Raw genomic sequence first — 143,691 nt, 5'->3', positions numbered from 1 at the left:
TTTAAATAACAGATATTTATAACTGATATATCTGAACTCAGTCATCCATGGATACTGCTTTCTTTGTGTTTGCACATACTTGCAAACAATCAAAGTTTGTAATTTTGTTACCCACAAGAGTGAAATAAATATCAAGATTCTGTTTTAATAAGCTTTTTGAAAAGCACTTCTTCTCCATCCTTAGCTGTCAGCTAGGAAAGTTATGATCCAAGACAGAAGCAGACAGTCTTTTTTAGGAATAGTAAATTCTTCAAAGATGTTTCTAAAAGTTCAGAAGCAGACTCCAGTTAAAGACTCCAGTTCAAAATTTTCTGAGTCTTTGTCTTTTTAATTGCACTAAATTAGCTATTACCTATGTTAATCTGGGATCATCTTTTTTCCTCTTTTGGAGATCTTGGTTCTTTCTCTGCTTGAGAATCTTTGAAGTTTTTGATATTTCAGTCCTTTATCAAACTCCAAAAAGCATGGCCTTCACCTGCTAAACAGAGTCATAAGCTTGCCTGTGGAATGCTGTTCACAGAACTTGGAACTTGTTGCAGTAATGAAGAACTGCTGATTCTTACCTCTTCTAGATTGATCCTTTTTTTGGTGGCAAAATGGCTGCTTTGTTTGCCACTTTATCCCTTAAAATGTCTTTTCAACTCTTCAGTTCTAACATATTTCATCAGTATCCTCACAGAATGCAAGAGTCATATTACATGTACAGCATTTATTCTTTGATTTTTGCATATGTTTCAGTCTCTACCATTCACAATCAAAATATTTAAAATTTATTTGGTAATAGTTACTTGCTGAAAATTTGCAGTAGTCATAAATTTATTCTGTGAAAGCAAATGGGCAGTTTATCCAACGTTTAGAAGTTACTAGTAAATAACTGCAGATTTGCTTAAGGTTTTGGTCAGTAGGTACAATGCTGTACTTATTTTGAAGACTACATTTTACAAATAAAAAATAAATTAATTTTTCTGTATTTATCATTCTGAAAACCAGCCAGAGCATTGCAAGCTAAAATATCTCTTCTGTTTAAGGCCTTAACTTCTTACTCCTAAGTTTAGACTTTGTGCGATTTCTATATAAACTTGAAATGCAGAATCATAAAAACAAGTAGAAGCTTTGTAGCCTTTATCACTTCAAATATTGTGTATTTTACTTGTAAAATGTTTCTCTGGCAATGAACTATTAAAAATATATGAGCTGAGTAGATTTATTTTTTTAAAGTTGTGTTTAACTGTCCTCTCACATGTTTCCCTTAGGGGAGATCTTTGTCCTTTAAGACCTTCCTCATCTGGGTTTTAATCAGTATTTACCAAGGTAGGAGAGAGTCCTAATTTTGCTGAACTGAGAAATTTTTGTCTGCTATTAGCAATATTGTTTTTCAGCTGCAGGTTGAATTCCCAAAGCTTAGCATTTCATCAGTAGTTATATATATTGCTTTCTGTTTATCTCGTAAATCAATATTCCTGTAGTGTGCCAGGCCTATTCAAAACACAGCATGATTGGTATTTTTATTGGTGCATGTTACCTAAAAAAGGACGTGTTTTTAATTAAATGCTAATCCAGAAAAAGTTTAATGAGTGCTTATCACATTGCATGTATTTACACAGTAGTTTTCTTTCATTGAATGACAGAAGTACTGTTGAAGAAATCTGAATTACGTAATCAGTTGAAAGTAATTACACTTTCAGCAATATCTCATTTATTTGCAGCACTTGACAAAATGAGGTTAATTAACAGTTAATCAGATATATTGCACTAAAAGGTGTTTAATTTTCTAATAGTTTTATTTCTGTATGGCTTTACTTTGGTTGGCTTATTTCACATGTACAAAGTACAGTAAATATCCTTCTTTTAGAAAGACCAATGTTTTAAAAATTACTGGACAAACTTTCATAATGAGCAATCAAATGTTCGGTGTGCAGTTGTAAAAGCTGGTACAGTGAAATTTCACTTCAGGGTGTCTTGCCAACCCTGTGTGCCTCTTCACCCCATAGGTGGAATTCTGATGTACGGAGCCCTGCTGCTTTTTGAATCCGAGTTTGTTCACGTCGTTGCCATTTCCTTCACTGCCCTGATCTTGACTGAGCTCTTGATGGTTGCACTGACCATACGAACGTGGCACTGGTTAATGGTGGTGGCTGAATTCCTCAGTCTTGGCTGCTATGTGGCCTCTCTTGCATTCCTAAATGAATACTTTGGTGAGTAAAAGTTCTTTAGCAAAGAACTGTTTTGTATCTTTAATAATGTTTTTCTCTTCCCTCTTTTTCAATGAAGATTAGGTGATGTTTTAAAATGCAGCTTTCTTTATAAGAAATATAATTGAGTCCAAATTAGGCCTAATTAGTGTTGGGTTAAAATATTCTCTTACCCTTTTCTCCTAGAATTCAACAATCTTTATCTTGTTAGTATGGTTTATCTAGATTATAAACTTTAGTCAAAACACTCCTGCCTTTTCCATCCTTGGTCTGATATTGACAGTCGAAATTGTATAGTTTAAATTAGCTTTGAGATTTGCACTATTGAAAATAGATATAGTTTGTTAAAAATCAGGATCTTTTGCTGAATTGGTGCATTATTTTACACACCAGGCCAAGTGGGCCTCATTAGATCTAACTTACAAGGCTAAAATTGCTGAAGTATTGTTAGGAAGTGATGCAGCAGCCTAGAAGGAAAGACCTTATATAGGAGCCATTGCTTCATAATTATAGTAAGCTTGTATTAAGCTTGTTTTGCTTTAGGTTTTGGCATGCCATACTGTGCCTTAAGGTACTGATTGTTTACAGTTCACAAGATGAAATAACACATTCCAACTGCAAATCTTACCAATCAAGAATCTCAGCATCAAAATAATACCTATTTCTTCTTGGATCAACTTATCCTTTAGTAAAAATAAAGTATCTAGGTGTGATTTTACAAATGTAGCTTACAGAAATATATATAACATCTTTAATTATACCTCATGAGGAGCTGAGAATCCAGCTTCTTCTCTGACTTTTAGGATCTGATGAGTATTGAGCTGCCCTTCTTCACCTGTCATTTCACATAGCAGAATTGAGCATTACATGGCAGTTTCTAGAAGTCTTACAATTCTGCCTTCACTCTGTCAGTCCCCAGGTGGTCAGTGCTAGGGTAGTGTGTGTGCATTATATAATTATTTACATAATTATTTATATAATTGTTTATTTAATCAGTAAATGCTTCACTGCCTGTCCCAGGTGTTCTAGTACTTCCAAGATTTCTGAGGAGTGAAGAAACAACTCTGCTGGGCTTGGTACTTATTTTGCACATTATTTCAGGTTTGCCAGAGCACCCTTTTTTTTCCTCTGACACTGATGCACAGACACAATAATAGAGATTATTGGGTTGATTTTTGAATGTTTGCAGTCAAATTACAAATTAAAGGAACAAACAAGATCAGATATAGGTACTTGCACTTGAGTCCAGACTTGCAGGAACTTCATAAAGCAGAACTTGCAGCTTCACCTTTGAAAGTCTGTAGTATTGGTGACAGCCAGTCCTTCCATCCTTTCTGGTGTTGTTCTGTGAAAATTTTTAGATGATGTTCACAAAGGTGTAGAAACCACAGGAACTTTGTTTCTTGCAGACTTTTCCGTAAAGGGGAGCATTTTCCTCTCTGTGCTTGTGGATTTGCTGGGCAAGCCCAAGCGAGTCCATAAACAGTTGCATGGCTTCTTGCAACCCAGGGACTTAACTTCACTATTTTTGTTTTTGAGAGTACTGAAAAGGCTGCAGTTTCATGAGATTTTGTAAAGATGTATTTTATGTGTGTTATTCAACACTTATCTGAGAAAATGCCTTTCTTTTAGTTTCACTTCTGCTTAATGCTTTGTTCTTATTTAATCTGTCCCATTATAACTGGGGGGAGGGAGCGTTTTTGTGTATGTGATGCAGCATAATGTGATGGTTTGCAGTTCAAGATATAGAACAACGTCCATGGATCAGGAAAAATGGTCCAGAGCAATAGCGCTTGACTTCACTTGCAAATAAACTTAGTTCAGTGATGGTGCTTATAAGGATCATCTCCTTCCAGAGAAATTATATGATGACATGGCACTCAAATTGGAAAGGCAAAAATACCAAAGGCAAAACAGATACTGCTCTAGAGCTCTGACTCATGAAAGCAAACCAGTTTTTATGTTTCTGAGTTAATTACACACAGTGGCCTTTTTAGGGTGTCTATGATAGGTTACATGGGCTTTCAGTATGCCCAAGCAGGCTTTGGCTAAAACTGCATAACAAGTTTATACATTGAAATTTAATATACTAAGTATTTTAATAAGCAAAGTTGGAGCAGGAAAGGATTTCTTTATTGCATTTTATGAAGTGAATTTTCATTCACATGATCAAGTTGTTTGTACAGTAAATTATACCTTGAAGTGAAATGTAATAAAAGTGCCAATCTATTTACAACCTTAAAACATGACCAAATATAAAATCTCTATGTTTTCAAAGTGTTTTGATTTAATTGCTGCTTAAAGTAATCTGACTGACATGTGAAAGGCAATACTAATCCAGTTAATGCTACTAACATATTTTTCATCTCCTCTTTGTGTTGCTAACCTGTTGGAGTTTGTTGTTGTTTTGGGGGTTTTTTGCATAACTTTTGTATTTTCTGTAAATCTATCCTTTCACTTTCCCTCTTTGTGAAACAGGTATAGGCAGAGTGTCTTTTGGAGCTTTCTTAGGTAGGTGAAGTTTAACTTTTCTTGAAGTTTTGGGTTGGCTTTTTTTTTTTTTTTCTTTAAAGATTCAGTCAAGAGTAGAGAATTTTTTAATATATGCATTTGTAAATAATAGGTAAAAATTAAAGAAAAAATTATTGGGGTTCCCTGAGTTCTAGGATCTTTTCGTGATTTTTAAGTATGATCTAATTATCACAAATAGGGTCCAAAAAATTCATTAGCAAGCATAGTGTGTCAGCATTATTGTTAATTTTTTGTCAAAAATGATTATATTTTCCTTGTGGTAGGTAGCAATATCACTACATTTTGCCTTGAAATATTTGGGCTCTGATTTAATCTCTATGATTTTAAGAATCATTCAGCATAGATGTAAGAAAAATAATACAGAATAAAAGATCCAAATTGGTTGGGAAATTATAGCAGGTAAAAATCATTCTTACTAATAGAAAAATAAGCTGAATTAACTTTTTATTATGAGAGAGTTGTGCTTTTAAACTGAGATTCTGCTTCCCCTAAAAGTTACTTCAGCTGAAAAACAGTGTGAGGACCATAAAGGAACTCTGAAGTTCCTCTCCAAAAAAATAATTTGCAAAAGCAAAAGCCTGAGATTAACTTTCTGTTGCTTTATTGCCCTTTTTTTAAAAATTGGACAATAGCATAAGCAAACAATTAATAGACATTTATTGACTTTGCACTGTGGAAGTTCCAGTTTCCATGTTAGTGGCTCCCATTACTTATTTTCCCTTTTTGTTTCTGCAGATGTTGCCTTTATCACAACTGTGACCTTCCTGTGGAAAGTGTCAGCAATCACTGTTGTAAGCTGTCTTCCACTTTACATTCTCAAGTACTTGAAGCGCAAGTTCTCTCCTCCAAGTTACTCCAAGCTTACCTCGTAAAAGTGATTATATTCCCTATGGTTTTTCACTCACACCAGTCTGCAGATTGCATATTCACTGTGCTTTAGCGTCTATGGATTCATGTTGGACTAAAGAAACTTTAAAAAAAAATCAAAATTCAAAAGGGATAATGTGAATAGAGCACAAAAAGAGGAGGAAACATCTGAGAGATACAATAACACAGAAGTACCCTAACAGCTATCAGAGATAAACTAAATTTTCTTTGTGTTGATTTTCTTTTTTTCTTTCAGTTGTTATGATTATAAAATAAAACCAAATTACCTTTGATTTGACAATGATTCTGAATGGTTTCATTGCTACTGTGAAGGATCTTTTGCTACTATAAAGGATTTTTTCCAACTATGTTTATCTTCTGCAAGTTAAATTGAAACTTTTGTTATTTATTACATAAATTTCCATCTTTAATTATTGTATGACTTCCTAATTCAAGCCCTTTCTTTTAATGTTTATATATGGAAAAGTTTATTCATCCATACTTACTCTAACAAACCTAATACCTGTGAATGCCTGTGTCTGTATTAGCAGCTATTATTCCTCATCAGACATTGATTAATATGCACTATTTGAATTATGTACTGATGTCTGCATAGCACAGTATTATTTTAGGAGCTGTTGTCCTATTCTGTACTTTCCATTTCTGGCACCAGTAAATTACAGATGTGTGATGTTGACAGCAGTTTTTTAAATGCACATTACAGCCAGGTTGCACAAAAGCTGTTTAAAAATTAAATTATAAATTCTGTACATAATTCCACAGCACTTATTGATCTGTACAGATATCAAAACATGGCTGCTCAGTAAATATGTTTTAAAGTTCTTATTCATTTTGTATTTGTAAAACTGCAAATAGTGTCAAAGTACATTTCTATATATGAGAAGTCCAGTAAACCTTGTATTAGCTAATATGTCTAAATTGCCTTGTAATCTGTTTACTTAGGTTACTCAGGTAAAAGAAAATAAGAGGAACACATGAACATCATGGTAGGAAAATCTTTCATCTTCCAAGTTGTAAATGTTATGTTTTTACAACTTAGTTTGGGTGCAAACTTGCCAAAAAAAAAAAATCAAAATATTTTTGCTTGTAAGCTGTCAGAGTTGAGTGTCTTGGCTGAGTTATGACACTTTATCACACTGAAGATTTGTTCCAGAAACTCAAATACTCTGATGCAATCTGAAGGGTCCAAATCTTGCACACTGTACTGGCAAGTAGGATAAATTAATTTTCTATTGTGGTACAACTTTGCTTTCTCACGAAGTACATATAATAAATTTGGCATAGTCTGTTAATCAGAGGAAAGGAACAACATAACTATTCATGCTTTCTTTATTAAATATTTACATGTGTGTTTTTAAAACCCACTTAATACGTATGTCATTTTTATGTTTGACTGTATGCCTTTACAACATAATTCCTTGTTTAGTCTCTTTTCCCTTATGCCATTATTACTTTGGATGAGTAATATTTAAGTGATAATTATAACTACTTCCTGGGAGAGCAGAGGAAATGGCTACAGAGCTATTTGGATTCCACCCCATTCCATTAATTTCTGTTTTCAAAGTTTTTCTAACTAGCTGTTTATCTGCTTTTTTAATTTTCATTCCTCATTATAAAAGCAATAAAGCCTAATTTCTACCAAATATTAGTGGTATATGTATTAAATAAACTACTGAGGTAGTTTCCTTTAATTACCCATCATCACAGACTAGTTTGCCCTGTCCCTCTGTGAACTCGATTCTGTAAATCCCCACAAGATGTCACTGTTCTTGCATATTAGCAGGAGCCTTCCTGCATTCCATGTGGTTTTGCCAAGATGCTCCTGATTTACGTTTTAAGCTTAGTTCTGTGGTATTTTTGTCACTGATTTGCTTTAGTTTTTTCTTTTCCCCAATAAGTGGTGATTACTTTCAAACAAATAAGAAAGTCACTGTGTGCAGTTCTGAAATGATGATGGCATTTTCTTCAGACCTTTTTGTCTTATACATTGTGGGCTCACAACCATATGGATAAGATTTGGGAGATAAGCACAAGAGTTGGTTGTCTTTCATCTATACATCACATCTGTGAAATCAGGCAGAAAATGGGGGGAAAAACTCCAGAAATAAAACTAACAGCATGAAAGCGATAGTGTTACTGCAGTACATCTGTATGAGACACAATTGTACCCATGGGTAAAGAACTGCTCAGTTAGAACCTAAGTGTAGGTATATTAACTGCCAGCATTAAAACCCTTAAGGGTAGTGTGATAGCAAATGTATGGTTCTGCACACAGCTATAAGCCTTTCAAAATGGAGTCACTTCTCTAAAGTGCCTGCTTCCTTAGTATTTCCAATAAACAGCAAAGGTCCAGTTTCAGCTCACACTTTGTTTTAAGGCTTGTGGAAGCCTGACTGAAGTCACTTACCTTGCTTTTGAGGTTCAGCTTACATAAACAGATTTAGGCCTTGGCTCTGCAAGTTACACCCAGAAGGACATTAGATTTTCTTGGTATTAAATAAATGTTTACTTTTGAGAGCTCCTATGTCAGATATGTATTTCTGAAATGGTAATCACGTCTCTCTGAAAACATATTTGGAAAAGAATTTCAGAACGGGGACAGAATGGAGGAAGGAGCAAGGTGTGACCAGGAAATACATCTTCACCAAAGTAACTTACATAACAATACATGGGCCATGTTTAATAAACACATGAGCTGAACACCTAGACTTCCAATGCAGTTTGATGGAAGAAGAGAGGGAAAGGAGAGATCTTGCAAAAAAGGAGAGTATTGGTAATTATATTGGGTTTTTCTGATGCTATTCAAAAATCCTATGTTCATGTAACTGCTGGAAAACATTTTACTACCTAAGATATTAGTTTGCAAATGGAAGATAAATTAAATCCTTGTATCCTTAACATTAAATCCGTAGCACTCGTCCATGAGTGCGAGTGTTTACACCAATGTTTTTATGTTCAAACTGAGCTTGCTGACTCATGCAATCAGAATTCAACTGTGTAATATCTCCTGTTTTCTTCCTAAACCTTCAAAGTGGTCATCAAAAATGTGCCATTGCTTTTATATATATGGTAGAAGTGTTTTTTATCTTGATGAGCAGCTTCCACTCGAGCAAGCCTTTATTACAAGTGTCCTACCCTCCATCTGCAAGAGTGTGAGCTGAAGCTTTTCTTCAGTCTCCATTTAAAGTGTGTCTGAAAGAGGGAGTTTTGCAGTTGGGAACCTTTTTGGACTGGACAGCATTTCTGGAGGTATTTAAGCAAGAATTTTGATAGCCTGTTATGCAGTCAAACAGTTACGCTGTTCGTCATGAGGCTCAGACAGACAAAGCTTCTGTAGGTGAAGAGGAGGTGATTTCCCCACATATTGCTCTTGCAGGGTACACTGGAGGGTTCCTTCATCACTGGAGGCTGGGGCTGTTGGAGCCTGATCCACCTGGGGTTGCATATTTACCTCATCCCTGCTGGTGAGGGAGGCCTGGCTCACTGTGCAAACAACAGTATGGACTTCCTCGGGGCTTTGGAGGTGGGCTCTTAACAGAGATACCCCTCTGCCTGCTTCTACAGAGCTTCATATTCCTGAGTTTTACACTGAAAAATAATATGAAAGAGGCTTGCATCTGTTTCACACTTGCATCCTTTCACATGCTCAGAGCTATTAATGTGGCTCCAAAACTCCTGCAGGGCAAAGGAATTAATTGCAGATTATGTGGGCTCTGGATGGACAGCTCTCCTTAAAAAATGACAGCCACAGAAGGAGATTAAGCTGTCCTGCTCTTGCCATTGATGCAGAAACTGTTCTTGTAGGTCCTGCTTACACTGACATCCATTTCAATTTTACCTTCCATGGAGTTTCTCCTTATTTTTGCTGGACAGAAAAGAAAAAAAAATTGGGTCAGCAGTCTCTTATAATACTTAATTGAATAACCTCTCTGTATCTTGGCTGTTATTATTATAACTCAATTGAAAGTTGAAGGCAATCAAAAAAGCCCTTCAATATGTTAGCCCCCTGTTGGGAGGAAAATCAGTACAGTGAACAAAGATAACACGGATTGAACATTGTATGTAAATAAACAGGAGGCACAATGTCTTTAACACTGCGTTAAAAAGCGGAGGAATTTCTTTTGTAAACAAAACACACTTAAAGCGAGATACTTCCCAACAAGTATTAACTACCCAACAGATGCCCTCAGCAGGGTTCACGGCTGTAATTGCAAGTGGAAATTTGCTCAGCCAATTGCCAACAAAATCCCCCTCAAACAGGCAGTTGCACTGAAAGACCTATTCACTACTTCATTGACCAAAACCATAGTTTTGATCAAAATATTTTACAGCAGAGGTGGTGAAAACTGGATGCCATCAACAGAATAATGAGAGTGCACTCTGCAGTGGAGTTGACAAATTCTGCTTTATTCTTCCATCCCTGACCGGGTTTTAGCAGAGGTTTCTGCAGCTGAGGTTTCTCCTGATCATAGACTCCTCCTCTCCTCTAGCATGCTTTCAAAGTGAGATGGTAATCAGCAATATTAAACTTCTAAATTGCTCAAAAAAAGCAGGCTTGAGTAATTTTGGCTTTGGAATTTAGCCTTTATGCATTACTGAGCTATGAAAAGATCATCATCTGCTCTAAGGAGATACTGTGTACTATAGCTGTGATGCATGATAGGTATTTATGTGCCTGGTTTTATTCTTCTGGCAGTAAACTATCTTTATTTCCTCTGCTTTTGACAAAAATGCTAAGAATAAAAAGAGCTTTGGTTATAATCACGTAGCTTTAAGCAAGCAATACACAAAATAGACCATTGTAATTCTTATTTGTAGAGCTGCTTTCCATTGTTTCTCTATAATATACACATCTAGTTTTTTCCATGGGCCCTCTGTGTTTTGCTCTAAGTTCTAACCATGCATTTGATTTTGCAAAGTAAACACACGTTGTGTGGAAGCAAATTATAGATAACTACTTCAAAAGTCTGTTGAAAATGAATTCCTGACTGGAAGGCTGGGGGATGTTAATGGATGAGCAGACCTGTAAGGGGTAAGTGTATGTATATATGTTTTGTATTTATTGCAATTATCTATTGCCTATTTGAAGGAGAGATCTGGGAATTCTCAGTCAAGATGCTCCCCTGGGGAAAAGCTCAGTGCTGCATGTGCTCGGTAGAGGAAGATGAGCTGTTGTTTCCCCTGTGTGTAATTGCTGGTTGCTGCCTCCTCTTGCTATTGAATTCCAAATTCATCTGCAGGAGCACAGCTACATAGGCACTTCCTCCCACAGCTTCGGCTTCCCAGAGCACCTTCTCCCTTCATTAGGGTACTGACTCTTCCATGACAGTCACTTGAATACGTCTGTTGGTTATCTTGATCCCAGCTGAATGGGGTTGATCCCAGCTCTAGAAGGTAATTTTCTGTGTGAGTGCCATGAGCAAGACAGGTGACACCGATGTGGTCGAGTACATACTTACACTTATCCAAATGCAACTAAAGCAATTGTAGACAATCTGTGATTGAAAATAAATAAATGCAACAAACCTGAGCACATACAATTTTATCACATTCTGGGAAGGAGGTGAAGGGAAACAAAAGCTAATGGCTTTGAAACTTTTACCCTGTGGCTGTAGTAGTTTTGCCTTGCTTATAGTTGCCTTTCAATTTCTTGCATAATCTTCTTCACATGAGAAAATGGTAAAATATTTCAAGTTACTAAATTATTAACCTGATTTTTTAAAAATAACCTAGCTGGAGGCCTTCACATTACCTTCCTACCTGTGCATGGCTAGTTTTAATTCTGGTAGGTCCTTTTACATCATTTTTGGTATTATAATACATGGAAGGTTGAAAGTTGAAAGCAACATATGAGGATATCCATACATTTGCTTGAAAATTGGATGTTATAGTGAAGGATGCCAATATTGAAAATGTAAGAAAATGTTTTAATTTATAATTATTGTATGATTCTATGAAATAAGAGGTGGATGGAAGAAGTCTGCTGCTGACAGCAACTTAGGTTTTAGATGCCCTTAACTTGTGCAGACTTCAGAGAAAAAAAAAAAAAAAAACAAGAAACCCACATAGCAAATCTTATTTGAAAAAAAAAATTAAGAAATTAAGCCTTTTAAGATGACTGTGAGACTCAGACCTGAATGTCTGGAACTACTGAGAGAAATCATGTTTTTAACAACCCATCTTGGCAACAGCTGCCTGAAAGAAACTATTCCAGTCAAAATCCCTTGCATTTCTGCCTAGCTTGGGTATCAGTCTGGCCCTGCTTGCATTAGAAGAGGTTTGATTTCTCCTGACCAGGAATGACCAGAATGGGCTGTCACACTACACTTACATTGTCATGTTACCCTGATAAGGGCAACCACAGCAAGGTCCCTGTGTGCTTTGGTTCAGCTGTGCCCACTGGAATGTTGGGGCACGGGTGGAAGAAGTCCCCAGCCTGAGCAGTTCTGCAGTTGCTGAAACAATTGACTTCTGTATAAAGTGGTTTGTAGTGCTGGAAGGGAAGCAGGGAGGAGAAAAATAAGCTCTCTTTGTATAACCTGAAGCAGATTTGGGGGGAGTGGGAAAAGCCAAGCTGCAGTCATATAACCATGCTGCCAGCTTACCATCTGTCCAAAAGCAATTACTTGGAGATGGCAGGTGAGGAGGGAGAGCAAGGTTATAGCTCAGCTGTAACGCAGAGCCAGCCACAGTCACTGATCTGGTATGTGGCAGCAAAGGAGTCTTTCTTCTTGATGTGCAGGTAACTCACTCTGCCAGCTCAGACATATCATCACTGTGAGTGATGGAGTTCACTGCTGGAGAAGCAGGGAAAGGCTTCTTACAGCAAAGCCTGCCCTGGAGGCAGCTACCTCAGGGCATGGCAGCAGAGATGTCCAAAAGTGCACAACTTTACATGTTCTGGTCAGACACTGGAAATGCCTTTGGAGGCAGAAGGCTGAGGAAGAAAATGGTGGAAATTTCATTTTGCCTGAGGCCCAAGAAAAACAAACCCTCACCTCTCTCCCCTTGCTCTGCTGTACAGTGCAATGGAACCTCCAGACTGTGCCCTGCTGCAGGATCCATACAGCCCCTTGCAGCTTCCACCTCCCAGCCCTCTGGAGACAAATCTGAAGGCTGCTTGCAGCTATCTTGCAGGAGCCCTGAGCCAAGTCCGGGGGGCTGTCTGTCTGGCCCTGTGCCACCCAATGCTGGGTGGGCAGGCACAGCCAGCCCCTCAGCACAGCCTGCTGCTTGGGCCTGGCACTCTTGATAGGAAGTCACTTGGCATCACCCTGGGGACATCAGGAGATCTCCCTCGGTCTTCCTGCAAACCATCTTGGTTTTTGTGTTTTGATAATTTGATTGGGCATGTCTTTGCCCTAGCTATTTATCAGCACCTTCCATTCCTGCTTGTGGTGTTCTCCTCTGAGTAACCTGGGTGTCTGGGCCTCTCTGAAATTGCTGCCTGCTGATCTTGTAGCTGTTGACTCAAGCACAGACACATCTGCATGTGGGTCAGGGCTGGTGACTACAGTCAAGACTTCATTTATTTGTGTTCTATTTATTTTTAAAGATGGGACACAAATTCCATGAGAGAGACTCATTTGGTGATCATGTGAAGAGAATGACCAGGCAGCTGCATGTGGCCGAGCTGCTTTCTGGCAAGCTGAATTCAGTATATGCCAGTATATACTGGCAGTAAGGGGGGAATTTTGGGAGGAAGACACCAGATAGAGCCCTCCAGCAACTCAAGGAAAACATTAAAAACAAAGGCTTCTCTATAGTCTTTCTTTTACCTGCCAGTCCTGTTTGAGTTGCAGACATCTCCCAGCTCTTCTTCTTTGTGTCCCTCCTGTCTTGGTTTGATACTTTTCCCAGGCATAAAAAATGTGGGAACTTTATCTTTTCTTAAGAGAGAAAAAATGGGAGCTGCTTGCAAGTCTGAAATACAGCAGTAAATCAGTTTTATGTTACACAAATTTCAATGAGAATATCAAAACCTGAGGCAGTAACTAAGAATTTGAGATGTGAGGAGAGTCAAGGGGAAAGCTAATAATTTCCATTGTTTTGCCCATGCAACAATTTCTATTCTCAGTCTATTCCACCAGAAGTGACTGGTGATTTTAAATGATACTATTTTTAAGATGTTTGTTTTTTAAGTAGGAGCCTGGTTTCCAAAAAAAAAACACCCAAAAAACCCCCTAAAAACTAAATATTCACTGTACAAGCCTTCAGTCTCTTGATTAATCTTAAGCTGGGCAACCAAAATGATCAGCAGGAAAGGAATAAAGCACAGTATATGAGCAGCAAATAGATAATGGTCTTGGTATCACATTACAGAGCTGAGAAGGATGCTGTAGATAATGATACAGGTTATTCAGAGAGAGAAAAAGACACCCTTTACTCATTAGGAGACTGATGACAAGGGAAGAAGTATTGCTGCCATAGAATGTACTGAAGTGAGAAAATACGAGTAATAGTGAGAGTGAGGTGATAGGGCTGGGATTAGTCTGTAAGGAGAAAGGTCCTAGGAAGTCCCTGACATGACTTGGGAAGAAAGAAATATTACCTTTTTCTTGGAAGGAGGCAGAATTTTCATCAAGGTAGTAAATCTATTGATTTAAAATCTCTGACATGGTGGGGGGGCTCAACAGTGTCATTTACACATGGCATGAAGGAAGGACTTCTTCACTTTTAACCTGAGATTGATCATCCTTCTTGTTTGAGACACATCACCTTAGGGACCGCTTCACTTGGATTCGAATTTTTTTACATGAAAATAAAGTGTGAATTTTTGCTATATTCAGACATGGTCACTCTAGAAGTTACCTGGTTAACTTTGGTGTAATTCCATACCCATCACTCAATTTTCTTCTCATCCTCCAGATTACTGCAATCTCACACAAGCATGTGCACCTCTGAGTAGAGGAAACACACCTGCAGGGGCTCCTGTCCTGCTCACAGCTTTGCCTCTGTGCCGTGTCTGGCAGGTTTGAGCCGGTGCCCTGCTGCTCTGCCCCTTGCCTTGCCCAGAGCTCCCGGAGATCAGCTCCTTGTTGTAGTGGTGTTCCAGCCCGCAAACTGCTCCAACTCCTGCTCGTCCCATCCATGGAAAGCACGGCCAGCACTGTCGGAAGTGATTAATGTGGAACTCAAGCGATCGAACTGAGGCTTCTTAGCCCAGCGCAATGACCGAAAGAGCTGTACACTCATTCCAGGGAGCCGGCGCTGGGGCAGAATGACTGTGCAAGCTCTCTATGCCAAGCCAGTTTCACAGCCACCAGCCCCTTTCACCCAGTGGGAAGCAGTACCTGCATCGTTTCCCTTGCCGTTCAGCATCCCTGCTTTCCAAAGGTGGGCTCGGTTCCAGTTTGAATGATTGATTTATTTTTATTTTTTTTAGTAGATAATCGTCAACATCAATAAACATGGGGGATTTTGCTTTAGTTTATTTCCAAGGCAAGTTTCTTGTGAAACTTTCTGGTGTTTTTATATAAGCCAGAAGAGGGCGATGCAAGCCAACAAATAAAGTAAAATTCCACATTCATGGTCGTCACAACCAAGGAAAAAAGATTTTTCTTTCTAGGCACACGGTGCTCGTTTTCTAAAACTGTTTCCACAGTACGGGGGGGGGGGGCGGAGGGGTGGGGGTGGGGGGGGGAGTTTCCTGATCGGTAAAAATTCTAAATTTTTAAATCCTTAAATTTTTCAGATGAGCCAAAAATCCATTATGTAAAGGGTTTCTTTCCACTTCAGTCGCTATTAAACACCATCACCACAAATGCTGCCGCTGAGGATGTTGTCTCAGTGACAGGCTAATTTATTTACCAATGGGGGTGTTGAAAGGTGAAGGTATTTCTGCCAGCAATCCACCCAGGCTAGCTTCAAACAAAGTCTTGGGTATTCAGAGCCCTCGCCCTCTGAGGCAAGCTTGTGGTTTTTATTGAACTTTTAATTGGGTGAAGGGAGGAGAAAAAGCCCTTAACACCCCACAAAGAGTGGTGTCTGGATGGTGGAGGCAGCTGGGTCAGGACAGACTTTGTGTCAGGGCCCTCCTTAACCACTTTTTGTCAGATTTGCTGACCAATAGTGCCAAGCATCAGAAGCAACATGATCCCATGCTCCTAGCAGGACACGCTCCTAGCAGGACAGGGTGTTTCATCCCAGCAAGACATTCTCCTCCTCACCACTTCTGAATCAACAAACTCCACAGGGCTGCTCTGCCAGACTCAGTGCTGTGGTGTGGTCTCTGAACTGAACTCTGGTAGCCCTTGCCCTGCCTTCTCCTGCTTCACTTGAGACCTTCACAACAACATTCCTGAAAGACTCTCATCACTAAAATGTGAGCCCATGCTTTGGCCCCTCCACAGTTATCCCAAACAGATAACTCTCCCTGCCTTTGCCCTCCTCTGATCTGCCACTGATACCAACCTTAAATGCTGCTCATCCAAGCCAATCCCAGGACATAAGAAGTCTTGCACTGGACTTTGTACCCAGGCAGTGGATATCCTTCAAACACCTCTGCCAGACTAAGTTTTTCCCTGAGGTCGTCAAGTCTAGCTAGCCATGAACTCTGAACAGAGGGGATGCTCCTGCGTGTGAATGTGCGCATGCACGCACAGTTTCTGAGGTCTCAGTGACAGGAGCTCCCAGGTCTGTGCATTGAGGGGGCTCTGCAGCCCAGCGACCAGTGAAAGCTGTCTGTGGGAAGGAGGAGAGGCAATGGTGGATGAGAATAGACTTTCTTTGTCCTGCTAGGGGTTGCTGGCCGCTTCTGTGAAATTGGTCTGCAGCCACTTCTTGGAGTGCTGCCAGAGAAACTTGGAGCCAAATCCCAGACTTACAGACTTGACAGCTTTGACTCATGTAACTTGAGAAACACCACGAGACTTGCATTGTGGCACAGCTCTTACGGACTGCTCCGGGCATCAGTGCTGGGCAGCAAGCAGGGAGCAGCCCTTGAGCAGTAAACACGAGTGGCTTCCACCTCAAAGACTCACCTCTGGTGACAGATTCCTCAGCTGAAGTCCCAAAGGCAATTTCTGTGAAACAAGTCCGTGAAACAATCCCTTGAAACAATTTCGGCTCCAGTCTTTAGTCTGTCTTTTCACACCTGCCTTCCCCAGAATCAGCCTGGTGGATAGACCCAGCTCTGGGAAGTTGCTCTGCCATTGCTCTGCCTCATAGCTTAACAAAGGCTTTCCTGTCTGCACAGCTCTGCCCATGCAGTTCCCTCTTGCACCATGTGCACAACTGTGGGCTGTCTCCTTCTCATACACCCCAGTTAAGAGGTTTCTTTAATTTCACAGTTTACTCAGTGTGCTAAAAAAGCAATCTGAAATTTAATTGGACTCTGAGAAGGAAGATCGTAATGAGAGTCTTGGAAGAAAAGGCAAAGAGATTAATTTGTACCATCTTCATGGTTTTCTGTAACTGTTCCAGGCCTGCATTTGATGTGTCTGCATTAAATCGATGTGGAAGAGTCTGTTGATGAGACCTGAGGCAGATACAGAGCCTGGTGTTGGGAGCTTGCGGCATTTCGTAACACCCGTGGTTTCACTGTTGCACCAGAGCACCATTTAGAGCAGAAGAATCATGAGGTGCTTTTTGGCATTTTCCTCAGCAACGAGGAAAAGGATTCTCTGGCTTTGCAGAGGGGAGAGTCTCATATTTGGACTGCTGGGGCTGTGTTGATCCTGAAAAACTTTTCCATGGCTTTTAGAAGGTCCTGCTCTACAGTGCATGCCAAGCAACTGCAATGACTTAACACATTCAATTTTCAGAGATTCAACTGAGGGATCTCAGAAGTTTAACCTTGCTAATGTTTGCAAATGTGTCTTCTTCTAGCTGCTAGTGAATTTGCACTCTCACATACAGCAACAGATGCAAAAGAAGAGATGGGGCTCTTCCTGGGACTTTTTGGTTCTGCATACTCATTTAGAAATCAATTGAATGCATTTTAATTGCCTATTTTTCTCCTTGGTTTTCTCTTTACAGCTACACACAGCAAAAAATAATAAGGTAGAGTCTAGCCAGGCAGACTGCTAATGAGGAGGCTTGACTCAAGAAGATTTTAATTTTCAGCATTTGCTCTTCAAGATAGCTATTTCAGCATGCAGGGATGTCACAAAACAGGAATGCTTCTAATGCAACAAAGGCTTTGAGCTTGTACATCATTTCCGTACACAAACAACCAAACCTATCCTTGACCAAGCTACAGGAGTCTGGCAATTCCTTTTGGCTTGCTGGCCCCCTCAGTCAAACCACCCCAGTAAAGAAAACTCTAATTGTGCATGGACTGAGGTGTGAAAAGAATGAGGGAGACAAAATGCAAGCTGTGAAACGGTGTATGTTAAAAGCCCAATTTCTTGCTAGGCTTTCAAGGTCCCTCTGGCAAAGAGAAGCTTCTGTCTCTGCCAACCTGACTGAAGCGCTTCTCAGAAATTCCCCATCCATGGGGCATTTCTGTGAGAAATCAGAATTAGCTGAGGTCTGTGGCATCCCTGGACAGCCAGAGCAGGCAGGATAGCACAAACTCATGCTGGGTTTTGGGATCAAAGTCACCCTACCACCAAGGTGCCCCTGATTCCCTGGTCACTCAGTCATGACCTTGGCACCACTAAATGCTGTATGTAAACCTTGCCATTGCTGCTGAAGTAGTACATTGCAGCTGGGGACATCTGTGTCACCAACCCCGTTATAACCCCTCAATAGCTTACAGTTCTTATAATTTCATATTTTAGGTTGAAAAGCTCCAAGTTTCATCCCTGTCCAAGCCAAGACCCCTGTCTTTGGAAAGGCTGGGCTGCTCAAAGTGGGGTGAAAATAAGAGCAGAGGAGAGTATATTTCTTTACACCATTGGACTGTAATTCATTATTACTTTACAGCAAATGTAAAGGATGCTTCTCAATAGGGCACAGCCACAAGTGAGGGAATAAAACCTTGGCACCACATTTCATAACCTGGAAAATATTTAATTTCTCCCTAAATACCTCTCATCCCCTAAGTTACCCTATCATGCTGCAAGTAGAAGGGAAAGGGGGAGCAGGGACTGGTGTATGCAAGCATCTGGCACAAAGGGCCATAGTCAAAATTGCTGCTAGAGTAGTCCAAATCCTATTCATAAAGTTTGTGAAGGTGAGCCCAGAAAAGTTTAAAGCAATGATTTTGTGTTTGCTGGAGTTTAACAAGGTTACTGACTCTGCCTCAGAAAATGAGGTCAGTAAAATGTATACAAGTATTGGAGTATCAATATTAGGAGGATAAACTTGGGTTAGGGAAGAGAGAAGTGCAATAAATAGCTCTGTGCACCAGAAGAGAGCCTACAGGGCAGATCTCCTGGGGCTCAGAGCCGGGACTTGCTCTGTTTAAGAGTTTTGCACAAATGAGCCCGAGGCTGGCGCGATGTGCCGGTGTCCAGATGCAGATGACATCATGATAGGAGGGGAGGCTGCTGATAAATTTCAGGAACGCACTAGACTACAGGAGGATTTGGAGACACTAGGGGGAATAGACTAATACAAAGGAATTCAATATTACACAATGGAAGGTTATTCATTTAGGGAGAACCAATAGCACATTTAAATGCAGGTTTAATGAACTAGAGCAGGAGGAAACTAATGAAGGCAAAGACTGCTGGTGCTGAGAAGCAGTAGGAATAGCAGCAGTCTGACAAGTAAATAATAGTGCAGCTGAGATATTGGAAAAGAGGGCTCATGCTGCTGCCAGGGAATCCAGGACTTCACATCAGGTCATTCATTCCGTGTGGCAGTGAGGGTGCTCCCAGCAGTGAACTTGAAGTATGAAAGAGGCTGGTCCCCAGTTATAGAGAGAAAGGCTACAAAGGGCCCCTCACTGCTGGCTCTGCTCTGTGCACAGGGACATGGAGCCTTGGATCTAAAACACGATGCTTCCATATGCATGGAAGTGAAGGTGGCTAAGTACATGTTTGGACTCACAGGGCATTTGGTCATGACCACAGCTCAGGACATGCTGCCATTGGAGTAAATCAGCTCAGTCTAGGTCTCCTCTGGCTGTGGAGGGAAATGCACTCAGGGACCAAGCACTGGCAGAGGGTAGAGTTTGAGAAGAAATTACAGAGCCTGTCACTAAAAGCACAATTTCCAGGAGCTGTAGAGCTTATGGGCTAGGCAAGAGGGAAGGAGTCCCTTCTGCACTGGAAGGGCATGTGCAGCCTTTCCTGACTCCTGACCATCCAAACTCAACCACTGGCTCCGGGACTGATGAGTGAAGCAACACTTCTGCACATGCAAACACCCCAGGCTTTGTGTCCATCTTGCTGGGTCATGGCTTCCATTAAGCCTCCAGCAGCAATTCTGCTCCTTCAGAAGAAACATGGACATCTGGGGAAAAAAATGCTTTGCACTGCCTGAAAATGAAGGTGTGATCCTGTGCCTTAGAGGATGGATGAGGTGAAAGCCACCATCCCCACAGTGTGCAGGAACTGATCCCTACCACAGGTCCCAGTCTACCACAGATATCGTAAATCTGATGGAGAGGGGAGAGGGATCTGCTCTGCTGCCAGCTTTAGTCCCTGTGTACCCAATGAGCCTTTCCCTCAATAAGTACTTCTGAATGAGGCAAAAAATGTGTTACACCCCCTGTACCAGCAACTAGGGAATTCTGAAACTTAAAATATTTCCAGAGCTAAAATATGATGCCTGGTACAAAACCTTGTTATTTTTTCTTTGCAAGTCTGGCAATACTGCACAAGCACAACTAGAGAATTAGATATGCTCTTATTTTTTAACCACCCCGCATTGCACATTCCATCAGCAGGGTCCAGGAAGAAATGCAGAGCATTGGTATTTTCATTGTTGATGGTTGTTTTGCCGTGTGAAGAGAGTTCCTGAATGGCCACCCCAGGGTCACACAACAGAGATGGAATTCAGCCAACTGCTGGCACCCCCCTCAGCTGGGACAGTCGCAGGGAGGATGCTGCACATTGACCCCAGCCAGCAGCAAGGGTTCTGCCCTGTACTTGCCCACAATCTGGGTTTCTGCAAGGGGCAAACTCAAAAGGAAACAAAGGGGCACTGATGCAGCACGTATCATTATGAAATGATTTCTCTGAACTAATGTCTCAGTTTAATTCAGTCACAGCTTTCTGTATATGGGTCTGGTGCGGCTGTCTGATGTCTATCTTGATTTTAAAAAGTCAGTGTCTGAACAGATGACTGTAGCTCCAAAAAGTTTAAGGTCCTTTGCCTGCAGTCACTGGCTGCATTCCTAAACTGTCATTTAAAAAGAGTCCACTAAATCAAAAGCCAGGTAAATCAACAGAGCACTCAACATCGTAATGAGGCCGGTTATAAGGTAAATTACAACATTATTCAAGCACACAAAATTCCTCCTCTGGCATTTGTCCTGCTAAATGCAATGCACCTTAAAAGTGGTGAAATGATTTCTGGCAGCCTGTGAAAGAGCCTGTGTCAGGGGGATGGGAGGCTGAGCCCAGCCTCTGCCTTTGCACCAGCTTCCAACTCTGGGCAGTAGCCGGCCACTGCTCAGGTGTGCTCCCTGCCTTGTTTGAAAGGTTTATGGATGGGTTTTCAAAATGGTGCTGTACCAGCCATAAACACTGGCCATGTGCTGTCTCTGTTTCCAGCAAATCTTGTTATAATTTTCAAAGCAGGAGACTAGAAAGACTTTAATTAGGTCCTTGGTTAGGGAGGCTTGAGACTTATAAATATTTTGTTACAATGAATGAAATACTGAACAGATGCTGATGCTTTTGAAGCTGCCAAGACCCAAAAGATGGGCATGCAGACCCTAAGGAGATGGCCACTATTATGAATGTTAGATATAAAAGGCTGTAAGGATACAAGGGCAAGAAGCCCAAAACAGGACAAAAATTCCATGCAGAGCACGGGTGGCTTTTTCTGATACATATTTTCATAGTTTGGATTATGGGATTCTGCGTATTTATTGTAAGAAAATGTTTGATATTGGCAAACACTCGAAAGAGGGGTTCCCCCCTCCCCCAACCTGCTTTCAAAACACTTCTGTGTAGACAAAGCTGAAAGTTTTCATTTTACAGGACAAGGCCTGAAGACAAAAATTGCCCCAAGTCTTGCAAGCAGCTCAGGGTGCCAGTCAGGCACAGCCTGTTGTGCAGTGCTACTGACCTAAACCCTCTGGTGGGGTGAGAACGAAGGAGTTTTGGTTGAATTAGAGGTTCCCGGATAAGTACTGTGACTACTGTGTTCAAAGGTTCATGCAAACCATCCCTCCCAGACTACTGAGGCCCTACAAAAAGGAGAGGAAAGAAATATGGAGGAGGAAAGGCACAGACTCACACAACTTCACATTATATGAAACTAATCCAGTGAACACGAATCAGACTCTGGTGATTAAAACATCATGTATAAACATTCTGGAGTATTTTTTTTAAGGATAACACTACATTCAAGAGCTGAGAACAGGGGACAGATTTAGTGCTTTGCTTGCAAAGATGAGCAGGAGGGGTAAATTGTAGTCAAAAGGTGCCCACTGAAGCCTGCATTGTTTGGCTCCTTCCTGGAGAAAAGGAGTGGTGTTTGTGGCTGGGAGGAAGCAAGTGTCAGATGGCCAAGCTGCACAGGGAATGCCAGCACGGCTCTGGGACCCAGCATTGAGGGGCTCAGCCCAGCAATCACCAGCGGTGGGAAGTCCTGCAATTCTGGGCACTGCTCTGCACATCTGGGAGAGGAGAGAGAGGGGAGGCTCCTTTTCTACTCCCACCCTCCCTCCTTCTGTAATGCACCGATTTTTTTTCTTCTTCTGATTTCTCCAGGGCACTGATTACTGTCAGGGCAGTGGAAAATGGGTGGGAACCCAAAAAGGCTGGGTCCCAAGGCTGAGGCTCTGTGGCCTGCTCGGTCCCCCTTGTTAGCAAACTCTTATCCCAGTCCAGCTGCTTTCCCTTGGGACAGCTGCAGTACACCAAGTGCACTGTCTCCCACAAGCACCGCCTTGACATGCAGTCACACAGACGAGTCTCTCAGCCTGACCCAGGCCACACAAGCCACTGCGTGCTGTCTCAGCCACGGAGGAAAGGTAGAGCAGGGCAGCTGATTAACCCAATTACTGGTTAAGTCCAGCAAGTGTGTTGTTTTTAAGCACAGCTGCCTCTGTGGAGGGGAAGGGAAGCAGCAGCTCACCCCGTCCTTGGAGTGGGACATGCGGATGGAGAGGGACTGCCCAGGGAGCCCATACAACTCCGTGGCAGATGTGGATGGTAAAAAGAGAGGGCCCAGCGGAAGTATTCCTGTGGAAAGCCAGAGAAAGCTGGCTGCATGGCAGTGACACGTCCTGGCACAGCACTGGTGCCAAGGGAGGATTTCTAGCTGGGATGCATGCCTGAACAGCCCTGTGTGGAGCAGAGCCTGCTGAGGTCCCACCAGCTCTGCTGGGATTTACCTATTAGGGTTTAGGACTGGTCAGTGAGGGGCTAGATTTGGACAGCAGAAGCCTTATGTCTGGTCTTAGTGCCTGAACTGGCATGCAGTGATACCCACAAAGGGAAAAGAAGGGTGATGGGGAGGGAGGCAGCAGTAGCAGACACATCTCCCTGTTGTCCACCGCTGACCTCTCCCACGTGGGCTGTGATGGTCAGCATGTCATGCGGGGGCCCAGGGAGCTGCTTAGAATGAAGCTAGATGAGAAGACCTGCTTCTTGCATCTTTCCTGGGAGGCGAAGAAGTTCTACATAATTATCAGCCCTGTCTCAAAAGCCACGGGGGAGGCTGATACTGGTCCCTGCTAACCCAGCACCAGAGGTCACTAAAAAGTACTCCGAATGCTTTCATAACTTTTTTTCCCCTCATTTTTTAAGCTTGTGTTTACTTCTGTTGAAAGAAGACGTCCCAAAGATCAAAATAATGAAGGCCAACGGTGGGCGAAGCCCTTACAGGCAGGATTTAGGGAGGAGATGTAGGGAAGCAAAGCAAAGAGGGCCAGCCGGTGTGCGAGCCTCATGACCAGAGTCTTGCGGCAGCACAGAACGAGAGACCTGGCATCGGGGATGCGGCTTTTAGAAGCGCCGGGGTGCGTTTGCTACAATGATCCACTGAAACAACAGCCGTCTAAAAATAAGGTTGTTTTCTGTACTAAGCTCCTTTTAACTTCGTTAGTCATCACCGAGTCCCAAAATAAGCTCCGTACAACAGTCTCTCCTAGTAGCGGCTGTAAACAAACTCGGGGAGGCGGGAAGGAGGCGCAGGGCCGAGGGAAGCGGAGGCGGGGCGGCCCCGGGGCGGCCCCGGGGCGGCCCCGCGGGGCTGCGGGGGCGACGGGGCCGGGAGCGGCGGCGGGGCCGGGGCACGAGTCGGGGGGCGGCAGCGGGGCCCGCGCTACGCCGCCGCTGCCGGCTGGCGGGGCCTTGGAGCGGCGCCACGGTGGTCCGGGCAACGGCATTAAACATGAGGAAACAGACGGGGGATTCCGTCATTTCGGCGGGGAGCGGGGCGGGGGGGCGGGGGACGGCAGGAAAGGAGAGTCCCGCCGAGAGCAGCGCGGCTCTCGCCCGCCCCCGCCCCAGCCTCCCGGGAAGCAGCCGGGATCTTCCGCCCTCCTCCCCTCGCGCCGGGCAGCCCCGGCAGCCACGCCGGTGGGCGCGGGCCCGGGCACCGCGGGCCCCCGAGCGCCGCCCCGTCGGGGGCACGGGGGAGGCGCCCTCAGCGCCGCCCCGCGCCCGCCCCGCGGCGCCCCCTGGCGGCGCCCCGGCGTCCCGCGTGCGCCACGTCCGGGTGGCGCGCGCCGCGTGCCTGAGGGGAGGCTGGGAAAGGCCGCGGGGGCTGAGGGCTTCCCCCCTCTGTTCTCCCGTTCGGTTTTCCTTGAAAGAAAAGCATCGCCCTCTTGGTTCAGGTTTTGGGGTTTCCCCACCCGACGGAACGGCGAGGTCGGTGGAGGGTGCTGCGCTCCCCGCCGGGCGCGCTCCTTGCTGGGCGCCGTCTTCCGCCGCTCTTCAGTGGAGGAGCCCGCCCCGAAGAACCAGCCGCGGGCTCCCGTTACCCAGAAGCAGACAAGATTTCTTTTATACTGTATAATATTTCTTTTATACTTTTCTTTTGTACTTTCCAACTACACATGGGTGTCAAGGACTAGATTTATGATTTTTTTTTTCTTCACACACCAGATATATGCTCAAAACCACCCCAAGTGGCCCGCATGTCCCATTCCAAAAGTTTGATTCTGTCCTGCCAGCTGTGGGGGCAGAGGGAGGCCGGAGAGGGAGCGGGGGATGAGGGGCAGCAGGGCTGGGAGCGGGGGCGGCGCGGCCCCTCTCAGCAGCTCCCGTCCGGGAGGCTCCCGCCTCGGCCGGGGTATCACGGCCGCGTCGGGGGCCGGGACGGGGAATCCCGGAGATGGGAGGTGGGAGGAGGAGTCGCAGTGGGATGGAAATCTCTTCTTCTCCCTGCTACGAAGTGATGAGACACAACTGTGTTGCCGAGATATTTACAGAATAATAATAAATAATAATAATAAATCTGGAGCGACTGAAACCGAGTCCGCGGGTCTGTTAGTAATTTAGCAGAATGGGATTTTCCTTTCTCTCGCCTGCCAGTTGATGCTCTTTTCCAAATTTCCACAGCGGGGGAAGCCTGCGATTTTTTTACATAATGATTTCAGCATGCGAGGCTGCCTCGCCTTTTTTTTTTTTTTTTTTTTTTTTTTTTTTTTTTTTTTTTTTTTCTTTTCCCCTCTCCCTGCCTGCTTCTTTCGCTTCTCAGTCTACCTTCTTTCCCCATCTTCACTTTGCGACCCCGGCGCGCCGCCCGTTTCCCGCAGGAGGGCACCCGGCTCCCGCAGGCTGGGGAGACCCCGCGGGCGGTGGCGGCGGGGCCGGGGCTGGGCGGGCGCCGTGCCCCGTGGAGGGCCGGGCGGCCGGGGCCCGTCGGTGCCCGCCGGTGCCCGCCTCCCGCTGGCGGCCCGCCGGCGGCGGGGCCGGGGCCCGGCTGACATCACGGGGCCGGGGCGGGGAGAGGGGCCGGGAGGGGAAGGGTGGTGGGGGGGGGGGGGGTGGGGGGGTGTTTTCCAGCTTTAAAAAGGCGGCGCCGGGCAGCGCAGCCCTGCGTCAGAGCGAGACTTCCCCGCTCCGCACACTCGCTGCCCCCGTCCCCTGGCTGCAGCTCTCCGCGGGCGGCAGCGCCCGCCGCCCCGTCCCGCCGCCTCAGCGCGGGCAGTGCCTCCGAAGTCCCCACGCACACCCGCCCTCCTCTCCATGCCCCGTCCCCGGGGGGGCGGCAGCGGCGAGCTCCTGTGCCTCCGCGGGCGCGGCTACTACGCCGGGGGCGGCGCAGTCCCGGTCACCGGGTCGTGAAGGCGGGCGGGGGGGCGCGGGACAGGCGGGACAGGCGACGAGGGGCCGGCAGTGGCCCAGGGCGCGGCGCCGGGCTCCGCCACCCCGCCGGGTGGATGCCAAGCGCTGCCCCGCCGGCCGCCGCCGCGCCGCCGTCGCGGGACCCATCCAGCGGGAGAGAGAGGCCGGCGGCGGCCCCGCAGGACGACGCCCGCCCGCTCGGCAGCACCATGAAGGCGGCGGAGGAAGGTAACGGGCGGCGCTGCGGGGGGCGGAGGGCGGGCGGGCGACGGTGTCCCCCGGTGTTTCCCCGCGGCGGCCCGGAGGCTCGCCGGCGGCCGCTTGCCAATAGGTGTCTCTTTCGTCTCTCGCAGGGCGCCGCCACAGCCGCGCCGCTGCTCCTGGCCGCTTCCCGCCGGTCCTGGGCCCGGGCCCGCTGCCGGAGGGGCTACGAGGGCGCCGGGGATCCTGTCAGGGGCGCACGCTTGGGGATTCCCTCCCCATCTCGGGGTTCGATTTGGGGGGGTCAGTATACAGCCCATCGTTGCAGGCAGTCACGTTCCCGGGAAAAGCAAGGAGTCCCGGGCAGTGCCAGGCGCCGTACCGGCGCTCCTGGCACACCGGGACAGGCGGGCACGCCGCGGCCGCGCTGCGGGGCTCCGCCGCCCCGCTTACCCCGCGCCCCCGGTGGGCGGGCGCGCTGTCGCCGCCGTCCCGGCTCGGGGGGAGCGCTTGCCCTTCTATCCCAGCTCTGAATCACAGCTTCTTTCTCTCCTGCTGCGAAAAGTGCCCTGAAAACACAGTGGCAAAGTTTCTAGAGGGACAGATGGTGGGAGCAGAGCTCGGGACCGCGCAGCTCCTCCCGGCTGAACTTGGCTCCTGCCATGGGTAGCGTCTGGCTGACTTCGCCCTCCCCTCTTGCCAATCGAGACACTGTTCTCCCCCCGGAGCATCGCTATCCGCCTACCGCCGAAACTTTCGGACCTCGCCGCTGCTTACGGCTCCTTTCGGCCCCGGCAGCGGGACCTCGCAGGCATCCCCGCCGGGCATCGCCTCCGCGCCGCGGCAGGTGTGGGGCAGATCCTGGCTCCCCGCTGCGGGCCCGACGGCTCCCTGCTCCCCTCCCGGCTTTCCCCGGCTCACAAGTTTCCTCCTTATCCAGCGGTGCCGCCGCTTTGCAGCGGCTGCTGCTGGGGCTCGGGCAGGGCGCAGTGAGCTGGCACGTCCCGGGCAGTAGAAAGTTGTGAAGAGGCGAAGTGGGGGGGTTGTCCATGTCCGCCGCGTTCTTTCTGCAGCGTGGACAACGGGATTCCATTCCCCGGGTTTGTCCCCGGAAAGCTGGAAGGGAGCTCAAGACCCATCTCTCTTTTTCTTTCTTTCTTTTTTTTTTTTTTTTTTAATATTTATTTTTACACAGCTGTTTTCACCCTTGGGGTTAATTGAAGTTGACAAGATTCTGCCAGGGCGAAATCTACAAGCGCGGCTCTGACTGTGGCTTGCAAAGTGGAGAGCCTTTTGGGATGGAAGTTAATTATACTGTATTTAATAGAAGTGGCTGGCGTGCCAGTCGCACACTCAGACACCCGTGGGCTGCACGCACGGCTCTTCCAATGCCCTGGGCTCCAAGCACACTGAATACACCGTTTGTAAAAATTACATCCAGAGGCAGCTGACATAAAATGCCTTCTGCAGCCTCTTGTAAAGGATGAGGCTTTATTTCTGTGGCATTTCTGATGCTTATGTTAAAATGTGCCAACCCTCGTTGACAGTTCTCTTCCCCAGTGGTGTGGTGTATTTTGTAAGGGACTAAGAAAATGAGTCCAGCCAGAAAGAGTGACCCAATCCAGGAAACACGTAGGGGAGCCCTGCACGTCAGGATTGCTGTCTGCAAATTAAGGTGCCATTTGATTGCCAAACTACAACAATCAAAGAAAATACTTTATTTCTTGTTTAGTCTGGGAAGAAATGTGCAAAGAGTCCCAGTGGGAGGACCTCGTTTTTTTCTTTGGGTGGTAGCGAGGTGTGGTGTCCTTTACCTTTGAAAATGCCAGTGTTTATGCCAGGTTTAATGCCATTGACAAGTTACATTTCACTTCAGGCTGGGGAGCTGCAGCTGAAGCAGACCATCTGATGCATCCCTTGTTGAACCCGCTTTATGGAGTTGGAACAAGTCCAATTAACTCCAAGGAGACGCTGGGTGGGCAGCGGCTGAGCTGGTAGATTGGTCCGCGGGTGTTGCAAGGGCGGCTGGTGACACGGAAATGGCCTTTTCAGGGCGCACTGCCTCCCCATAGCTCGTTTCTCTCTTCTCAGTTCAATGACACTGTTTCGAACTGGACTGTTAGCTGGAGGGCCACTGTTAATCTGTCCACACATGCGGTGTCGCTTCGTTTCTAACCTTTTCATGGCACATCTTTCCTCTTTCTCCTTCTCACGGGAAGGGTGCCAATTGAAATATTTCATTGACAGCACTAATACTAATGGCACTGACAAATCAAGTCGTCTGTAAATAGTGTGGGACAATTCACCAGTCTTGCAGGTACCTCATGGGGGAGAGACGATGGATCGAGGGCAGCAGGTACTTGGGAGCTTCTCCTCTCCTCCCTGCCGGGGCACTCCAGGAGATGGGCGTCTGGAGCAGAGCAGGGTCGGGGAGGGTTGTCACTGGTGGAGCCGGGGGCCTGGCGGCTGTCCCGCCTGTAGGCCCTGGGCAGAGAGGGGGCCAGGAGGCACATCCGTACCCGCTGCCGGGGCAAAGGCTGAGGGGCGTGCACGGGGGAAGCGGGCCGCTCCTCCCTGCGGCGCGGCCTGAGCCGGCGCCCCGGGGCGACCACGGTCGGGACAGGCGCAGGGGGAGCGGTTCCCCTGCTGCCAAGGCCTTCTGCACACTCAGGTGGGTCAGCCCCGGCATTTAGGCACTCACGGCCCCTTCGGGGCGAAGCCCAGCTCGGCTCCTGTGAGAACCGAGCCTGCAAGGTGGCTCGTCCCGGCGAGGAGGGGGAAAAGAATAATGGGCTCAGATGGAAAAAATTGTGTTTTCCTGGCACTTTAGAACGGAGATTTCGGTCGCAAGCCTGGAAAATGGTATTCCCTGAGTTTATAAGAGAATACTATTTCCAAAACTGCTTTAAAAAAAACTTCCTTTCTTCCTTTTGAAACCCGACCTGAAGCTTCGGCAACTGAGGAGCCGAGCCGAGCTGCTGGGGCGGACGCTCCTTTGCCTGGCGGGGATCTTTAGAAGGTCCCGGTGTAACATGACAGGAAAGCACCTCGAAACATAAAGTCTTAATTTACTTTTCCCCTAATTTGTATCCCGTACGAGCGGGAAGAGAGACAGGCCGGGCAGAGTCCTGTCAGCACAGCCACCGGAGCCCTTTGCAGGCGCCCTCCCGGTGCGTGGCGGCGGCCCGGAGAGGACCTTTCCCTCTCCGGCGCACGGAGGCGGCCGGCAGCGTTCCGAGTCCCGCTTTACTGCGCTTTTTATAGCAGCTGGCACTAGTGGGTGCTGCGACTAAGTGAAATTAATAATAAATAAATGAAAGCGGAGCCTCTTGGCTCACAGATGCGGCGTGGTGGGCATCCACGGAAGAAACTTTATCAGTCGTCAGCGAAAAGGGAACCCGCCGGTGTCCCCCTTGAGTGGGCTGAGCAGCCCTCCGTCCCCACTTCCCTCCCGCTGAAGCGCGAAAGGAGCCGCTCCGGCCCCCGCCGTTACCGCCGGTCGGGAGCAGGTGAACTCCCGCCCCCTGCCCACCCCCGGGCTCCCCATCCCGCCCACGGCGAGCCCTCGGCGGTCTGGGTCTCCCCCGGTGCCGGGTGCCCCGGGTGGGGAGAGGGTTCCCGCGGAGCACGGGCTGCGCTGCAGGGGCAGAGCCCCGGCGGGAGGGTGCGAGGGGGCCGGGCACCGCGGTTGTTTGCATCGACCCGGAAACATCAACAGCGCGCGGGAGGGCGGATCGGAGGCGGCGGCGGCAGCGAGATAGGCCGCCCGTCGGGGCCGAGATCACGTTACCGAGCGCAGCCGTCCCACGCCGTGCCGGGGCTCCGCGCAGCCCGGCCCGCCGGCAGCAGGTGTCCGGGCGCGACGGGGCGGGCCGCGGCTGCGCCACCACCGCTGCCAGGGTGCCGGAGCGTGGCGGGGGTCGCGGCGGGAGCCATGACGGGCGTGGAGGCCGAGCAGGAGTTTGACTTTGATTTCCTCTTCGAGTTCAAGCACAGCGATGAGGGTGGAGGTGGGTCGCGGCAGCGCGGCCGGGGTACCTCCGGGGGTGCTGACGGCGGGATGCTGCGGGGAGCCCTCCTTGCACTGCCCCGTTCGGGAGGGGAAAAGGCTACCTCCCTTCGCGGGGTAGGGGAGCCGGCAATCCCGCCCTGACGGGTCTGCCCGGCCCCGGGCGGCGCTGGTCGCCTCAGCCGCGCCGGGAAAGCGGCGAGCGGGGCCGCGGCGAGCGGGATAGAGTCCTGACCGAGCGGCAGGCGCTCCTCTGGCGGGTCCGTGGCAGCAGCCGAACGAGGTGCAGGGGGAGACGACCGGGGGGGCCGCCGGTGCAGAGTTTTTAGAAGTTTGGAGTTGTTTGAAATGTCCGGACCCCCTCGCTGACCGCTCGCACGGCTTGCCCGGCTGGCTTTGGGTCTTGCCCGTGACAGAGATGGCCTGGTTGAGAACTCACTTGAGCCCCCTTTCCCCATCCCCCCGTGAGCCGGAGTTAGGCTCAGTGTTTAGCTTGAAGGTCATCCGCAAATAAAAATAACGGGCGTGAATTTGTCACGCGTCACAACTGTTTCCAACTCTGGTGTCTTGGTCCAGCTGTCTGTTTTTATGGCTTTTAAGCAACGCTTGGGGTGGAAATGCGGCGAACAAGGCTGGAACTGGCAGAGAGAGAAGGTTGCCGCTTCCTGGTGCGTGGTTAACTCGCTGCAGCGTCGGTGATAGCGGGTCACCGTAAGAGCTCTTGTACAAGTGGGTGACTTAACGCTGCCTCAGAGTAGGGCTGTGTTTGCTCTGTGCCTTATCTTTTTGCCTGTAAATTCTAGCAGGTTTGCAAATCCTTGGCTGCCTAACGCAGCCTGCCAGGACATGAGCGAAGGTGTTTGCACCTTCCTAGCTCTCCCCAGTTGCCCACCTCTCTAGGAGAATGTTGGTGTCCAAATAGTTGTTATGAGCTTCTAGTTTTTACAAGAAGGCAGTTTTTAGAGTTTCACACCAAGCTTTTCTGATAAGCGTTCTAGTGATTAGACATCTGAGTGTCTAAAGTGGAGGGGCCTAAACAAATTAATGTCGAAGTCCTAGTGTGAGAAAAGTACCTAACTCCATTAGGCAATTTTGAAAGCATGAATTTAAACACAGACATAGATGTGGCCTCATCTATGAGTAATGTAAGACAGCCTTCATCTTCTCTAAAGACCCTACAAGCTGCAGGTGTTCAGCATTCCTATTTAAAATATGTAAATAAAAAACGATGGTGCTCAATGCCTTGCAGGATCCGACCATTAATGATAGAAAGGAATAGAACTTGCTGACTGTGAAATAACTAGAGGAAAGGAAGGAGCTTTTTAACTGCTACAAAGGGAAATGTAATATGTGGAGGTGTGCTCAGAACTCAAAAGGGTCCAATTTCTTGTCCTAGTTATACTTACCATGAGTGTGGATTTGTTGGAGCAGAACTGATGCAAACCTGCACTGGTCTATCTGATACTGGGCTTTGGCCCAGGATATTAAAATACCCTATTAAATGGTATATAAATGGTATATAAATGGTAGTCTGTACACTGGTCCTGGGTGCCTCTGTGAGTCACAGTCATAACAGTGACACCACGGCACAGGCGTTACCTGCCTTTCATCTGCATCAGGACTGTCAAAATATCCTACATAGCTACATTATGTGATGCAGGATTTTATTTCTACCTGTCTCATTCACCCTGGTGAGGAAAACATCGGCATGTTATAAATGCTGACTATGGATGTGTGTTTGATGAATTTTGTAAATATGGAAGTTTTGGAGAATGAGTTTATTTCAGAAATTTTAGATGGTGGTTTTTAGCCCACAAACCAAGGTCTCTGTCTTGTTCCTAGTTCTGGCTTTTATATTTGGTAGACATATTTTCTGCATGCTGCTTTTAATTTTAAGATATCTAAATACGTTTGGAAGGCTTTGGATTTTGCATCTTTTTATTTTGTGTACTGTTGTACACAAACTATGAATTGTATGGCATTCTTTTTCTTGGGCCTTTAAAAGTTGGCTTAAAAAAAAAAGCATAATAGTTCTAAAAGTGGCTATTCCTTGTCATGTGAATTAAGGAACTTGTTGCTTATAGCACTTGAGGCTGTCTTTTAATAATTTTTTTTAAACTGGATTCCAAAGGCTCATCTGAGCTTTGTATTGCCTATTGAGTCTGGGCTGCAGATCTCCAGCAGACTGCAGTGTTTGAATTCACTCCAGTCATGCATTAGAATTTGAGCAAACTGCTGGGCTCACAGTACTTGTCCCTGTTATTTTGTTTGTTTACCTATTTATTTTTAATACAAGATCTAAGAGCGCTGATTCTGCAGTCAGCAGAGGCAAAGCCCACCTGGTGGGTGCAGAGCTGGGGCAGCCTGCCGAGCCCCCAGTCCCTGCCTGGAGTGTCTGGCTGCATGGTGCGTGGTAGGGACTGGCTGGGAGCGGTTCCCAGCTGTGCCATGTCACCAGTGCCTTCCAGCTGTGTGCCAGAGCAGGAGCCTGTGGAAGGGTATGTGGAAGAAGAGCACAGCCAGTGTCCCAGCAGCAGTGTGGACATGGACATCACCTTCCTCTGGAGCTGGAGGAAGCAGTGAAGGGGCTGAAGCTGCCCTGAAGGCACTACTCTAGACCCTTTCTCTGAGCTAGTTTCTGAAACAGATAAGGTCTTACCACAGCTGTACCATGTCAGGGGTTTTTTCCATGACGGGTAGGAGGGAGGGAAGTGGTGGTGGTGGTTGTGGGTGGTGCGCCCAAGTGGCAAGGCAGCAACATAACAGAACTGATTTTGGAAGGAGGGAATTCTGATCCCCCTGGCAGATCTGCCCCTTGGTGTGACCAATGCAGATGGATTTTGTCAAGTAGCACCTCTTTTGCTGTATTTCCTGCTTCCCTGGTTGTTTGAATAGAGCGTGAAGCTGCAGCATGTTTTGAATAATCCAGTGTTATTTGTGGCACGCTGCAGTGTAATTTAATGACCCTTCCTGAGCAAGTGGCCAGTATCTGAGGGCAGACTAGAGAGCAAGTTCAAAAGGTGTTGTTGCTCATCATTCCCAACTGTTACCTGCTATGACATGCATCAACTGGAGCTGCTGTGAAGCTGCCACAGCACATTAATTTTTCCTAACTACCGTTTGCCTTGGAGTCGTTGCCAGAGAGAAAGGTGAGCGTGGGATCACAGGTGGATGACACCAGAGAGGGCTGAGCTGATAAACAAGAGAAAGAGAATAGCTGGCTGTGCTGGTTACCAGCTTTGAGGCTTGTTTGCATTTGCAGAGCTCCCTGGTCACCTCCGGAACAGCAGCTGCAGTAATTAACACAGCCTTTCCATATCTTCCGAGGGAAGGTGCGCAAGATGACTGCCAAGGGAACTTGCCTCCTGGGATAGAAAGTTACAGGTTTCCCATGTGGACTGGCTGTGGCCGCGGGGCATGTGGAGTTTCCCTCTGACCTGCGGGAAAGTGATGCTGCTGCCATAATAAATCTCAGGGAAGGCTGACGCATTGCAAGCACAGCTTGGGGCTGGAGCTGGGTGCATTTCCAGACTTCTGAGAGGAACCTGTACACCAGCCTTACCCAGACTCAGAGTTCAGCAGTCATTGTCCCTGATACAAAGATTTGGCTCTCTTTTTCCAGTAAAGTAAGAGATACTGGTGTTAGGGCTTACGTGTCTGGTTCGTGTGTCCTGGTGACGCAGAGCCTCCCTATATCAGGAAGAATTGAGGTGAGGATTCCTCATCCCACCACAGCTCAGAGCACCAGGGGCATGTTGTCCTTGGTTGAGGGCTGCCCATTTCCCCCATGGGCAGCCCACCAATATCTCTGGGTGACAAAAAGAGTCACTTATACATCCCTGGGACAAGGGAGCAGAGCTGAAGGAATGCCTTCAGCAGGCAGACAGCCAGGCTAGGCAGAGATAATGCCATGTGGACCAGTTTTGAAACGCTGGTCCACAGGGATGCTGCTCTACAGGGATGGAGGCATGCAAAGGGCACGTTGTTCCTTGTGCTTGGTCAGGGAGCCCATTGGCACAAGGCTGTGATGTGATCTGTCACTTTCCAGGTTTTCCACACTGGCTGTGCAGCTCTGCTCTTGCTTTTATACTCCCGTCACTGTTAAATGGTTGGAGAGCTGGCCCAGAGCACGCTGCTGGCAGCGCTTGATGTGGCGTGTGCAATAACCAGCAATTTCAGTGGAATTTCAGCTGTCGCTGAGTAGTGAGACATCCGTGTTTATCCTTCACCTGGTCTCTGCCAGTTGGGCTGGAGGATAAGTGGTCCCAGAAACCAGAGCAGATCAATAGATCCATCTTTTTCCAAAATCCTAGTTAACTGGAACCAGTTGGAAACTTGCTGTAATTGAAATTTCGATTGTGTATAATTTTTTTAACAGAATGCAGTTGATCTTTTTCTTTGCTTTACTCTGCCTCCACTTTTGTTTTTTTTGTCCAGTTTTTTGTGTATTCCAACTTTTCAGTGAGGGAGTTAGGCTCACTTATGTAAAAACACATCTCTTCAGTTGCATCTCTGAAGGCTGCAGTCTCCTAGAATCCTGAAGCAATGTTGTTTGACGACTCAATTTTTTTGCTTTAAAGGTTCACCTAGGAACCATGTTCCCAAGACCAGCTCTGTCTGCATGCATTCCCCATCCCAAGATATCTTGTCTTGTTCTGTTCAGTCGGTGGTGTTTTCAAGGATGCTAGTCTGCAGCCTCTTGCCCAACATGGCACACCTCTGGGCTGTGCTGTTGAGGAGAGCTGTGCTTTTGTGTGTTGTGCCATGTCCCACCATTTCAGCTGGGTATGTTACTAAGTGAATATATTTGTGCAGCACCTCATGTCATTCTTTGTTGTTTGTTTGTTTCTTCCAGAACACTATAATTATGCATCTTCAAATGTAAATGCTGGCTTGCCTCTAAATGTGGCACATTCCTCACTGTCAACTCCATGTCATGGCCTGCAGACATCAAATCCCGTCATTTCAGTTGTCCCATCGACAAACCATCCTTCTGGATACGGAGGGCACATTGACAGTGGAGCCTCCGAGTACTACCTGCCGCCAAACATGAGACCTAATGGGGCTCCAGCGCTGGAGAGCCCCAGAATTGAGATCACGTCTTACATGGGATTGCATCACAACAACAACCAGTTTTTCCACGATGAGGTGGAGGAGGCCATCCCTAATGCCAAGCGGTCGCCTTCCACTGCCACTTTGAACTTGCCGAACATCGAGGCGTACAGAGACCCGTCCTGCCTCAGTCCAGCGAGTAGCCTGTCTTCCAGAAGCTGCAACTCTGAAGCGTCTTCCTATGAGTCCAACTACTCATATCCATACACTTCACCTCAGACCTCTCCGTGGCAATCCCCGTGTGTGTCTCCAAAGACCACCGACACAGAGGAGGGCTACCAGCGCAGCATGGTGGCCTGTACTTTGCTCAGTTCCCCGAGGCACTCTCCATCGGCGTCTCCCAGAACGAGCATCACAGAGGAGAACTGGCTGGGAGCTCGCAACTCCAGGCCTCCGTCTCCCTGCAACAAAAGGAAGTACAGCCTAAATGGCCGGCAGACTTCCTATTCCCCACACCACTCCCCCACTCCTTCTCCGCAAAACTCACCGCGGGTGAGCGTCACGGATGACACGTGGCTGGGGAACACAAACCAGTACACCAGCTCCGCCATTGTCGCTGCCATCAACGCCCTCACCACTGACAGCACCCTCGATATGAACGATGGGATTCCCATCAAGTCGAGGAAGACCACCATTGATCACACCCCATCCATGACTCTCAAAACGGAGCCGACTGGCGAGGATCATGGGACCATATCGCCAACTGCCGATTTGTCACCAGAAGACTTCTCCAGCTTCCAGCACATCAGGAAAGGAAACTTCTGCGAGCAGTACTTGTCTGTGCCACAGCATCCTTATCAGTGGGCCAAACCAAAGCCTCTATCTCCAACATCCTACATGAGGTAAGGAACCCCGACTTAAAGGACAATCCCAGTAGTATCTTTATTACATGCTTTTGTTTCCTCCTTTTCCTTCCTGTCTTGTTTCCTGCCAAATCTGCCCATCCACTCACTCCACTTAACTGTGTCTTGTGACACTGCCTCTGTTGTTGGTGTGGTGTAACCACGAGTCAAGCCTTGAAGGGTGAAAGAGGCTGTTCAAGGAGCTGGCTATGCATAGGTTGTAACCAGTTATCCACTTTCCAGGCGATGAGCCCCAGGCTGGGAAGTCTGGAAATCAGGCATTCAGAAGCTCAGGGAGCAGGACCATTTCGTGCCAACAAACCTGTGGCTTTACTTGAAGTTTATTATGTCTCAGTATTTTTATATTGCTGGACAAGCATATGATCTCATTATGGTGATTGTTGCAGGGCCTTTTATATTTATGCTTTGTGCACAGTGAATACAAGTTAGTTAAGAAGATGGTTCTTTTGCGAATTATTTCAGCTTATGTGAAATTTTTTCAGCTCATCTGAAGGCTGTCTGTCAATATTTTTCTGTCTCTACTGGACAGTGATTCTCTGGGTTTTTTTGTCTTCCCTGCTACTTCTGTTTAAAGAAGAAAAACTAATTTTTCAGCTGCTGGTGGTTCAATCTGTTCATCAAATTTATTTATCACAACAGGGCTCTGGGTAGGAAGCAGTACAGAATAGCTGAAATCTTAGTTACATTCATTGCATTTTCCTTCTGTCGTAGATACAGACTTTATTTTGGAGTCTTCTGTAAGAGGCATGTGGTGCAGGAAAATAGTTCAGCTTTCCAAGGGCTTGTAGGCTGTTCCTAGTCCCTGATCCTGATGGTCACCCCCTTTCCTCCTCCTCCCCAAGCACACCTGGCTTCTTGCACTTGACAGTGAAGCTGCCTTTCTCATAACGAAAGCAGTAAGTGTGTAGTTGAAGTGTTTTAGTTAGCAATGCATTTCCTGGTTTCCAGCCTTGTCATTCCCACCTTTCTTCAGCCAGCACCTCTCTGCCTTGTGCTGTCTCCTGAAACTGAGGTGGAGTGGTCCATGGCTCTTAATGTTGCAGCTCACTCCCCTTCCTCATCATTCTCATTCTCATTCTCCTCTGCATTGCCAAGCTCCTTTCAAGACCCTGGCTCAAATCAGTGCTGGGAAACGCAGCAACCCCTTTGGGTCGAGCCACCCAGAGTTAGGCACTCATCTTTCAGAGCTGGGGTGGAGACTTCTAACACCAGGCAAATCCTTCAGAGCCTTCCCATTTACTTAGAAAAAGCCTTTTCTGTTCCCCCACTGCAGTGCCAAGTAGCCCATGTTCATCAGAGAGGCTGGCCCTCAGCTGTTGTGTCAGGGGCAGCTTTTTGTCGATGACTTCAAGGGCAGGAATAGGACAGTTTGCCCAAACAGGCTTTTATCTTTCCGGTGCAGCAAGCGGCCGTAGGCGCTGTGCCGCGCTCCGTCAGGAGGCACCCGGCGTGCCTGTGTGCTAACACAAACAAGAAAGGTGAAGTGCACAGAATGAAGCCCCACTATGTTGTGTATTTAACATTTTTTCCACTGTTTTCGTCTTGTATGAAATATGTTTCCTGGTTTGCAATATGTTTCCATGTGATCTCATTAACTCGTGCTCTAGGGCAGTTGGAAGTTACTGTTGAAATGTGATTTTTAAGTTATTTTACCAATCAGATACACTGACAGTGCTTCCTTCCACCAAAAATACCTCTCATTTTATGTATATGAAAGTACTGGGCAAGTGAGCACGGACGTCAACAGGATCACAGCCTACGCAACAGAAACTGTTATTTTAAATCTTTCCAAAAAAATTGGTTAAGAATTTGTCACAACAGAGCTGGATTTTTTTCCTGTTATGTTTCACATCTGTTCTATTTCAAATGCGAGGACTGGAGGGGTGGATTCCAACAAACAACTCAGGCTCCAAAATCTACCCGGTCATAATGATTTTGAGATAACCAGATTTGATTACCTCCTCTGTCCCTTCCTGAATATGCAGTACAGTTTTCATCAAAAGCCAGCATGCCTTGGAAAATCACTGACGCCTTTCTCTCCCTCTCTTGCATTCCCATCTCTTTGGGAGCAGGACGGAGCGGGCTCAGGCACACCATCGGCTGAGTGCTGTCTCCGTTCCCAAGATTTTATAGTGGGCATCAGTCTTAAAAGGAAACTGCTTTTTGCTATTGTTACTAAAATTGATGATGTTTTTAATTTTTCATAATTAAAGTTCAGCCTGCTTTAGGCTTTTCAAATCCTGGGGCAGGGGAATAATAAGAGTATATAATGAGGCTATAATAATGTCTGTCTTAACAGAAATAGAGTCTTTATGTGTTTCGTGAGCTGGGATGCTCAGCCCAGTCCCCAGGCCGTGGGCTCTGTGGTGCAGATCTGCGCTCACTCATCTCCTTTCAGACTATGATCATGTGACTGTTCCTGCACGGGGCTCGAGGGTGCAGAGGATCACAGGCAGGGTGGCAGGAGAGAGCCTGACCTCACAGCTGAGGCTTGAGCTGCGCAGGTTAACCCAGGGCTGGCGGGGATTTGGCTGCAGTCCTTTGGTTGCAGCCCAGGGCCTTGCATCAAATTTTGGATGAAGAAAATATTTAAAGACCAAGCAGACATTCCAGGGGAAGCACTGGAGCAAGCAGTGAGGTAACAATGGGAATCACACCTTTTCTAGACCAAAATAGTTATCTAAATATACCAGTCTGCCTCAAAAAGCCCTGGAGGTAAATCATCGTGCAGAGTCAAGAGATGGTCTTTGTGAAGCTCTCTTTCAGTTTTATTTCCAACATATTTTTTATTTTAGTATTTGTGCATTGTGCTGTCTCATTCAAATGCAACTAGTTTCTGCCTGTAGTATCTCTCTTAGAGTTACTGTAGGAAATAATTTTAAGAGAAGCACTCTATTGGGCAGTTACTGTACAAGCAGAGGAGGCTCTGTGTTTCTCAAGCCCTTGCTGTGTCAGTGGTGTTCCTTCTATGCCATTTCTCCATCTCTCCTAAGTGCTATGTAATGCAGGATGTCTTGTGGGCAAAAATGCCAAAACCAAAATGGAAGTACAAGACTGGACTTCAGCCCTCGGCTATGGGGGCGCTGTTAGTGACTACTTCCAAACTGAAATCCCATTTTTTGTGTTCTGCACCTGATCATAAGCAGGTCCTAAATCACCCTATATCACAACAAAAAGTATAGTCACTCACCAAAATGCCATGTTTCTGAGTATCTTGCACATTTTATATGACTTCCTCTTCATCTGCTGTACTTGATTAAACACAAACTGAGATTTCTCAGAGGCAGTTTCTTACTCTTTGAAAAGTAGTGCATTGTATTTATATCAAGTGTAATCAGTTTAATCCAAGGAGTGTGTTGGCCTTTAACACTTGAGCTTGCACTAAATGTAGTGTTTTTCAAGAGAAGGAGAAATGGTTGGGTTTGTTGGTTGGGTGTATGGCATATATGAGGTCTACCACACCCAAAGGAGATTGCAGGTATTACAGGTGACTTTTAAAAGCTCCCAGTGGCATTTACTTACACAGTTTATTGTTTTCTAACAGTCAAAAGCCACATTTTCTTTAGCTGCCGTTTCTTTTTCATCCTCAAAAATATGCATATATGTTTTTCACCTCACAGGCACATGGTTATGTAGTTTTACATATGGAGACCGAAGTCTGTACCTAGAGAATGTATGGTTGGATACCTTTCTCCAAGTTGCAAAAAGCATATTTGACTTTTGTCTGCATCAGTGAGCTTTTTTGGGGTTTTTTGTGGATTTTTTGGATTCTACTTTTGGGACTCTGACAGTATTAAACTCAAGCATGCAAAAGTTGAGGCCCCAAATTATACAAATGATGTATCAAACAAACTATGATTACAAACTATGACTTTAAAATGTTGCAGAAATTTTTCTTCTTTCAAAAGAAGAAAAATTCATTTGCAGACCTTTCAGATGCTTTTGATTTTGCAGGAGTTTTTTGTCTGTTTGGTTTTGGTTTTTGTTTTTTTTATAGGTGTTTTGTTTCAGACCATGAAATAGAGGGCAACCCTACTTGGGAAAAGTTGAATTTCTAAGAAAAAGGTACCAGCAATCTTAAGATGAGATGAGACAGTCATTGATGCAGCCACAGCGGATTTGCTGACCTGTGCATCCCTGGCGAGCTTGTGTGTTTATGGCAGGCGAGAGGAAATTCCTCAGACAAAGCAAAGGCAGGGCTGTCTGGGCAGGACTCAGTGAAGTGAGGACTTGTGGCTGTGTGGCAGTGACCATCTCCTGGGACTCATTAGTGTTAATTGAGGGGCTGGCACTGGGAAGTGGACAGGGAAGAGCCCAAAATGCCGCTAATCTTTTTTTTTTTTTTTTTTTTCTGCTATATTCTTGCTGGATAGGAATGTTTGGGTGCTTTCAACATGTTTGTTTTGCCATCACATAGCAGTGATGTTTTATTACATTTGGTTGCTGCACCATAAGGCTGAAGACTACTTGGAAGCCTGTCTCAGTAAAGTGATATATTTTTGTTTGTTTGATTTAATCCTCCCCATGCTTTCTCCTGACTGTTTTTTAGTTCATTCAAACAACCCTGTGAGCATCTTATTAATGACCTTCCTTCACCAGCTCATTTTGACACTCTAGGATTCTAAATTCAGAATAAGCAGAAATGCGATGCCAGCCACTTGTTACCTCCATTCCTGCAGCAATAGTTTCTTGTCATTTCTCTAAACCATCAAATGTGAAACTTCCCTTGCAAACCAGTCTCTGAGTGTGAATTTTTAGGACAGAAGGGTGAGGTATTATGTGGGAGAATGACGACGACTCATGTTTTCAGACTTCAGCATGAGGAATTCCAGGGTACCTCATGCACTTCAGAGAGGAGCTACTTGCTCCACATGCCAGCAAAATTCAGCCAAGTCTAGGGTCGGACACAGCATCTATTTTAACAGCCCACAGCCAGATTGCTCAATTGTCAGACAGGAAATTCAAAAAAAAGACAGAGTAAAATCTGCCCGCGTTAAGTCATAGGTGAAATATAAAGCAGGTGTATTTTTCTGACCACAATCGAGTTGGTGGACACGTAGTCATCACCGTTGTTTTCTTACTCTTTCAAAATCACACACAAGGATCTTTCACAGGCATCCACTTCGATGTGAGACGAGTAATAAATAATAAATCATAACCACAATTGCATTTGGTGCAGAGTTGGAGCAGGTTCAAGCTAGCAGCTTGGTAAAAGTTTCAGCAGCCCTGTGTTTTTTGTAGTTTGTGTTTTTGTTTCTACAGGAAAACTCCTTGTCAAGAAAACTAAGTTTAGCACAGGGCATCCAGTCTCAGCTGTATTCCTTCTAGGTCACTCACTTTACTTTGGGTGCTGAAAGACACTGAGCCTCTTCTCCTTCTAGGCAGTGGTTCATGCCACTCTCAGCTGTCTGGGGTAGGTGCCTCTGTGCTGCAGTATTTGTCCAAGAACAGGGATAGTCCCAGGGTGAGACTGGCAGTTGTTCTTGTGCCTTCTGCAGTTAGGAACAAAAATGTTTGTGAATCTCTTTTTCCAGTGGCCTTGGGCTAGTAGCTTAGAAAGTGTAATTATAATTTAATTCCCAAATGGATAGCAGCCATGTGAAAATGGAGCTTAAACACCTTTAAAAAGTTTACCAGAAGTTTTTATCTTTGTTTCCTCCCTGTATATATTCCAGTGGGCTGCTTAGTATCTTTTTTTTTTTTTCTGTTTTTTTTTTGTAACTTGATAAATCTTTCTGCTAAAGGCAGAAGTCAGCCAGACTGGATAATCTGTTTTTGATTTAATCATATTGTGTATCTGGTGTATGCAAAATAAATCACTATTCATCTGGTTTTTAATCTGATTTATGTAGGACAGAGTTATGTTGAGCCAGTTTGCTACAGCCTAGCACCAGGTTTTGTGAACCTGCCTTGAAGTAACCATACCTCATTGTAGCATTTAGGAAGACTACAGTGAGATTTATTAGGGCACAGAAAGAAATGGGACAGGTTTTCAGCTGGTGGAAAATGTCATCTGAGGAAAAAAGACTGATGTGTATTTGATAGGAAGACTGCATGAAGACCTTTAATTCCTCTTCTTGACTGCTGTGGTGGGGGCCTTCTATGTGACACAGGCTTGATGAGGTAGTTTGGACCTTTTCAAATTAATATTTGCAGCAACCAGATTTGATTTTACCACTACACCATTTGTTTGGTTTTTGGTTTTTGGCTTTTTCCTTTAGGCACGTTTAGCTGCAGAAAATTAAGTGCATGATGAAGATAACCTAACAGGAAATAGCTCTGACAGCCCCAGTCCATGACACTGCTAAATGCTTCACTTTGCTTCCTTTATCAGGAAAACTCCCATTAATTGTCAATTTATAATTGGGCAGGTGGTGCTTTGGAATTTTGATTGTAGATTTGAGGCTAACAGCAAACCATATTTTTGTTTTCATACTTTATTTGAGAACATGAATTTTGCAACTTGATTATACTAACATTTTCAGGTGCTGATTTAAAAAGGGGAGGTTGTGTGTTTCTTTGGTTCTTTTCTTTCAAAGAGATGTCATTAATTACAAAACTATGACTTCTATGTATCTTTAAAAAAACAACCCTCTTCACTTGAGGACTACATGCTGTCAGTCAGAGTTCTCCTTTTTAAGTGTTAAAAATTTCTAATCTGATAGATGTATCCTCAGAAAAAAAAATCCATCAAGTGAGAATTTACTTAAAACCAGAAACATCTGTTTAAAAATGTGTGCTGATCATCACCAGGAGAGACACAGCTGTTTTGCTCTACTCTTTGTCATTTATCATTACTCAAATATGCTTCATCCAGATTTTTTTTTTCAGACTAAAATATGTGTACCTAAAGTGCTAGGCAAAGAGCAGTGGCTACATACAATGGCCATCTGTCCGTAATTTTCTGCTGTCTTCTCGTTCCTTATATGAGCATGTAGCAGCAGAAGAGATTCCCCTCACCTCCAGAATGAGCCCTGGCCATTTTGGGGGAAAGGTTTGCACAGGAGCTCAGAGGGTGCAACATCCTGCCTGCAGCTGAGGCTGGGGCTTCCATGTGTGGAGGGGCAGAAGGAAAATTCAGTTTGTCCCTTGCAGGATCTTGCCAGTGGAGAGGGTGCCCCCCTGGCTTCTCTGGACTCCAGATGTTCATGGAAGCTCAGAACCTGCAGAGACAACTTTCTTTTAGATAAGCTTCCCCTTAGGGTGAGCTGGGATGATGAATACTTCCCTTTCTCTCTGTTATTGGGCTCCATGTCCTGAAGGCTGGAGAACAGAATACCTTGGTGTTTGGAGCCTGCAACTTGCCACTGAGCTGTGCTGGAATAGCAGGAGGTGCCCAGGGAGCAGAGGTGGTCCTGGTCCTCACCCGGGCTGGGACGTGGTGGCTCCAGCTGACCCCTGTAATGTGTACAGTGTGTGTCCATAGGCATGCAGATACGTGGCTCAGACTTGTAAAACATGAAGAAGGATAAGGTAGGGAAATGTAGCACCGCCTGAAGTCTCAGCAGTGCTCAGCACACAGGCGGTAACAGATGTGAGTTCAATATGCTCGTGGTACAGGGCTGGGTAAGCACTCAAAAACCCAAAAGGCAAAGCACAAAAGTGCCTGTGCTAGTGGTAGAAGTCCTGTCCTGCAGTGGAGCCAGCAGGGCTGCTGAGAACTGTAGTGCCTGTGGAATATACCAGTGCACTGAGTGTGGATCACTGGGATGGTAACATGGAGTATCCAGCCTCCAGCTGAACAAGTGTTTGCAGTATATGCATCCAGTGTGGAAGCTCTTGCACATCCCTTCCCCTTCAGGCAGCTCACAGGGAAAGGGAAGATTTCACCTGTGATTCCTACTGCTCAGACTGCCCTTGCTCCTGGGCTGCAGCAGTGAGGCAAGGATCCAGTAAATCCCCAGTTCCCAGCCCCCTTGCAGGCTGTGGTGGCACAAGTCCTCTCACAGTGCCAGGGACCCCTGGCCCATGGCACCTACAAAGGGCCACGATTTTCTGCTTGCTGGTTGTCTTCTCCAGGCTGATGGGAGAGGTAATGAAGTTTCACATGAAAGGGCAGGGGAGGGTGTTGCAGTTGGGCTGTTTAACTACTTGCCAAGACTTTTGAAAGACACTCAGTGAAGAAAATTCACCAAAGGAAAGAATATAGAGTGGACATGAAATTAGTGTTTTAGTTGTAAAACTTATTGCTTAAATTTTAAGGTTAGTAAGTCTGTCTCAGGGCTGCTGTTTCTACTGTCCTTGTTTCTTTTCTTTCAAAGCATCAACTTGGCATTTCTTAGAGGTCTCCCAGCTATTTTCAAGTGTGGTTTTATACTGGAAGAGGGTTTCTAAGAATCTCATTCTCCCACCATTGAATGCTGTCAGGCTGCTTGATGGTAATAGGTGCTTGGTATTTTAGTATTTTAGTTAATTGTAGAGTCAGTGTTGAGCCAGAAGAGTGAGCTGCATGTTCTGCAGGCTTGCTCATCACCATCAATAGGATTCATAAGCAAGTCCTGACTTCAGAGTTTTCTCCTTTGCAGTGTATTAACCCAAAAGAGATCAGCTTTGCTTCGAGGCTCTCAGACATGCTTTATGTTGGGAGTGAAGCAGGGAAATAGCTTTTCCTTCTTCTTTCCACCCCCTGTAAACAGAGCAGATTTGTTGAAACCCATTAGATTCATTAAATGCCAAACTAGTTTGGCATTCACTTTCACAGCAGAAATCGTCTTTCTAAAACTCCCCCGCGTCTTTCTGCCTTTTTATTTTGCTTTGAGAGTTAGTATATATAATATTTGTAATCTGTGTCTTAAAAATTTTCACTCTTGGATACAAATCAGGTAGCATCTGGGCCAACAGATATGCTCGACCCATGAACCTTCCTAAAATAGCCAATACCTTCTAAATTACTTATGACATTATCCTTATCGATTAAATTTTAACTGTAAGAGGGTGAAGGATGAACTGTGAGACTTGGTGTCTAAAGTAATAGTGCTGGTTGCTTGTGGTTTGTGATAGTGTCCTTGATGTTAATTTTTAATCTGTTTTCCTTTCCATTGTAGCCCGTCCCTGCCTGCTCTGGATTGGCAGCTGCCATCTCACTCAGGACCTTACGAACTGCGCATCGAGGTGCAGCCGAAATCCCACCACCGAGCTCATTACGAGACAGAAGGCAGTCGAGGGGCTGTGAAAGCATCTGCAGGGGGGCACCCCATTGTGCAGGTACCAAACATGTAACCAGCAGCACAGGTTGTGTATCTCAGTGCTCTGTGGTGAGCGCTGTTTCTTCTCTAAAACCAAAAAGTAATGGGAGATTTTTCCTGTCCTCAGAAATTCCTGCATATGATCACTCCTTAGACTGCATTTTAAACTGAGCGGACCAAGTTTTTGGTGAAAACAATGCAAGAGCAATGTGAATACAGGGTGGATCGCTGCTCTGTCTGTTTAGGGCTCAGCGAGTGTTCAGTGGTGACCATGGACCGACTTGTGCAGTCAGACTCCAGACTTTATACTGTTTATTCAGTTTATACTGAAATCAGCTGGGGACGTGCCTCAGTACATTTAGTCCTTAACTGGCAGTTGGATCTAATCAGATCTGTGAATGCATGTTGGAGTGCAGAGCTGTAGTAGTGATGTAGATGTTGCTGGTTTGGATGTTGCAGTGAGTTCTGAGCAAAGGCTTTTAGAGTTTTTCTGTTCAGTTTCTAAAACCCTTCCAGCTGCTTTGGAAAGCATCTGAGATCTGAATCTAGTTTCATGAATTCCACCAAGCTCTTTAGTTACTCTGTATAAAGCATTTAATTTAATAACACTCTAAACTGACCCTTAATTTGTTTTTATGAGTAGTCTCATTCATTTTTAAAGGCCTTTGCTCAGGAGTAGGAAGAACAAGATTTGGTTGTTTAAAACAAAAAAAGAAAAAGTAGTGGGAGAGAGTGGGAGACAGTGCCTGTCCCTACCCAGCTGCTGCTTTCTCACCCAGCAGTTAAATTCCCAGGGCTGCCCATCAGGGCTGTGTCCCTGTGTGCAGCAGAGCCCAGGGTTTATCGCTGCCAGGATGCCACAGGACCCATGGATGCCAGGGCACTGCTGCCATGCTCACACGGCTTGGGCTCGTGCCACAAGCCATGCTGTGGGAGCAGTGGCTTGTTGAAAGCCCCGATGGCTCGAGATGATGTACGGACCACACGTGCAGGGCTGTGTGTGTTTATTTGCTGTAAGTCCCTGTTTGCAAACATGTCTGTGGAAGGAGCGGTGGGAGGCTGGGATGACGCCGGGCAGAGAATGCTGCTGTGTAAATGTGTGCTGCTGCCACAGCTGGAAAAGGAAAGTGAGGGGAGTTGTCAGCAGCAAACACACTTAAGCTCTGCCAGAACTTGTCAGGGACATGGGATTATGGAAGCTGTCTGCTGGAAGTTGAAAGGTTTTAGCAGAACATTTGTGAATGATATTAAAGAGGAGCATGTGGCAGACATGCTTGTTTACAATTAATGCCTTCTCTGTTTGTGGCTTGATGCAAGGAAATGCAAATGGGGAGGTATCAATTTGCAATGGCCAGCTTGGCACTTAAAGTTTCTTACGTGCATTTTGGAAAGACTGAATGTGATGCCAACATTTAATTGGACTAAATGTGTCCAGACATTTCCCCTCTCATCCCCTGTCCTGGTCTGTCAAGAGGGAGCATGCTGCTTCCAAACACAAACAAGTGTCAGAAGAGAGGAGAGGAGAGGAAATTACGGAAGGCCATGAAAGGAGGGCAGAGGAAGCAGACAGTCCCAGCCCTGTCAATTGGCTCTACCGGCTTAATAAGGATTAATGTATTTTTCAGTCCTTTTGTTACAACCCAAACATCCGTTTCTTCAAAAAGAACAGAAACATAAAGAGATGCAGAAAAAGCTTTTCTGTGCTGATATTGCCATCATGGCCAATTATCTGTTTGAAGAAATGCATAAAAGCTCTGACTTAGACCAGAGTTGAGTAGATGGATGGATTAAAAGTACTTCCAAAAAGAAAAGAAGTGTTTATAAATAATTTTTGTAAGACAAATAGTAAGTACTTAAAAATAAAGAAGTACCTGAAAAACAAATGTATGTATAAATAAATGGATAAGAAGGAAATCTAGGGAGTATTTTCTGTTAAATTGGTGACTGGCGCAACCTGAAAAATGCATCTCTGAAACATCAACAGGTTTCCAGATGGTTTGCATCAGGTTTGATTCATCCTACTGGGTTACACAGAAAGGACCCCAAGTTTTGAAGTTCAAACCCAGATGTAAGCTCAAACAGAATCTGAATGTCTTCAGGAGAGAGATTTTGGATCAAGCTTTGCTCTCTTTAATGTTTCTGGTGTTTTCTTTTCTGTTGACTCAGGGGAAACGCTCATAAAACTGCTTTGACCTCTTGTACTACCCTTTTCTGTTACATTTTTCCCATGCTGACCCTCAGGTCTTTCTTATGTTGGTACTTTGGGGAAACTTGCTTTCATTCTGCTGTTGTTAAAGCTCTTCCCCCTTTATCTTCAACAAGAGGAGAATATGGATGAGGTCTCTCTCCTCTCTCAGTTTTTCTCTTTGTTTCAAACCCCCTCTTGTTGGCATCTTGCTTCCCAAAGTAGGAGATGTTCTCACATTAATACCTCCACAAATCTGTTGGGCATGCTAAGGCAGAGAAGAAGTAAATCCAAAAAACATCCACTGTTCATGGCATGGTTCCCAAGTAAAATTGCCAGGAGGTTGCTTTCTCTGCAGCTGGAGCAGGTTTGTCTATCTTTCCTAGGCAACATTAGCTTCCTTGCTGCTGATCCATCTCTTCTTTTAAGAGGTGGAATGTCTGAGGATCAAAGGTTTCTGAGGCAAGCATGCTGGATGAGGAGAGCAGTAGCATAGGAGGGCAGGAGTCTCTCATGGGTATGACATGAAGCCCAAGCTTCAGAGCCAATTTTTTCCTTAGCTCCTCCACTCTGGTGACTTCTGTGTGTAGCTGGAGAGGGCCCCACATACAGCTGAGGAGCTGGCACTGTGCTCAGTGCCACCACTGTATGAGATTGCTTTTCTCTCCCAAACTGAGCAGGCAGAGCTGAGCGTGGCAGGCTGCCTCAGGAGCTCATACTGACCCACGCAAAGGCAAGCCTGGTGCGTGCTGGGGGCTGCCTGTGGCAGCAGTTCTGTCTGCCACTTGCTCCTTATCATCTCTGAATCATGTATGGGACTTGCTCCCTGGAAGCTCCCGTGTGCCATCTCCCAGGCGTATTTCAGCCAGCAGGATTTCCTGTGGATTTCCTTCTGTGGAATGGCAGCACCTTCCCCACTGCACTTAGGAATTATATGGTTTGGAGTGCTTCAAGTTGCCTGTGAAGGCTCATGAGCCTGGTGACACAATATTCCTCTCTTTCACATTTTGCTTTTACCTGTTTGGGTGTTGGGCTGCCATGGCAGCTCCAAGCTATCGCTGTTCCTGATTGCTAAACGTTTGGAGAGTGGGATGAGCCGGCACGCCTGGCGAGCTAAAAATGCCGCAGAGGGTTGGCAAGCAAGTGGTGCTGGGGAGCGGTGCTGGTGAGCTCACAGCTGGCACTGGCTTTCACCCCTTGGCTTGGGGAAGTATTTCGCGAGTTGCTGTTGCCTTTGGTGATTTTAGACTGGAGTACTCCCACCTCTGAGTCAGAACAGGGATGGTGCCCTGGCAGGCACCAGGCATTGGGAAGCTGCATATTGTGTCCGGTGACTGTTAAACCTGGGACCACTCTGAGGAGCAAAATCCTGTCTGTTACCATCCTGCTGGCACCTACTCCTTCTCAAGAGTTCGTGGCTCAGGTGAGGATTTTTTAAACAAAGCAAAATGAAGCAAACGGGTTAGTTAGCAAACCCACAGTATTACGTAGCTACAGACACATTTTAAGTGAAATGAATTTAATTCAAGGGGTTTACATCCAGAACACCTTAAAAATGTCCTCCATTTGGACCTATCTCACAATTCTTTTGGAGAGTAGTGGTGAGGAGTTGCACAAGATGGGGTTTGCATTCCAGCCAGTGATGGCTCTGTTTCAGCTACAGGTAAGTAATGCAGCAGATAAAAGTTTGCACTCCCCAGGGAGGGATGGCACCAGATTGTAAATACATGGTCTGTAGATATTCTAATTAATAACTCATCTTTGAAATAAGTCAAGCACTTTGACTGCCTGAGATGGAATTTTTACAAGCAGGGTGTGGTGTATCTATGAGATAAAATCCAAATACTCAAGAATGTTTAATTAAAGGGCATGATGTACTCCCATAGAAGATTGTATTCAACAGTGAAAGAAAATATTCAAATGCATGGAGTACTCTAGTAAGCACTTTTAAAAGCCATGACTATTATTAAACTTTTTGACACAAAATATGCCATGAATTCTCTTCCAGGTCACTCCTGACATAAAGTTGATAAATTGGTTAGCAAAAGGAAAGAAAATTAGTTGTAGGGGTTTTCCTTTTTATCTAAGTAACCAGTACTATCCAGAATTTGTTTTCCCCTTGAAAAATTAGGTTATTATGGAATATACAGTGAATGCTGCCTTGCCTTTCACTGTACCTCTTGGAGTGAGAGGGTAGAAGTTGTGTTTGGCTTCTGTGCTCCAACACAAAATTTCATCTGAGCCTGTGCAGAGCTGAATTGTCGGAACGCCCTCATTTTACAGGCAAAACTCAATTATTTGTCTGCTGATTTACATAGTCAAAATGTTGTTTGTTCTGGGAGATTTGCTCAAGAATAATCCGTGTCCTTTCTTGACGAGACCTCAGATAGGCATTTCAGGTCTGATTTTCAAAGGCCTTGAGGCATACACTGGGATTTTTAAATCCCCTTGTGACTATGAAGTGTCAGGCTCCCTTCTATGGCAATCACTGCCTTGGTATTTTTTGTACATCTCCACATCACCATAATTAGGCACCAACATGCCCCTGAGTCATTTGTGCATTTCAGCAACACATGGAGTGTCTTACTGTTTGCTTCCCATGGATCAGTTGGTTTTGTTGCTTTCGGTTAACGAGCACAAAGTCCCAGTGCAGGTGCTGGCCACCACAGCTGTCTGCCAGAGCCTATAGACCATCTTCAGACCTATGAGGAATGAATACCTTTTGCAAACCCCCTGGGGAATAGAAAGCCTTGTTGACAAAGCAGTGTAACTTCAGGGGCCATCTCACTCTGATTAGCACCTCTCATACCCTGGCTTCACACACAGCCAACAGCACGAGGTCAGACATTCCTGTGATAACCAGAAGGCTTGATGGGAACCAGAGAGAACTGGAGAGCTAAAGGAAAGGACTGGAAGGAGCTGTTCACCACTGATGATAGAAAGAGGATGAAGGTAGAAGGAAGCCAAGAGGAAGGCTCTTCCAGACAGAGCAGGCCAAGTTCTTTGCAGCACTGTTGTGGTGCTGCACATTAAGAGTGAACCCATGGCGAGTTCCATTATATGGGACCTGCAGTGCGTTCCTAAGTGCTTTTCTTGGTAGGGATCCCCACTGCTACAAGTTTGTTTTAAACAGCAGAACTGCCACCATTGCTGAGTGAGTCAAGGGAATTATAAAGAAAAAACAGTCCCTTGTAGGTCCAGCTCATGGCCATCTGACCCCTGAGCAAGAGGAGAGGATGTGGAAAAAATAGTGTTAGCTGCTTCCCCCTTCCCTCTCTGAGTATATTGGGGCAGAGCAGAAGGCATATTCTCATTACTAAGCAGTAATTCAACTCATCATGCTACGGTGGACTTCCTCTCTGTGCTGCTCTTAGCTTCTTTTTAGATTGCAGCATCACTGTTTTGTTCAGATGGAAATATAATCCTTCCTTATGTTGGGCATATAAAGACATTGGCAAGCACCTGTTAGCCAGGTTGCAATTAATAGCACAAAGCCATGCAATCACACAACAAACCAGACAGGGAACCTACACTTTATAACCTTGTTTTAGGCAGCCCGTACTTCTTAAGACTAAATCTGAGCTGAATAGCTTTCTCACTTCTTGCATCTGTATAGTTAAAGCAAAACCTCAAACTAGCACACAGATAATCAAAACTGAAATGTAGAATGATTTGGCAGATGTTTTAAGGCTGCTATTGCTTCTATAAATCCAGAAAATGGAAGAATGCCCATTGAAAGCTTTTCATCACAGTTGTTGGGTGGTTTTTTTTATTAGGAGGGTGTATTTTGGAAAGGAGAAAGTTTCTCATTTTTGGGGTTTACATGAAGTTGGTGCCACAAAGTAGTTCCACAAGCACAGCTGTATCACTAGCTTGTGGCCTCCCTGAGGAGGGATAAGTCCAGAAGGGAGCTGTCCTGGAAAGTGTGCTGCTGTCAGCTGGAGAAGATTTCATGACCCTGAAAATGCAACTTCAGTTCTGATTTATGAGCCGTCCTGGGGACAGGCCTCTGCTGTTTGGTGCAACGGTCCTTTACAAATGAGAAATGAAGTTTCCATCAGCCAGGGCTTGGGGGAGGCACTCTGCTCTCTGTTAAAAATGATACCTCGCCCACACTTGGCATGATGGACGCTGCAGTACATATCCCGGCTGTTGGGATGCTGAGATATTCAATCTCAAGGCTTCAGCCCTAGGTTTGCCTTCACTTTGAACTCAGTGGCTGCAGGCAAAGCAGAAGTTGCTTATGGCCTTGAGGGAGGAGAGGATGGAAAACCTTCACATTCTCTGCTGGTGCTGTCTCCATTCCCTTGGGAAAGGGGGTGATGACACCAGCTCCCAGCTGTCCTTTTCATTGGCCTCTCCTGGTTTCCTTTCTTTCTTCTTTGCAATAAGGGAGTCAGTGGCATTGCTGTCACTGTGGGCTGTCTTCTAGATGGCCTCTGGGGGCAGTTGATATGGCAAAGACCTTCTGGATTAGAAGGGAAGCAGAGGGATCACCTTTACCTCCAGCACTGCCCACAGAGCCATCCTTTCTGCTTCCCTAGTCAGTCTGGTTTTGGTAACCAGCAGGACATGCACCCCGAGTCTCTGCAGCCAGTGTGATAGAAGTCTCTGCAAGGTCAAGAAAGGTAGAACATAACTATAGTCCTCTCTGATTCCTCTCTGATTTACTTTTCCTCAGGCCTTGTGCTGCATCCTTTTGACTCGGGGAACTGTTTTCATTGTGGACAGAGGGTTTTTCCTGCATGTGGTCTAAAAGGGCAATTCATCATAATTTTGGAAGTGTACCTCTAAAATGAGTATTACTACTTTTCAGCAAGGAATCACAACTCATACTTGACTGTTAGAGTGTGATACCTTTTCCTGCCCATTCCATCCTTTTTGTCCTGTGCTTTATATTGCATCACTCCTGCTAAAAGTTGCAGATGCCATGTGTCTTGCACTGTCACAGAATCAGAAGGCAGAGAGTACCAGTAGTGCTAGAAATGGCTACCCACTTCTCTAAGGAAAAATACAACCTGTGTAGACCTTTTGCTTGCAGACCTCAAATAAAAAAAATAAAAAATAAAACCAACAAAACCCCTAACTCAAACCAAATTACATTCAAAGCCATATTGAGGCACTCCTGAAGTCAGACAGCTTAGCCTGCCTAATTCAAGCACATGCTTAGGGCTTTGCTGACTCTTAGTTTAGCCATTTTTGAGAAAATAAGACTGGATGGGTGAGGTGTTGACAAGTGGATTTAAAATAGCTTTTCATGGCAGTTCAGGTGATATGTGAGGCTGTGGTCTGGGCATGAGCCACATTCATCACTTGACTTATTTTTGGTGTAGTTGAGAAGACCTACACCAAAGTTACCAATCAGCAAATCTGCTCCAGACTTGCCAGATTATTGCACATTAACGTGTACCCAGAATCTGAAATGAAACACAGTTAAAATTAAAATGCAGCTTTACCAGAAGCCAGATGCTTCATTATGAGCTGAGCTAACCTACCTGCCAAATACTGCTAACCTGCATGAGGCAGGCGATTAATTTTTTACAAGTCTGCTTTGGGAACTAGACATCTGTCCTCTGTTCCTAAAAGTAATATCTCAGGGCAAACGATTTTTTTTTTTCTTGGTACTCCAAATTACATAAAACATATATAATGAAAATTATATTGCCTGCATTCTATATCAAGATATTCTGGAGGCCAGTTCATATTTCAGATCCCTTTCACACCAACCTCACTCCAATGGAATTTCTGGTTTTATACTTTCTAATTTTTATATGTAAGAAGAGTAAAAAATTACATCTGTAACACACTTTGTGATCTAGAATATCAGTATATATGGTTTTAATATAGATTTTCCATTTTAATTAGTCATTATTTCAACTAGCAGGCTGAATCAGTGGAAAATATGGTGTCCAATTACTCAGTTGCTCTCTCAAAGTACATTGCATCTTCCTTTATGAGCAGGGGTTTATAATTTCTTTCTTTGTGAAGAATAGCTTGAGATCTACTGTGATACATGCTATGAAAGGGAGATGATCCATTACAGCATCTGCTGTATACATACACAAAATTTGTTGCATGCTGTCAGTGCAGTGAAATCAAATAAACTTTCGTCTCCCTCGACATGTTTAAGAAATAATTTAGCAGAAGTTGCATATTTTCACTGAAACAGTTGAAACATGCTAGTGACCAGTTTACTTACACATGGTAAAAATAATATAGGTTGCAGACAGATTTGTAATGCACTTTTTAAACACCTGTTTTTAATGTTTCAATACCCAATAAAGCAGAGGAACTCCTGCTTTTGGTTTGCATGCAGACGTTATGCACACTGGGATTTAAAAGTCTGCTGCCTAGGTTTCAAATGCAGTAAACAGCACTTGCAGGCACAATGTGGGTACATTTTGGGAGTTACAGACTCTGGAGTCTCCCTCAATGAGTTTTGCTCTTTGGGACATTGATAACGTGGTGTTACAGCCAAATGTGAATCCTGTTGAAAACCCACAGTCGTCCTGAGAAAGAGAACGTCTTCCTTGCCACTTGCAATCCTGCTTATTTAGAAATACTACTGGTCCAGTTCTGTGTAATGAGATGGGGAATAAATGTTTGAGAGGTGGAGCAAAGTGATCTGTTACAGTGAAACCAAGTACTTAAATACGTCCTTAAACTTTCATAAAGTTGGATGATATGTTGAATATGTATTTAAGCTTTCTATCAAGCAAGAATACATTGATTAACTGGCAATTATTGTGCACTGCATTGCTACTCAGGTTACTCGGCTGCAAAATCTGCCGTAAGACATTTTTGCTGCCTTGCCACGGGTGTTATAAGAGATTGGGTGTCAGGTGTGAGTGTGTGGGGCTGTGAGCTGCCCAAAAATAGCATGATAAAGGGGAGCAAGTTGCAGTAGCTGCATTCTGTTCTTGCAGGCCTCTTTGCTGCTTTTCAGAAGGCCTACTAAGTTTTCCCTTTTAAAAATCTGATACTTTTTGGGCATCAGTTGCATCCCTGTATATTGCTACTTCCTTTTGATGGTTTTCAGGTGAATGCTACTAACTGGATCCTTTTCCTCTGTCTTCAGTCTCTGTGATTTTGGGATCCCTCAGGGTGACTGCCTCTTGTTTTTGTTCTGCCACCATTGTGCCTGTCTACATCTAATGGCCATGAAGTCTCTGAAGCTTTTACTGGATGTCTCAATAGCAAGTCAAACGTGATGATTCTGGAGCCAAGCTCTCCATCACTGCACAAAATCTTCCCATTACTTTCCTTTATCTTTGGGCAAGCTGTACCTTTCTTCATGTCATCTAAGAGTGCAATTTAGACTGTTCAGTGAAGTCTACTCTATCTAGCTGCTTGCTGTCCCTGTGCCAGCATGAAAACAGCAGTATCAGCATGCATGTTCTGCACAAGCCATGGATACCCACACTTGCTGTGCCTAATCAGCCACATGTTCCTGTCCCCTCGGCTCCCTGGCAGGGAAGGACAGTGGCTCACCTGGGAAGCCCGCAGCACATGGTCACTGCACAAACACATTAATAGCTAGAAGGGAGCGGGGTGGGAGAGAGATCATGTTTCGTTTCTGGAGAGCTGTTCAGAGATGAGCTGTGCATGAAGCCCCAGTGCAGCTCACGCATAGAGGGTTAGTCCCGACTTTTCATCCCCCTCTTAGCATTTTCACCTGAGGCAGCTGCTTGGTTTAATGCTGCAAGCAGAGACACCTGAGCCTCAGATGGCTGCGACATGTGAGCATAAAGAGGCTTGAGCAGGGTGAGACAGAGTAAAGATCCATTCTGAATTAGGTGAAGTGTCTAAGAGAGGTGAAAAGTCTGTGAGGCCAAAGCTGAAGGAAGAACTCGCATGCCGAGACAGCAAGGAGACAGAGAAAGAAAAACAGAAAAGACCACAAGGTCGATTTGCCCCCGACTTAGAAATTCCTTTGATAAAGAAGAACTGGTGCTAAATGTCACACGGAATGAATATGTATGAACTTATTGTGAAACTGTATGCATATGCATTTGGAAGGAGGATAAAAGAAGACCCGAGGTCTTCAGAAGTATGCATGCCTTGTTGGGGGACTTGCGTCTACCGGGCTTTACAACTTTTATAAAGTTGTGAGGTTTCTTCTTTTCTCCGTAAAACAAGGGCTTGCAGGGTGCTGCTGGTGTTCACCGGCGGCTGGACTAGCAGTGCCTTGGCTCTCCTGCATGTGCTCACCGGGATGTAACTCTTTGCTCCTGAGCATGGGCAGAGAAGGGATCAGAGTGCCTGGTTTGGATGAGATGCACCACTGCCAAGGCAAGCACTAATGCACAGGGCAGCAGGGCACTGGATGCAGCCACAGGGCAAGGGGATGGATGTGGGGCAGAGGGATGGATGTGGGGCAGAGGGATGGATGTGGGGCAGAGGGATGGATGTGGAGCAAGGGGATAGATATGGGGCAGAGGGATGGATGTGGGGCAAAGGGATGGATGTGGGGCAAAGGGATGGATGTGGGGCAAAGGGATGGATATGGGGCAGAGGGATGGATGTGGGGCAAGGGGATGGATGTGGGGCAAAGGGATGGATGTGGGGCAAAGGGATGGATGTGGGGCAAAGGGATGGATGTGGAGCAAAGGGATGGATGTGGAGCAAAGGGATGGATGCTGCTCGGGTGCTCCCAGCAGCATGCCAGGGACAGCAGGAAGCACCAGGGCTGGTGAGGGGCTGAGCTCCTGCTGCCAGCCCCCCTCCCTGCATATCCTGGCCTTACATCTTGTTGTTATGATTGCTATGGAAATAATTTCAATATGTTTCACAGCTCTGAGTTGCCGTGTCTTGGATTGTTTGGATGGAAAGCTGCTTGACTGGTTTTGGAGGATGGCTGTACATGCACAAATACTAGCTGATTTTTTGTGGTGGTGGAAAGTAGGAGATTCACAGCATGGTTTTAATTAGAACTGCTCATTTAGTCTTTCATTGCAGTGTGTTCTTTAGTTGAAAGATAATTTAATTTTCTTTGTTTTGGAAGATTTTCGTGCTTGTCTGTGTGAAATGTCTTTATTTACTGTGCCTCATTGTGCTTTGTGCATAGCTTTGATTATGAGGAGAGTCAAAAACAAAACTTCCCTGGGCTGCACTATTTTCTACCTGCTGTGGGTTTTAGTATAGTTCCACTTGTATATATGTACCAACTGTCTGCATTTCTAGGACAAAATCACCAGAGAAAATTGGCAAAGCATGAAGGGGTAGATTTAGCTGTAAAACTCTTAGTGACTTGAACAGGAATAGTGTGTCTAAAAGTTGTGAAGTGCTGAAAAAGTGTTACTGATATGGGTCAGTTTGGTTTTTCATCTCTGAGAAGTCCACAGAAGATATCACTTGTTGAAAAAAGGCAAAAGCCACAAAACATCCTGCCTTCTCTTGCAGCACTCCATATTAAGATCTTGTAACACCTCCTCTTCAGTGAAGAGTATTTAGTCTGGTTGTAACACAGTGCAGCATGGATCAGTCTTGTTTATATATATAAGAATATTTAGATAGTATCTGTCATATGAGATTTTTTTAAAAAGCTATATAAAATATGCAAATCTCTCCTATAGTTGCAGGAACTCATAAATTGCTCAGACTATGCAGTTACAAAAAGAAAGAATTCTAGATGGTATTTTTAATCAATCCTTAATAATCCTGAAATAATTTTCTAAATGGGTTTCAAATTAATTTTCAACCACCTCTTTTGCAGTGATAATGTTTTCATTATGTGAGCCTTATGTGCTGTAGCTCTTAATCTGGAGTGATATAGTATTCTTCAATATGGACTGAAATCTTGTTACTGAATGTGGGTTATAGAGTGTTACTGACCACAAACTGGCATACAGTTGTAGACTTGTACACAAACTCCACCCACAGCTGCAAACTTCAGTTTCCAGGGACAAACAAATTTAGACCACAACTTGCAGGCACATGTGCTAGCATCTAGGTACACAAGTAATCTCAAGCACATGTCCTGGATACATCAAAGCCTCATTTTCTAATCCCTCACAGTTTTCAGGAAAACCTTAAAATATGTGAACTGGAACAGTCTCACTGCTGGCTGCAGGAGCCTCAGTTGAGAAAGAAGCAGGTTGGAGAGGCTTTGCAAAGAACAAGACAGTGCAGTGAAAATAGTGGAGCTGGGTAGTGGCTCTGCAGTTTTGCTGTCCTAAATGAAATCCCTGAAAATCTTAGCTCAAATAGATTTTACAGGGGTAGTTGCTCTAATCACAGGGAAGTGTTAATCTGGAAGCCTATCTGTAATAGCAGATGTTTGTAGGAAAATGGCCTGGTGAGTAAAAGCATTCTTCTTCCTCTAGTTTGAGTAAAAATAAAGAAAAAAATTAGGAAATTTGGCCCTTGGATTCTCCAATTATTATTAAATTCTCTTTCCCCTTTTTGTAGTAGAAAAAGGTGTATAATACACACTTGAATTGAATGTAGGAAGTGGTAATTAGCAGGAATAGGGCTCAGGATTCTATTTTTTTTTATTAAGGTTTAAGTATGCCATCCAGTTTTGGAACAATGACTACAGCAAGGCCATTGAAACTGTACATGATGGTGCTCCAGGAGTTCCTGTGTGCTCCAGAGCAGAGGTCGGGAGCACTTTTGGGTCTAGGGGGGTTGCTGAAGTCTTTGCAGGGACATGAGCTGCTGCTTTGTGGCACCCTTCTGAGGAAGGGAGGGAGGGCGAGTAGTCCCATCACAGGCACAGGGAGGGAGGCTGCAGAGACTGGTCAAGTGTCTGCCTTCTGGCCATGACCACCTTGTGCCCAGCCTGTGCCGAGGCTGACTCCAGGACCAGGCTGAAGCAGGCTCCCAAAGCCAGGGTGGAAAAGCCAGAGCACTGAATGTAGGCTGTGGGAGAGGTGACTTTGATCTTTCCCTCTGGGAAGGGAAAGGGCTGCAAAATACCACTGTCCGAGGTGATGGTCTTGTGCCTCTGCTGTGGAAAGCTGTGGGTGGCTGCCTGAAATGAAATGCCTGCTGGTGAAGTTGCTGCAGAGCGTTGTGTCTGTAGTGGGCTCTGCCTCTGCAGGGGCCTTTTCCCAAGAGATCTGCCCTGTGTCTTAGGGTAAAGTGTGTGTGCCTCACAGCACTGCCCAGGGACTGTGGGACACTCATGCTTTGAACTGTGGCCTGGGCAAGTGACAGGGGCAAGTCCACATTTCAGAGCTTCTTACATGTCTGCTGCTGAGCTAATTGCCTTGGTTTCTCTCTGTAATCAGGGGAAGGCTCATCAGTACGGAGTTTAGTGAGCTATTAATTTTATTCTGATGTGAAGATCTGAAGCTGCTTGGGTAAATCACACCTTCAGAGTGCCTGTCTTGTTTTGCTGGCTGTGATGGCAGCCAAGGTGACTAGACCCTGTTGTTGTCCAGCCTGTACGAGTTAAAAGTAAGGTGGCATGAATCACCTGGCTTTTCCCTTTTTCTTTTGTCTGGATGTGTTGTGTACAATTGTTTCTCACTGTGCTCAGCAGGCTTTAAGGTCTTACCAGTTTGCCAAGACTGAGATGTAGTTCTTAGGCTGGATACCCAGGTAAGGCTGGACTATGGCTGGGAGAAGCAGTGCCTTTTAAGACCTTGGCATTTCTGTCTCTGGCTTGGAACTTGACTCATACTAGAGCCTCATGCTTGAAGTCAGCAGGTTGATAGAGTCACAGTCTTGGTTTGGGTGTAAAAACACAGATTCTGGTCTCCATCACCTCCTTGTCCTACCTCCCTTCAAAGGAGATAGTGTTACCCCCACCATCCTCCTCAGTTCCCAGTCATGCCCTGGCATCCTGCTCCACTGACTGCAGCATAGTCTCGTGCATTTGCAGCAGCAGATAAGCTATTCTAGAAGGCTTTTATTGGCAAGTTCTGCTGTTAATATTTGCAGCATTTTGCTTGGCTGTCCCGCTGGCTTTAAGCAGGGTTGTGGTGTTAGCCTTTGAGTGTTCAAGTCAGAAATTCTAGTGCAACAGCTGTTGCTAAATAATGTTCCTCAACGTGACAATATTTAGAATGATTGATTGAAAATAGTCCCCTGTATGTTGAGAAAGTTTTAGAAATCTTTCATGCTTATTTTATTTACTTGCAGTTGGAGATCTCAAGCCTTTCAGTTCATTGTAGCACTAGTGGCAGAGCACCTCATGGTATGCTCATTGGTCAGTCATGTCTATTCCATCCATTTGGTTTTTGGATTTTTTTCATTAAAAAAAGCAGTGCCATCAACCAATGGCATCACCCTCGAGCAACTTACAGTGTGGAATCCAATCTCTCAATATTTCTTATAGTTTAATCAGACTGTTCTGAAGGTCAAAACTTTGAATCCAAGTTATAAGATACACCTGAACTATTTTTATTGCTGCATTTAGATGCTTTCCATGGAAGACATGCTCTCAGATACAACTGCAGTGTAATCAGAGCTGTAGCACCAGGTGGATCAAAGGTGGTTTGGGGAAGTAGAGTAGGACCAGAAGTGGTCTCCTGGCAGTGTGGGTACTGCCTTTGTTTTGTGAGGAGGTTGAAGCACAGATTGATTAAACAAAGAAGTCTGGAAATACGTAAAAAGTTGTTATGATTTTTTTCCTGCTCTAATCAAATCATAATCTCTGATAAAGCAAAAACTTTGGCAGTGCTGGAGATAGGAACTTGCTCACTCCATGCCCAGCTCACTGCACCTTCATCTGAGACATCTTTGCTCTGCACTTTTATAAAAAGCCTTGAAACGTTTTCCTTCTTTTAATTAATTCCTACATAAAAATTAAAAACAAAAAACCAGACAAAAATGGACAGAAGTACTGTGAAAGCTGTAAGCCATCAGTATACATGTGGCTTTCAGAAGAAGCTTTCAGAGGTTTATTTCATACCTTCAGCCAGCCTCCTTTCCCCAAACACAGAAAGCAGTCAGGGCTTGATTCATGGACCATCTGATTATAATAAGTCTCACTTGGGGCATACAGCTGTATACCATGCTACTGCACTACGTGCTTTATCTGCCTCCACCCTTGGGTGTTTAGTTCCTGCTCTGTGCTGTGGCTTTTGACTCCATTGGCTAATTAAATAGCAAAATGTCTCACATAAGATTTTTTTGGTCTTTTTAAACAAGTACTTGGCAAATCAGAGAAATTAAGAATTGGAAGTAGTAATTTTTGTGGCAACAGAACAGTAAGTGCAATATTCATATTATGAATATGGCTCAGTATTTATAGCTCTCCAAATATTTACAGAGATAAAGCCTTTAAACTTAGCCCAAGCTTTCTGTCTTCAGTAGCGGTTTAAATAAATGTCATTTGGAGAGAAGTTAAAATTGAGAAAAAAGGCAGCCATTTCTAGTTTAATATTGTCTCACTGATGTCCCTGAACTCCAAAAGTTTTCAGCCTGAAACTGAGTTCCCTCTGTCCCATACAAGCCAGTGTTTATCTTGACATGCACCTCAAAAGCACTGGCCTTTAATCAGATAAGTCTTGTGAGTAGATGGGTGCCCCATTGTCCTCAAATTCACAAGGGTGAGAATTCAAAGTCGTGCATTTGCTGAAGCACTCGTGAGCCACCAAGTTAAAACACGGCATTGAGGGTGTGTCTGGGATGGAGTCAGCGAGGGATGCTGGCAGTGTGCTGCAGCATGGCTGGGATGGGCAGTGGTGAAGGACATGGTGCTGACAGCACCTGACACACACCTGAGGATCCCGGGCCAGCCTGTGCTCACCACGAGAGCGTGCTGGGTGCGAGCGGTGCGTCAGCAGCATGGCGAAAGGCAGGCTCACAAGTGTGAGCTTGTCCAGGCTATCTGCCTAAGAAGGTGTCATAAATTCCTTCTGTAGGGCTCTTGTGATCTTTTTTTTTTAACCCATGCATGGCCATGGGTATGACTCTCCAAACTGAAAGCCGTGATGGATGCTGAAGACAAATGTTTTGAGTAGAAACCTAACAGAGTATCTACTCTACTGAGTTTCTTAAGTTTCTAGAGTGAGGGGTTGGGTAGTTTCAGGGAGGACACTGTTGTGTTGGACTTACCCCAGACCTGGATTTATAATCCTTGGAGAGTGATGAGGCAGCAAGGATTAGAAGAACATTTCTATGGTCTTGGGGTAGAAGATGTCATGAGAACCGTAATGATTTCTTGGTGTCCTAGTGAATAAGGTGCCCAGGACTTACAAATCTATAATATTAGTAACTCCTTTTCTAATAGGCATCTCTCTTGTGAGTCTAACAGTTTTAGGAGGAGTGTGACATGGGTTGGTTTTTAGGTACGTCTATTTTTTAGGAGGAAAATCCTTTCTAGAAATAGGGAGCAGCACCTTGTGACTGTTTAGACAAGGAGATTTCATGGCTGTGCTCAGAGCCAGCAGCCACGAAGGCTGTTTTTCCCTGGATAGAGACTGAAATTACTTGTGAGCCAGTGACTGAGTGTACAGCATCTCTATTACATTAAGATTAATAATTCCTCAGCATATTTGCAGCTGGAAGTTTTATATAGATCTTTATTCATCATGATGTGAACAGCTGCTCTTTTGCCGCTATGTTGAGTTAAGGTCCAAGTGGCAGCACTAGAAAGTGCCACATAAAACACACTCCTGCTGTTTCCATTCACTGCTCTCCCATCCAGCTCTAGTCCTTGGCCCAGGGTTGGCCCCTTGCAGGAGCAAGCAATCTTATTTTTATTTGTGGACCAGCTCTGACTGTATTTGGATCTTAAAACAGAGTTTGAATAAATCCAAGGAAAGTCACTTTCAGAAAGAAAAAATAAATCCTGAAAGTAGCACAAAAATCTGTAGGAATTCCTGTTACAATGTTATATTAAGTAAGTGAAAGACTATGGGATAGTAACATGTTTCATTGCACAGAGCATAATTTAGTCTCTTTTTTTGTTTAACTGCATCAGATGTAGTACAGCAAAATCTGTCACAGCCAGAGGGTCATCTCAGCTCCTAAGGAAGTGTTTTATTTTCTGTTTGGTTGTTTTTTGAGAAGTTGTTCTGTTTTTACTGTATTTCATTTTGAAGTCTGTCTGCTCTGTTGTTTTGAATAAGATGCTCCCCTTTTTTTGGCTTGTCCTCTCGAAGGAGTGTCCAAGCAGACCAAGTTTAGTACCTGAGTACTAGAGTCTGGAGCTGAGCAGTGCACATCATCCAAAAACCAGCGCCCCTTCTTGCTTGCCTGGTTGCTGGCAAAGGGAAGATTTTCCTGGTCAGGATGATGTGCCTTGCTCAGTCCTAGGTACATGGAAGCGGGCGTCTAGGCATCTGGAAAGAGCAAGGGGCACACGGATGGTGTGGCAGTGACTGAAATGTGTACACCTGCAGAGTGCGAGCCTGAAGGTGGAGAGAAACAGCTGCAATGAGACAGGGATTCTTCAACATGCCCAGCAAGACACGTGCCTCAGTGGTTTGCTGGTGCTCTGTCGATGCTGCCTGTCTGCCTCATTGGCACTGCCAGGGCTGCTTGCTCCTTGTCCTGTGGGGACCTGAATCCCCAGAGTAGGGGCTGCCGGCCCCTGCCTGGCTCTGCTTGGCAGCTCAGGGTACAGCTGCCTGCTTGTGCCCTGCTGCTGCTCTTCAGCATGCACCCCTGATCTGCAGGAGGACTGCCCAGCTTCCCTCTGGAGCAGAGGGGTCGAGGGGAGTTCCATATACTAGTTCCCATGGCACCTGGATTTGGAAGAGGAGCTTGAGAGGAGAGTTGCTACAGTCCCAGTCCCCCATGTCAGGGCATCTGAGGTGTGTTTTTTTTCTCAGACCTCCCCCTACAAAAGAGTTAAAGCCCAAACCAGGTCAGAATAGGTATTAGGGAATTTTGCGACGCATGGGGCAGTTTTTTCCTGACTCTTTTTCCCAGAGGTGTAGGTTGCTGGCTCCCAGAGTCTTCAGCAGCAGGTTTTTGGGCATTTTCACCTGGAGGCATGGTGGCAGGGCAGCTCACTGGCTGCCCAGGCAGAGGCCGGGCAGGATCTCTGCAGTGCGCACCAGAATAGATGCCCTGGTCTCCTGACCTCACCCCCTGTGCCTGCGCTTCACATGACAGTCACTGCCCGCAAGATCAGCTTTTCCCTCCTGCCGTTCAAACCCATGATGCAGTGGCTTACATCCTCCAGTGCTCCTGTGTGGGAGCCCAAAGTAAATCCTTTTTCTCGAAAATCAGATTCACGACACTATTTTTATGCGTGCTCAGTGCTAACTGCTGAAATCAATACGCAGGATGTTTGTGCACTTTCTTTGTAGATTAAACAGCTGGATCTTTGATTTGGTTTTAAAAAACCAGGACACTGAGCACTCACTGATGGTATTTTATTGAGACTGTATATTAGGTACACTTTTAAAACATGACAATTTGTTTTATCATTCATCATGTGCAGTTCCTGAAAAAAAAATACCTGCTGCTTGAAAAGCAATAAAGCTATTTAGTGTGTAGCTCCAAAGCTCTAGCTTAAAGAGACAAGCAGCCCTTGTCTTGACTTTAAAATGTCCCTATTTTATAGATTTTATTCTGTTTGACCTTTTTTGAAAGCATTGCTTTCCAAAACATTGATGGGGATAAAAGGGAAAGAAGCACCCTTACACCAGACTTGGGTTGTTAGTCTCCCTGATGAGTCTCACCAGACTGACTCGGGTATTCCTTGAACAGTTCTGGGAATGCAAATGGTACAGAGAGATGTGTAAGGCTTTGCTGAGCATAAGCACTGTGGTACCTGCTGCAAGCAGTGTGGCCATCAGTTACATGGTCAGGTAAGTATTTATTGTTCTTAGTATTTTTAGAGGCATAAAATGGATTGTTGTCTTTATTATATACCAAACATAAGAAACCAGGCAAGAAAAACACACGCACTGGTATGGACGTTCCCTGTGGCATTTTTTGGCACATCATTATCATTAAGGAGGCAGCCCCTATGGGCCTCAAGAGTATCAAGCACAGCTGCTGACTGGTGTGGAGAGTGAATACTAAGTCCCTGGTCATGCCCTGCTTTGTTATTAGTGTGAGCTCAGCCTTTAATGCATTGGGACAGGCTAAGCCCTAAATTATACCCCAATGTTCATTTGAAATATTTGCAAGAGTCTGGGTCTGTAGGAATGCACCACTGTAGGGTTTTTGCAGTCCTTTCCCCAAACTCGCAGTAAGTACACTTGAAAGCCATTACACAGGATAGCTCCCTTTCTTCCTGACTGATGTCATGGGTGGTGCAGAGGGTGTACCTGGCTGGTGTGTCCCGTGAGAACAGGGCCATTCTTCTGGTGGCCTCCAGGAGCCTCTCCAGACAGAGGCTTCCTTGTTATGACAGGTAGCTTTCTGAGCATTTCAACAGATGCTTGGGCATGCCAAAAGCATAAAAGCACTTGGAAAGGGAACGTGCAGAATATTTCAACTGTGTTTCTTAAAATAAATGCCATGGCTTAAATAATAGAAGTTTTCCTCACTGACTCTAGAATAACCACTGAAGCTGAAATAGTGTTTGAGTTATTGTATGTGGCACTTGCAAAATTTCCTCAAAATTTAGTAACTGTAGGAAGGTTTGGGAAGGTTTTGCTTTTTTTTTTTCCTAGTGCTTATGTTCAGAACACCTCATCTCCTTCTGCTCATCGTTTCCAAGTCTGTTCAGTTCCAATTGGCAGATTTAATAGATGTGTACCAGGAGCACATTTGGAATCCAGGCAGCCTCAGTATGCTGACGTCTGTGATAAACCGGAGGTCATCATAGCTGTAGGACTGAATCAGATAGTACCTTGCTTGTGGCTGTGAGGGGTGACAGCCCTGTTTCCCTCACACTTCACTGGCCACTGGAGATTGGAAGATTGCTGGCGTTCAGTGCCATGGCATCTGGACACATGAAAACATCCAGCCCCAGTGCATCTCCCTGGGGAAAGGCTGGTGTTTGCTTTGGCACCCTGCACTGAGATGAGCAGCAGCCTACTGGTGAGAATTGAGACATGTTGGTGGGAGATAGCGCTGGGAAAGCGATGACAGAGAGGTGTAGGAATCCCAGGGAAGGCTTGATGCGGTGGCTCAGCCCATGCAGCCTTTTCCCTCTCTCTTGCATAAGAGGATGTAAGGTGAGGAAGAGCTTAGCTGTGACCGGTCCTGTTCTGGTGTTAATTACCAGTGACTGCATCGCTTTTGATAGAATTAGAGGAGTGTGTAATAGGCCTGCAATTAAGTCTGATTTTGATCTTAGCAGCTTCAGACAATAAAATGAAAATGTCATTTGAGATGTGTTCAAGTATTTTTAACAGTGTTGTTCAAAGAGGAAAAGCACAGAGTAGTCAGTGTTTGGTCAGAATAAGAGAATATGACCTATTTTCATTTTGAAACCAAACACTTGGCCACACAGTTCTTATCTGCATATTTGAGTCTTTCCTGCATCTTTCCTTTGTACCAAACCAGGTGACTGCTGTATCACTGCCTTTGTTTGGGAAGGGAAACTCATTCAGAAACATTGTGCTTCTGGTCCTTTTTTGCAGCTAATTCTTTTCACAGTTTCACGGCAGGGGAAAGTACACCTCTTTCCACTTGGATCTATGTATTGCCAAGGAAAGCATGCCTGGCAGGAAAGACACGTCCTTTAACATGAATGCTGTAGCTGAGCACACCTTTGTCACCCATACTCAACCGCTGAGTTATTAGGAGCTTTGGACTGTGTTACACAGAGAAAAAGATAAAAATAGGGTGTCTGACGCATGCATCCCATGTTGCACGCCAGGAAACTGAATCGCTCTTCCACCTAGTACAGTATCCCAGAGCATATATGGAAAATATGCATGGATATGAACATGTGAGATCTTTCCTCACCAAGAAAAATGCTCAGTCACCCTTTTTTCCCATCCCATTTTATATTGATCTAGCTTGATATTCCCTTTGACTGCTGGCAAACCTACCAGCCTAAAGTCCCACAACTGTGCTTTTACTGCCACTGCTCCTCACTGTTAAACCTGTCTCCCATGTTTTGAGGGAACTGTGGAATATTCTTACTGCACCCAGCTGACAGTAAGCAGGATCTTGCCCATTCACCAGACATCTGCAGCGTGCTGAAAACTCCTGAGGCTCAGCACTGTCTGTCACGGAAATAATGCACTGGGTGCGTAGTCTAAAATAAGTCATTCACAGTATGTGCCCATTTAAATGTTAATCCTTGCATCGCTTTCTTTTATTGCTTCTGTTGGCATACACGATTATGTGACATAATATAAAAGTAAATAATGTGATGCAATGGGTAAAGCTCAGAAGGAAATACAAATTAGAGATCAGATGCTTCCTAACACAGAATATGACATAAAACTTACAGTGACTTGACTGTAAATTTTTCTTATTTTGAGGGCAGCATATAGCAGTTGAGCATATAGCAATTACATGAGTCTTTCTGGATGTTTCTGGCACTTTCTAAGTCGAGGAGTAAGTGACTTTAGGTAATAGATCCAAAGTTAACTATGGCTCTGCTCTAGGACAAGGCCTTTAAAAAAAGCAAACATAAATTCAGCTTGACGATTACAAACCTTAAAAAACAATGCAAAACATGCAACTGAGATCTCATTATTTTCCAGCATGTGAACACTTTTCATGGGAAGGCAGGTGTGCAAAGCTGAGGACTCTGGGTGTTTGATTGCCTCCTGGTAGGAAGCCTGTGGGAAAAGCGCAAGCTGAGGCTCAGCAGTAGGTTACAAACTATGGCAGCAGGCAAGTTCAGATTTAAAAATAAAGCCTGAAATAGCAGAACCCAATGCAAGACCAACATTTTTGGTCCTCTTTGCCCATGTTCAGTAAAACATATGGGTACCTTGGTGTGTGATTTTGCTTTTGCTGAATTGAGGTTTGAGTTACTCGCTAGTTTATTTTTACATTTTAAGCGTCCTTGTAACTCAATATGTGTTTGTTTTAATTTTACACTCTCCATAAAAAGCATCCTCCATGACGACTTGGAGAAGTGACCTCTGGCAATGCATAGAAATTTATTTGCCTGGCATGTCACACTGTCTTACTTTTCCCCCTGCAAACCCACGTGCTGGTCTTGACCAAAAATACCCTGGGATACCTTGTGTCTCCTCCCTTACCTAAGCTTTGCTGCTGAGGCTCTGGAAGTGGTGAGGCAGGGAAGATCAGCTTGGGACAAATCCAGGTCACTCCACCAGCCCTGCTCACACACACTGTTGGAATTAATGAGCAGCCAGGCTGTCATGGAGGGGGAACAGGGTGGTGATGAGTAGGACAGTGGCTTCCCTGTGGCCACTGACTGTACCAGGAGCACACCTATGATCACCCACCTGCAGCTCAAGCTCCATGTCTGTCTCTGAGGGGAGAAAGCCAGGAGTCCTGCTTTTTGCAGCTTAGTGCTGATGTGTGTGTCAGGGACCATAGGAGTGGGTGTTCCATGTAGAGCTGGAGGGAGGTTCATAGCTCATGGCATCCCACTGAAGGCAGCATACAAGCAGGGCTCTGCTTTTCTCTCTCTCCTATTTTGCTGATAGTGCAGATTATCAAAGTGCTACTAATGTGTTTCCAGTTTTACAGTTCTGGCATGGAACCATCATATCATATCATATCATAATCATATTGTATCATGTTACAACCCCCTGGCTCTGAGCTGCCTTCATATGATGTCTCAGGAATGCAGAGCTGATAAAATAATGTAGAAAAGCTAGAAATGAGCCTTCTCTTCTTCCTATCCCTGCATCCTTCCAGTATTCATGTGCCTTAGGTAAGGATATAAAATTGCTGCACCAAATCAAACAAAAATTCTTCTGTTCTCTTTGCTTTACTGACCAAAGTGTGGGGTGAAAAATTTACGGTGTGCCCAATTGTCGATGGAAGATGTGTCTAGGCTCATTGTCCTCCCTTCCTCATGCATTGGTCACTTTGGTATCTGAAACTTTGCCACTGTGAAGTGCTGTTGCCATTCACCATGTTTGATAGTGGAGGGAGGGCTTTGGGCCTGTTAGTACCCACCGGAATTTTGCTGGGTGCAAGGAGTAACAGTGATTCAATATCTTTGTTTTTAATAGCATTCCTGCTATCAGATGGTAAAATACCCTAGAGAGTTAATATGAAATTGCTTTGTAAGGAGTGTGAAAATTTAAGGAGAGTGAAAATAGACAAAATACAAATTTAAGCAGCATTTGATATATGGGTTTCACTGCTTGTTTTCAGCTTTATTTAGCTTTGAACTTGCAGCTACCTTAAAACTAGCATTGCTTCTTACCAAATTGTGGTAAGTTTTGAGTTTCTGTATTCAGTGATGGTGAATAACTCATGCCCAAACCCACATGAACCATTCACAGTGGAACATAAACCTACAACAAAATGAGTAGGTTTGCTCTGGGGTGGGGCATCTCCTGGGACAGTGCACCTTGCCCACGTTCCTTCCTCCTATAGTTGCTGCATCTTCCCTTCCCTTGGGATAAAACTTCACCACTAACCCCTGTAAGAGAACTGGTTTTGTGAGACTTATTTCCCAATGTCAGGTGGCAGCCACGAGTGGGATGTTGTCTAGGGACTCCACAGCAGTAGGAACCATGAGTAGCTACTACAGGAGATGGTACGGATGAGGTCAGGCTCTGCTTCCTCCGCATCCTGTGGCAGAAATAACTCTTGTTGTCATCAGAGCAGTCACTGTAATGTGGATGAGGTTCAACCCAGGCCCAAGAGCTTCAATGAGATTTTTGTGTGATTATAACAAGAATTTGACACACATGGTGAGCTGCTAATCATGTATATGTGATCTGTCTCCATGCTGTCCCAGGATTTATTTACCAGCATAAAAATCAGCTAATGAGGTCACAAGCAGCAAACTGCTGCTGCATGAGAGATGTCCAAGGAAGCATGGGGATGGGTGAGCTGTGTCCTTTACCCTCTGCAAACTCTGTCAATTTTGCATCCCTCAGTACTGTGAAGGAACATCGAGTTCATTGTGTTTTTCTGCTGAGCACTGCAGCAGAATTTATGCAAAGTTTTCTGTAGATGTAGCAGGAGTACTCAAAAGCTCAGCCCATCTAAAGTGCCTCAGGTCCTTTAGGATAATGAGACATTTTGTGAGTGCACCTTTTTATTGTACCAATATTACATTACAGGAAAAATGGAAGGGGGGAACTTAACGCATAGCACCTGTCACAGTTTCTCTCCTTGAATTAGGCTCTCCTGCTTATAAAACTTTAATTGATTCCTAGCAGTTTATGTGCGTGGTGCTCAGTGGGCGTTTTCTGTTCTCTTGCCAGCTCCATGGTTACTTAGAAAGCGAGCCGCTCACGCTGCAGCTGTTCATTGGGACGGCAGACGACCGCCTGCTGCGACCCCATGCCTTCTACCAGGTTCACCGCATCACCGGCAAGACCGTTTCCACCACCAGCCATGAAACAATACTTTCCAACACCAAAGTCCTGGAAATCCCTCTTCTTCCAGAGAACAACATGAGAGCAATGTAAGACCAAGGCACCATGTCTGACTCCTAGCAGTTTCGTCTTGGTCAACTCACTTAATTTCTTTGGGGTTTGTTCCTTTCTTTCTGTACACAATTTTCCTTTCCCTATCTTTTTTTTTCTTTCCCCGCATGTCTCTCTGTAATAGTAGGTTTCCACAACGTTGCTGAGACAAATTGCTACTAACCAGCGTAACAGCAAAACGAACTGCACAAATATTTATGACAACTGATGTGCTTTCATTCTAGAGTTTCAGCCAATGTGCTTATTTGCCATTTAAAATAAGTATCTCGGTTACTGAGCTGTAAATATCTCCTACCTCAGCTCCTGCATTTAGTTTCTAAATATGACACCTGTTGCTCCTATACGCACTAGCACAAGGAACAGAGCTGATTAAAATTTATCTTTGGATGTCAAAGGAAACTCTTAGAGAGCATTTCCAAGTACCCTTGTGGTTTTTCTGAGACGAGTGAAACCACTCATTTCTCACATAATAAAACTCAGCATTTTTCATGGCACTTGCTTACAAGCAAATCTTCCAGAACTAAGAGTTACCTCTGAGAACCTGTATTCAAATTTGATGTAGTTTACAGACTGAGTTGTTAAACTGGGCTAAGTTTAGTGCTATGCAGAAAAGCAGGCATGGTTATCTTATTATATCTGGGTGATAATTAAGTGCCCTGTAGGTCCATTAAGCATCTGTAAACATCGTTATAGGATGGTACATAAAGGTTAAAATAGCGTTCTATGTAAGTGATATACAGCAAACCTTTCACACTATTTTATCCTGTCCTCTCTGTACCCCTCCCGCAAATCAGCCTACCCCCTGAGTTGTCTCCTCCCTTCATTCAAATCATCCTAAACATTATCTGAGGTGTTTGCCTTGGGAGGAATTTCTGTGTGCTTGTGTGCAAGTACAGCTCTTGGTGTGTGTATAAATATAAATGTATTAATATTTATATGGAGATGCATGCACCTTTGTGAGTGTATATATAGAAAGATAGAAAGCAAGCAAGAAATCCTGACCTCCACCAAACCAAATACCACAGGAAAATCACAATTTCACTCCTTGTTGTCATACAGTTTGCCTTGACTTAACAAAGTGGAAAATGCTGTCAGACACCTAAAGTCCTTCCACACATAGTGGCTATTAGAAGCTGGTTTGCAGTGTCATGTACAACATGCCCTGGAGTGCCTCATGTAAATAGAAGAGCCAGAATATGTTTAGCTGCATTGCCAGCTGGGCTTAGAGTAGTCACTCAAGACCTGAAGATCTCTCTCAGTGCATTGTGTTAAAAGTCACAACAAGCCTTCAGAATTATTGGCCCTGTTCGCTGCCATCGTATGTTGGTGGGGCTGCATTGGGGTTAAGGAAATTTCACCAATTTGTACCGACACAGTATTTATCTGGCACTTTATTTATCCAGTTTGAATCACGTTTTTGGCCATCTAGGAACCTTATTACCATTTCATTAATCTTTCTCCCTAAAATAAAGGTAAGTTACACAGTTTGGGAGCCAAGCTGAACATTTTTGTGGCATGTGTGCCAGACTGTGGTACAGCTCACTCAAGAATCACAAAAAATGCTTTGGCATATAGAGGCCTTAGATGTCAGTAGTCTAAAACCTCATGAAGGACTACCAATGAATTGAAATTTGGAGCCAAGGACTTTCCTCACACTTTGTGTTCAGGCCTTGATTCAGGGAAACACCAAAGCTCATCTGCCCATTTAAACTTCCTGTTGACTTCAGATTTCAATATCCATGACTTTACAAGCTTGAATTTAAATACTTTTTCTTCTCTGAACATTTGGGTATGAGTTGTACGTCAATAGTCGTTCAGTTTACAAGTGTTGCTGTAGGAGACACAATATGGAGAAATGCACCATTTCTTCCATAACTTACGGATCTTTGCATAGAATTTTGACATGGATACAAATACTCTGTATTCTTATGCAGACTATAAGAATTCTTATGTAATTCTTATATAGTTCTTACAGCTTCACCTGCTAATAAGCATTGTTGGGAATCTTTAATACTTTCATTAGTTTCTTTGATCATGTCAGCAAGGGCATTTTTTAAATTCTGAAATCCATACTTTAGAAAAAATGCAGATCAAAACTGTGCTGCCATAGTGTTTATTTGCAGTTTGCTTCAGAAGAGCTTCAAAGGTCTAGAGGGGGAAATAAACTCTTTGAATGCAAAATAAAGTTAACTATGCATACTCAATGTAATAAAATGCATGCCAGAGACCAGTACCCAGAAGAAATTGCCATGCAGCCTTTGTAGTCATGGCCAAGGCAGAGGTATTTTTGCAGTGGGTTTTTGAGTGCATATGTTTAGATGTCTTTTGCTCTGGGAGCTTCTTCTGTTGAAATATTCTTTGACAAAAATCCTGGCTCATAAACTCATCCAGGAGAAAACCAAAGTTAAAAAACTAAAAAAGACAGTGAGGCCAGAAATTGTAGTAGTTGTATCTGATGAAAAGCATGTTTTTCCCTAATGTGAGGAGAGGACTCTGAGTTTAGTTTTTTTCATGCAGAGCTTCAGCTCAGCACTAAGCTTGGGAGTATTTCTAACTCATTGAAATACAAACAAACTGACAGTAGAACTGACCTCAGGGAGAGCTTTTTTGCTCATTAATAAGAACTTCAGGACTTCACCCTAGATTGAAAATCTTGTCAGATTTTTGTCTAAATTAGTTGTAACAAGTAAAATTTTAAGTAGCCTGGCATTCTAGGTTAGTAACAGTTTCTGCACTTCTGTCGCATCCCACTGGCTTTCCTAGTCTTGCTGTTTCTTTGGGCTTTGGCTTATCTTTAACTACAATCCTTATAGAATGTGTTGGGGAGGAAGGGTCCTTTAGATTTTCTTCCTCTGAGAACTGAGGTAGCCTCCTAAATTTGTGTTCTTACAGCAGCCACTACCTGCTGCTACCAATAGCCCCAGCTCAGCCTCTTGGGAGTGCAAGTACTAAACAAAGTCTGCTGCGCTCAGCCTGGTCATTGGGCCGTGCCTGATGCAGTTTTTTAAGAAGAGCATGCAGGAGAGAGATAAGATATGCACGCTCGTGTCTTCCTGAAGTCTTCTTGAAGTGAATTGAATTGCCCTGTGTTTCCTTTTGGATAGCATCGACTGTGCTGGGATATTAAAGCTCCGAAACTCTGACATCGAGCTGCGCAAGGGAGAGACGGACATCGGTCGTAAGAACACGCGTGTGCGTCTGGTCTTCAGGGTTCACATCCCACAGGCCAATGGCAGGACTCTCTCCTTGCAAGTAGCCTCCAACCCCATTGAGTGCTGTAAGTAGCAGCAAACATTGTCCTCTTGCTGGATATTATCAGAAAATCTTTTAATCAATAAGGTTGAAGAAGATGTCTAAGATCACTGTTAACTCAGCACTGCCATGTCCACACACCTTTTGAACAGTTTTTAACTTTTCTGCCCTATGTGCATTCTGTCCACATCAGAAAATCTTTTAATCAATAAGGTTGAAGAAGATGTCTAAGATCACTGTTTACTCAGCACTGCCATGTCCACACACCTTTTGAACAGTTTTTAACTTTTCTGCCCTATGTGCATTCTGTCCACACCAGCATGCTTTACAATGGTTTTGCTTTACCTGTCTAGTTAGTGAACTTTAATCTGCTTTCCAAAAGTACATGATTTACATTGAGAACAGAATATCTGTGTCTTAGGAAAAAATGTGTAGCTTTGTGCATTGAGTGCTGTAGAAAAACACACACAAGTAAAGAACAGTTAACTAATAGTAGACCTGGTAGGGACAGGGCCTTTGGTTTTGGTGACTCCTTATCATAAAGGTAACTGCTGTAGAAGTTTTGGAAAACATCTCTCATGTCCTGGTCACTCTGTTTCCCCATCATAAAGCAAAAAACCAGTAAACAAAACCCCAGCCCCTTTGATAAGGAGCTAGCAATATCCTAGAACTGACACACTGGCCTGCAGCTTCAGAAAACCTCCAGAAGCCAGGTTTCTGCACTGGGGTCTCTTTAAATGAACAGCCTGTGTTTTTTCAGATGCACTGGGACACCCTTCAAAGATACCTATATCATTTTTGCTCTCTAAGCCTCATCAGCCTCCCCCACACAAAACAAAATGTATCTGCTTTGTGTAGCTTTAACAGTCCAGCATAAGTGGTGGAAGCTGAATTTCAGTCTAACTCCCAATGCTATTTTGATTGGCTGGATGGACTGAAACAATTTTATAAGGTTTTGTTGAATTCCATTCACAACGTGGATCTTTTTGATGCTGACAGAGTAAGGGGGGAAACTTGATATCTGGCAGGTATGTGAGGGGTGAGCTCTGGCAGAGGGGATGGGAAGGAAGGCCTGACCATTCCTAGCTCCATTCATGCTGGAGGGCAAAGCAAAAAATGTGAGGAGTCATGGTTTCATCCTGCAGTTGTTTATGAGAGCTTTTCAGTTGCTACACAGCAGGATAAGGCACAGTTTGAATCTATCCTGAACTGGTCTGTGCAAAAGTGCCAAGCTCAAGGAACCACTAAATGTGAAGCTGGTTGGATTTGTGTTAGGGTACTGCTGCTGCTTTGAGTGTTGCATAATGAGCAAAAGCATGGCACATGCCTGCTAAAAGAAGTGGAAAACAGGAGAAAAAATAACTGCTAGCGGTATTTCCAGTGCAGATTGTGGAATAAGTTGGTGCCAAAAACTTCATACATTTCTTAGTGCATGTGACACCAGAAGGAACCATATAATCTGGATAAAATGTCGCATTGTCCCTTGAAGCAGCACTCTCTTCATGTCCCACAGTTGAGGGGGCATAAAATTTGTGCCACAAGAATACCAGATTCCGTTTACATGATCCTGTGTGCTTGGGCCCTCAGGTTCATTTGGAAATACTTTTTCTAAAGTGTGAGCTGCTGCTGGATCACAAGGGCTATGTCTGCTGCTGCTGCTACAAGACAGTGTGCAGAATTTACTGTAGGGTATATATTGACTGAAACAAATTTTGCACATGCATGATTACCTTGTCCTGTATGCCTTGTAAACATACAGCATATAGAGTGAGAGAAAATTATTTAAAATAAATGAATTTCCATTAAAATACACTTTCTGATATAGTACATATCAAGCTGAGTTTTAAAACACTTGTTCTTTGTGAGTCTTTTCAATCTGTACTGCTGTTTAACACTATTGTTTACAATGAAAGCACTTGAAAATGAACCATGTTTCCTGTAAACCTTGTGACCTTTCTTTGTTTCTGTATCAAACTCAGCTTATCTTGTGAAGGTAAGCATTAAGTTACTTACTAATGCAGTATTTACTTTTTTGTGTGTTCATGGTTGCCTTTTTTTTTTTAAATCTTCTTTGTAACTCTCCAGCTCAGAGATCTGCCCAAGAACTGCCTCTGGTGGAGAAGCAAAGTACCGACAGTTTTCCTGTTACTGGAGGGAAAAAAATGGTACTGACTGGTCATAACTTTCTGCAAGACTCCAAAGTCATCTTTGTGGAGAAAGCACCAGGTATGTTTTTTCAATCTAGACTCCAATCTGCCTTCCCCCCCACCATGTTTGTGTCAAATGATGAAAGCACAAATATGGTAATGACATTTTCTTCTGCACGTAATATGTTTTCCATGTCACTGGGCAAAGTGACATGGAAAGGATCTGAGCCGTGGCTAATGCTGAAGTTTCACACTGTGACAACTGTAGTTACAGGTAGACAATAGAGACATTGAAAGTCAACCTTTGGTTTTTGTTTATTGTAGCAAATCGTGAGTGTAGCAGGCAGGACCTGTGAAAGGGGTTGGAAATCTCTGGCACCATGTTCCCCTAAAGCCTTCAGTGCAGTGCATCTTAAACTTTCTGCAATTTGTGCTGCTGCAGGTGTGTGTGCACTGTGTCTCCTGTGGCATTTGCAAGGTGCTGGCTGAGGAGGACTTGGAGCACACACATTCATTTGAAGGACAGGTTTGCCTTGAGGACTGGGGGAAGGACTGAGCACAACTTCCCCTTGCCCAGCACTGCTCCTGCAGTGCTGTGGTGATGGGACTGGTTCCCCTGGAGGAATCACAGGCCAGGCTGAAACGGGGAAAACAGCATGGAGTGGGAGCTGGGGCTGGGGCAGGCTGTGCCTGCAGGAGCGGTGGGTCACAGGATGATAGTGCCTAATGGGTGTGAATGCCCCCCGCAGGAATAAGCGGTGGCAGTGGAGCTGGGAGTCAAAGTCAGCCCTGAAACGAGACTGCTAAGGATAGTTCTGAGTCTTGTTTTGGAAAGGGTTTCCCTGGCGCTGGCACAAGCTATGGATTCCTCAGCTGCCGGCTGAGCCCCCCACCCCCACCGAACTTAAAACAATCTTGGGCACTCCTCAGGCCGCTGCACCAGCTTTGACACTGCGCCTGTTTAACCCTTTATGCCCACGAGGTTCCCTCGCTGCTCCCCTGCCCACGGCCCCGACGGCACCACAGGGCCATGGGGCAGGACGGCAGGGAGAGCAGGGGAGGCTCTGGAGGCAAAGACACCCAAGTCTTTGGGCTTAGCAAGCTCAGGACAAAAGCAGAAGACTCCCCTGAAATTCCCCAACAGAATCCTGGGTCCATGAAGTTTAAGTTGTCAGAAGTGCCTAGGCAGAGGTAATGCCTTGGGTTTTTGGGGAGAGCCAGTTGGCACATTTCTGTGAACCCCAAGCACTCCAGCACACACAGTGGGGATGTGGCTGTGACATCAGCAGAAACATCCTTTTTGTTTCATAAGAAAGTTTAAAAAAATAGGGAAAATGTGGTATAGCAATTGAAAAAACCCTGAATTCTGTTCTCTGTGTTCCCCTCATGGGAGAAGAAAGTTAATGTCTACTTTACTTTAAACTTCCTTTGCTGCTCAGAACTGGGTTAGTGTGACATGTCAGAAGTCCTCGATCTGTCTCATTTCAAGGAGGAAACCACATTAAAGGGTGCCTTCCTTAATACTTATTTCCTTTCCTCTTCCTTGAGTTGGAAAATTTAAGTATAGCTTTCCGAAGGATTGTGATTTTGTTGCTGTTTGCTGTGTGTTACCACAGCGTGATCTGAACACTGTCTCCCCACTCCTATATTCCTATACTACATTAGGTACGCTAAAAGCAGGATATTCACTGTATAGCTTTCAATTACAGAATTTAAGGTTCTGCCTTTTTTTAGTAGTCTCACTGTGCATTTATTGCAGTTGCAGGGCAGTACAGCCTGCAGGGGCTGAGCCCTTAGAGTCAGAGTGTGGTATCTCCAGGAGCTGCAATAATTGTGTCAGTAGAAATGACACACAAAAAGCAAAGCTGCTGGCTAATCTGGGCTGAGCAATTTTCAAGGCTTCCATGGTTTGTGTGCTATGCTGCCTCACACAGCTCAATGCATGAGAAGCAAACCAGAGCAATGTATCATTACTTTAGTGGCAGACTGCTCTGGCTGGATTTTTGAACAGTCACTGTATTTAATGTCAAGTGAGCAAGCATTAGCAGCCTTCACTTTTGCAAATCAGCTTGGGGTGTTTCTGTCCCTTTCAGCTCTTGAACATCAGTGAAAGTAGGTCAAGAGAAGGAACACCAGCATAGTTTCTCTTTCTCTTAGAGCACTGGTTATGAACCTCTGTGATTAGCTGGAGACATTCATTAGTTTTGCTGCTGTTACCACTTTTGTTTTTGAATTTGGAATGTTAATCACGTTCCTAGTAGGTAGCAGCCAAACACAGCTATTACAGAGTAATAGATCAAAGTAATAGATTGTTGTGCTCATAAAGAGAATGTATCTTTTGTATAAAATTTAAATATTGTACTACATCAACTTATGTCTTCAGTCCTTACTCAGGCAGAGTCCCCAAGCTGGGAGGCAGTCTCCTGGAGCTTGTCTAATTCCTCCTAGTCTGCATACTTAATTGGATAACGAAAGAAGTTTGAGAAGACTTTTTGTTTGCGTTTTTTTTCCCCCAGATTTCCCTAAGTCTGCTGAGTGAATTGTGGTCTGCTGAATGTTTTTCCAAGCATGAGTCCCAAGCTTTCAGTCTTCAGGGCTAGCCCTCAGCTGTTGTAGTCTCTGGAGGAATGGCATTATCCTGGCCTCCTCTGGTGGGGGAGTCAGTCTGAGCAGTGACTCATACAAGAGGGAATCCCTGAAGAATGATCAAATCAATCTTTCTGCCGGGGGCGGCAGTGGCTTCCTGCTTTTAGCTTAACCCCTTGCAAGCTGCTGTTCAGCCACATGTATGAAGCAGAGCAAAACAAACTTTGCAGCCCCGTGACTGTGTCTCACACAGGGAAAATAAGGTGTCCAGGGGGTGAAGGCATGGCACACTGAAAGGACCACGGGAGAAGCACTGTGAGGATTTTCTCTGGAAGGAGAACCCCTCATGGTGAAGTCAGGCAGAAGGTGCCCCTTTGAATAAATAATGAGTGTTCAGAAGTGGACTAAAATTTGCTCAAGATTCTACTGTACCATAAAAAAGTTCTTACATGTTGATGTGAGGCTTTATTTTGCCAGATTTTGGGCAATATTCTGTTGCTTGCACATCAGACCATTTTTTCCAGTGATGAGCAATGGTATAAAATGTCAAAGAAACCTAGTAGTCGTGAAAATGTGAATGTTAAATGTACTTCGAGAGGTTCAATTCAATTCAAATTCTGAATTCTTTTAAATTCAGAATTTCCTTAGACTGTGGAGTCCCACAATGACTTTGATGCTTAAAAATTACACTAATGTTTTTTTTTTTAATCTCCTTTCACTTTCTGTCTCTCTTTGTAGGCATATGTTTCTCTTCCTGAGGTTCAAAAGTGTCTTGTGCATGTCATAGTTGTTGAGTGCCGTGTTGAAGGTGGCCAACACCTGTCTGTTTGTCACCAGAAGAATCAGTACTTTGTAAAATGCTGAAAAGTCTGCAACTCCTTACTGGCCAAGTCCCTTGATGTCTGTAGGCTGAGGGTTGTTGTGCAGTACGGTGTGCATTTTAGTTACAAACGTAGGTGAAATTAAATTGGTGTTTGTTAGCTATGGCAGGAAGTGTTTGGCAAGGAGTGAAAATGTTTCCTGTTAACATGTGCATCTGCATGGATCATGAGCTGGAATTATAACAAAAGACTGATTTAGTTACTTAAAAATTTAAAACTTCTTATTTTGTTTGTAGATTTTAAATGTACCAAGCAACAAAAGTCTTGAGGGAAGTTCAGAAAAAGCAGAGATGTTTGAGGAGTGTGTTTTAGGGATTGCATATCTCTCAGCAACCTTTTTTTTGATAACTCTTTCTGCAAACACTCTTTTCAAAGCTAATTTTTTTAAGGTAATGAGTTATTAAACACAAAGCAGCACAAAATCCTAACTAACCAAAATGACCAGATGCTGGCTCTTAGTATATCAGATTATGATCAGTGATCTATAAAACTGTTCACTGCACTGAAAAAATCCCGGTTTTCATCCCTCTGTCCACAAAATATATCTTGTAACTGATGAAAGAAAGGTCAGTGATGAGACACAAATCCAGTATCACAAGGGATAATGCGCAGGAAAATTATGGGTATGTTATGGTAAATTATGGATTATAGTTCCTGGCATGCTGTAGGATATTTTGGGATAAAAAGAGTGTTTTGGGGGTTAGAAAAAGTCTCGTATTGAGATCTGAAATAGTTAATCTACCCTGAAAATCCCTCCTTGCTCAAAAATCTCTCCTCACTCCTATAGCTTTTAACACTGGAACTAGCTCAAGTATTTCCAGACTTCACAGATTTGGCCAAGTCTAGGCATACCTGAAAGATCAGGTTAAACTGACAAAGTCTTTATAATCAGTTTGTGACCTATGGGCAGAAATGGTCATTGTATGTATTATTATTATTAATTATCATAGGGTTGAGTTGCCACTAGTTAAGTCAGAGCTCCAAACCCATTTCTTGTCTTTTGTACTTAGTGATGAGAACTCAGGGCAAGAGTTTCAAAGAGTGAAAAGGCAGAAATGTAACACCCAACTTCACTATGGGATTAGTTTCTCAAATAACACTGACTTTGGTTCTTTGACTCTGGGATGTTGATGTTGAGGGTCATTTTGTCCTGGTCAGAGGCCGTGTCTGATCTTCCCTGTAACAACTGCCCCTCCCTTAAGATGCATCACTCTCTTTGATGGACATTTGTAGTGTGCACATTATCTCTAAGTAACTCCAGACTTAGAGACTTCAGTGGTTTTGAACAACTTGTTAATTACTCAGACTTCAGCAATAATCCTGGCACCTACAGTTCTGTAACCTAATTGCATAATATCCTCAGCTATTATACCCAAAGTCTTTGACACTTAAAGTTCCTGAAAGATGGTAAAATAAACCATGTGTAAGCAACATTTCCTCCAGGAATTTTTCTTTTTGAATAATCTCAAACAATTAGGAAGCTTTTCAGATTTAGTTATTGCATCAAATTCTTCATTCTGCTGTTGTTTTTATTTTATTAAATGAATTTTTCTGTCAAAACTGTTCCTCCTCCCTGCTGAGCAGATTTTGCTCTTAGAACATGAAGGTGTTGATGTGCAGTAGTTATAACTAGAGCAGGTGAAAGATAACTGGGTGAAATCACTAATACAATTTTTTTAAACATATATTTATGCCAAAGGAAATCATAACTTTCTGTGAGTATTTCAGATGGGAAAATTTAACAGTTTGCCATCTGTTAGATGTGTGGTCAAGCTCAGTCAGCTGAATTTCTGCACAAGAAAAATGTTATACAGAAAAGAAGGAAGCTGGATGAATGTAACTGTCCACTCTAGCACATCACAGGTTTTTTGTTCCTCTCAAATTTCTCTGTCTCTGGCAAAAACTAGAATCAATCAGTTGCTACCTTAAGGTACAATTGTCAGTTTTATAAATTCAGTTCTGTTTGCCACATGTGTGGGCAGGATTTACCTTGTGATGTGGCAGGTAACTCAAACACAGTCCTTTAGCTTCAGCAAAACTTACAAAAAGCTCTGGAAGGTGATATGGTGACAAGACATTTGAGTGGCATGTGAATGGAATGGATGTGTTGAGGAAGCATGTGGGCTTTTTGGTTTGACTCAGATACGCTGTAGAGCTCAGGGTTTGGAGTCTGTTTTGACGTGATGTGATGGGATGGTGAGATGGGTGACCTGAGTCTTGGCAGAGCTTCACGTGGTAAAAGATCTCACATTCTCAGAGATCTTTCCATTGCTCTTTCCACTGCCAGTAGCAGTTTGGGGGGCAACTGGCCAAAAAGGGGTCATGTTTCACACCAGTAATCATACTGTAGCTCACGTAATAAATAAGCAAGTGGCAAAACTCTCCTTCCCCCTCTAGTCAGATAGGCAGATACTACTTAATTTTGTCTTTATCTGTCTGTTTATCCAAGTTCAGGACACACGTTCCAGTTGGCAGTGTGCAATTGCATGCTGACTCATGCGCAGTGAGGTTAGAAATTCGGGAAACTAGATAAACTGGAAACTTCAAAGGCATACAAGTTGGGAGCATGGAGTTCATGTGAAGGTCACTTGAACCTAGATCCTAGAGATGTATTGATAGCTGAAGGGGTTTCTGGCCACTGCCCAGAAATAGATATCCTTAGGCAAATTGTGTCATCAGATGCTGGAGTCATTTGATGGTGGAACCCTTTCATGCACACGGAGGAGTAGTGATGCAGCTTGTAGGAAATGTCAGCACGTTTCAGTTTTTCCTGGCTGCTTAGTCTAGGGAATGGTGAAGACAGAGTGGGACAGCAGCCATACACATGAGATGGTGTCAGCAGCAGCAAGTCTCATCCAGGGTGTTGCTCTCACTGTGAAGAATGAGATTAATCAATCACAGATACTTACTGTGGACAACAAAGAAATAGGGAATAACCACATGGTCTCAAAAGTCACTTGTCAGAGTAATCCTGTAAATTTTTTATTATTATAGAAAATGTGGCTGAATGCTTCAAGTTCATTCTTTCATGTCTTCCAGACTAAGTGGCTTCAAGCACCTGTATCTGTGCAATCAAAGCTTTGTCTCTGAACTTCTACAACTAGCACAAGATTTCGAATAGTTTTTACTGTTACTGTTCCAGTAGGACCGTCTGTCCAAACACACAGGAGTTCACAGCCCTTACAAGAAATCTGAGAGTCTAACGAAGTGATCAGTGCCTGAAGACAGTGGAGGAAAGAAGTATGGTAGATTGACCTTGGCTGACTGCCAGGAGACCACCAAGTGGGTCTCTCACTCCTCCTCCTTAACAGGACTGGGGGGAGAGAATAAGATGAAAAATCTCATGGGTCAAAGTAAAGACAGGGAGGTTGCATGTCAGTTACTGTCACAGGCAAAATGGGCTCCACTTGGGGGAAGCAACTTATTGTCAATTAAAAATAGAGTAGGATAGTGAAAAACAAAGGTAAAACTGAAAATCTCCTTTGCCCCTGCCTCACTTCCCAAGCTTAACTTCACTCCTTCATTCCTGATTTCTATTTCCTCTCCCTGAGTGGCACAGAGGATCAGGGAATGGAGGCTTTGGTCAGTCCGTAAGAGCTCCTCTTTACCATTGCTTCCTTTCTGTTCTGTTCCTTTGCTCCAGTGTGGGGTCCTCCCATGGCAGACAGTCCTTCATGTACTGCTTCAGCATGAGTCTTCTCCACGAGGTTCTGTCCTTCAGGAAGAGCCTGCTTCAGCCTGGGTGCCCTGCAGCCATTGTTCCTGTGAGAAAACCTGCTTCTGCCTGGGCTCCCTTTCAGGGGCTGCAGCTCCTGCCAGGAGCGTGGGCTCTCACTGGCTGCATGTGGATCTCTGCTCTCACGTGGTTGTTTCCATGGGCTGTGGGGGCACAGCTGCCTCACTGTGGTCTTCCCCACAGGCTGCAGGGGAATCTCTGTTCTGGCTGCTGGAGCACCTCCTCCCCCTCCTTCACTGTTGGGGGGTCTGCAGGGGTGTTCTCATCACTTATTCTCACTCCTGTCTCAGCTGCTGCAGGTTTTTTTCCCTTCTTAAGTACGTTGGCAGGGAGGTTCCACCAGCTTTACTGATGGGCTCAGGTTTGGCCAGCTCAGGGTCCGTCTTGGAGCCATCAGGAACTGGTTCTGTCAGACGTGGGGGCAGCTTCTGGAATCTTCTCCACCCCTCCAGCAAAGCCACTAGCTAGACCTTGCTATGTAAACCGGTACAAGGGGATGCCTTCAAAGTTGTTTGTTTTTATAGGGAATGCCTACCTCTTTTGGAAAATGAAACTTGTCTCTTGTTGCTTTCCTGACATCATTAAGAATTGCTTCGTGTCTCAGGTGGGTAGCACAGGAAATGTGGAGAGAGCTGAGGGAAGAGGAGCGTGTTCCTTTTAGGTCTGCTAAGGAAGCCAGATTATACCTTCAATGTGGAAGAAAATACAATGACATTTAAGACAGGAATAGAGAGATAGATTGTTTCCAAAGTGTGCCTTGTTGCTGGGATGCTGATGTCAGGGTAGAAAACCAAACTATAGCAGGAGGGACCTCTAAGATTGAGCCTGACCTTCTTGGACAAGAGAAACAAGAAAAGGGACATGAGGGGGACAATGAGATGGAAAAAAAAAAAGCTCTTCAAAACTATCTGCCAAAATGTCTCAAGGAGTTGCCATAATGAGTAGTTTCTGGAAGTTGAGAAGTTGCGGTCATATAGTTGAAGTGTTTGTATCTCAAAAAATTATGAAGAATGAAGATTTAAAAGCAGTTGGATCAAATTTACATTTTAAGATGAGAAATAACTAGAAGTAGCTATAGTACAGGTGATGGTATTGGCATCCACCACAGAAGTAGAGGAAAATAATTGTTCATGGAAGAAAAATCTGGAACTTGATTTAAACTGGCTGTGAGGCTCGTTACTCCAATAGTCTGAGAAAATATGAGACAGATTAGACAGAAGAAGATGGACCAGGAATATTTTACTCAGCTTCAGCTGCAGTCACAGGTTCAGCCTACTAGAGTTTCCCAGAGGAAAGTAAAATTGTGAAGACAAGGAGATGACGTGAATGTAATCAAAACCAGAGTGAAGTGCTGTCATGACTGCTGGTGGGTGGCTGTGCTGAATGTGCTTTGCTTGACCTGCCTGCTCCAGAGAGATTTTTCAGGGATGTCAAGCTGCAGTTTTACTTGGAAGTTGTGTGTCTTAGACCTGGAATTACTTAAAGTTATTAAATAAAACCCTCAGACCAATGATAATTTGAATAGAGGGAGGTGCCAGAGAGCACAAATTGCACAACCAGCTTCCATTCTGCTGAAAATAGTATCTGGCAGGTCTTTCCAATGGTTTTGGCTCAAAACGAACCTCGATCCATCAGTTGTCAGCACTTTGCCTCTTTTTAATTACCTGGACTAAAATTACAGTTCATTTGCAAACACTGGAACTCAGAATAATTGCGTCTGTTAGACAGACTGTGGTAAAAGGCAGCTAAAAAGGCTTCACCATTCAGGCAAAGTGAGTCCCTCAGCTTTTGGCTTACCCAGCTGAGCAACCAGAGGGGAAGCACGTGCCTGGCACTCACTCCAAAGTACGGTAAGATCCATTTTGTGCTGGATTTTTACACCTGCTCACTGCATGACATTCGTATTGTAATTCAAGGTAAAGAAGGGAGAAAAAGTAACTCGAGAGTAGCATGTTGATGGCAAACAGACCTAAGTCTACATGGCACTCAGCTCAATACTGCAAAAATGTATAGCTGAAGGAGTGGACAAAATACATATGCTGCAAAAATGCTTATGAGAAGACACCAACAAATACAGCACCTTTGATGTGGAAACAAAAATAGGTCAGTAATGCCCGAGCCCTGCCACACATGGACAGAGGTATGCCAGAAGGTATACCAGGGATGGGGAGCAAAGCTGTGGGGAAGTCTCTGTAGCAGGACAGTAGGCTGTGAGGAGGGCAGAAGAAGACCTGGGGGGCTTTCTGGCATGGAAGAGGGAAATAAAGTAAATGAAAATCAGACCAGCTGTGTGGTCTCATAGCAAAAGTGGTGTAAGAGCAAAGAATAGAGATGAGGGTGGCTGGAGAGGCAATCAGGGACAATGTGCTGAGCAGTAGGCAGGCCATGGCACCAGCTGGAGCTGCCCCAGGAGGTAGAGCTGCTCTGAAGGTGGCTCTGGGACTAGGAGGCATCTCGCCGCTTGCCGGTCCCTAAGAAGCTGAGATCTCAGGAGAGCAAAGTGCCACTGAGGAGATCAAAAGAAAGGTCCTGGCCACTTGCAATTCAGATACTTGCTTTCTACTAGCACACACCGTATTTCTGAATGTTTCATTGCTGTCTTGCCCCATCTTCCCTGTACATCCCATGTCAGACTGCTTGGCTGGTATTAGTTCCTCCTTAGTGCCTGACCCTTGTAAATGTCTTTAAGATGTACACCAGTGTATAAGGATAGGTATAGAATCCCACCCACTTGGTGGGATCCCCTTCCCTTGCTGGTGTCCAGCTGGGGAAACATTGTTTGCAGCAAGACAGCTGTAGGACTGGCTGAGAAAACTGCCCTGGCTGCTTGCGGTATCCTCAAATTCAGCAGGCTGCTGCCCCTGCAAAATCTGGCAGCAGTACACCCATGCCAACCCATAAGTGCCAGCTGGTGAGACAGTGCCAGTGGGTCATGCCCAGACTGCCCTGGGGAGTGCTGTCCTCCAAGCAACAGAGCTTCCTCCTTGCCTCTTTCATTGCCAGTCCAACTTGCCCTTCCCCTGGAAGCTGATGGCATCTCTGCAGAGAACTGGATAACTCTTAAGTCTGAATGATGAGACTTTGCCATGGTCTTCATCCTCTTCTTTGCACAGAAACCCATCCACTCCTTCTGAACGTCTTCATAGATCAGTCCTCTCAGTGTCATGAGGGCACTCACCAGGGGAGAAGGGTAGCAGTGCAAGTTGAAAGCTTTCAAGTTCTTAGTTCCTCAGTGATTTAAATATGCATTGTTAGAGCCAAATAAGAGGGCAGACAGCCTTTGCAGAGCACCTCAAAGTGACTCTGCATTTCATCTGTGCCCTGCCTATTGTGGACATGTTAAAGTAATCTGGGCTGTAACATAGGAATTATTGTTCAGGGTAATCTCGCAACACATTAATCAAGTAGTGGGTTCCTTTGGGAGGGTAGGGCTTGTTTCACCATTTTACTTGGAATATATGAATTCAAATACAGACTTACAGTGCAGCCAGTGCAGTCAAACTGTGTTGAAGCACAGACTGGAAGAATATAAAATGTACCCTGTGTATAGGCAGTGAAATCCTAGATAATGTCTATTCTTCTCATATCTCAAGTGAACACAGATCCACTAAATATTATAGACTTTTTAAATCTCCTGTAGTAGAGTGGAATCACTTAAATATATCTGAATGTTCCCATTATGCCCATTTCATAGAGGCAAGATTTAAGTGGTTGCCAGATGTTATACCCTCCTGAGTTTCCAAGCTTAGGGTTTTTTGCATTTGTATATTCTTCCCCCCTTTCTGCAATCCATCGTTTTGGAAAGTTAAGATGGTGGTTTGATTGTTTTGAGCTTGCGAACCTCTGACACTATGGTTGGAGTTCCCTGAGACACAAAGGTAAATCCAGCCCTAGAAACCCCAGAGGATCTCTCTGGATGGGCAGTGATGTGGGGAAGATGCTACAAAAATGTCTCTGGAAAGTTTTTACAGCTCTTTGTGTTGCTCTTCCATGAGGAAAATTTGTATGCCATGGTCTGCAAGGCTCTATGGGTGAATAACTGAATCTGCTAGATTTACACAACTACTTTTCAGCCCTGCTTCTGTGTTAAAACAGACCTTTACAGTGCTTTTTTATGTGGAAATCTTGTAGCTGGGTGTGGTGGGGAAGCCGCTTGGTGACTCATACTGCAGGGAATTCCCTGATGAATTAGAGTATTTTTACTTCTGGACTTGTGCGCAGTTTCCTTCAACGCTGGAGCGAGCAGCCGATAAGAGCAGGCTACAAAGGCCCATTCACTGTTCGGCTACCCCATGTTAAAACAGGGTGTTTATGCCTTGCAGAGCTGAAAATCCACCCTCATAACATGTGGGTTCACAGCATTTTCATCATTAGCAATCCCAGGTGCTTCGAGTTTCACAGCGACGAAGAAAACGAGGCAGAAGCGGATGGTGGTGAAGCAGGGATGGCTATAAATAACAGGGATGGGTCTGTAAATGTCAGGCTTCCTGACCAACCTGGTGTCTTAGCTGGTAGTAGTGCTGATGGCCACCTGTCAGCACAGCCTCCAGCCTGTGCAGAGCGGGTGAGAGCAGCTTCTCCTTCCCCAGCACTGCCACTGTCTCTTTGGAGGAGGAGGGGTTTGAGGATCATTCATCCAGCCCATGCGTGGTTCCTCCTTGAAGCCGTGGCTCTGTCGGGTTAATGGCTGTTCTGCTGGCAGTGAGGGAGCAGGGCACTCTACCAGGGAATCTGCAGGGCTTCTGCCCTGCCGTTCTGTGCATGGATGTTTTGGGTTTATGTCCATTTGGTAAAAAAGCCCCTCACAAAATGAAAGAAATCAGTATAATACCTTGACCCAACTTTTTAGCTATATAAAGAACTGTCTTTCTCTTGAAAATATTGCACTATAAATCTTAAAAACGCCAAAACAAAGCCAGGCATTTGGTTTGGAGAAGACACTTCTTATTACTTCGTAAAAGTAAATAGTGAAATGAAAGGGAATGAAATAAGACCTTTGGAAAAGACGTTTTCTCCATTTTCCTTCGTGCCTCCTCCTCTCCTTCCTCTCCTGACTCCATCGCCCCCCCCTCCCTGTATAACAACTGCCCATTTGGGAATGGTAATTCCAGAGAGCAAACTTTAACGGGAATGCCTGAAATGTGTCTGCTTCAGCTTTGTGTTATGTCTGTAATTTGAATTATTTGCATTTTGGAAAGGTATAAATTGCTTTGGTGTACTTGGGTTGGCTGGCGGCCAGGAGGGAGTTGCCTCGGGCCCAGACCAGGCGCGTTGCTGCAGATGTGGCAGGCGTACAATGGAAACTTTTGTGGGCGAGCAGCCCTCACTCCTCCAGCACACGCTGACAGGAGGCGGCATCCCGCCTGCTCGCCAGGCTCCCTGGCGGATGGGCACTAGGGCAAAGCCATTTGCTCCGGCACAGATGGACTATCTTGAGGCTTAGGGCTCCCAAACCATTCCAAAGCCATTATTCCTTTTATTTTACTTTTTTCTTTTTTTAATTTCAGCTGAACTGTTTAAACCTGCAAAACATGTTTACTGTAAAAGGTTGACGTAGTGGTCTAAGGTTTCCCTCCTGGAGCTGGTCCCAGTCCGTGGGCGTTGAGATTTCCCTCTTGGTTCACCAGACGTAATATGAGGAATTGTCTTTCTTTCTTTTTCTTTTTTTTTTTTTTTTGGTCTCTTGCTTCATAACAACTTTTGCTCCCTGTGTTTTTTTTTAATGAAATGTCACTAGCTGTTAATGGGTTGTCTATTCCCTACTTCTTCCTTCTCTTCCCTTTCCCCTTGGTTGCCGATGGTCTGGACAGTCCCGTGGGAATTTCTTGGAGCAAAACCCGTATTGTTCTTCCTAGCTTCCAAAGACAAGCCACGGCTCTGGATTTTTTTATTTTTCTAATAGTTTGGATTACAGCATCTAAAATATTTCTGAACAAACTCCTTTTGTCATCATAAAAATTTTAAAAATGCATAAAGGGAGTGCTGCATGAAATAATTGAAAGAATAGCTGGAGATGGAGTCATTTTGAATTTTCCTGAAGTATCGGCAGGAAATAAAAACCAGAAACCTGAATCAGATCATTCCTCTTGCAAAGCACAAATTAAACATAGCAAAAAAACTGAACTTCTGGTAATCCATTTACAAAGGCAAATTGAACACATGTTAACTACTAGTCTGGATGTCTGTAGGTTTTTTAAAAAAATGGCCCAGCAAACCCCTTCCAAAGCAGAAGTTATTACACTTCACAAAATGTGCGATAGTGCGATAGTGTCACAGCGTTGCGTTTCTTTTGTAGCTGATTGGACTAATTAGGGGCAGGGAGGGAGTGCTACAAAGGCTGGAGATAAAGGAGGCTTCTCCCAGACAGGGAATGTGTCCTGGCTTGCTGAATTTTGGTCAGGGTTTTCTACTGACAGCCCAGGGGAAGCATCTGTTGGATAAATTGTGAAGTGATCACCAGTCCTCCCAAGGAGCCTACTTCAATTCTGGCACTCTCCAAAGGCATTGCTAAGGAGTCTCAAGCACTGAGACTCTCAAGTCTGGCTGCTCCTGCTCTCCCTGCAGCTGAATGTGGCAGTACCAATTAAAGGGATTCCTCTTCCAGCATCACAAGTTAAAATGTAGGAAGAAACTGAGGGTAGATCTGCTAATTGTTTTCCTATGGGAAGACCTGCCAAATTCACTGTGGAATTTGTGCTGCAGCCTTCATGTTGTACTTCTTTCCATACATTTAAGAGAAAGGGGTTTTGGATATTAAAACAATCGCCAGGGATAGTCCCTCAGCAGCATTCCTTTCACAGTAGGACAGCTGTACACAAAAATATTATTTACAGACATTTGTAATAAATCAGGCAGTTCTAAATGCGTCACCTCCATCCTGGCCATGAAAGCGGAGAGAAAAGAAAAAGTACCATTCACTCTTTTACCTTTCAGAGGGCTGTTTTTCTAAGGCAAGCCCACATCCATGAGATGAATTTCAAAATAACTAATATTTGCATTTGCATGTCCCAGTGCTGCAATAAATGTACAAAAGAGATGACGTAAGTTTCCGTTTCCCCTTCGTTTCAGTAACATCTGACAGTGGTGGGACTTGTGAAGCTGCATGTGTCTCCACCGTCCAGCTTATCCAGCTTATCCAGTCTGCTTATGGCCTTTCATTTGTGTTTTTCTAGGTCTGCAGAATGGAAACCTTACATTCTGTATTAGTTTTCGTGTTTCTTTCCTATTGAGGTCTCAAGATGCAAGGAAATTAAAGCCCACCTTGTTTTCCAGTGATTTCTGTATCAGTAATGTGCAGGAAAAATGACCAGACAAAGCCAGTTTCTTTCAAAAGACACGTTCCCAGAAAAAGTTATAGTTGTGGCTTAAATCTGTGTTTGCTGGAAAACAGAAATTTGGTAGATTTGGAGGACCCAACACACCACTAAAAGCAGCTCCAGAAGTGGGACTACTGTAGCTGAACAAGACCAACTTCAAAATGGAGTCTAAAGCTGTGTTTCCAAGCCTGTGGCCTTGCCTTTTGACCCAAGTAGCAGAATTATGACAAGCCAGCCTAGGAGTATATTAAAATGAAATCCTGCATGGCTGAGTAGCTTCCTTAATGCTACCTTTCTTTTTGTATTGTTTAGTATTAATATTGAATATGACTTAGAGCTTAGGTAGTGTTCAAAAGGTGTAATAAGTAGAAGTATTGTGGTCTGAAAGTTCAGCAAATTGAGATGTAGAACAATTGCATATTTTGTCCAGTCTAGTGGCAGAGCAAACTCCCAGTGGCTCCCCCCATCATGATATTATGCACTCTGAATTGTGGTTCTTCCCTTCAGAAAAGCTGAAGGGGTTCCTGTCACAGGTGACCCAGATGGTCTCTAAGTTGGGCAACGCTTTGTGCAATGCGTTGTGAGAGCTCCTTTTCCCATATGCAGTGCCCCTTCAAAGAGATTGTTTTTGTGAAAGTTGTTCCTTTCTTGGCTTGGGAAAGGAAGAAAGGAAAGAACTAGATATCTTTTTCTTTTGTCTTTTAGATGGTCACCATGTGTGGGAAATGGAAGCCAAAACCGACAAAGAAATGTGCAAGCCAGTAAGTCTGCCTTAAATATTTTAACATCAAGATGAAAAATATATATTGCCTTCTCCAGCATTGTTACTAAAGAGGGATTTCCAAGGCTTTGGCACTGAAACAGAACAAGTACTTAGGCCTACCCTCCTGGAAATCTTTCTTTAACGTGAGCATGGGGTAAAAAAGCCTTTGCTGGAAGCTATCCCAAAAGTAGGAGAGACCATTTGGAAAATATTTTTTCATTGTCCGGGATGGGCCAGTTCCATCTGCTCGTCTTTTTGTCTTGCTGGGTCAGTTCTTTCCGCTGCTCCCAAAGCAATTTCTGATCATTTTCCTTGGCTTTCCTCTATCTTCAGCAGGAGAAACATGAGTCCCCTCACAGGAGATCCACATTGGAGAAGTGTGGCTCTCTCAGCCATGACTCCAAGTGGGATGTACGTCCACTATTCCACGTCTGCAGGAATATGCAATACTTGCAAAACTGCGGCAAACAATTTAAAGATCTCAGCTGAATTCAGGCCAAATGCAAAGAGAATTCCCCATTACTCTTTCAAAAAGCGCCAAGGGAGGTTTTGATGGTCATAGCAGATTCACTGTGCATATATATATGTCTGAGCTGATGCCCTAGAAGCTAAGTCATTCCTTAGCCCCGTGCTGGAGTATTTGGTTTCTGGCAGTGGAAGAGCATCTACACATTCACCAGCTTTTTCATGTTGCACTAGATGTGCTTGCAGCAGTGACTCTGCCATGCAAAGAAGCTAGCATGCTTAGAACTCCCTGGATTGTTATATAAAAATATATTTCACTGTGGAAAATTGAACTATTTGAGTAATTCTGTCCTGATGCCTTTCAAAGGAAATACTGTTAGGTTCAGATACATCAGGGATGACCTGCCAACCGAGGCGTTGTGCTTTCTCCTGCTGAGTTGGAAACCACAATTTGATTGTGGTCCCAGATTCTTGACAGAGGCAAGCTGGATAGAGCCTTGTCCATATGCAGTATCATATTTGCTGTCCAAAGGGAAGAAGGGAGCACTAGTGATTTTGTAAAGATCTTAGCCATGCTAAAATAATTTCCCTACTTCTAGAGTCCTTGGCAAGGACGCTGGGGTTGGTGGGAAGCCGTCCTTGCCCACAAAGCCCACCAGTTTCCCTTCAGAGAGTGTTCCTCTTCCTTCTTGGGCTTAACTTTTCAATACTATTGTACAGCTAGACTGCCTAAGTTGTGCCTTGACTTTCTGATTTGTTGCTTTTGCAGAATTCATTGTTGGTTGAGATACCACCTTTCCGCAATCAGAGAATTACCAGCCCTGTTCAGGTCAACTTCTATGTCTGCAACGGGAAAAGAAAGAGGAGCCAGTACCAGCTTTTCACCTATCTTCCTGCTAATGGTAACAAAACAAATTCCTTATCTCTGCTAGTAAAAGTGAGATAATGATCATACATGGTTCTAATAATTCTTTAGTAATTCGAATATTTTGGAAATATACCTGGTGCTATGAGAGTGAGAATAAGTCCAGGAGAGCTGCTTTTGTCTCTGCTGCCCACAAAAGAGACAATGCAGATTGTTTCCATTTGCATCAGTGGCAGAGACCTGTTGAAACAAGGACTTCTGCTTTTGGGAGCTGAAGAGCCACAGCACAAACTCAGACGTTTGTGAAGGCACTGAGCTCTCTGCTAAGCTATGGTCAACCCTTGGACTGACTTTCTAACCCCAGAGGGTAAATTGCATTCAAATAACATTTCTAAATTCACACCACAGTATTTTAAGCATGCTGGGCTCTGAGCTAGAGGTGGTGTGTGGATTCCCCTTGCAGTCATCTCGCATCTTGCTGCCTTGCACGGGGTGAAAACTGAGATGGACAACATGGGTAGAGATCAGAGTGCTCCATGTAAAATGCTTCATGGATGTGAAATGTTCAGAAATGTGTGACCATTTTTTTTTTTTGAGCTTATATTGGTAGCTGTGAAGTGACAATAAAGTCACTCATGGTAGCTGAATTCCAAGCAGGCTTGTATGAAGATTTTAATAGCTAGTAAATTTAGGGGTTTTTTTTAATTAATATTTGAAATGGCCTTTTTTACTAAGAGCACTCTTTGGGGGAAAGTAGGAAAAGAAAGCAATTGTTGTTGTTGTTTGGGAACAAAAGGAATTAGAAAAAAAATATGAAGCTTTGCTTTTCTTTCCAAGTGAAAATAATCCTTCTGTGGGAAATACCAACAAAGCAATATTCAAGTCACATCACATGACTTGAAGAGACATGCTAACATTTTGTAAGTGAAATCCCATAAAATACACATTTGCAATTTCACCCAGTTAGCATGCATGCACTTTTATTGGGACTTAAATTAAAAATACAGGAAACCTGACCTGGCAACGGAGTGCTTATTGCATATGTTCTGTGTAGCTGTGCTTCACTGAATCAGCCTACTTATGCAAACTTCATTCCCAGTGGGGATGTCTGTACATTTAAAAACTGTTCATCTCTTAAATTGGAAAGAAAAAGAGTTGTTATTCTCTTCCACAACACTTTTCAGCAACAAAAATCAGTTGTAGAGGCAATCAGGTATTGCCTTGTCACCCAAGTTACCCTCATAAATATTTCAGATTCAGGCCTCTTCTTAGCTGCTGTTTATTAGGCAGCATCTTCCCTCCAGCCTTTACATAGGCCTTTTTTTACCATTGTATTCTAAACCCTGGGAATAGTGTGCACTCCTGCAGAGTTGGTTTATGCTGTCACTATTCTGTGTTTGGAACATTTGATGCAAAGAGATGAGAATACATACTAGTGACAGCAGACTTAGTGACAACAGGAAACCAGCCTAGGCTTTATTCTGCAAAGGCATCTTTAATTATGGTAATTGTTGAAAACATTAGGAATCTTGTTTAGTCTGCTGTACCAATTTAAATTCAAGTGAAATCTTTTCATTTCTGTGTGAGGAAACCTGAAAGAAAAAATGTAACAGCAGGGTAGGATAAAGGAAAGCAGTATTCCTAGTAAATATTCTTTCCATTCCTATTTGGTTCTCCATTCACATTCTCTTAATACATATGTATATGTGCATGTAGGTAATTGAAAAACACATTGCATTCTTTGCAGCCTCACCCATAGCAGTGGTAAAAGTGAATGTGCTTCTGCAATCATCAGAATTAATAGTATAGTATGTTTTTAATAAGCATGTGTTGTAATGCCTGTGTTACAGCCATAAGGTTTTGCCCTTCTGTGGCTGGTATTTTTTGCTATCATGCCTTTCAAAGATAGATACAATCACCTCTGCTGTGTATTTAGAAACCACGTACAGTGATTGAATCAGTCATTCATGCTGCTGTATTTCTAGGAGTCATTTTAGGCTTCATTTGATTTCAGTCACAACATTCTTTTACTGCTTCAAGCCATTGTAGAAAACCAAAGTTTAGCTCATGCAGAAAAAAATTACCTAAGTCAAGAACCACTGGGTGATCAATGTAAAAAAATGCAGATGAGATAAGCATGATTTTGGCCCAGGTAACACTGTGTTTGTTGTTTAAACAAATCCCACAAACAGAGAAGGTGGAGGGTTTTGACAAGCGAATGTCAGAGTGATCATGAAGTGTAAGATGTGGTTTTACACAAATGAGACAGTATCCTGTAAACTGCTTCTTAATCTTCTGTGCTTTAGGACTAATCAAATGCTGCATTTCAGTGCCTACTGTAGTTTTGCAGGTATTTCTGTGTGAAGGAGCTTTTAAAAGCTCCGTGATGCACATCAGACATATATTTTACAGCTCAACTGGACTGTGCCAAAGCAAAATACCAAATGTGGACTAAAGCCTGAATGTTATGTGAACCTCCTGGCTGTGCTCCTGGGGTGGGTGTGGGCACATGCAGAGCAGTGGGAGAGCCATGGGCTCGCTGTGCAGCTCCCACCCCCACTGTGGGGCTGTAGGGGGTTTTTCCTGTAGCTCCTATTTCTCCTCATTCCCTAGGGGAAAACAGCCAGTGGATCCAGGGACACGTGACCTCACTCATCCCACCTCCCATGGATGGTCCTATAGCATCTCCATGGAGTTCAGCTCTGTGACATGCAGCCAGCACAAGCTGCCATCTCCAGCAGTGTTATTTCGCCATCTCAGGGCTTCTCCCGTGCTGCAGAGATGTGGCAGGATTGTACCTTCCCTCTGTTAGATCAAGTGTTTGGCAGAGCAGGGACTTACTTGGTGAAGATGAGTTTCTGCTTCAAAAATAAAAAAAAACTGCTGTAAAAATTAAAATCTTACTGCTCTGTAAATGAAAAGTTTAAATAACAAAGCAAAACAGAAAGTAGATGCTTTGCAAAAGGAGCCAAGATCTTGACAATGGGCTTGCTTAAGTCTTTGCCTTGGGATAGACTGTAAACCTAAGTACTCATAATCCACTTTTAATTGAAATTTTGATTTACTGTTCTGCTGAATTTGAGCAACTCCTGAATGCTGTATTAGCTTATATTGTACAGAAATGACTGTAATGTCATTTTTTTAGTGTTATTTCAATGATCCATATAACTGAGCAATTGCATGTCAGTTTTGTCCTGGAGCCTGCAGGCTTGTAGGCCCTTGGAGACTCCTCCACAGACATGCCTGGCACAGAAATATAAGTAGTTTCCATACCATTTTGGCACAGGTGAATTCCTGCAGCTCATATGGTAAGTACTGATGCATTTTGCATTGCCACATCCCATCAAAATTTGAGGAGAAAGGCTCTGGACCAGACACTGCAGTCGGGATTCTGAGCAGAGCCTTTGGATGTTCAGCTTTTAAAGTGCCTCCACTGCTGTGGCTCCATGCAGGGGGCTCTGCAGCTCCATTACGTGTGGCAGAACAGTTTGGAAAACCACGTTTCAGGGTTAAACTAACCCGGAGTATCTGAAGAAGAACACAGGCGTGTATGCTGGGATTCTAAATCCTGTGTTTTCATCTAAGAAAGCTGAAGGACTTCTCCTGCTCAGAAGACTTTAAACAATGAATGATAAGGATTAGATTTCTGTCTGTTTAGATTTCTTTTAAGTAGGTACAAAAAAATAGAGGAAATGTGATCAAGAACTTATTTTTGCAGATAGGAGTGAGTACTCTCTATGTTTTCTGTTATCCAACAAGTATTGATATCAAGAATGTTGAACACAGGAAAGTTTTTCTTTGAATTTTATTTATAAAGTAGTGATATTTGACTAACTAAAGACAGGCTAGTTTGTCCAGGAAATATTTAATAAAAAGGAAAAAGGAGAGTTGATGTTTTCTTCTACTGGAATGAAAAATACGCTTTTGCAAAGAGTTGATGATAAAGTATTTCCAGTTTCTGTTTCTGTCAGGCTTCGTAATTGTCAAAGCATTATTAAAAGATCATGTAATTGCTTCTGGTATTTATTAAAATGGTGTTGATATTCTGGGTAACTTTTACTTTGAGATGAGTTTCGCTACCCACAGGGTCAGATTTCCAACTGCACAGCCTTCACTCACAGATAGAGCTTTTCTGCAGCTCCTTTGCCTCCCTGCAGTCATCTGCACAAGTCTTCAAGATGTTGCGCTTCTCTGAAAACCTGGCCACAGTGACTTGGTGGAAGTCCTTTGAATCTGTGGGTGTGTGGCTGTGCTGAGAGCCTGCCTGTGGTGACTAGATGTGCCTCAGTGTTGTAGTTTACAGCCCAGCAGCGCAGAAGTGAAGCTCTTAACATTGTAGAATAGAATCGTAGGATATCTCAAGTTGGAAGGGACCCATAAGGATCATTAAGTCCAACTCCCCACTCCTTGCAGGACCACCCCTTGGTGTACATCTGGAAAGGGTGTGTGCTGCCCACAGCATATTGTTGTCAGCATTCTCCTGACTTACTGCCTCTGCTCTAAAATTATCCCCTGCCCACCATACAGATGGGTGCAGCAACACTTTGCTTATGGCTGCATTGAGCAGCCATGCCTCTGTTTCACCTCAGCCCTTCCACCCACACCTCACTCCCTAAGTTCAAAGATGACATCAGCCCCTTAGCAGAAATGAGGATGCACAGTGTTGCCACTCTGATGTGACACAGCATGTGGCTTGTGCTGATTATCTCCTGACACCTCTCACCTCTCGGTATTTGTTGAAGTTTCCTGCTTGAGGTTGGCAAGATTATCAGCCTAGTCCTTTATGCAAACGATGGTGGCTTGGGGGCTGCTGGGGGAGCAGGGCCAATGCAGGGCCTGTGTCGTGCAGGGACCATAACCTGTGGCTGGTGCAATACAACCTCAGCAGTGCCTCAACAAGGGGACGGAGCGTGGCTGAGTCAGGCCTGGAGCCTCAGACCAGCTGGAGGTGTTTTCATCCCCAGGAGCATGTGGACTGCTGCAAAGCCAGCACATGGCAGGACAGGTCAACAGAGGGGATTGGGTTAATGGTTGGCCCCAGAGGACTTTTATTTTAGGTGAAAATAGGAATCACAGTTACTCATTTTTACACTATACACTGACACAGTTTTGGCTACTCAGTGGCTGATTGGTAATTTTGACATTTAGCAGAGTAACTAAAAGCAGGTGAGGTTTTGTCAGAGTCCTGTTCTCATTTATGACAATCACAAAGTTCATCATCTCTGGGTGTATCAGCCCCTCCACTCCCATCCAGGAGCCATGGAAGGTCTGTGGAGGAGCAGAGGAGGCTCGTGTTGCACTCACTAGCATTACATCCTCAGGTGCCGGGTGCCCACTGGAGCTGCCCACACTTCGTGCATTGCCCACACTTTATCCAGGTGACATCCATTTTCAGCAGTCAGACAGAGCCCAGCCAGCTGCATCTGACCTGCACACAGAGTCTGTCTTGATCTGTGTGGAGAGGCATGTGAGGAACACTGCCTCTCTGTGGTGCTCCATCTTCACCTGGAAGGCCAGGAAAAAGCATCACCTGTGTGATTGCCCTGTGAAAGGCAGGGGTGGACAAGTGCTCTGTAGAAGCTCCTGGCTGTGTCTGACCATCAGCAATGATCACCCCTAGCAGTTAACTTCCAGTGTATAAAATTATATTTTCTCAGTATCTCAATTTTCAAATATTCCCCTTCAGCTGTAAAAAAACCCAGCCTGTAGTTTTGGTCATTGAACTCCTCTGCATGAACATTTTGAGGACTCCTTGCCTTGCTTTCCAGTGCAAGCAGGGATAAAGTCAGCACTGGTGGTGTAATGTTGTGTAGCATCATCAAAACAGACCTCAGCCCAGTGGATTTTAACATCTGACAGAGGTGACATAGAAAGCTTTGGCCGGTGCAGAGTGGGTGTTGTGCACAGTTAAACGTCCAGTTGAAGGCAGCAGTGGAGCCAGGTGCTGCACCATGCTCTGGAAGCAGCAGTAGAGCAGCCCAAGTGGGCATATCCCAGGACTTGATTTTCCTATTCAACAGCGTAGGATTGAACAAATTGTTCTGGTGAAAAATTGTAACTTTTAAGAATTTTTATCTCTTTCTTTTGAAAGAAAGCTAATGCATAATTTTCTGTACTAGCACAACCCAAAATGCCCTCCACCTACCTTCTAGTTCTCCCCACCTGATTTAGCAGGGTATGCAACAAGCTACTGTATATAATCTTCTGTCTCATAAATATGTGTAGAATAACCTAATAGATTAACAGCTGTTGAAAAGCATTTAGCAAATGAGTTAGCTGGAAAGCACTTCCAAATCAGATAATGTCACTGTCCGAGATTATGTGGTGAGGTGTATGCACAAGGTTTCCATCTCCCCGAGCCATTCTTGTATAAAACTGTACATATTCATCTGAACCTGTAAAAATCCATACACAAAATCCGAAAAGGGCTGGCAGGCAGGCAGGCATGTTTTAGAGTTAGCCCTCCTGATGAGTAGCCCCAGTAGTAGTGTACAAGTAAGAGAGATACTTGTGCAGATAAAAGTTGCACACACCCATGTGCTCCCTGCAGTGTCTTGATGGCAGGAGGCTTCCTTTGTGTCTGAGTCACCGTGCACTGGATTTAGTAACTAAAAGCAAAGGCTTGATAGCAGCTTGACCTTTAAAAGTGTTTTGGCTTAATAGGTGCCTGGGGGAAACGCCAAGTTCACAGACAGCATCTGCACAGGTCCCTGTAGTTGACTGTCTCACAAGATCCCTGGGACTGAGTGCTCATCCCATGTTGCTGAGGTTGCCATTGCTGCATGTACGTTGGCAGGGCATTTCAGAAAGTTCTGCTCAGCCATGTTGAACTTTGTGATTGTCATAAATGAGAACAGGACTCTGACAACAGGACTCTGACACAATCCATGAAGCAGGGATTGTGTTTTGTGAGGGCAGCCAGTCCCTTGCCTCTCCCCAGCACCAGCTGCTCCGCAGTCAGAACAAGGGGTGAGGCCTCAAGTATGCTGGATCTGGCCAGTGCTGCTGCAGCAGCCAGCATTTTGTCTTTGCACAAATCCATGGAGATGTGTCCACATCCCTAATTAGTCTTTGGTCACCCAGCAGCAAAGCAGTGACAGGAACTGGGGTCACCAGTGCAATGTCTTCTGAAGGTGTGCTGCCAGTATCAAAACTGACTGACAGGGGAGGATTTCAAAGGCACAAACGGCCTTTCAGAGCTCAACTCAGTAATGGAGATTTAGACAGCTAACTCCTCAGCTCTCTTTGAAAGTCCCATCCCAAATTCTTACCAATTGCCAGATATTTAGTCCAGAAGTTGAAGAAATGTGTGTGTGCACATGATGAAAAAGGTAGTGTTTTGATTTTCGTACTCTTAACTAAAATCTGTGTGCAGGTGCCAGGGAACTACATCATAGTCTGCACCATGAAAGGAAGCTATTTTGTTGGATAAGCTCAATCAAACTTACGGATAAAATAAATATATTTTAGTGCCATAAATGTCTACACTGATAATACTACATGGAATTGGGAATTTGATAGTTAAATGTTAATCAGGATAAACATCTGCTTAATTGGTAAGATTTTATTTTTTCAGTTCACATATTTTAATAACATTCCTCCCCCCAAAAAATAAAATAAAAAAAAAAATTAAAAACCCATCCGGATTGCTGAAGTGTAAAAGCAAACACACACTTGTTAAAATTGTCAAAAAATATGTATAGTTTATATCTGAGTACTTTCTGACTCCTTTTACTGAATGTGCATGATTTATTATTTTTCTTCTAGGTTTGATATATTAACTTTTTACCTGCTAGAAAGGGCTTTCATTTAAATGTGGGCTTGCAGAATTGGCTGAAATATTTCTCCCAGATTCAGACACACACAGAAGGACCATTGTCTTCCACCAGTGCCTTGGTATGATGTCATAACCCTGATCTCTCTGAGTAAGAAGCTTTGATTTGTAGCTAGGGCTGCTGCCAATGCGTGGTTCTCAGAACTTCATATTAAATTAGATGACATAATGACATGAGTTCAGAGTCTAAGAAGGCATCACCAAACCATTGAAAACTAATTTGAAATTAATTTGCTTATCAGACTAATTTAGAACAGTGACTTCCGTCATATTTTAATATTGAAAATCAAGAACGGTATAAAACCATCTGTCAGCTGACCTTGTGCATTGTGAAGTAACAGGCATTAAAAATGTCACTGTACCAAACTTGCATTCTTTTTTACCTTTTTAGTGCAAGGGCCAGATCCTTCAGCACTCTTAAATGAATAATGTGGCTTCTGAGTCTCATCTTTTGTGTTTACAATTTCACAAATTCTGGCTTCATTGCTGCACTTAATTATAGGTGAATCTCAGTGTATCACAAATTCAGTCACAGTTTTTTGTTGTAGCCAGCTGAGAGTCTGCAAGACTGGGTGCTACCTCAGCACCACAGAGCAGTTCTGAGATAGAATAATTGTTGCTGTTGGGTGTGGTTCTGCTGGATTTAGGAAGTGACTCTTTCTGCTGAAAGTGTTCACAGGTTCTGAACAGCTGTGAGGCTTTGCAGTTAATTGCCAGGCCAGGCCTGCTGTGTGACTGACTAGGAGTGTCTCTTTTAGCTGGCAGGGTGTTACCAAGTCATTCAAAATTTGAAATATTTGGGCTAAAAGTTAGGCTAATACTGTTTTCTGTTAAATATTATTCCTGAGAAAATTAGCAGTGCTGCCTATATCACGTTGCATCTCCCTCTGAAATACTCACTTGTGGGAGTCAGTGATGATGGAAGTGGATGTGTGTTATGACAGCTAGCTTACCATGCCTCCATGGGGATGTATAAAAGGGCTTAAAACCCCTTTTTCAATCTTGGTTTTGTAAAGACTGGCAGTTCATCAAGCATGAGTCAGTAGATAAGTGGTAACACAAGCTGGGCTTTGAACAGGGCTGTCTGCTGTGTTGTCTCGTGCAGAGGGTTCCCCTGTGAACTGCCTAGGGTTCTCCTGTGCAGAGCCCTGATTTGGACTTGATCCTTGAGAATCCCTTCCAAGTCAGGGTATTCAATGATTTTCTTATCTAGGAGGAAACGGTGAAGGTGGGTACTAAGGTTTGGATCAAGTTCGAAGTCAGGTACAGTTGCCCACCCCAGCTGAGCGTTTCAGTCCCCCAGAAGTCAGTGGGACAGTGGGTGAGGATGTGTTAGTTCCTTGTAGCCTCATTACAGTGTTTGAGTACACAATAGACACTGTGATGGTAAGTGGGTAACCAGTAAATACAGTTACACGCTGTTCCTGCTTTGGTTTGGGGAGGTATGCCTTGAAATTTCCATAGCTCTTGCTTCGGGCCCTCTAAAGTCTGTTGAAAAGTGGACAAAAACAGTTGCACTTTCAAAGAAAAAATGTAAGGTGGTTTACACCAACTTCTGACACAATCAGAATTGATACTTGATTAATATTTATTAATAGTAGTATTTTCAGAATGACCAGATCAGACCCACAGGTAGTTTGAGTTGAGTTTGCAAATCCAAACATTGGCAAAGATTTTTGGCCTTTGTTACTCTGTTTGTTGAAGATACATAGGCTGGGGAGAAGCAGGTAATGGGCATAAACAAGCCATTAACTGATGTAATGCAGCAATTTGTGGTATTGTATCCTCCCCAAGTCAAATACTACAGTTATTCATGTAAAATACTAAAGCTGAGATCTGGCCAGAAGGGGAATGTTAATGTCTTCCGTTTCTTCTGACATGCTCAGCTCTACAGGTCTGATTCCAGATCATCTGGATCATTAGTAATGGTTTCTTCTTGGGAAAAAAATTTCTTACAGACCTCCTTTCTCCAAACCTGTACCTCATGAAGAGGTTTGCTGTTTTTTTAAGGGGTTGAGTGGCTGCCATCCCAGTCTGTATGATGCTCACACTCACTCTGCACAGGGTTAATGGCTATGCAGCTGGCAAAACACAGAAAAGTCAGATACAAATCCCTTCACCATTTCAGCAGGAAAACTTTTACTGTCTTCTGGTGTGATACTTACTCTAATGATGAGATTAGCATACAAACAAAATATATGAAAGAGAGCAATGTCTGACTTTCTTTACTGTGTTGAAAAAGCACATCAAAAAAGGTAATGATAACAGTTCAGTTGAACAAGTTCGGGCAGCTTTAAGCATAAGTAAATCAAGTAGTTGTCCATTGAAAGACAATTTGTTTCCCATTACATGAAATAACTGATGCCCATAAGTATCAGTTCCAAGCAAAACAACCCTGACTAGCCCTGACCAGTCTCTGTTTTCCATCTGAATTTGTAGGCATCAGGAGTGTCTTTGGCTGCTGTCACCATCTCAAAGTGAGATTTTGGACTAACAGGTGTGGAATACAGTTCTGCCACCCATCAGTCCTTCACCTTGTGCTGAGCAGGACTTATTGGTGGTCTTCCATTGGCTGTAGTATGTGTATTTCAGTGTAGCAACACACACAAAAAATTTACAATATTCATGACCACTAACCAGACCTCCAAATGGACCCCATGGCATTGCTATTTTAAAGAAAAGACTCAGACTGAAGTGACAATAAAGTGCAATGGTGTGCTGCAGAAGAGCTACAATGAAAAGCCAGCCTGAGATCAGGAACCTGTCTTCCATAAAGCCTCCAGCCTGCCTGCCACCAGGGCTATAATCCTTCCCTGGGTTATAACAAGTCAGACAACTCCAGGGTTTATTGGAGTTGTATTGCCAGTGGTTGAGCGTGGAATTATTTAGCACAGGTGTTTCTATAACAGTGATATATTGGGAAAATTTGGTGTTCAACAACCATCATATTTCCAGCTGTGCTGTGGTTAGTGCTAGCATAGTGATCCTAATATAAAACATGTGAGAATATTTGCTAGCTCAAGAACTTGTTAAAGGTATTTTCTTACAATATCTGAGTTGCTGTGTTTATCTAGGTGCATTTCTTCGGTCTTGCATTTTCCTAAAGTGTGTGATAGTGATTTTGTCAAGCTGTCACTGAACGTGGAATCTGTTTCTCTCTAGCCAAGTGCATTGGTAGCCCTGCTAGCCAGTGTGCATCACCCAAGCTAGTGAAAATAAGATTGTGAGAAATCCAATGACAGTCCATCACACCTAGCCTATTTGTCTTGAGCAGCACCTGTGCATCTGTTACATATATAGACCTGTTTTTACTGGGGTGCTAGAAATCTTGAAACAAGTGTTGCAAGCAGCTACATGTAAAAGAACATAAAAGGAACAAAGTTAACAAGGGGCTCAGGGACTGTAAAACAAGGGTAGTGAAGTGCATTCACCACCAACAAAATCTCATACAGAGCCTCATACAGGCTCAAAAAGACCCATACACAAACATAATAAATGGCTGAAAAATGTGTGTTTTGTAAAACACGTGCAAATAAAAATACAATCAGAGACGCTCATGCAACACACATGTATCTGAGCTGAGTTGTGGAAAGTGTTTCATTATTAACTTTGTGCCATAATGGTTTGGATATTAGAATATTACAAAAAATATTCTCTAGTGTCACCAGAATTTTTTTAGAAAGAAGATAAATGCCATCATGCATCCATACTTGATTGTTGTATGCATTAGAGGTGCATCTGACTAGAAAAAAATACATCTATGGTCTAGCTTGGCTCTATTATTTGTAATTTTCCTGACAGAGAATGTGGGTCAGTTTTGCCTGTATACTGCGTCTCTTGTAGGAGAAGCTTCAAAGATGCCTCTCTTTGATTTGAGAGAGAAAGCAAATGTTGAAAAGACACCTCAGTTTGACAAATCATCTTTCCTTGATTGGAGAAAGCAGCTGTGCATTTGTCACCACTGAGTTGATGCTCACTGACAATCATGTCTGTCCACATTCTAGGAGTTTTTAGAGATGTGACTGCTCAGTTAGGGCATTGTTTGGGACAGTGGGTAGAGCAAGCAGAGGTCTAAAACAGGAATCAGTGTTTCTTGGTAGCCAGAGACTGACTGACATTTGTTAGGAGTTGGCATTAGCAAAACTCAAATGCAATTATGTAAAAACTAAACAAATCAGATTCTACTCTTTCAAAAATATCTTCATAATTTAAAACTTCTTGTACATAGCACTTTGTCATGTATCTTTGCAACTTTATTTTCATTGAACTCTAAAAGCCCCATCTCTACCTTATTATGCTCCAGTTTACTGCGTGTACAGACATTTATCAAATGGGCCATCGGTAGCTGTAGAAATGTAGTAGTCTATCCAAGTTAAAATTCTTGCCTTGATTACTACAAATCCATGGAGCCCTTGGGTCCAAAGCTTCCACTGAAGCACAGCTATTTGCAAATAGATTTTTATAGCACATTAGTGCTGGAAGACAGTCCAAAGAAAATAGTCCTTTTCAATATTAGAACCAGCTGTGACTTTCTTGTGCTGATGACTCATTCATTTTTTTTTATAGGGTGGGAGAACTAGGCAAAAGACACACAGAGTCTTATTCACAACATTGTTTGTTTTGCAAAGGGTATCCTAGCCACAAGCCAACTTGATCATACCAATACGCAACTCATGTTTATTTAAAACCTTTTTTCTTTTAACAGTTCCAATTATAAAAACAGAACCCACAGATGACTATGAGCCTGCTCAAACCTGTGGACCAATGAACCAAGGCTTAAGCCCTCTCTCTAAACCGTACTACAGTCAGCAGATCATGATGCCCCCTGATCCTGGTTCGTGCCTCGTGGCCGGCTTCGCCTCCTGTCAGCAGAGAAACGCCATGATGTCACCTTCTCCCAACGCAAGCCCCAAGCTGCACGACCTTTCATCCTCTCCCTACAAGTGCATCCCCAACCCGGGCCACAGTCACCTCGGACTTCAGCAGCCCGCTGGAGGTGTCCCCACCATACAGGAAGTGCCAAGGTCTATAGTTGTGCACCCAAGCCCCCCCGAGCAATCATCTCACGTCATGCTGCAGCCGCAGGTGAGTCAACATCTGAGCAGTAGCTGTCCCCTTGGTTATCAACAAACACTCTATCCCAACAGTCCCTCTTCTCCAGTTCCATCTGTTACCCAAGAGCCAACCTATTTGCAGTCCTGCAGTCCAACTCACTCATCCATAATGGGTCAACAGCAGCAGCAACTGCCGAAGGTTCACAGAAATGAGTCTCCAACAACCCAACCACTATCATTGCCAGAGTTGCATGAGGAAAGTAATCATAATTTGGCCCCTATTCCTGTAACGATCAAGCGAGAACCTGAGGAATTGGACCAGATGTACCTGGATGATGGTAAGTCCTCCACGACACAGGTTTGCGTTCACCATGTTGCTCTATCAGTGAGTTCCCTTAAGCCCCCCTTCTTTTGAATCCTGGTGGAGAAGAAGTTCCATTAATAGCCTGGTGGAAAGGTGTGGACTTTGCTTGGGTTGTCTTTGTACAGGAAAGGGCCCTTTCATTTCATTTGCAGTAATGAAACCCCATTATCTAAGCATTAAATGTTGTTAGTTAGCATAGAGCTCTAGCTGCATGACCAATAGCTATGTTGTAATAATCTTAACTGTATGTTCTTGGCTTATGCCCATGACAGTGACCTGTGGAACTGCAGTGAAAACATATTTAACATTGTCCCATTCATAATGCAGTGAAATGTCTGATGTGCAAATCTGTTCACTGAAACTAAATGTTAAACTGCTCTACTTCAGCTGAGAAGGTTCAAATTAAAAATGGAGGCGTATCTTTCGGCATCACTTTTCAGTCTGTTTGCATCTGATGTTTAGGAGAACCTTTTTTTCCCATTTTTATTGTGGCCTTGCTGCTGCTTTTTCTTTTCTTCTTTTTTTTCTTTTTCTGGTTTTGTGAGATTCTGTATGTATATATATTTTACATGCAGCACTGAAAAGCTGAAATGCTGTGATAAACTTGTTAGACCCAAATATTTATTAGTTGAATGTAATAAAAGAGAAAATATGAAATTTGGTTATGTGACCTTACTGAACTGCGATTGAGCATTTGCTGCTAAGAATCCTAGTAATATTCTGGACCCTTAATGCAGGATGGGAATTCCCTTCCAATAGCCATGTAACTTTTTATAACATACCATGTTCATTGAAGAAAGAAATGCCACTTAAATGGCTGCATTGAAACTACTTGGTGCCAAGGAACATCTGAATGTTATTGTCCTTTAGGGAGAATTTAAGGACAATTCATTGCACTGTTTTGTTTTGTTTTTTTTTAAAAAGGACATTTTGTCATTCTATTTTAAACAGCATGCTACTCACTGAATTAGGATTCAAAATGAGTGTTCTGGAGCCTGAGTAGCAACTCTTTGCTTTTTAACTTCAGGAAAATTATTTTTCTTCACAGAAGTTGTTACTGCTTACATGATAGAGAGAGCTAGGGAACTTCCCCTAATTAGGAGATAAGGTCAACAGTTTTGCACAACACATCGTTTTGACAAGGTTTTCTTCATACAGTGTGCATTTTTATCACTTACTTATGCTGCAAGGAGCATGATTTCAACAAGGTATATGAGAAATGTACACAAACAAAAAAAATTTGGGGTTTGAGAAAAACCCCAAAGTTTAGATTACTCTAAACCTAAACTCTGCTTTTGAAGAAAAGCACAAGAAAGGGGCAGCCTTCCTGCCTTACCTCTCAAAAATCCCACTACCTCTTCTCAGACAGAGCCATGAAAGCTGCCTTTGCCTTTGCTTCTTGCCCTACTCTCAAGGGCTGGATCCAGCTAGTGGGTGTGGTTCCATGAGCTGACCCAACTGACAAAGTGTAAATGGTTTTGCCTTTAACTTCATCTCTGTTCCATTGCACTCCAGTCCTCTAACAGATGATCAGAACTAATTGTAGAAGCTACCATGTACATCTGCACTGATATCTGAGGTTGACTTTGGAGATCTCTTCAGCTAGCGAAATCCAGATAGACTTTCCTTTGGCATCCAGCAGGCTTTCAAAATCCTTCTGTGGCTAACCACAGCAGCTATAGACCAAGAAAGATGTGACAGTCCTGATAATGGTATATACTAGGAAGAAGCCCAAGCCTTTGTGGTTCAATGAATTAAGTACCACCAGTTCCCACTAAAGAGGTCAATCAGAAATGGCTAAAATGATATTTAGGTTGTCTCAGGGATCACACTGATGGAGCTCAACCCACATGACCTGCCTTTTCCTATCTAAACTTTATCTCACTGCCTGAAGAAAAGGTCATCCACTCTATGTATAGCTGAAGTGGACTACTACCCTCTTTGTATTTGTCTCAGTATCTGAACGAGGGGCTAAAGGCAGGAAGTGTTTCTTGTTGGATTTGTGCTGGCCAAGACACCCTGTTCAAACCATGCAGAGCTCTGGCATGCCTCAGACATGCAGCACAGGAGCATGAAGCTGTGAGTCAGGCTGGAAGCCTGTTTAGGTATATGCTATATGCATTTCATGAAGGCAGCGTTTTCACCACTACTGCAGACATGGGTTTCACATTACATTTAATCTGATGGAACTGCAGGCTCCTATGGAAAGGGTGGCCTCAATCTGTCTTGCTCTGTCACGTGTTCTTGCTGCTTCCTTCAAGTCATATCAATTGATTATGGAGCAGCAGAGCAGGCTAATGGAAAATTAGCCTGCCCAAAATAGCAAAATCCACACAGTTGGGTCAGCTCATGGAACCATGTCCCCTAGCTAGATCCAGCCCTTGAGAGCAGGGCAGGAAGCCTGGTGCTGTGGGTCGAGGGTGCTGCTAGGTCACTGGGTGGCAGAAGCCCACCAATAGGCCAGAGCAAGTGTGAGTTGAAGCCACTTCTGATGCAATCTTATCCTCCCCAGCAACTATCTAAGCACTCATCCTGTTTTGGTTAAAAATCCCCTTCACCTGTCAGTTCCAGAAGGGTGACGTCTGGGCTCCCTCTCCCAGTCTCAAAGGGCATTTTGGCCACTCTGGTGACTGCCTAGAAACCACCAGTGATTGCATCTGGTGTCCCAGGGGGTGCTGCTCACTGAGATCAGCAGGAAAAAGGCCAAGCATGGATGCAGTAGCCCTGGTACTGTGCCTGGTACTGTTTCATTCACACCTCTGACCATAACAGTGAAACAAGGGACCACCGTGAGTTTTGGCGAGTGGCTTGTGCCAAATAGGAGCAACTCGTTTTTCCATGTACCTGACTTTTTTTTTAAATAGCAGCTTTTTGAAGGTACCACCATATTTAATCACTAGTATTTCCACCTCTAAGTGTTTTTCGTGTTGGAGGAGTGGGTGGAATATCTGTAGCACTTGTGAACAATATGAAAGCGAGAGACAGGTCAGGTATACTTAACTGCTTCCCTTGCATGCTGCTTTGAGTATAACAACTCTTTTTCTCGTCCCTGGTTAATGAAATATTTTAATGACATTAAAAATTAAATTCTCAAAGCATCACTCATTTTAATAAGTATATCTTCACAGGATCCTGTAGCTATTTAATACATCCGCTTTTATCTAAAAGTATTTAAGAAATGTGAGGTATTGACATCTAACATACTTAGGGGACTGCCAGAAAAAAAAATCCAATTGATTTTCCCAGATTATAACTGATAAAATTTTGGTTGCTTGTTTGCCACTTTAGGAAGGTTTGATTTATGTTATCTAATATACACAGAGCCATTTTGGAGCAGAATAAGCAGAAATCATTTGGTTTGAGCTTATGGGTTCAAAGTAATATTCATTCGTTTAGTTCTGGAATATGTCCAAATATAGATCATTTACACTGCAAAGTATGTATGGAAAAAAACAGTCAATTAATTTATATAAATAGAGATCCTTTATATGACATTTTTCTGCTTTGATAAGAGGTGCGTAGCTGAAGTAATATAAAGATAGCACATGAAGAGAATTCCATTTTGCAAGTAAGTTCTGGTCTTGGCAATCTCATTTTAAATCAAAATCTAACCACCTGGGCTACTCATTAAATATGTTGTCCATTTCAGCATGTGAATATGTGATTCCACATATAGAATGTATTTAAAACTCACACTATAAAGTGATACCTGATATATTATGGCTGTGCTCTTGATACTGAAAGGTATCTGGCTTGGATACCAGCACCCATTTCAAATCATTTTGAGTTCAGCCTCTTAGCAAAGATTATGGCTGACTACCTTTGCTGCTTTTACAGGAACATTTGATTAAAAGCAGTTTAAATTGTGACATTTATGCCTGGTTTTGGTCCTCTGTGAGAGGCCATGGTCCTTTGCAGGGGGAGAGGGAGTATCTCCTGTCCTCTGCACCAGGAGCTCCTGCAGATATTGCCATGACACTGGGGCACCCTGGTAGGTGATGCTGGGACTCTCCATGTCCTTGTGCCACTCCTGCCCTAGGCAGTGAAGGTTAAGTGATGTTTGCCTTTTAGATCTAACCTGGGAAGAGTTTGGGGTGCTGGGTGCTAAAGCTCATGGAAAGCCATTAGGCTGACAGGCTTGAGGGACCTCTTAAGTACAAATTTATGCTGTAATTTCTTTTAAGAAAATGCATGGTATTTAGGTATTGATGTGTCTGCTATACAGCCCTTTGAGATGTGAAATGGAATTAGTATTGTCCAAAGAGATGGGTAGTTTGGGAAAGCTGCAAGTTGATGAGAATTCTTCCTGGTCCCTTGAACCAGATGTGAAAATTTACCTAATTTATATCTTTGATATCTTTATATTTTGAATGTGCTTGTCTCTGCAGTTATCTAACTAGCACTTGGGTCAAAAGCTATGCTAGTCTGCTCTTGAACTAATCCTCCTTCTTTCGTGTTGACTAGGGCAGCTCAGGCAATTTTTCAGAATTTTAACTGCTTTTCTTAGTGGTAGAAGAAACCTGAAGCCAGAGGCAGGAGAGTGGAAATTTACACAGCTTTCTGGATGTCCAGGCAGCTGGGAACTGGCCAGGTTCACAACAGGAGATGCTGTAGGTGACTTGAAATCACCTTCCTCATCCCCATTTCCCTTTCCTGGACTTAGTGTAGCCTGTGTGAAACACAGAACTGAGCTCCAAGTCTTTCATTTCACCAGGACGGATGATGCCAAGAAATATTTTTCAGGTTGTAACTGGCATTCCCACAAGCTGTTAGATATTTTACCTGCAGCAGAATGACACTCAATTGTGAAATTATTTCCTGCTTTTAGAAACATCAAAGAATGTTGTTTTCATTATAGATGAAAATGAAGCTATTTTGAAAAAGTAAGGGGGAAACACATTGATACCAGCAGAAAAAAAATGTGTGAGTTATATTCTCAGCAGATTTCAAAGTGTATTGTACATTCTGTAATCCCATTTGTTATATTAGTGCAGAAAACTTTACAAAAGCAGTTTGTAATTGAAAGCAAAGCAGCATCCTGGAGGATTCTTTAATCAAGGTGCTTGTTACTCAGTGCTTGAGTACTGAAGGCCTGGCTTCTGATCTCAACTTTTGAGATGCAGTGGCAGCCTTGTTGAAATCAGGAGCACACTCTCATTGCTGGCCATGAGGCCAGAGTTCCACATGCTGTTGAAAAAAATTTTTCCAGAATGTCCTGAGTCTTGTGTAGGAGCCAAAACTGAAATAGCAGCATCTGAAAGACAGATCTCCTGTCTGAAGTTTTGTATATTAATTCAGCCTCCTCCTCTCCACATGAATGCTTTCATAAAGGTCTCTATCCTGATCAGATCTATAAATCTTTGCATAGTAAGATGAAAATACACAGGCCATAAACAAAGGTATCTGATGTTTGGATATGTGGCTAGCAGAAAGTATCAGAACCACATAATCATCTTTTCTAAAACAAGAAGGCTTTTGTTCTTGTGATTGTCTTTGCACAGCTGTGAGTTTTCTAGCACTATGCCAATGAATGCACTCATTGCCACTTGTATTTTACTCTGAAAAGGTAAATTGGGAGTATTAAGCCCCCAATAAGTATGTAAAAGTGGCAAAACCACAGGTAAAGTGTTACTGAAAGCTGCAGTCCTGCCAGCCATTTCATTTTGAGCATGGCTCTTTTAAATATAACTTTTGCAGTAAAAGCTGTAACTCCTGGATGTAATATGAGCTATTGCTAATGTCATTCCCATGAATTGCTTACAGTGTTGAACCGTTAGATGTCTGACAAGTCCATATATCTCCTATACAGTATATATGAAAGTTTTTTGCGTCTAAACCATATGTTCTTTTTTTACTCCTCTATATTCTGGAAATGCACGTGGTTTGGTGATATAGTTTATTTGAACAGGAACCATAGCAGACAGAATTATTCTTTTGCTGAAATGTACCCTTTTTCATACATCTCAGCTTCATGATTAAAGCGATTGGCTCTTAAGGCGTTTAGTCTGCTTCTGCCACAATTATGCCTTTGGAAACTCCTGAGTTCACCCAGTGATTTCCAGTAGTCCAAATGTCATTAGAACAACATGCAGGTAGTCTGTAAAGTACAGTAACACTGTCTACACCTTTGGTTTGGGCGAGCTTTTCCCTTCCTCCCTCTTGGCCAAGCTTTGCAGCTCTGGGAGAAAACAAATAGCTTTCCTCATGGAAAGTTTTACTTAACCTGGCATGGTGCCTGAGCCTAGACCCTCCTCATCTCTAATGATGATTGAAAGTGTACATGCTACTGTGATAAAACATGCTGAGGGTTAACATTTGGGGCTTGGGTTGTAGGCGATGAGTAAGGGAGGGCTGAAGTAATGCGTTCGAGTCAGCCCTTCGTTGGACTTGCACGTCTGGGTTGGAGGGGGATCCTGTTACACGAAATCACACACCCACGGGAATGCATTTTGCTGTTTCTAGCAAGTTTGATGAATTGGGTCTCCCAGGAGGCCCGCCAGAAGAAAGCCCCCAGAAGCACAGATGACCAGACTAGGTGTCTTTCCTGGTTTTCTGCAGCCCCAGGTGTGCAGCTGCCCACAGAGCAGACCTGCCTACCTCTTAGCTGTGGTATGCTGTGAAACATAGTAGGGAACTTTGCTTTCTTTCTATGTCAGCACTTACATTTCCAGGGAGGTCCTTGAGCCTCAGGCTTTCAAGAAAGTGTCCGGTGCCTTCAGAGAAGTCCTTAGTGGTTCCAGCCCCATTCAGTGATGCCACACACTGGTGGAGGGAGCCGGAGGCTGACAAAAGGGCAGGAAAGCTGCAGAAAGCAGTGTTGAAAAAGCAGACTTTGGCTGATGTGCATCTGCACATGCACCTTCACGTTAACACTTGGAGTTATTAAGTGTTTGTCTGCAGCTGTGTTGCTTCCCCTCTTTCTAGCTGAGACCAGCTTGGAAGAAGTCCCTTCTCACTCCCATGCCCGATGCATTCTTCCATTTCTGTATCAATGACTGCTGGTGTTGCTGCTTCAAATAGTGAGCGTTTTGTTGGTTATTTTCTGTAAGCTTTCCCTGGGAGACCAGAGCGAAGAAGTTGCTGTATCTGAGCCTTGGTAACAGTTACATCTGCTTTTAACCCTGGAGAAGTGCCAAGGAAAATACATGGCTTGCAGAAGCACAAGCTTCGTGAGAAAGCTTTGTTCGGATGCAAATTATTTTAGGAATATGTTGTTTGTTTGAATCCTTTCTGCTGAGCTGAGCAATATTAGCTGCTCAGGTGTGGCCTTGTGCCTTGGCCTCCGTGCTGTCATGTCCTGAGCCCCTTCTGTCAAAACATTAGTGGGGAAGTTGTGGTGCAAGCCCCTTTTCTCAAGGGAGCAGAATACGGCACAGGCCCCCGCAGCGCCTCTGCGGAGCTGGGCTGGCAGCTCAGCCCAGCAAACACATCCGTGTCAGAGGGAGCAGCCTCCTTGACTTCACACACAGCACTCTTGAGAGGTACTGGAAGGCTGCTGGATCCCCAAGCTGTGGAGGGCCTGCCTCTGCTCCCACTTAAGTCAGTAACACCGTTCCCTTTGGGTTCGTTGGGAACAGGACCAAGCGCATGGCTGGTAGTTAAAGCACACATAATAGTTGCATTCATGGAAGCCTAGTCCCTGATAGACAGGCAGAGAGGGAGTTTTTCCAAGCAGATTCCTGCACGGCACCACTCATTGTTTCACTGTGTCTGCCGGACAGCTGGGGGCTGGGGCAGGGGCCTGATAGTGGCTTGACCATGGCTGCAGAGAGCAGGCTGCTTGATAACCTGGCTCCGGGTCCTTCCTTCTCTCTGAAGAGCTGATGCTGATTGCAACCAAAGGGGGCACAGGCTTCCACAACAGGCTTATCACCAGGCTGGGAGGAAGCTTATGAAAAAAAGCAGACCCTCAAAATGTTTCCCTCCTCCTCTCTCACTGAGGAAGTCTGCAAAGCCTGGGTATTGAAAATACCTGGGAACAATCAGTGAGTAAGAAATACAGTAGGAAAACTGCAGTCCTGTTCCTCGCTGGCCAGCCTGGCTGGGTTTGGCAGCAAACCAGGGAGCTGGACCAACCCTCTACCTCCTCTACAGGCTTCACTTTTAGGTCTTCTACATTTTGCCCACCATGAAACCTACTGAAAGACAAATAGCAGAAAGCTGAGTGAGATGGGGCTCCAAGTGTGTCAAAACTCTCAAACCATATGGTTCCTGAAAAAATAAGTTGCAGTATGAGCACTAGAACAATCCTGAAAAAGCAATACTGCAGGTTATCCAAATCCATAATTAGTGAGTTAATTCTTTGATCCTTATGTAGTTATAGCTCATTATCTAAGCGTCATGTAAACACAAGAATGTTCTTCACTTGTCTTTCTTTGTACAACTAAAACATGATTTCTCTACTTAATTTTGACTCTTCTGCAACCATACTTCTGCAGAGAATGCAGAAGACAAAATTTTATTCTTCATGTCGGAATGTCCAGATTACTTTTGATGTTAGATTTCTGTGGGAGCTAGGGTTGAAGATCTATTCCATTTCATAACTCTTGTGATACCTTTGGGGTTGCAGAATAGGTATTGCTGTAGATATTATGAATCCATTTTGATATCCTGGGAGCAGCAGTCAGTTCCTTTTCTAGTGCTTCAGGGAAAATATGTGTTTCAGTGTCTTCTGCAGATTACTTAAGAAGTAGAAAAAACGCTATTTTGGGTCACAAGAGAAGCCTCCAAAAATAACTAACTGAAGAATATTTATTTTGACCTTTATTTCTATCCTGCATATGCAAATCCATACGCAGATAAAGTATCTGAATTTATCTATAAGGCCTTGTGTTCCAATTCTTTTACATCTTTGTAGTTGTGGTGGGTGAGAGTGATCTCTTGTACTCATTACTGACTTCTGAATATCCTGCAGGTGCCTGTTGAGTAAAACCTTTTAAAAACATGAGGTCAGGTGGAGAAGCCCATCCCTTGGAGGTTCTGTTGTGCACAGTCAGTTCTTGAGCCATTGCAGCTCCATTGTCACTAGTGCTGGCATCTGAGCTTTTGCTATCCAGTTATTCTTTTGGAAAGCTGAAGTGACTGGCAATCTCTTTGCTGTTAGTTGACATGTTTTTTCCTCTGTGATCACTGTGTTCCACCAAGCTCCAGGCTGCACTTGTACTCAGCTATTGGCTTGAGGCCTTTCACCCTGGCCATCTGCACGAGGCATTAACAACTTCTCCAGGCATCTTCTTCTTACAGTAATGTCTTTGGGTCAGTAGTACTGGGAACTTCAAATGTTCTTCACAATCTAACATGACTTTATATGAACTTGCCATATAAAAAGAGAAACTGGTTCTGGTTTTTTTTTTTTTTTTCAATTGCACTCTTTATTTTTTTTGTTCTGAAAAACTTCCTTGACTCATTAGCTGCTCACCACTGCACGACACACCGTGGGTCCCAGCAGCCAAAGCCAAAGGCCAGAGCTTCCTGAAGCTGCTGGAATTGATACCACGCAAATTCCGTTTTTCCAGTTTTTCTTGTAATGAGTCCAAGTTTTACCAAGTTGTACCTCAGCCAGACACTGCACAAGATCTCTCTGGAAGGGCCACCAGAAATGGATATGGCTGTGCTATTCCAGACCCTGAGCTCCTAGGTAACTTTGAAAGAGTTCTCAGGCATTTTTTCCTTGGTTTTTTCTTCCCCACAGAGAGTGCGTTAGGATGAGGAAAGACCACATTACAAAAGAAAAAGATACAAAGTTGATTTTAGGGTAGAAAGTGCCATCAGCCACAAAGACTGCTTTTTGCATCAGCAGACAAACCCAGGGGCAATGGCTGCTTCAGAAAACTTTTCAGGAATTCTCCCACTGTCTCTGGAAACCTGTGCTGGACCTTTACAGGCCAGAAAAGCACACTACCATCTATTTAAACCACAGACTCATAGTTGGATGAGCTGTCACCACTTGGTAGGAACCCACAAATCTCCATTGTTACCAGACAAACTCCTGGTTTCTGCCCTCTTCAGCATGTAGAGTTGTAGAGATGAAGGTGACCATGGCCTTTGGGGTTAGAGGGTTCAGACTTACCTTTTTGCAATCTGATATCCCAGATATTTCATGTCATTTCAATGGCAAACCAAAGTCTTAAAGAGGAACCAGCAATGCTGAAGTCAAAGACAGGTTTGCCAGAAGGACATGCTAAAGTGAAAGCAGCTCCTTGGTGCTATTTTAGTAGCTAACTCACAATTCCAGAGATAGCTGCAGCCCTCAGCTTAATTGGTGTGAGCTTGCTGGCAGAGGCAGATCTGTGTTGCAAGACTCCAAGACCCCCTGTCAAAGCTGGGGCTGCAAAGGTTTCAGCACCTTGGAAGGGATGGGGCAATGAGGCCCTTTGTGACAAGTACAGGCAAGTGCATGTGTGTCTGTACATCTACTCCATTTGAGAAACTTAGTAAGGAAGGTAAAATAGCAGCTGTCTCATGAAGCTGTAGCACCGTCAGCAAGCATTTTAAAGTTTCAGACTTCGAGTATGAAACTACCTGATGGCGTAATTAGAGTGAAAGAAGGCCTGAGAAAAAGAGAAATGAGAGGAGGGTTAAATATAACATCCTCATTAAAAAAAAAAAAAGCATAGATGAATTCTGGAAGAAGAGGAGAAAGGAGGAGTGTGGGTGTGGGGTGTGAGAGAGAGGAGTTTGTCTAAAATTGAAATGGTACAAATGAGTAGTAAGAGCCCAGGATTTGACTGCATTGGAAAAGTGTGTCTAAAGAATACTTTGCCCCAAAATAATTTAAGTATAGAGAAAAATGAGAGAAGATGATGAAATGAGCATTGTGCTCCTTAAACTTACATAGATCCAAGGAGAGAGGGTAGAGGAGCCTTTCTGTCTGTTGGTTGGATTGAGATGGCTGCATTGCCTGCAGGTGGAAAGGTTTGGTGGGCAGCTGCCCCAGGGCAGGACATTCAAATAACCCCATGGCTTATTTCCATGTTCTGTAGACAGGTTTTGTAAGGGGCAAGGAAAGGGCTTCAGAGCTGCCACTGGGTGGAGAAAGCTTCCTCAGGGAGACCCAAAAACCCTCAGAAATATGGTAAAAATGAAGAGGGTGGGAAGTAGTCTTTGAATAAATATAGTCCCATCACCTGAACTTAGTGAGAAATTGTCATATCAGTTTTAACACTTAGAGTGTAACAGAGTATTCAGTAAAAATGAGAAAAATAAGAATATATGATCCATTTATTTTTCCCCAGTTGGAAGCTACCCAGAAAAAATAGTGCTAGAAGGAGTAGAAGTGATCAGACCTTGACAAGGCAGTTGAGAATTTGTAAAAGCTCACTTTCAGGATATGCAACTGAAGAATAGAACAGGAAATCCCCTTACTTTGCAACTTTTGAAAGATGGCATTCAAGTTACATTTAGGATGTCATCCAAGTGCCACAAAATTTTTTTCCATCATCTTTGATGGGTGTTCTAAAACAGGATGTGTTAAATCAGGGAAAATAATAACAGACTCTCAAGTCAATTAACAGAAGATTCACAACAGATTGTGAATCACTATATTAAAGAATCAATTAGAGTCAGCTATTTACATAAAGGCAGAGTAGTAGCAAAAGAAATTTTGAACTAGAAAAAATCAGAACATCTGCTGAAATTTCCAAAGCTATATTTAATGTTATCTTAGGAAAAGCCCCTGGACTGAATGGTGTCTCATCACAAAATTTTAAGTGTTTCCAGATCAAAATCACTTGGATACTTCTAAAAAAAAGAATCATCTGCTCAAGTAAAAGAGAAAACTCCTTTCTAATCCCTTCCTTTACACTGAATTTTGTGGGATGGGGAACATTACCATCTTAAACCATAGCACCTTCTGCTACCGTGAACTACTTTGCTGGAACCCAGGCCTGCCCTTGCATAACAGTACCATTAGCTAACTGTAGGGTAGGCTTTATTATTATAAGGAATATTTTGGATTCAAGCACTCAGCACAGAGGAGTGTATGAAAAGTGAGCAGACTTCGATAGAGATGCCAGATTTCCTGCCAAGAAATCTACAAATGGATGGACCTTTTCTTGGTTTGTTAGATGAATATTCAGGGGAAAAATCTGCTTTTGAAATTTGCAGCAAGCCTACTGTCATTAATTTTAGTGAGGAAGGGAATAAGATACATGGCTGTCTGCATCTCATGGTGTGAGCTGTGACCCTAAAAACTTTTGGTCAGCCAGACAGAGGTCAGCCACATGCATACCTGATGTTTCAATGCTAATTTTATGGTTTCTCTGATAGTAACATCTAAATTTCTGCAGCAACCAACATAATTTCTCTGTTGTCAGTTAAGAGCCTGCTTCAGGGAGGAGCTGGCAGATGCTCGTGACGCCAGATGAGGCTGTATCATGCTTTCTGTCGTGCATGATCCCCTGAGGGATGTGGCCACCACCTCCCTGTGCCTATTTTTGGAAAAATATCTGTGTTCAGAAAGTTGTCTGAAGACAGATTTACATCTCATATGAAAAACTTTCATTGGGGGGAAGCACCACTGAAGGGGGAAAACCCCACATCTTGTGACACTAAAATAATTGTAAGAATTCTTCGCTGAGATGTGTAGGTGGGAATATTTCTCATAATATGGAAAAGACATCTAGATTTTACATTGCTGCAAAATTAAAATCTTATGAATGGGAGAACTTACCATTGGGTATTTTTGATAGAGGCAACTGGAGTAACTCAGCATAGATCCATCTAATTGTAGTGCAGCTGCACTGATTTCTACCTGTTCAGACCCAAAAACAATTTAGTTAAGAATCAATGTACTAGCTGCAGGGATGATTATTCTGGCTACATCCTTACTTGAGATTACCTTGCTTTTAAGTACTAACAGACGTTTCTATGTATCTTTCTCTTTTCCTTTGCAAACTTTTATTTCTGTTATTTATCTGTGTCTCACATGCCAATGGAAATCAGAAAAGGAAATTAATTTGTATGAATGGTCTTCATAAACTTCATGATTTACCAGTAATGAAATCCGGGTTTGCAGAATGAGAAATAATAGGGCTTTTCCAAAATATCTTAATCCTTGGCTATGATTAGTGGCATAAAATGAACCATTCTTTCCTACATGTCTAAAGTCCCAGTTGTGCTCCATGTGATGTTCTTTCCAGTCTCATGTCAGTAAATAATTGCCATGCTGCACTTTAGACTGTCTCTGACCTTCACTATTCTCACTTTTCTTGAACAAAATTTAGGAATTTTTGCAGATTGATCTCCTACTGTGATCTGATCTAGTCTAGTTTGAAAGGAAAGCTTGTTAATCCTACTCCCAAATTCCTTACCCAGTTTACTATAAATGTACTGCTCTGTAAGCATACGTAATGCAGCACAGCCATAACAGTGCTTAAAACAGGATAAGGCAATGCCTCATATTTTCTAACTACTTCTACAGGAATACAAATTCACTCTCTTTGTATTGTCAAGAATAACTTTTAAAAAAATGGTTTAGCTAGTTTCAGTTTCATGATTTTTTGCCAGAATATTGTCTAGTCTGTTTAAACTTGGCCAGTTTGTTTAATTACCTGAATATGAACCAGATATTGTTCATATCTTAAGGAGCCTCTTTTGAGGATGGGAAGAACCAAGTACCTTAACATGATCTTATTTTAACAACTAAAATTTGGCAGCTGTGCTGTGTACTCAAGTGGAGCAAAGATTTTTAGTTCTAGAGAAATGGTTTAAAATTTAGAAAAGAAAAACTACATGCTGCTACTAAAACCCTGTGCATGGTTTTCCATTATTCCCTAGAAAGTGGATAGGGCTCTAGGATCAAACTGTACCCACATGCATATGCACTAAAACCAACACACTGAAGTAAACACAGAAATGTGGTTGTCCTGTTTGAGTGGTGGAAATCAGAAGTCTGCTGACATCAGAGAAATCTTGAGTGCTTCAAAATTCAGGCAAAATAGGAGAACACATCTACCTGCCTCTTTAGCATATCAACTTTAAAACATTTCAAATGATCTTTTGGGAATAATGAAGAAAATAGAGTGTTTACAATACAGTGACTGGTATTTTTTTTTCCTGCCAAGCCATCAGCCCAGTACATTGCATATTTGTAGACTGCCTTTGCAGATGTATGTCTGTGTTTAATAAGAACTTGATGCAAGGCTCATTGAAGCAAGTAGGGATTCTTCAGTTGTCTCCTGTGCTCTTTGGATCAGGCTCCAATTCACAACCTTCACTTAATAACCTTTTAAAAACTCCTGTGTTGAAAATAAATAATGCATGAAAGTCTCTAATATTGTGTGAAAATTTCAGGACCCAAAACTTGATGCAGACACAAGTTATAGCTCCCAGAGTAACTGTAGAATTACATTAATAAGTTAAGTTTAATGGCACATACAATAACCTGAAATGCTGCCTATATTTCACTGACTGGCAGTGCTTCAAGCACACTCACTTTGGTTCTTTGGGTGTGCTGATATTTAAAGCAATGTTTGTGTTGGTTGCAAGGGATCTCAAGGAGATCTCAGCATGTTCTTGCACACTGAATGCTGTGTAAGTGTATTTTGTATGAGTGAGCCATGTCTGTTTCTGTCATCCTTTATGCCAGTAGGACAGAGACATTCTTCTCCTAGAGTAGTCCTTATACAAATGTATAAGGTCCCTTTTTGGAAGTCTCTTGAGTGGCTGTACTCGTTCATGTGGTCTGTAATGAGACAATGACAACAGTGCACCATGTGCTCTCTGTGGAAAACAATGTAATTTCAACAATTTTTCCATTTTCTCTGGTGTTTTTCTCTAAAGAGGGGACCTTCTGTATGTGTACAAAGATTTCTGTTGCAGCTCCCCATAGATAGCCACACCAAAGAGAAAGCATGAAAGCTTCTAAGGCAGGACATTCATCCTGACTTATCTGGCCCTCAGAGACATTAGCTAATCGAGGCATGATACTCCATACAACAGGACAAGTGCTGTAAAGCTACCTCTGTTATCCCAGCAAACATGGAGATATCATTCCCATGGCCATTTTACAGGATTTGCTTGCCTCTGACAACGGCATCCACAGCCTATGGTGCTATCAGCTCCAACAATTAATCTGATGCTGGCTCTCTGTGTTATCGTCTCCCTAATAAGTCTTTTTTTTCTTCTTTTTTTTTTTTTCGTTCCCACCCCATTTGTGAGAACTTCTCCCCTGGAGCTCTTCTCTATCAGGCCCCTGCAGCTGCTGTTATTTTAGATATGGCAGGAAGTAGGTATCGGAAAACAGCAAGAGCTCACAGCACTCAGAAAAATCTAGAAATTCCTCTGATTTACCCCAGGCTCTGGCTCCAATCAAAGCTGGTTGAAAAAAGAAAATGAAAAGCGAGAGGGGGGGGGAAGTTGGCGGGGAGAAAGGCCCAAGCAGACAACTGCGTCTGGGCTGCGTGTGTAAGGAAGGAGAGTTCAGCCATCACCTCCTGCGGGGTACCGAGGGATGCTCTACATGGCAGTGTGGGATGGGAAGTGCTTGGCTGGGAGCAGCATTCTGTGGCAGAGCTGGGGCTGCCACCCTCTCCAAGAACCAAGGAAACCCCTTCTTGCTTCCCCAGGGACATGTGTTTCTCATCCCTTTTTCTTGTTCTCCCCCTTGCGTGTCCGGTGTGTGCCTGAAGCAGATCGGCTTCCCTGGCCCTCCAGTGGCTCCTGTAAATGCTTTTAGCAGCAATTACCAAGGGGCACCAGCCAAGGACACTGGTGGAAAGTCACTGGAGCAGGAACTTACATCACTACTATTATTATTAGTATTAGTATTGTGATTATTATTGTTACAACCACTTTTATTTTTATTATAATTTTACAGCTCAGACAGGATACTTCTTAATCTGCTCAGCAAAGACATTTTTACTCACTCTGAGTACCTTTTAAATCAGGCTGACTTTGGAGATGACTTATGAGAGGAAAAAAGAAAAGAAAAGAAAAGAAAAGAAAAGAAAAGAAAAGAAAAGAAAAGAAAAGAAAAGAAAAGAAAAGAAAAGAAAAGAAAAGAAAAGAAAAGAAAAGAAAAGAAAAGAAAAGAAAAGAAAAGAAAAGAAAAGAAAAGAGAAAAAAATATAAGAAAAACACCTCCAAATCATTCATTTGGCAAGCAGTTTAGGGAAGACACCACCACCCCCATACACAAAATTCATGCAGAAAAATTATTACCTTTAGGACTGGTTTTAATAAATAAATTGCCCCTTTGACACAGCAGATAAGGAGGAAGATGTCCACCCACAGACGTCTCACACTATTAGCAATCTAGTTAACATCTGTGAATGTTTTAGGGAAAGAAATTACACTTTGAGACATTTCTTTTTTAATTACAGGCTCCAGATGAGATTTGTTAGAGCAGGGAAATGTATCCCATAGCGACTGATGTCAATAGCAAGCAGTCCCTAAAGCCAGCCAGGATTGGGAAAGCCATGCTGTTTGCTGCTCTTGGCACTGCTCCCTGCTTTCACAATGTCAAAGTTAGAACCGCCTTTATATGCACTTTCCATTTTTTTTTTCCACAGTAGCTGTTGCCAGCAAGCTGTAAACTACCGTATATCACTCAGATTTAAGAACCTAAACTTTAAAACAAATTAAACTCTTGTTGACATTGTAGTAAAAATCAGAATCAAACTGAACAGCTCAGTAAAACTGCACTTCAATTATTTTATGGATTTAAGATTGTTTTCTAGGATTCCCAGACTCCCAATACAGCAAAGTTATTTCCTCTTGGCAGATGTCTGGAAAAAAAAAATTCATTGAATGGATAAAATCATGTGGCAGACACCAGGTTGAAGCCTAAAGGGAGGAAATGGTGTCTCCCCAGCACCTGTAAATATTTGCTCTGTGTCTTGACCAGGAGAGCCTTTCATCCATGCTTTGAAAAAAATTTTCAAGGTTTTCATTTTATGAGTTTTTAAGGAAATAGAATTTTCATCTGTCAAAACCCAGTTTCAAACTAGGTGTTTGTGTGGGTTTGAACGAGAATGGCAAAGGCAGATCTGACCCACCCTTTAGAACCACATCCGATTGCAGGTAAATGCATGCAGCACACCAGTGGTCCGAGTCCCTGGCCTCTGCTTATCTTTCATTTTCCTACTTAGCAGCTAGTGTTGGGTATTCTTTTTATAATTCTCTCTTTTTTTTTCCTATTCTGTAAAATGGAAACAAGGGTTTCCATCTGATTAATTGCCAGGTTTCCGTTCTTTTTAATGTTTCCTCTGAAAACAATTAGGAATGAAAGTATTTCAGAAATGTGTGTAGATGGAAGTTACAGGAGATAATAATTTGTTTCATGGAACTATGTTTTACAAAAGGTGTGGTGCACCAGAAGGGCTGTTGTGTGGAGCAAACAACAATCCATTTGTGTGGCCTTTCATAAAAACCTTTGTTGCACTTTTTTCTTTTATCTCATCGGTGGAATGTCCTTGGTGTTCCCAAATCTCCAGACTAAAAGCGCTTGGTTCACATGGTCTTCAGCAAGAGCTGACCCTTGCTGGATTGCTCTTTGGTCAAGGATGCTTCTGAAGAGAGAGCCAGATGTTGCACATCTGCATGCCCACAGCTAGGTCCTGTGGTCTGCATGTCCTGGCTCAGCTCCCAGGGAGCAGGGACCTGCCTGCCCCTTCAAGCAATGTGTAGTTGTGTGGATTTTCCAAAGCTGCTGTGTTAGCCTCCATGCATTTACCTCCTGCTCTGAATTAGCTGATTTGACCTGACTGAATCTAATGAAAGCAACCAGTTTTCTTCATTGAAGCATTATTAAATTTTTAAAGCTCCTCTTGAATTACTGTTAAAAGTTCTTCCACTCATTTTGTTGCCTGGAGCACCTCTCAAAAGTGCAGGCCAACTCCTCCTGGAGTTTGGATGTGCTGTGAGATCGCAGTCTGGGCCATGGAAGCACCCTGTCATTTCTCAGCTATTGAGAAGAAAGGGTTTTGAAATCCAGCTCCTCAAAATGAGGTAGAAAAGAAGCCTGTTGCACATTGCAAGTAGCTGTTTGGAAAGTGTAATGCAACCATTTTGAATAAAATTTCAGGTCCTTAAGTGTGTTTGAGAGATGAGTGTTGCACACCTGCTCTCAAGTGCCTTTTTCCTAGTTCTCTAGTGCTGGCTGCAGGTTTACAGTGCTTTGTTCTCAGGGCAGAATAAATTTCCTCTCTAGTGGGGGGCACTGAGCATCAGCAGGGTTCTTGTGTCAAGCACAAGGGGGAAGATTTTGTCTTCCCTGGGAGCCCAGCTGTGATTCTTGCTGAATTCTTGCAACTGCATGTGGTGATTTTACTGTTGACATTGCTCTGTCAGTCCAGCCAGAGCTTGAGACATTCTGCAGCTAGGCACAGCATGTGGGAGAGGAGAAAAGAGGAAAAGACATTTTGTCATGTTTGCAGCTCTGTCACACTGGGACCGCGTACAAATAAGAGTATTCTTCCAGCTGCTATTATCTGAGATACTTGCTGGAGGTGGTTTTAGCATCCAAGGAGTACTGGAATCCAGGAACAGTCTGGGTGCAGTTTTCACAGCCACGTCTCCACACTAGGGACAGCATCCACTAACACTCTGGGGGTTTCCACATCATGGCCCGAGCTGCACTGGTATATCTCCAGTGCAAGTCTGCTTAAATCAGCCCTTGGATCAGAGCTTCCCAGCCAAACTGGATGGGGGGTTCATTATGAAAAGATCTGTCCCTAGTTAGGGTGGTACAAAGCCAAAGCATGAGTGTCATTGAGCACTGCCAGTGCTCTTGTCCAAGGAGCCATGACAAAGACAACATGCACTCCTCTTTGAGGTGCAGTGTTCTCCAGGAACAGATGCTGCCGTGGTTGAAATGAAATCCTGTGGCATTACTTACAGCTCACATTATGGTGGTGACCAGGTCATCATGCCAAAAGCAAATTTATTGCGTGACAGCTTTTTATTGTATCCATTTTTTTGCCATCTCATTGCAACTACCAGTTCAGATTGCCAGAGCCAGCCAGGTTCTTGCCCCCTGCTGAAGATTAGCAGCTGTGTTCCATTGCCTAAGGATTTCCCCCAGCTAGCATGACCTTTCCCAGCCTAGTCCCCAGCAGGCTCATAGGTGGATTTCTTTTCCCTTATCAAACACACAAAAATTTTATTAGACCCACCCAGCCTTTCTCTTCCATTCAGCAGCATGTGGCCACTCACTGAGTCACTTCATGGTCATCCTTTTATCTGACTGAGCAAAACCCCTGTGGATTAGGGGTTACCAAACAATGCTCAGCCTTCACACGGGCAAGGCACAGATGTGTCCCCGCAGTGGCCACCGCATTGGTTATGGCCTGCACAGCATCCTCCTGTTGTCACTGCCCAGATGCCCTCTTTGCTGGGTGATGTGAATAATGGCTTTGATCTTTTATGTTTGGCATGCACTTCTCTGATGAAAAGGGCTATAAAGGAATGAGGTGGTGGTGATGGTGATGATGGTAGGACAAGCTGGGTTGATTAGAAGAAAAAAAAATAAAAAAAGACAACCAAACACTTCTTGCTCAGAAAAAGATCGTATAGACCCTGTTTTAATTTATCTCCAGGACACTTCCATTCTTGAGACTATGTTGCTCCTGCTCAAGTCCATTAGATTTTGAGTCTGGTTGAGTGGAAGAAGAGTGAAGTCTCTTGGCCATTTTCTACCCATGGAAAGAAAAGGGCACTCAGCAAATACTGCTATGTGACCTAAAGTGTTTCGTTCTTGCCTCCATTTATTGTTTCTTTGCTTTACTTGCTATGCCCAGATGCACACAAGCTGTTTTTTTATGAACAGCAGTGCAAGGTGGCTCATTTTGGAGGATTCCAGAGGATCACTACGGGCCACACTATTATTACATAAAGTCAATTAAAGAGCATACATGCACATCCCATTGATTTGATTTAGAACTAATGAAAGCTTCAGTAATGTGCAATTACAAGAAACTTAATGACCCCTTTATATTGAATGCAACTTCTGTGGCACCTAATATGCTTTGATGAATTGCTCATTATGTGCAATGTTAGAAAAGCTTCTGAAAAGATTAATAATTGTATAATCGATAGAGAAATTCAGTTTTCTTTTACTTCTTTTAAACTCTGAAATCAGTAAACCATAGAGATTATGGACCTTTTCTTGCTCCATTTTTTCCTCCTGTACCCCCAGAATTATTTTTTCTCTAAAGCTAACCTGTCCCTTTTCCAGCACGCTGAGTAAAGCCCTTTCTTGTGTTATGTAGAAAGGTCTGGCCTGATGGCCATGTGAGGTCTGAAGGGTTGGTGTCAGCTGCCCACAGAAAAGCTGGATGCCTGCACATGGGATGCTCCTTTGGCAGGGCATGAAGTCTGAGTTGCAGCCTTCAGCATCGGGCTCAGAGCTCTGTGACACGGTCCAGTACCCCCCCCCCTCCCATTCACAGCTGGTGAACCTTAGAACCTGCCAGCCCTTGGGGCCATGAGGTGGGCTTTGTCCTCGCTTTTCTAACCATAGGATACCTTGAGACCCTCATGTCACAAGTGTTATCTATGCTTCAGTTGCCAGCTAGTTGTGAGGTACAGCAAACCTTTGGAGATCGATTAGGAAAATAAGAGTAAAAAGACAAAAAATGAAGTTTCATTTTGGTGACATTCAGAATTTAGCAATGCCAGAGATGCCTGGAGGCTAGAAAAATAGGCAAATACAGAATTGTTTAAAATTTCTTTCGATTTTGAATCTAGTCTTGTCATGCTTCAGGGTGTGAATCATGAGTTCTAAATGCCAGGATCTGACAGTCCTGTTTCACTGTTGGGCACTAGATTGAAAAGGAGAACTCTTCACCAAGATCAATTTGCATTACTGCATTGCTCGTGACAAGCAAATTCCTGTTGTCTATGGCAAAGGGGTCCGTGGTCTTCCTTTCTCCTTCCAGACTGGCACCCGCAAAGCTTCCAGCAGCGCTGGCCTCAGGTTTTGGCCGCCTTAGGTAACATTTGTGTAGTGTATCTGCCGCATGGAAATTTTGTGTAAAACATAAAATATGTCTGTTTTGTTTCCCTTACAGATACTCTTAGGAACGTAAACACATCATTTTGGTTAAAATGTGGTTTATTTGTTCATTGCCCAGCCTTGCCCTCACACGTGTGCGTATGTGTGTGTCAGATGAAGCTTGCATCATACCGGGGCAGATCCTGCAGCCTCTGCACAGCCCAAATGCCTGTCTCCCCAGGCAAGGCTGGCCTCAGAGAGGGCTAACTGAAATTCCTCTTGAGTCTCTGATTCTTTGGTAAAAAGGGCAAATCAGATTGAGTGCAGCCATCCTCAGACTAAGAGTAAAAACAAGCTGAAGTTTAGACTCCAGTGTTTTGGAAATCACTGCAGCTCTGCTGATCCTTAAGCTAATTTCCAGCAGCCGGGGAGTTCATCCCTAAGTGTTTGCAGAGCAAGAGACGCAGGGCGTTTCCAGGGCTGCATATGGGAGGGAAAAAAAACCTGAAACCCAGAAATTTTGGTGCGATAGAATGGGACTCATTTAGTCTGGGCACCTATTCAAGAGCCCCAGTTAAATTGCTGCCGCACAGTGCTGTCATCACACTAGAAGGAACCTTTCCCATTAGCCCTCCGCAGCGCAACCACCCTGCAGACTTGGAGTTGCTAAACTAAAGAAGGCAGAGGGAAGAGCAGGTAGGAGATGGCTCCGTGGTAATGGCTGTCATGCACAACAATGCCTTCCATCATGCCAAGCTGATGCTCTTATGGGAGGATCATGTTTTATTTAAACCTGCTGCTTGTTGTCACTCACTTGCTCCACTGCCCTATTCTCTGTCTCCAAAAATAGCATGCCCTGTGGTAGTGGCTTATTATGATTAAACAGATAAAAATAAGGTTAAGGTTTAAACACATCCAGGACACCTGAGGTAATACAAGATCTGACTTCTTTGTGGAACGTGTGAAGTTATATTTTCCACTGCTTCACAAGACTTGTTTTGTTTGGTTTTTAATTCAGTAAGGTTTCATGTGATCTATAGTTTTGGATTACAGTCTGGCACCTCAGGAATTTATATCACTGTTTTCTGATGTTTTGCCTCACTCACAGAACAATGCTTACTAGCTTTGAAAAAATACTTTCTGTAAGAAAAACCATTTTTTTTCTGTGATTTGAGTAACAATTATATGTTGTTTGTTGCAGTTTTCGTCTGTCAAAAAGTAGTGATGCTTATTAATTGTGAGGAAATAGGTACCCTGATAAAAACTGGAGAATTTTAGTCATGGGATGGTTTATACTAGGAGCTTAATTTTTTTTAGTCACTGTACATGCATCTATATTTAGCCATTTTTCTCTTAAAATAAAATCTCTACATGGAGATAAGAAAAAAAACTTTCCTCCTGTATTTTGGCTTCCTCTGCATTCATTTGCAACTTTGAATTCCTCTTCAGTGATTCTAATATGTGGCATTTATCTAAAAGAAGGGCGTACAAGAGCACAGAAGCCTGATGGAGCAAGATATGGCATCATTCCTGGTGGAAAAAGTCCGAGGGCAATAATTATAGGCAGCAAAGTGAATGTCATACTACAAAGCATTACTACAGGTAGCATGGTGTCAGCATCAAACTCATAGTCACTCCAGAGCTATGTGTCCCCAGCTCTCTTCCTGTGCTGAATAGTGACAGCAGAAATTCAGAGCACTTGTGGGTGCATCCACGCTGTGAAATGAGCTGTGTGGAGAGATTCCTGACCTGAGTGTCACTGTAATTGTACCCATGTGAGGCTTGACCGGAGCTAGTGAGTTCTGCCAGGAGGCAAAAAACAATGAGCCCCAAACCAAGGCAGTTTTGCTTTCAGGACTGCTACTTGTTTCTGGAGGTGGCTCAGACCTTCTACAGAGCTTCTGGAGGCTGTGGCACAGAAGCTGTGCAATCTGACCAGCATCAAACACCATCCAAATAAGGTGTCCAGTCATGGCATCGTACTGCTTGGGCAGCTACAGCCATCAGAAAGATGAAGTGTTATTGTCCAGACACGGCACTATCAGAGTGTGATTTACCACAGGTTTTCCACACACGTAGCTTGAAAGGTGCAGCTGGTATTACTTGTGTTTTCCATGCCATGTGAACCAGTCAGAGCCGGCTGTGTTGGTTCATTTTCATCAAGAGAGCGTTTATGGCATCTCAGCCTCTTGTCTTCAGTTCTGCTCCATGTTAGTGGCAGTGGTCCCCGGCAGACACAGGTGGACACGAAGTAATGAACAAAGGTTGTGGATAGAAACTTCATGTGACCCTGCATGCCTGGATGTCTTGGGACATGCCATGTGGCACTTTGTATTGATGAGGAAACCAAAAACCAACCTGAAGGAGCTGAGTTGATGTCATTGCTATTTACAGGGCAACAGGGGCATGTGAATCACAGGTTGTCAGCTCAGTGCAAAGCATCTAAGTGTCCTTTTGCCTAAACTCTTACCTCACCTTTCTGAGAATCAAAAAAGAGTGAGGTGAACCTCCCTTTTGAAATAGAAGAGTGCATTATAAAAGGCCACAACAGTAGATACAACCTTACTCAGTCTCCTCCTGCAGGCCTTTCTGGGCTCATGCTGACATGGATTGAAGTCATGGGAAGATTGGTCTTTGGCTTCCACATGTGTGACAAGACAGCAACTTCACCTAGCCAGAAACCCGAGATTTAATGTTTCTGCTTGCAATGTGAAAAGGAATGGGATATGTTTTCAAACTGATACCATTCACTCACAAAACTGTAGACTCAGCTTTTCATAATTGTGAGCTTGACCATGGCTCTCAGCTTACTTCCCATTTGTTCAGACTCTTGGGGGATATTCACCTTTAGGAATATGAAGTCTTGTATACTCTCTTATTTGTATCCCCAAAAACTCCCCAGTTGGGGAAACCCTGGGCATCTGCCCTGTCCTAACTCCCTGCACCACTGACCTTGCAGCTTCTTTGTTCTGAGCAGGATCAGTGTCTGAGCTGGAAGGCAGAATTGTGTCTCTGAATAATAGGGGTTTTATTAAAACAGAAGGCCACATTGTTATCCACAATAGTAGTCTGCAAGGAAAGCAGAAATCTGCAGAAATTCAAAGTCTTGCCAGTTGATGGAATCCATGTACAGCCACCAAATGTTAAAAATACTGCATTTCCTATGAAGTTCACATCTATATATGGAACCCACATTTGTACAGATATATCTGGTTGTCCCGTTCCATGCAGGAACCCAAACTGGTGCATCGGTAAGACACTGATTTTGCTAATTAGTAAAGCAGAAATTTCCATTGCAAGGGCATTTCAAAGCAAAATTAAATATAAGAGGAAAAAAACCTCCTTATTAAACTAAAATGTGGGGTAACAGCTCACCACATCCTGCTACTGTGGCATCTGCTGTTTAGCAAAGGAAAGGTTCCTCTTTCAGAAGCCTTGACAGGTAGAGAGGTCACGTGTTACCTGCATTTCTCAGCGTTATTATTTTTTGACTTTTCTGTCAGTGGAAAAGCTGAACATGACAATGGAAAATATCAGTTGAGAGAAGGCATTGTGGGGAACTGTAGGTGTTAGCTATGAAAGCGACAGTGGCCTCCCCCCCCAAAGCCAGCAGAAAAACAGTGAAAAAAAATCTGATGACAAAGGCACTGTAAATCATAGTACTCAGCTGTTTGGTCTGATAGGGATCAACCTGGTGCTTAAGGGAAGTGCTGTGCTACTCTAGGCACTGAAGGTTAAACATCTTGCATGCTATCCCAGATCTGCTGCTAAGATGTATGTAGGGCCGGCAACAAGCTGGTTAATCATTTGTGTCTCATCTGTCCTGCTTATAAAATGAATCTTTGTTAGTACTCAGGTCATGTTGTTTTAAAAATTAGTGTAAAGCCATTGGAACCTTTCTTTGAAGAATGTTGGGCTTATTCAAAACCCAGTGACTCCTGGAATGGTACTGCAGACATGGATGCATGTGTATCCAAGAAGCTGAGGAATCAAAGACCAGCATTTGCTTTAGGAATGAAACTCAAACTTGGACCAAAATACTGATTGCACTGAATATTGCTGTTCTCTGGAACATGCACAATCCTCCTGTAATAGTAGCAGGTTTGTAAGTCAAAACTTGAGCATTCAAGACTGTAACCAGCTGATTCTCCTTGATTATATAATAAATATATTGTTACAAATGTGAGAGCCGAGAGAAAAGTGTCAATTACTTTATCTACATATCAGATTTTGCCTCTCTGGGAAGTTCTGCAGTAGTCCTACAGGACCAAGCGGAGCTCTGAGGATACCAAAGTGATAGATGGCAAAGGAGATAGTGAACAGGGAACAGTCAGCTCATTTACTTGAAACATGAATTAAATTTACAAGAAACAAATTTAAAACAGGAAAAAACCCCAAACTTTTTCCACTCTCACATATGTACACTGTGGAACTCACTGCTACAAGAAACTGTGAAGGCCAAAACAGGTTCAGAAGGTTACTAGAAAACTTAATGGAAGAAAGTTCATCAAAGTCCATTAGAAGCAAGGGTGCAGACCTCTGGCTCACTGTGGCAGCAGCTCAGTGGCCACAGAGAGCCACAGGCACAGACTTTCCCAGGATTTTCCTAGGGAAGGCTGTGAGAAAGCTCAGAGAAAATAATGAGAAATGTGTTATGGAGATTTGTTTACCAAAGGGTGATTTTTTTAATTGGACACTGGATGGTGTTTGGATGGATTGACCAATTAGGTCAAAGCTGTATCAGACTGTCTGTAAGGGTCATGAGCTTCTTAATAAATATAGTAGAGTATGAGATAGAGAATGAAGCAATGGATCAGCCTTCTGCAGTCATGGAGTCAGTGCTAATTATTACCCAGCTGAGGGCCTGCAGAGACAGCTCACAAAGTTCTCCAGCAGAGCAAAGATGAACTAGAGACAGCCTCAGTGGAGGTGTGCTGGTTCTTATGCTCCTTCCCAAAGAACTGACAGTAGTGGTGGTTGTAACACTGGTATGGATGGACACACAGGATACTTCAGCAGAACCATATTTCAGTAACCGAGGTTTGATTTGCTGTTGGGAAGGACAGTCTTGGGTCAGCCTGCAACAAGAATATTGATGTTTTCTTGCCAAATGAAAGAAAAATCTGTTTGGGGTCAAGAAAAACGTTCCAAGATACTCCATTTGATGCAAAATAAAATATTTCCTAGCATGCAACAGAAATGTTAACATGTTTTGGAGTATTAAAAGGAAGTAAATTTTCCAGAAATCATAAAAAATGTGGAGAGTCCTCATGGGAGTGCTGGACCATGCAGTTGAGGGTAGCGGGGATCATCCTTCTAGCAAACCCAGCACATTTCACCTGCACTTGCCTCCTGGTTTTCCCCCATTTCTTCCCACCAGAGGGTTTTCCTTGCAGCCTCAGGTGTCTGGGTGGGCAGTGAGGGAAAGCCCGCTCGAATCACACTTCCCCTTTCATCTCTGCTAGCTGGCTGCTGCTGCAAGGTCAGCTGTGCTGCCACATATTCCCCCACCTTGGCCTTTTGCATGCACCCTTGTCCCTCTCTGCAGGTTTTTTCCACTGCATTGTTGGGAATATTTTGCATTTTTGACACTGCAGTGGGTCTTTACAAACAGCAAGTGAAATAGTGAAATAAAATGAGCTGTATCTGAGCCATGCTGTCCACAGACAACTGTGGAGGAGAGAGATGTTGAGCGTCCTCTTGGTGGTCTTGGCCCTCTTTGGTTGTGATCTGGTGGCAATGGATGCATTTGGGTTGAGGTTCCCAAGTCTGTCTCCCAAGTCTGTGGTGACAGTCTAGTGACTGTTGTTGAACAGCTGCCAGATGTTGTTTCATGAGGACACCAGGCTTACTCATCAAGGTAGCAGAAGTCCACTTCTCTTAAGAAAGTAATATAAAATAAAAACAAGCAATAAACTGTTGTGAGTCAGTAAGAGAATATGAGTGATTTCAGCTGCGGACAAATTGATTTGGGTGCTGAGAGATGGAGAGAGTGTGACTCAAGGAGCACTGTGGTCTCATGGCCTGAGCCAAAGCAGGTGGGCTCCCAGCTGAAAGGAAAAGTTGTGTCATATCTGGAGTAAGACATGTCCTGCAGCGCTCAAGTGACAGAGGATCAGCTGAAGGGACCTGGAGGGACTGGAAGGGGCAGCCTCTTGAGAGTCTAAGCTGGTTTTGGAGTTGGGCCTTCGGCTCATGTCATCAAGTTGCTTCCAAAATACCTTTGCTACATACATTTAATAGGGGAAAGCATGAGCTGGCAGGCTGAGGCTGTTGCTTTTGAAAGTTTTACTGAAAGAAGCAAGAGTAACTCAGCAAGTGCTACAGCATTAGTCAGAGAGATTTGAGATGCCTTGGTGCTAATCCTGACTGAGATGGGGAGGCCCTTCAGATTTCCACCTCCCTGTCCCCATGAAATGCCAGTGATGTTTATGTTCACATTTTACAGAAGCACTGTGAATATTCATTATTTAATGTTTCTAAGCAGTAAGTAACTGTACAAAGAGTGAGGACAGCCCTGACTAGTGTCTTAATTTTATTTGATTTAACAGAAGCTTTGAGAGAAAGTTAGCAAAACTATGATGCTGCCCGGCCGGTAGGAGGATTTGTTTTCACTGTCACATAAAATACAAAAGTATTGCTGTGTGGTTTTGCTGCAGACCTGAGAATGCCTTGAGAAGTTAATCACAGAAGCGATCTTTACAAAAGCATCATGGCAGAATTCCACAGAAGTTGAATGCTGTTTGCATTCAAGGCAGCGACTCAGTCCCTAAAGCTCTCTGGAGTCTGGCCATGTGTAAATGGGGCTGCACTTCTGGCTGGGGTTGGATGCGTGCAGAGCAGCCTTTGCCTCAGTGCAGGGCTTGCCACTTGAATTTGTTTCTGCTCTTTGGTAATATTAAAGATGAACTCCACAGCACTCTCAAGGGGAAGACCTGCTTTGTCTTTTCACAGCTCATTTCCATAGTTCTTAGTTTGCTGCTGTAAATAGACAGTTACAAATGCAACTGATATTTCCTCTCTGAAGTATGGCGTGTGTATCCATTGGTAGAATTGGTTTTGATGGCCAGGACCTGTGACACAAATCCTGACTGATTCATGTGCTGCAATTACTAAGTGGGCAATAGGTCTGCAGGAAAAAAAAAAAAAAAAAAAACAAGCCAAAAAAACCAACACCAAACCCCCAACTAATTGCTTCAGGAAGCTGGTTTTACACAGGCTTGGTCTTTTCCAGTAAACACACGAAGTTATCTGGATTACTGTGAAGAGCAGCCCGCAAGGAAAGGAAAATGCAGGCTTTTCCGTGGTGCTTCCATGACGTGGGCACTTGTTTCCCAGTCCTGGCATGTTAGAGAAGCTCAGAAGCAGTGATAGTCCTGTTGATGGCATTTTGTCTATCTCCATGTAAATCAGGTGGTGGCAGTTGCTGTAGGGAGGTGGAGTGGAAATAAAAGGGATGTTGTGTCGATGACCTTTGCCAGGTTCAGTCATTTCCTGTCCATCTGCCAAAAATCACATGGACATAATTGGAGTGTGGGAAACTGTATTGCTTGATGATCTTCAGGGGAGGGGGAAAAGAAAGAAAGAAGACTTGTGAATAAAGAAAACAACTCTTTATCAGTGGAGATGCAGTCTGGCTGGCTGATGCTGAGATAGCAGACCTTGTTTATTCTCTCCTCTGACTCTTGCCTGGAGTTTTTTTAACTTGTTTGTCCCTCTCATTTGTTTGTGTGGATAGAAGTAAAGAGTGCATGTCCACATGCATTGATCACCACTATGGGAGGGTATATATTTAAACATGTTACCAGCTCTAGGGAATGGGCAAGCATGCAGCAGCTTCCTCTCTTTTTTTTTTTTTTTTTCCTTAATATCAACCCACAGTGGAAAAAATCAGCATGTGAAGTTTTATTCTATCTAGGCATTGCAGCTGCACATATCCAGGTTCAGAGACTGGCAGCCTTCTGCCACCAGTACCTACCATGGCTAACATACTTTCCAAGCAGCTCTTTTTGTGGAAGGAGTAGATTATTCTAGGATCTCCTGTGGTCCTCCTGGCTTTGCATTTCTGAGGCAGTTCTAGAGGAAATGAAATGTTTTATCTGTAACCAATTTGAAATGTTAAGTATGTTTGATGCAATCAAAGATCCAGGATGCTGCTGGTTTTGTGATGCCTGGTTTTACACAGTATTTAGCATGTTAATAACCTTGGTTAATCCTGCTGGGTTTGCACTGTGATCAGCCTGTACAAGCTACCTGGTGATGTCACACTTACTGTTCAGAGTTGTACTGGAGCTCTCAAGGAATGAGTGCAAGTTCGGGGGTTTGTGCACTGAGGACAACTGCCTGCAGCAGCAGGATACTAATTGATTCCTTTTCTTGTCTTCTTTCTTTGCAGTAAATGAAATTATAAGGAATGACCTTTCCAGTACCAATGCCCACTCATAGCTTTCAGTGTGGGCTGGTATGAAATCCACACTTTTGACTTGGCTGGCACATCACCTCAAGTCAGGAGAAACCGAATGAACTGAAGACGTTGCCTGGTACCACTCTGATCTTCCACCTTAATGAATGTCAGGAACTGAAGATTTACCTCTTGCTTACAGAGAAGTAGCTCCTCAACTTCAACTGATGAAACAGAAAATCATCTCAAAAGAGAAAATAAGGAGTATGCTCCAAGATGGCGAATTTCATGGGACAAAACTCGGAAACTCAGCAAAATCTGAGCGCTTCTTCCCGTTGCTGATCCTTTTGGCATGGCACCCCTGGAATACAGCCCTGGAAGTGCCTTATTTTACCAGGTTGTGGCATCAGGGCATTTTTAATAAGCTTTGAATTTCCTACCATTAAAAGTGTTGGTAGGTGCAGAAACTCTAGAGCTTGAATTCTGGAGAATGATACTGGAAAAAAGCATAGGACTCTGCAGCAGAGTAGGGAGAGCATTCGCAACTCCAGTAAGACACGTTAATGAATTCCAGAATTTCCTCAGCTTTTCCTCTGCTGTAATGTACAGCCTATTGCCTTATTCTCAGTGCATTTCAAAAGCCTCCTGATTCATCATCATCTCAGCTTTCTTTTTGCATATCGCCTTCATTACCTTCATTACGTGCTAATGAATCATAGGGTTGGTAGTAGTAGCATGGTAAGATTCTGATTTTGATCCAGCTTCTGTCATAGCACAAGTGAGTTGAATAGCACAAAATAAAAAAGGTTGATGGACAAAAAATTGAAATCTATCTTTTACACGATAGATGAATGTGTATGCATGTACATACATACTAGTATATATGCATATATTTATATATGACAAATAATATAGATGATTGCCTAGTAAGGGCACTGAATTTAGCAATAATTTCAATTTCTGAGAATGCATTTCAAATCCACAGCAAATATTTCAGCTACTTCTTTTGAGGGTTTGTTGCACCTAAAGCAGGTATGCATTTTCTTTCCTCATGCAGTTAAGCAAGCACTTTAGATAGGCAAGAAGGATGCATATAAGATACATGTTATTTACCAAATGTCAGAATATGAGTTATAGTAACTGTAAATACCATTATGGAAGAGTGTAAAATATTTGTATTGTTATAATATTATTATTCCGCAGAAGCCTTATAACTCTGTGCTACGTGTATGGAAAAGGATGTTACCAAAAACCCACCTTGGTTTCACATGCGGCGCTGTATAGTGTGTTTTCAGATTAGCTAACGTTCCTGGACTCACAGGTAGGCATGTAGTGTAGCCTTCAACATTGTATTTTTTACAATCAACAGCTTATTATATAGCTAGCAACGACCTATTACTTCACATAACCAAAAAAAAATTTAAAAAATAAAAACAAAACTAAAATAAAATAGCATGACTAAATTAAAAATGTTTAACATTAATATTGTGCCTTAGGAATCTGTGCCCCCTCCTGGAAACACATCCGAACTACACCCCCGAACTGGGGTGGCTCCTTAACCCCGATGCAATGAAGACTGAACAGGTTTCACAAAAAGGTGAAATCTAACTAAGTGTTTTAAAACATTCTTCTGTATAACTATGTCTTACTTTCTTAAGGGAAAAAAAATGAAAGCCATATTTGTCACATTTGCACATTACTGTGAAGACATGAGAATATAATATGGCTCTATGTACATAATATGCTGTTACCGGTCCTTAAACAGTCTGTTATTCCTCACCTGTTTAATCCCAATTATTTACCCTGTATTTAGCCTTGTAGACATTGCATGAAACGTTTCTTATAGACTGCCATATGAAAAGTTAAAAAGCTTGACAAATGTCAGCTTGACTTGTAGCTAGAAAATAGAATTAATAAAGCAAAATGTTTTGCTGGAAGCTAGTCTTAGAGTGGTTCATTTTATGTTATCTTGAAAAATCTTATTTTCTCATATAAAATAACATTTTTAAATTATATACATATATCTCTCCATCTCTTCTATATGAAGCTGCTTGCATCCTTCTAATATAACCATCTTATTATGTCTCTTGTTAAAGTTTCTTGTCAACAGACTCCTCTTCATTTCCCCACTGCATTTAAAGACATGGCTCCCAAGAAGAGGAAATTATATATTATATAGTCCTCAGATTTTATTCTCTCATTATTTCAGAAATGTCAATAAACTGTGCATGGAGGAATCTCTGATTATGCCAAAGCATTTTTTTTATTTATATACTAAATATCTTGAGTGAGGCTTTAACCGTGCAGGACAATGCACACATACACAAAGAGGCACTTTTCAGCAGTAATTTTAGCAAAGTTTTCGAATGTATGGTTTGGTTATGTTGCAGCTCCTTCATTCTGATTTTTATTTTCCTCTTTAAGCTATTTTGTGGGGGGAAAAAACCACCCCAACCTGTTACTTTTAAGCCTGGATAATGGAAGATTATGCATCTGTTGTATATGTATTCATAAAATAAAAACGAAAGCAGAAATATTTCCTGTATGAGACTGCTATCTTGTTTCTGTACATGTGTTACGGTTGTTGCTGTCAGTTTAGGAAAATCATTTTCATCAACCTTTTTGAAAACAAAGCAAAACCAAAAAGCCACAATGCTCTGAACTTGGAGCGTAGGTATGTTCAAAAATAGGTGCGTTCAAAAATACCTTTGCCATGGATGATTCTGACTATTCAAAAGAGCCCTTTGGCTGAGTTTGAAGTGGTGAAACAAGCTACCTTATTGATCACGCAACAAAGTCTTGGCATCTGTGTGCATTGCTTGGACAACAGATTCTTTTGCCCTCCCTGGAACCATTTCTGAAACGCCTGGGTTGCTAAGGGTAGGCTTAGGATCTGTGGCCTTCAGTGCAGTACATAGAAGAGACATTTTTGTTAGGCTGAGGGCTTTGGTAGCCCTGAGAGAGAAGGGCTGGCCATGGGCTGGCAGGGGGGGATCTCTGGCCACCAGCTGCCTATGGTGTGATTGATGGATCTGCTCTGTATGATGGGTCCTAGCCCTGAACCTCCTCACTGCTCTGCCCCAGGGTGTCAGCTTAGTCAAAGCTGGGCTGAACACAGCTCTGGGCTTCTATCAGCTCATCAGGTGGTGCCTCTGTATGTACCAACATCTGACACCTGATGGGCCATGAAATGCTGAGAAAACCTCAGCTGCTTCAATTTTTCAGGACCAAAGGCAAGTTTTAAATTATACATGATGCCTACCACAGTAGTCTGGTTCTACATAAGCACTTAAAAACCATTCAAAAATTGCTCGAGGAGAAGGAGACACAAATATGCATTGAAGTCTTTGTTGAAAGATCTTTCTCTGCCTTGGGTTTCTCTTCCTGTAAGTATGATGTGTCAGTCCCTGCTTAGTCCATCACACCTGGCTTCCATGGGGCTGGTACCCAAGCCCTGGCCATTTAAAAAGAGGCAGATGCTCCAAGCCCATCAAAACCCAGATAGGGCCTAGCTCTTCAGGGATCAGTCAAAGAACTCTTTCTCTGCTTCCCAGTCTGGAGGGTGGAAACAGTGATATTTATGCCTCATGGACAGCATGAGCTGTATTGTTGGTGAGGTTCCTGGAAAAAGGAAAATACTGAAAATTCAGTCACAAATTCTCCTGGAGACCATGACATTTTGTATCCCAGCAAAATGTCACAAACTGAATTCACTCAAGCAATGTACTTTAGTCATTGTATTACCTGGCTTCCTGTGAGCTTCCTTTCCCTCCCTTTTTCACACATCCTTCACTCAAAGCGCAACAGACCCAAGCACAGCTACATTAACCTTATCTTGACCAGACTTCTCCAGGCAAAAATAGCCTTCAGCAAACTCCTAACTGACTACTTTCATTCATAACCAAAGCAGAAGGTAAATCCCACACATCCATCTGGTACTGTTTGACTAAATAGCCTTGCTGGAGTCATGCCTTTGAGATTTTCCTTTCCAGCTGAAAATGGCAAATTTCGAGGAGTTAACTTTCTTGGACAGAGTTGTACTGCCTTGAAGCTAAGCTTTCCTTCAGCATGTGTATAATTTTATTGCGTTCATCACTGTAAATCAATTGAATTTGTCTCAGTAAAAATAAAACAAAATCCCCCTCATCAAGTGCATTACAGAGGAGTGTTAAGGTCAATGGCATAAAATTGTGTTAGTTTCTGTAGCTCTTTTTCAAACATGGAGTCTAATTTTATGTCATAAGCACTGATTAGATTGTTCATCAAACTAAATTGAGTCCTCTATTCTCCACCTTTGCACACACTTGCACAATATGGAGGTCAAACTCTTGCCTGTTTTAGTTTGCCCATACAATTTCCTCTTTCTCAACAAGTTAATATTTTTCTTCTTTGCACTTCTTTCTAAAAAAATAAAAATATTTGGATTCTCTTCAAGTAGCCATATAATTTGTTCTGAGCAGATCAATTACAGATTCTCAAACTGTTGGCTTTAATTTCAGGTCATCCTTGAATCCAAAACTAGCTTTTTTTTGGCCTAAGAGACCGTCTTTTTGTACTGTGCAGACTTGTAGAGCTTTAACAGTTCAAACGGTTGGGTTTTCAGGATTTAAGACAACTGGTAGTGTACCTGGAACTTGCCATCACCCATGGGCACATTAGCAGCTGTCATTTAAACTGAAAAGTTGCTGACTGTAGTGCTTCCTTAGCTATTTTCAGGGACAGATAACCCACAAGCCACTCTTTGCAGATGTGGCAAATTCATTTTCAGTCATTTTAGGAAATCCCTTTTTTTTCAGCTTGGTGAAAGAGTTTCCAAAGATGCCATCAGCGTCAGTTTCCAGCATCTCTTCTGAATTAGTTTCAGCTCCTGTACCCACTCAGCTCCTGTACCCATCCTGTTTCCAGTGCTGCTGATGGAGAGCTTTGGGGTCCAGAGTAACAAAGGAAGCCCTGGCAGTGGGTGCTGCTGTCAGAGCTGCAAAACCTCCAAGAGCACACATGCTGTGGGGTCCCAAAACTCGGTGTGATGGTGTTCCCATCCAGGCAAGGGACATTCTTTTAACTGTAAAATCTGGGAGTTTTCTGGTCTGGTTTGTTTTGGTTTTTAATAGGAAAAATTACATTTCCTCCAACATGAAATCATTTGCTCTACTTACTTTTTTGGGGTCTTTTTTTCTTTAATTTTCTACTTAGAAAATACAAACCACATATTATTTTGGATCCGGTTGATCCAGACTGCATCTTCTTTCCCACTCTCTCCCCTCCAAATCTCTGGGATGGGCTGCTTTCCCAGACAACAGCTCCCCTTCCACCCAAGCAGAGCCGCACAGGCGTCACATGTACACTGCCTCTGCCCAATTTCTTGAACAGTTTCTCTGCAGGAAACTCCTCATGGATCTTTCCTGCCTCTCTGGACCCTTTCCAGGGCTCCTGCCTGGGCCAAGCTGATCCAGCTCTCATCCTCATGGCAATCTTTTTTGGTTTTTTTTGTTTTTTTTTTTTTTTTTTTTTTTTAACACAGGTTTCTCGTACATTTTATTTTACAAAAAATATCAGCCCTGGTCAGATGACGACACTAAATGAAGCCCATGCCTTTTGGTGGATATAATGAGTTACTCTTATGCTTTTCCCCCACCCCACACACGGAGAGCAGCTCCTCTGGTGCTGAGCGCCCGTGCCCCGCCGGCACATGGTGATGGCTGCAGCAGCAAGCTTCTGGAGAAGGCAGCAGAGCCGCAGCTTTCCCACCCAGCGCCGCCAGCCAGGCTGGGAGGGGAGACCCACCGCAGCACAGCCCGTGGGGCTCGGCGTGGGCCGGCAGCAGCCACAGCTCAGCACACCTGCAGAAACAAACGCGGTGCCAGTGCGCCCCTGGGACGTGCCCCAGGGACACCGGGCTGGTCAGAGCCATTAAAGGGGGGCGATGGTGGCTTCCCCGCCCAGCAGCAGGGGGGACATGGGAGAAGGGGCTCCAGGGCCAAGGCTGAGCGGCAGAGGCGATGCGTGGGAAGGAGGGAGAACAAACTGCCGAACTTGCAGGATGAGTCTGCAGAGGTGGGTGTATGAAAACTCATCTATTTTCTTTAACTTTCCAACCGAGCAGTGTGGTCTGGGCAGAGGAGGTGTGGATGGGGGGAACCCCAGCACTCTTTCCCTGCCCCTCCTTGCCTTCAAGAGCAAAGTTCTTTCATCAGGGAAGTGCCCGTGGGAGAAGGTAGCACTGGGGTTTTTCAGGTCTGCTCTGGTGCAACCCCTCCCATGACTGGTGACCCAGCCACACAAATGTAAACTAAGCATCTACACAAACACTCAGACCCATGTAGGAGTTTCTGGTTGGGCTTTCCCTGCAGTGCACATTGCCACTGACACTTCAGAAATCCAGTTTCAACAGAGGCAAGTGAGATCAGAAAACTCTCACTCACCAATTAGAAAGTCAGTAATTTCGGGGTTTAATCCATATAATGTGAGGCGGTGTGGTGGAGGGATGAGGCAACACTTTTAGAGCTGCTTCTCTCGAGCACTCCATGCCCTCTGAAGCACAGCAGCAAAGCACCTGGCTCGTCCCAGGGCCACCCTCAAGGCAGGTGACTGCTTGAACCTCACTGTTATTAGGAGGAAGTTCTTTGCTGTGAGCCTGGTGAGGCACTGGCACAGGCTGCCCAGAGAAGCTGTGGATGCCCCATCCAGGGAAGTGTTCAAGGCCAGGTGGGATGGGGCCCTGAGCAACCTGGGCTAGTGGAGTTTGTGACTAGATGGGCTTTAAGGTCCCTTTCAAGACAAACCATTCTATGATTCTATGATTCAATAGCAGCACTCCTCTTTCTTCAATGTAAGCTGGCAGGCACCAGAGACCTTTGGCAATGTTTGTGGGCACTGGGTGCCAGGGCATCTCTAGCACCTTGCAGAGGGGAATACTGCCTTTAGCAAACCAACCCCTTGGTATTGCTGCCAGTGACCAAGAGGGCCAGGACCACTGCATTAGCAGGATGTGTCTGTGAAGCCGGTTGTCCTGTAGTAAAGAGTATCATAAAGGCTTAGATCCAGCAAAAAATGTTTAGTCTACCCCACCCTTTCTAAAATATGTGTGTGTACCAAACAGTAATTAAAGAAATAAAACTTGGTGCTAACAATAATAATGGGAAATTATTGTTATATTTGTGGTTCCATCTCGTTCCATACACGAGAACTGTATGAGCTTTATAGGTCTGAGGAGTTATTGATTGCCAAATAATGTTAAATAACTTCTTATATAACACACCGTTTAAGGAGCTGCTGAGCTGCTTAAAACATTTTTGTGGCTGAAGGATGTGCATTTTTGGTGACTCAAGTGCACAGTCTGAGCTCTAAAGCAGTGGTCAAGCCCAGGAACAGCACATCACTCATCGCTGCTACCTACTGCTCCAGTGGTTGACCCCAAACCCCCCATTTCCTTTCCTCACAGCCGGATTGAGAAGTGTGGGATAACGGAGGCTGCACGCGTGGCTGCTGACGCATTTCGCTCCCCATGCAGATTACAGCCTGGTTCTGCAGGGTGTCACTTCCACCGGCCAGCCAGCCATGCTGGCTGATGGGAAACACAGAAAGGCCATTTCTTTCAAGGCAGATATGTATCAGTTTAATGTATCTGAACTGCTCAGCTTGAACGGAAAGTCACTGAGGCACCCTAGCCCTGGGGTTTGTGCTTTACATAAAGCTGGTGCTTTATCCAGACTATCACAGCTGCTTCTGCCAGCCCTCCCCAGTCTGAGGGCAGTTTTCAGAAGAGAAGAGGGTACCTGTGCTTGCATCCTAGTGCTGGGGACCTCTTCTGCCACTGGCCTGCTCAAACACACAGCTGATGCTACTGAGCTTTTTCAGAACTGGTGTGGACCCAGCAGCTGGCATGGTACTTGGTCAAAGTCCTTTGGGATCTTTTGATTCAAGAAATCAAGATTTTAGCCTTCCTGGGCTTTTTCCATATTACCGCTCAAGAGGGCTGACTGCACATAAAAACCTCTCATTTGCTAGACCCAGTGAGTCACACAACGCAGCACCGTGCTATGTGAAGGCTCTGAATACCTCTGTTTCTTGCATTTTTTGTGCTTCACAGCCATGCTTCATAACCATGATGAGGAATGAATTCAATCCTCTGTGGTCACACATGCAGTTAATCTGGACTGGTTGTCAGCTGGAAGATAAAGCCAGTCAGTGCCTGGGGTTCCTCTCTCCTCCCCTCTTCTCCCAGCGCGGCTGCCTGGAGCTTGGCAGGCGGACGCCCTTTGGCAAGGCCCCACAGCCAAGCTTCCCCTGCTCGCTGGCTGTGCTGTCAGCACGTGGTGTGCTGTGCCTGCATCCCAGTGAGCTCCTGAGCATCCAGCTGCCCCTGGATGCAGGGCAGCCTCGCAGAGCACAGGGGGTTTGAGCCCTGGGGGTTCTCAGGTGCTGCTGGCATTGAAACCGGGCCTGCAGGGATGGTAGTCACAGCATGTAGGGGCGTCAGGGGGCAGGACAGTCAGGATGGACGGAGATGAGAGATCTCTGCAGCCAGGTCGTGGAACCTGGGGTGTATTGCAAAGGGCGTGGGTGCAGGGCCTTGCTGGGAGCTGCCAGGCACAGCTCGGAGCAGGCCCGAGAGAAGTAGAGTGGTACAGAGAGAGGAGGCAAGAGCGTGATAAAGAGGATGAGAGAGTAAAAGAGAGGATAAAAGGGCGAGGTTCTCATTACAATGCAATAAATCTTCTTCTGTGTTGAATATTCTAATTCTCACTAACCAATCTAGTACAAGATACAAATCCTATAGCATTTCCATACAGCCTATAAGAATCACTACATTCCCATACTGTGTTACATTTTACACCCTGAAAACTCCTCTTTGGGCCCCTTCTGCCAAGCTAGCGGGGTCTGCTCTGACCCTTGGACCTGTCTGCTTGCAGAGGGTCTTGTTTCATCGAAAGGGGATTACCTTCAGCCAGCAACACCATTGTTTTCCCATTGTTCAGTAACTAAGGGATCTCAAAGCTTGCTTTCATTTCAATCTCACTTATAGTTTCCATATTCTCAAAATCTTTTGCCAGACAACCATATTTATAAGGCTTTCCTGTTTCATCTTCCCCAACAAAAGCAGGACACACTGATCCCTGGAGAGCTTTTTCAGCTCCTGGTTGCTTTGGCATGGTAAGGTCAGTAAGACTTGCTTACACAAGTTTTGCCTGCTGGATGCTCTTCCTC

At 43.9% G+C, this 143,691-nt stretch overlaps 2 protein-coding genes across 8 annotated transcripts in view; both read left to right on the top strand.

Annotated features, from left to right (window-relative positions):
- ATP9B (ATPase phospholipid transporting 9B (putative)) overlaps positions 1-7,255 on the top strand; it is a 155,854-nt gene extending 148,599 nt beyond the window's left edge. The window contains exons 27-30 of one of the 4 annotated variants that reach the window (XM_059471672.1): positions 1,254-1,311; positions 1,992-2,195; positions 4,671-4,703; positions 5,460-7,255. In XM_059471672.1, coding sequence (XP_059327655.1) covers positions 1,254-1,311; positions 1,992-2,195; positions 4,671-4,703; positions 5,460-5,596 — 432 coding nt within the window. In that variant the 3' untranslated portion in view covers positions 5,597-7,255. The remainder of the gene's footprint in view (positions 1-1,253; positions 1,312-1,991; positions 2,196-4,670; positions 4,704-5,459) is intronic. The other 3 variants (XR_009418458.1, XM_059471682.1, XR_009418459.1) reach the window with 3 other exon arrangements.
- An 18,758-nt stretch (positions 7,256-26,013) lies between these two features.
- On the top strand, positions 26,014-137,029 carry NFATC1 (nuclear factor of activated T cells 1). 4 transcript variants are annotated; one of them, XM_059475262.1, is made up of 10 exons: positions 26,014-26,146; positions 34,984-36,082; positions 45,148-45,307; positions 69,661-69,863; positions 72,990-73,162; positions 75,223-75,363; positions 90,509-90,564; positions 91,801-91,933; positions 104,436-105,122; positions 134,479-137,029. In XM_059475262.1, exons 1-10 carry the CDS (start codon positions 26,014-26,016, stop codon positions 134,526-134,528), a joined length of 2,835 nt encoding a protein of 944 aa, XP_059331245.1. In that variant the 3' UTR covers positions 134,529-137,029. The 4 variants fall into 4 exon arrangements, with proteins under 4 accessions (XP_059331245.1, XP_059331261.1, XP_059331253.1 ...); XM_059475278.1 differs by lacking the exon at positions 26,014-26,146 and adding an exon at positions 29,933-30,129 and having other exon boundaries at positions 104,436-104,815; XM_059475270.1 differs by lacking the exon at positions 26,014-26,146 and adding an exon at positions 29,933-30,129.
- The last annotated feature ends 6,662 nt before the right edge of the window (positions 137,030-143,691 follow it).

Source organism: Ammospiza nelsoni, chromosome 1, assembly GCF_027579445.1.
Source record: "Ammospiza nelsoni isolate bAmmNel1 chromosome 1, bAmmNel1.pri, whole genome shotgun sequence".
In the NCBI taxonomy this organism is placed as follows: domain Eukaryota; kingdom Metazoa; phylum Chordata; class Aves; order Passeriformes; family Passerellidae; genus Ammospiza; species Ammospiza nelsoni.
The sequence above is the reverse complement of the archived record's forward strand: the minus strand, read 5'-3'. Positions and strand labels throughout refer to the sequence as shown.

Bases quoted from the DNA above. Each gene is read 5' to 3' on its own strand.
- NFATC1 (XM_059475262.1), top strand. From the start codon at position 26,014: ATGCCAAGCGCTGCCCCGCCGGCCGCCGCCGCGCCGCCGTCGCGGGAC. The intron at 36,083-45,147 runs GTAAGGAACCCC...TTTCCATTGTAG, and splicing joins TCTCCAACATCCTACATGAG to CCCGTCCCTGCCTGCTCTGG. The intron at 69,864-72,989 runs GTAAGACCAAGG...CCTTTTGGATAG, and splicing joins GAGAACAACATGAGAGCAAT to CATCGACTGTGCTGGGATAT.